The 144179-nt window shown below is 48.7% G+C and overlaps 1 long non-coding RNA gene across 1 annotated transcript; it reads left to right on the forward strand.

The window, feature by feature from the left end:
* The first annotated feature begins 15871 nt into the window (after positions 1 to 15871).
* Positions 15872 to 84196, forward strand: LOC140429144 (uncharacterized). Its single transcript, XR_011948989.1, has 4 exons — positions 15872 to 15954; positions 64845 to 65466; positions 73605 to 73757; positions 82759 to 84196. It is a non-coding gene; the product is annotated as an uncharacterized lncRNA (long non-coding RNA).
* Positions 84197 to 144179: the final 59983 nt, after the last annotated feature.

Below are 144179 nucleotides of genomic sequence, written 5' to 3' on the forward strand. Positions count from 1 at the left end.
ATCGGAGATGGCGTCAAAGATGGCAGCCCCCATGGGGCGCAGGTGGCGGGCTAAATTGAAGATGGCGGCGAAGATGGCAGCCCCCACGGATCGCACATGGCGGGTGGCAGCGAAGATGGAGGCGCCCATGGGTTGCACATGGCGGGTGGCGTGGCAGCTGGGGGCTGACAAGCAGCAGGCAACGCTGCTGGGCCTAGGAATTGTAGGGACAGGTCGGGCCTGGCAGGCTTTAGCGAAGTGGCCCTTCCTCCCACACCCATTGCAAGTTGTGTTCTGTGCAGGACAGCGTTGTCTGGGATGCTTAACCTGGCCGCAAAAGTAGCACTTCGGGCTTCCGGCGTTGGCGGGCTGCTGCGCGGCACAGGCTTGCGCCGCACTCGAGTTGGATGAGGCGGCGCCCACGAGGTCCACGAGGGTGCCGTGTGGTTGGAGGTGTAGGCCTCCATGTTCTGGAAAGCCACCTCCAGCAGGTTTGAGAGCTGCACTGTCTCTGGTAGGCCGAGTGTATACCCTTCTAGCAATCGCTGGCGGATGTAATTCGAGTTAATGCCTGCGACATAGGCATCCCTGATCAACAGCTCCGTGTATTGGGTAGCCGTTACCGCCTGGCAAGCACAGTTCCAGCCGAGTACCCGCAAGGCACGCAGGAATTTGGCTTGTGTTTCTCCGGGGCGTTGTCGCCTCGTGGCAAGAAGGTGCCTAGCATACACCTCGTTTACAGACTTTACATATTGTCCCTTCAGCAGCATTATCACCTCCGCATACGACGGGGTGTCTCTGATAAGAAGGAAAACTTGCGGGCTCACCCGTGCGTTGAGTATTTGCTGCCTTTGGAGGTCGGTGGCGTCTTCGGTGGAGGATCCGAGGTAAACTTCGAAGCAGCTTAGCCAGTGCTCGAATGTTACAGTGGCGTCGGCTGCCTGTAGGTCCAGCTCCAGGCGACCAGGCTTGAGCGATGAATTCATCTTCAAAGTTTAGCTTATTAAATTCATGTGCCATCAATGAACACAAGATGAGTAGTGAACGTAACTGAGGCTTTTATAAGCCAACCAGAAAGCCTCCTGGCCTCTGATCCCGAAATGGGACAGGGCCGGAGGTCGGCCACCTTTATACCGAGCCCAAGGGGAGGCGGAGCCATCAGGCGGTGGTTTACCACATTACATGTAATACAGTAGCGGGTTACCACAATACATGTAATATACTAACAGTGGTTTACCACAGAAAACAACCGTGAAGTCATAATTTATTGGCCACTTAAGGCCCTCAATTGGGGCAAGAGATGGGGGGGGGGGGGGCGGGGTGAAGCCCAGGCCTCACCCTTCTCACTGCAAAATTGCAGGGAGGTCGGGGTGGGTGAGAGCCCAGAGGGAAGGTCGTCTGAAAAATTTAACAGCCAACACCCACCGCCAAACCCGTCGACAGGGAAACATCGAATTCTGCCCCTGGAAGTTTCCGATATCCACTGATCCTTCCGCACGGAGAGGTGAAAACATCCATCTCCCCACAGGGCTAACTTCAATTGTCAGCAGGAGAAGCCAGCTTCGCCATGTGGCTTTTTGAAGTGGCCTGATTGGAATCTTTGCCATATGGCGCGTTATACAATACTGAACTGGAAATTGATAACATCCCAACATCTGTCTGGGCCCAGACCCGAACACTAGTGTTACTTTTACACATCGTTTTCCCTCTGCTCTGTGCATGCAGTCGAATTTAAAATAATGCAAGAAGTGGGATTCATTAGGAATGAGTGCGTGTGAATGTGCAAATCAGATGTGTGAGGGGGAGTGCCTCACTCTTATGGAAGCCTACTCCTGCTTATTGTTAAACCAAGTAAAACAATTTGACCGGAACTGTTCCGCCTCTGGTAGTAATATCGCTTGCTTGCCACTTCAATCAGGTTTTCATTTTCTTACTGTCACATTAAATTGGGCCTAATTACAAGAATATTTTCCACAATGAATTAACGCAGAATGATTGCCTCAGCAGTTAACCCAGCCATGGGGGGACAGATCAGAGCAAGATAAAGCAAAGTGGCATTTTCCACAATTGTTCTCGACGGTGCTCAAAGACATTTTCAATTGACTTCAATGCCCGCCAACCTGTTAGACGCATGCTTAGTTCGAAATCACGTGTCCAAATTGATGTGCATAAATATACTGACCTTTGGACGTAATAGCGAAACGGAATACATTTTGAAGGCAATTTCCATCGGCTATGTTTGCATTCCCCGAAGTATAGGAGGGTAAGGGGATGATCTAACTGAGGTGTTTAAGGTGATTAACGTAATTGATCGGGTAAACAGGAAGAAACTATTTCCTTCAGTGAAAGAGTCCAAAAGAATGAGGTGTTACAACAACAACCTGCATTTATATTTCGCCTTTGAATTTAAAAGATCCCAAAATGCTTCACAGGAGCATTCTAACGCACGCTTTGACACTGAGCCATTAGAGCAGATGAGTGAAAGGTAGGTTTCAAGGAACATCTTAAAGGGGGAGAGAGAGGTAGAATTGGATATGTTTAGGAATTAAATTCCGGGATGTGGGTAGAGCTGGGCCATTCAGGGGTGATGTGATGCCAGGAAGCACTTGTATGTATACATGTATAGATTAATGAAAATACAGAACCTTTTTTTGCCCCAAAAAGCTCCTGAAGCTAGATCAATTGAAAATGTCAAAACAGAGAATCATAGAATCATAGAAGTTTACAGCATGGAAACAGGCCCTTCGGCCCAACCAGTCCATGCCGCCCAGTTTTTACCATTAAGCTAGTCCCAGTTGCCCGCACTTGGCCCATAACCCTCTATACCCATCTTACCCATGTAACTATCTAAATGTTTTTTAAAAGACACAATTGTACCCGCCTCTACTACTACCTCTGGCAGCCCATTCCAGACACTCACTACCCTCTGAGTGAAGAAATTGCCCCTCTGGGCCCTTCTGAATCTCTCCCCTCTCACCTTAAACCTATGCCCTCTAGTTTTAGACTCCCCTACCTTTGGGAAAAGATGTTGACTATCTACCTTATCTATGCCCCTCATTATTTTATAGACCTCTATAAGATCACCCCTAAGCCTCATACGCTCCAAGTAAAAAAGTCCCAGTCTATCCAGCCTCTCCTTATAACTCAAACCATCAAGTCCCGGCAACATCCTAGTAAATCTTTTCTGCACTCTTTCCAGTTTAATAATATCCTTCCTATAATAAGGTGACCAGAACTGCACACAGTATTCCAAGTGTGGCCGTACCAATGCCTTGTACAACTTCAACAACACGTCCCAACTCCTGTATTCAATGTTCTGACCAATGAAACCAAGCATGCCGAATGCCTTCTTCACCACCCTGTCCACCTGCGACTCCACCTTCAAGGAGCTATGAACCTGTACTCCTAGATCTTTTTGTTCTATAACTCTCCCCAACGCCATACCATTAACTGAGTAGGTCCTGGCCTGATTCGATCTGCCAAAATGCATCACCTCACATTTATCTAAATTAAACTCCATCTGCCATTCGTCGGCCCACTGTCCTAATTGATCAAGGTCCCGTTGCAATCCTAGATAACCTTCTTCACTATCCACTGTGCCACCAATCTTGGTGTCATCTGCAAACTTACTAACCATGCCTCCTAAATTCTCATTCAAATCATTAATATAAATCACAAATAACAGTGGACCCAGCACCGATCCCTGAGGCACACCACTGGTCACAGGCCTCCAGTTTGAAAAACAACCCTCTACAACCACCCTCTGTCTTCTGTCATCCAACCAATTTTGAATCCAATTGGCAACCTCACTCTGGATCCCGTGAGCTTTAACCTTCTGCAACAACCTACCATGTGGTACCTTGTCAAAGGCTTTGCTAAAGTCCATGTAGACAACGTCTACTGCACTGCCCTCATCTACCTCCTTGGTCACCCCCTCAAAAAACTCAATCAAATTTGTGAGACATGATTTTCCATGCACAAAGCCATGCTGACTGCCCCGAATCAGTCCTTGCCTCTCTAAATGCTTGTAGATCCTGTCTCTCAGGATACCTTCTAGCAACTTACTTATCATAGAATTTACAGTGCAGAAGGAGGCCATTCGGCCCATCGAGTCTGCACCGGCTCTTGGAAAGAGCACCCTACCCAAGGTCAACACCGCCACCCTATCCCCATAACCCAGTAACACCACCCAACCCAACACTAAGGGCAATTTTGGACACCAAGGGCAATTTATCATGGCCAATCCACCTAACCCGCACATCTTTGGACTGTGGGAGGAAACCGGAGCACCCGGAGGAAACCCACGCACACATGGGGAGGATGTGCAGACTCCGCGCAGACAGTGACCCAAGCCGGAATCGAACCTGGGACCCTGGAGCTGTGAAGCAATTGTGCTATCCACAAGGCTACCGTGCTGCCCCTAAAATCACTTATTGTCACAAGTAGGCTTCAAATGAAGTTACTGTGAAAAGCCCCTAGTCGCCACATTCCGGCACCTGTTCGGGGAGGCTGGTATGGGAATTGAACCGTGCTCCTGGCCTGCCTTTGTCTGCTTGCAAAGCCAGCGATTTAGCCCTGTGCTAAACCAGCCCCTCATTACCTACTACGGACGTTAGGCTCACCGGTCTGTAGTTCCCAGGCTTTTCCCTGCTGCCCTTCTTAAACAAGGGCACAACATTCGCCACTCTCCAATATTCAGGCACCTCACCTGTGGCTGCCGATGATTCAAATATCTCTGTTAGGGGACCCGCAATTTCCTCCCTAGCCTCCCACAACACCCTGGGATACATTTCATCAGGTCCCGGGGATTTATCTACCTTGATGCGCTTTAAGACTTCCAGCACCTCCTCCTCTGTAATATGCACACTTCTCAAGACATCACTATTTATTTCCCTTAGTTTCCTAACATCCATGCCTTTCTCCACCGTGAATACCGATGAGAAATATTCATTCAGGATCTCACCCAACTCTTGTGGCTCTGCACATAGATGTCCTTGTTGATCCTTAAGAGGCCCTACTCTGTCCCTAGTTACTCTTTTTCCCTTTATGTATTTGTAGAATCTCTTTGGATTCTCCCTTGCATTATTTGCCAAAGCAATTTCATGTCCCCTTTTTGCCCTCCTGATTTCCCTCTTAACTCTATTTCGACAATCTCTATACTCTTCAAGGGATCCACTTGACCCCAGTTGCTTATGTACGTCATATGCCTCCTTCTTCTTTTTGACCAGAGTCTCAATATCTCGAGTCATCCAGGGTTCCCTACTTCTACCAGCCTTACCCTTCACTCTAAAGGGAATGTGCTTACCCTGCACCCTGGTTAACACATTTTTGTGACCTCCAAGGTCTCGACACCCTCTCTCTCCCGAACAGCTGACCTGCAAGGTAAGAAAGTGGTTAATCAGTACTTACCTCACCCAGGCAGCGACCTTTAATCTGTCCCCTCTGCCTCGCAGCTCCCGCGCTTTTTCAAACTCCCGCGCTGTTTCCAATGTCCCGGCTCCCTCTCTCTCCCGAACAGCTGACCTGCAAGGTAAGAAAGTGGTAAATCAGATAGATATTTAATTAAGATTTGATGGGGCACTAATGAATACAGGAAACAACGTAGATAGATGGGCTTAAGTTACATATCAGCCCGTAAGTTGGTTGGAACCACCAGGAGGTTCCCCTCCAAGTCACTCACCATGCTGACTTGGAAATATATCTCCATACCTTCACTGTCGCTGGGTCAGTATCCTGGAACTCCCTCACTAACAGCACAGTGGGTGTACCTAGACCTCAGGGAATGCAGCGGATCTAGGAGGCGGCTCACCACCACCTTCAGAAGGGCAATTAGGGATGGACAATAAATGCTGGTCGAACCAGCGACGCCCACATCCTGTGGATCATTTTTTTAAAATGTAAACTTTGCTCACTTTATTTATGTTTGAATGATCATGTTGGATGTTTATGAAGAGCCACGCTGATGTTAACTGCGAGTGTCTCAAAACCCCAAAAGATAACTTGGTTCTCAGTGGTGTATTTTTGTTTGGAATAATGTGAGGAACCATGTACAACCCAATGAGGAACCAGTCTCGTTGTTGTGTAAACAATTCATAAAGAATATTTGTTAAAGTGAAAAAAAAGAAAAAACGCACAAGAAAATGCTAATGTACACTATGACACTTAAGTATATGAATAACTAAACACACCGTTTTATCTCACGTTACCTACGGTTCCAAAACTATACCCACGTTCCCTGAACACACTTGAGACACCCCTTTTCCCAAACAACATTAAATTTTATTAACTCGATAGGTTAAATTTAGTTAATAGTTGCCACACAATATCGCTTAGGTGATCAAGACTGGGAAAATGTCTCTTCCTGGTTCAGCGAAGGCACGATACTGCATCTTTTAGGGGAGAGTCTCTACACTATGCTGTGGCTTTAAATGTTATTTGGAACAATCTCTTTGCTAGTCCCCTCTGTATATTCTGCTCTCTATCTTGCTCAAATTCACTGCCTTTAGAAGTTACCACTTGTATAACCCTACTGACCCAGCCCCGGGTTACTGCCCGTGTGGAGTTTGCACATTCTCCCCCTGTCTGAGTGGGTCTCACCCACATAACCCAAAAATGTGCAGGGTAGTTGGATTGACCACACTAAATAGCCCCTTAATTGGAAACCTTAAAAAAAATAATTTTTTTTAATGTATAACCCCACTTATCTGTGGTAAACAATATCTCTGATATAGCCATTCATACCTCAAAGTTTCTAGACTCCTGCTAATCTTGTTACTGTGCAAATTGCATGTGATTGTTCCTCTCAATGTCTGCTTGTCTGTTGCTTGTTTGCTGTTTTATTTTCATCTCAACTTCACTGTTAATCTCAGTAATTTGCCACATTCTTGACAGTTTTCAGATAGACAGTGGTGTGTAAGGGCTTGTCAAATCATTGAAAATGGTCACACTGTGGTCATGGACACACTATTCCTTCTGGTTGGCCTCGGAAAGTGTCCAGAGGAGGTTCACAAGAATGATCCCTGGAATGAAGAGCGTGTCATATGAGGAACGGTTGAGGACTCTGGGTCTGTACTCGTTGGCGTTTAGAAGGATGAGGGGGGGACCTTGTGGGACAGAAGGTTGGAGTAGGTGGTAGGAGCAAGAGCTGAGCTAGGAAGATAGTAAGAGAGTATGAGAGTAGTTAATGCATTAGTGAGTTAGATGTTAGATGAGTACAGTTAATGTGTGTTTAATCAACTCTTTGTTTCTTAGGGAAAAGTGTCAAATCCAAGTGTTTTGTTAAATAAATAATTTTGTTAGTTACAAGACTCGTTGTTCTCTGATCAACACTACACATCAAAGCCATCTGCTTAGGGCAGGGCAGCACGGTAGTACGGTGGTTAGCACAGTTGCTTCACTGCTCCGGGGTCCCAGGTTTGATTACCGGCTTGGCTCACTGTCTGTGCGGAATCTGCACGTCCTCCCCGTGTGTGCGTGGGTTTCCTCCGGGTGCTCCAGTTCCCTCCCACAGTCGAAAGATGTGCAGGTTAGATGGATTGGCCATGCAAAATTGCCTTTAGTGTCCGAAAGTTGGGGAGGGGTTATGGGAATAGGGTGTGGGCTTGGGTCGGGTGCTCTTTCCAAGGGCCGGTGTAGACACGATGGGCAGAATGGCCCCCTTCTACACTGTAAATTCTATGAAACAACAGAAGAATATTTTTCTTCTTTTCCTCTCACAGCACTGAATATCTCACCCTCTGGGATCTAATTTTTCATCCCAGCTCCTCTGAGTTAATTTTGGTCTTCTGTCCATCAAAAACAGTTTTACAGTTGTTAGTTTGCTCAAACATTCCATCACCCTCACTTCTGATATCCTTAGAACCCTTACAGTTCAGAAGGAGAACATTCGACACATCGAGGCTCCACCAATGCTCTGGAAGACCACCCTACCTCGTCCCACTCCCCCGCCCTATCCTCAGAATCTCAGTTAACCTGCACATCTTTGGACACTAAGGGACAATTTAGCATGGTCAATCCACCTAACGCGCACATCTTTGGGAGAGAACCAATACACCCGGAGGAAACCCACGCAGACAAGAGGCGAATGTACACATTTTACACCGTCAGTCACTCACCCAAGTCTGGAATTGAACCAATTTTATGCACCTGCCTGTCATCATTCCTGCCATTGGCGTGGCCAGAAAATTCCACTCTTTGTGCTGTGAGGCAGCAGCGTTAACCACTGTGCCGCCCAAACTAAACATTTACTCTCTTCCTTCCCAGTTGTTCATCCTGGAATGGCTCATCTTTGTTACCTTGAGTCCAATGGAAACAGACTTGAGTGTTGTTTGCTCACTGCGTCATGTTCCTTGGGCTTTTTGCTGTCAAAACACAAGGCACCAATAGCTCATAAAGGATTGGGTGAACATGTTGGATTCATTTATTAAGACCATGCACATGAGAACAGTTATACGGAGGGACAAAGCTTGAAGGCATCAGAGCTGTGGGTGTGTGCTCTGCTCAACGCAAAAGTGAGACTAAGAGTGGAATTTTCTGGCCACGCCAATGGCAGGAATGATGGAAAGCAGGGGCAGAAAATTGGATGCAAGGCCAAAAGTCGGATTCCCGCTGGTGGGAATGCTGGTTTGGATTTTCCCTTCAGGACTTTCATGGCAGTCTAACGATAGCTCGACATTTCCACTAATACAGGCAAGAACCTCATTTGCATGTATTACCATGTCATGAATGCTCATTAAAACCACAACACACAGACTTCCGGTGGTGGCTATGAGGGAGTAAGTCACACATTTGGTGGCTCTCGCTCCGGTCATACTTTTGGACCTTTTCTCTCAACTTTTTTGTGCTTTTGAGCGCTGGATCTGAAGGCATAGGCACTCAGGCACTGATTCCATACATAGGCGTATGGAACTAAGAAGCAGAAAGAATCGTAAACAGTTGAAGAAGTGGGCAAGCAAGGGCAGTATGGAGGCTGCTGTTGAAGACAATATGGCCGATGTCCGGACCCCGGTGCAGACAACTCAGCCAACAATGGAGCATCTGTTGAAGGTCATCCAAGAGGGCTTTACCGCGCTGAAACGGGACAGTTTAGACCTGATATAGAATTCAATCGAGCGCCTGGAGCACAGGCTGGATGCCCAGGATCGGACGATCCAGAGGAGCAGGAGGATCACCAAACTGTGGTGGAGATGGAGATGGGGAGACTGAAGGACCAACAAAAAGGGCTTCTGGAGGGTTGCGGCTATGCAGAGCTAAGTCGCAAGTTTGGCAGCTCCCGCTTGGAACGGACTTTTGGGCTCTTTTCAGGGCTCCCAACGGAACTTTTTCAATATTTCCCGGTGTGGGAAGAAGACTGCAACATTCCCCGACAGTGTATGGCTTGGACCAGGAGTGGGGCTACTAAAAATGTGGTGGTGAAGCCAAAGAAAGTGCGAGGGAAGAAGAGCAAGACGGCGGCGGGCGGGGACCAGGCAGCGTGGATGCAGTGGGCGCAGGAGCAGCAGGAGGTTATCCAGCGCTGCTTCAGGGAGCTCAAAGCAGACCTTCTGGAGCCAATGAAGGCTTCTATTGATAAGCTGCTGGAGACCCAGATGGCTCAGGGGGTGGCAATCCGCGAGGTCCGACAAAAGATCCCAGATAACGAGGACGAGATCTTGGGCCTAGGGGTAAAGGTGGAGGCGCATGAGGCGCTCCACAAGAAATGGCAGGAACGGTTCGAGGAGATGGAGAATCGGTCGAGGCGGAAGAATCTGCGGATCCTGGGCCTCCCGGAGGGGCTGGAGGGGTCGGACGTGGGGGCCTATGTCGTCATCATGTTAAACTCGCTGATGGGAGTGGGGTCCTTCCAGGGGCCCCTGGAGCTGTAAGGGGCCCATAGAGTGTTGGCGAGGAGGCCCAAGGCTAATGAGCCGCCGCAGGCGGTGTTGGTGCGGTTTCATCGGTTCGCTGATCGGGAGTGCGTACTCAGGTGGGCCAAGAAAGAGAGGAGCAGCAGGCGGGAGAATGCGGAGGTTCGAGTTTATCAGGACTGGAGCGCGGAGGTGGCGAAGAAGAGGGCCGGGTACAACCGGGCGAAGGCGGTGCTGCACAGGAAGGGGGTGAAGTTTGGCATGCTGCAGCCGGCGCGTCTGTGGGTCACCTACAAGGATGGGCACCATTATTTTGAGTCACCGGAGGAGACGTGGGCCTTTGTTCAGGCCGAAAAGCTGGACACAAACTGAGGGTCGGGATGGGAGTCGGGCGTGGGGATGGTCGGGGATTGCTGTTGTTGTGTTACATTTTGAGGGGGGTTCTTTGTTCTTGTTCAGTTTTGGTTTGGTGTGGGTGGTTAGGGTGGGTTGGGCACTGTTTTGGTTGGGTCTGTCGGGTGGGCTCTTGGAGGGGGGCAAGTAAACGGAATAGGGGGTGGATGGCCGGAAGGAGGGATGGGGCCCTGAGTCGGGGGTGAGGGGACTGGGCCTGTCAAAGGAGCTGCGACAGAGAGGGGGGGCCGGGCAGGTGGAAAGCGTGGGCTTTTTCCCGTGCTGAAGGCAAGAGGGGGCAGGGCCGGGGCGGGGAAGCGTGGGTTTTTCCCACGCTTGGGATGGAAGGGGGAGGCAGAGAGCCTGCTGGTGGGTAATGGAGGGGGACGGGAAGTCCCACAATGGGAGTAGTCGAAGGAGAGGCGGGAGCGGCCGGGGTCAGCAGGAGTCAGCTGACTTGCGGGAGCGCAATGGGGGGAGCAATGCAGCTAGGAGGGGTCCTAGCCGGGGGGTGGGGGAGGTGGGGAGGGGGTGGGGGGGAACCGGGTTGCTGCTGGTATGGTCAAGGTGGGGCTGGAGCGAGTAGAGGGTGTTGGGACGGGGGTCTGCCGCCGTGGGGGGCGGGCCGGGCGTGGGGTGCGGGCGTGTGGCTGGCCAAGGAGGGGTTATGGCTAGTCGGCGGGGGTGGGGGGCGGGTAGCCCCCTTATCCAGCTGATAACCTGGAACGTAAGGGGGCTGAACGGGCCGGTTAAGCGGGCCCAGGTGTTTGCACACCTGAAGGGGCTGAAGGCGGATGTGGTCATGCTCCAGGAGACACACCTGAAGGTGGCAGACCAGGTAAGGTTGAGGAAGGGGTGGGTAGGCCAGGTGTTCCATTTGGGGCTGGATGCCAAAAATCGGGGAGTGGCGATCTTGGTGGGAAAGAGGGTGTCGTTCGAGGCGTCGAGCATTGTGACAGACAATGGCGGCAGGTACGTAATGGTAAGTGGTAAGCTGCAAGGGGAAAGGGTGGTGCTGGTCAACGTGTACACCCCAAACTGGGACGATGCGGGTTTTATGCGGCACATATTGGGTCGGATCCCAGACTTGGAAGTTGGGGGCCTGATTATAGGGGGGGACTTTAACACGGTGTTGGATCCGGCACTGGATCGCTCCAGGTCTAGGACGGGTAGGAGGCCGGCGGCGGCTAAAGTGCTGAGGGGGTTTATGGACCAGATGGGAGGGGTGGACCCTTGGAGATTTGCAAGGCCGGGGGCTAGGGAATTTACATTCTTCTCGCACGTTCATAAGGCCTATTCCCGGATCGCATTTTTTGTTATGAGCAGGGCTCTGATTGCAAAAGTAAAGGATACCGAGTACTCTGCGATAGCCATTTCGGATCACGGCCGCATTGGGTAGACCTAGAGCTGGGGGAGGAGAGGGACCAGCGCCCATTGTGGCGCTTGGAGGTGGGGCTGTTGGCGGACGAGGAGGTGAGCGAGTGGGTCCGAAGAAGCATAGAGAAATACATGGAGGCCAACGATAACGGGGAGGTTCGAGTGGGGATGGTCTGGGAGGAGCTGAAGGCGGTGGTTAGGGGAGAGCTGATCTCCATTAGGGCCCACAAGGAGAGGAGAGAGCAGAGGGAGAGGGGGAGGCTGGTGGGGGAGATGGTGAGAGTAGACAGGAAGTATGCGGAGGTGCCAGAGGAGGGACTGTTAAGGGAGAGGCGTAGCCTCCAGGCCAAATTCGACCTGTTGACCACCAGGAAGGCGGAGGCACAGTGGAGGAAGGCCCAGGGGGCGATTTATGAATATGGGGACAAGGCAAGTCGGATGCTGGCGCATTAGCTTCGGAAGCGGGACGCAACGAGGGAGATTGGGGGAGTTAAGGAAAGGGGGGGTGGGGGAGTGTGGTGCGGAGTGGGGTTGGCATCAATGGGGTCTTCAGGGACTTTTATGAGGAACTGTATTGGTCCGAGCCCCCACTGGAGGAGGGAGGGATGGGCCACTTTCTGAACCAACTGAAGTTCCCGAAGATGGAGGAGGGACTGGTGGTGGGATTAGGGGCCCCGATTGGGTTGGAGGAGCTGGCCAAAGGAATAGGGAGCATGCAGGCGGGGAAGGCACCGGGGCCGGACGGTTTCTCGGTCGAATGTTACAAAAAATATGTGGACCTGTTGGGCCCGTTGCTGGTTAGGACCTTCAATGAGGCAAGAGAGGGGGGGGGGGGGGGGGCGCTGCCCCTGACGATGTCCCGCCACTGATCTCCTTGATCCTGAAGCGGGACAAGGATCCCCTGCAGTGTGGGTCTTACAGGCCGATTTCATTGTTAAATGTAGATGCCAAGGTACTGGCAAAGGTCTTAGCCACGAGAATTGAGGATTGTGTGCCGCAGGTCACCCACGAAGACCAGACGGTAGCATTGCACGGTAGCATTGTGGATAGCACAATTGCTTCACAGCTCCAGGGTCCCAGGTTCAATTCCGGCTTGGGTCACTGTCTGTGCGGAGTCTGCACATCCTCCCTGTGTGTGCGTGGGTTTCCTCCGGGTGCTCCGGTTTCCTCCCACAGTCCAAAGATGTGCAGGTTAGGTGGATTGGCCATGATAAATTGCCCTTAGTGTCCAAAATTGCCCTTAGTGTTGGGTTGGGTGGGGTTACTGGGTTATGGGGATAGGTTGGGGGTGTGGGCTTGGGTAGGGTGCTCTGTCCAAGAGCCGGCGCAGACTCGATGGGCCGAATGGCCTCCTTCTGCACTGTAAATTCTATGTGAAGGGGAGGCAGTTGAACTTGAATGTGCGGAGGCTCCTGAACGTTATTATGATGCCGGCGAGGGAGGGGGGAGGCGGAGATAGTGGCAGCGATGGACACTGAGAAGGCCTTCGATAGGGTAGAGTGGGGGTACTCGTGGGAGGTGCTGAAGAGGTTCGGGTTTGGGGAGGGGTTCATCAGGTGGGTTAGGCTGTTGTACGAGGTCCCGATGGTGAGTGTGGCCATGAACAAGAGGAGGTCTGAGTACTTTTGGTTGCATCGAGGGACGAGGCAGTGGTGTCCCTTGTCCCCCCTGCTCTTCCCACTGGCGATTGAACCCCTGGCTATGGCACTGAGGGAGTCGAGGAACTGGAGGGGGCTGGTGCAGGGTGGGGAGGAGCATAGGGTGTTGCTCTATGCGGAGGACTTGCTGCTATATGTGGCGGACCCGGTGGGGGGAATGCCGAAGGTAATGAGGATCCTCAGGGAGTTTGGGGATTTCTCGGGGTACAAGCTCAACATGGGGAAGAGCGAGTTGTTTCTGGTTCACCCAGGGGACCAGGAGAGGGGGTTGGCAAGCTCCCACTAAAAAGGGCGGAGAGGAGCTTCAGGTATTTGGGGGTCCAGGTGGCCAGGAGCTGGGGGGCCCTGCATAGACTTAATTTCACGAGGCTGGTGGAGCAAATGGAGGAGGAGTTTAAGAGGTGGGACGCGTTGCCGCTGTCCCTGGCGGGTAGGGTGCAGTCAGTCAAGATGACGGTGCTCCCAAGGCTTTTGTTCCTGTTCCAGTGCCTCCCCATTCTTATCCCGAAGGCCTTCTTTAGGCGGGTCAACAGGAGTATAACGGGGTTTGTGTGGGCACAAGTGACTCCGAGGGTGAGAAGGGTGTTCCTGGAGCGGAGTAGGGATGGGGGGGGGCTGGCGCTGCCCAACCTCTGTGGGTACTACTGGGCCGCCAATGCGGCGATGGTGCGCAAGTGGGTGATGGAGGGGGAGGGGGCGGCATGGAAGAGGCTGGAGACGGCGTCTTGTGATGGTACGAGTCTGGAGGCGCTGGCAACGGCGCCGCTGCCGCTCCCTCCAATGAGGTATACCATGAGCCCGGTGGTGGCAGCTGCCCTCAAAATTTGGGGGCAATAGAGGCGGCACAGGGGGGAAGTGGGGGCCTCGGTGTGGACCCCGATGCGGGGGGACCACCGGTTTGTCCCAGGGAGAATAGATGGAGGGTTTACGGGGTGGCACAGGGCAGGGATAAGAAGGTTGGGGGACCTGTTTGTGGATGGGAAGTTCGCGAGCCTGGGTGAGCTGGAGGAGAAGTACGGGCTCCCCCTTTAGGTATCTACAGGTAAGGGCGTTTGCCAGGCGGCAAGTGGTGGAATTCCCGCTGCTGCCGCCACGCACAATACAGGACAGGGTGCTATCGGGGGCGTGGGTTGGCGAGGGGAAGATCTCGGCAACATACCAGGTGATGCAGGAGGAGGAGAAGGAGGCGTCGGTGGAGGTGCTGAAAGGTAAGTGGGAGGAGGAGTTGGGGGAGGGGATCGAGGAGGGGACGTGGGCAGATGCCCTAGGGAGAGTCAACTCTTCCTCTTCGTGCGCGAGGCTCAGCCTCATCCAGTTTAAGGTGCTGCACAGGGCACACATGACCGGGACAGGGATGAGCCATTTTTTTGCGGGTGAGGACAGGTGTGTTAGGTGCTCAGGGAGCCCAGCAAACCACACCCATATGTTCTGGCCATGCCCAGCACTGGAGGAATTTTGGAAGGGCGTAGCGAGGACGGTGTCGAGGGTGGCAGGATCCAGGGTCAAACCGGGCTGGGGGCTCATAATATTTGGGGTTGTAGAGGAGCCGGGAGTGCAGGCGGCTAAAGAGGCTGGTATTCTGGCCTTTGCATCCCTGGTAGCCCGGCAAAGGATTCTTCTTCAGTGGAAGGAGCGAGGCCCCCAAACGTGGAATCCTGGATCAATGATATGGTGGGGTTTATTAAATTGGAGAGGGTGAAATTTGCCTGAAGGGGATCGGTACAAGGGTTCTTCAGGCGGTGGCAACTGTTCTTGGACTTCCTGGCAGAACGGTAGACAATGGTCGGCAGCAGCAGCAACCCGGGGGGGGAGGGGGGGTGGGGGATCTATTTTATTTTTGTTTGTCTATACTGGGGGATCTGAGGGGGTGTATATATTTGCTATGTTTGCTATGTGTTTCGGCGGGTGTTAATATATTATTTATGTAAAGGGGGGAGCGGGCACTGGGTCGTTTTGTTTTTTTTTGTATTTAATTCTATTGGGTTCCTTTTTCATTTTGTTGTTGATATTTTGTGAAAACTTTAATAAAAATTATTTTTAAAAAAAGAAAAAAGGGCTTCTGGAGAAGGTGGAGGACCTGGAAAATAGGTCCCGTCAGCAGAATTTAAGAATTGTTGGTCTCCCGGAGGGGGCTGAGGGAGTGGATGCTGCCCCGTATGTGGCAGGCATGTTCCAGAAGCTGTTGGGGAATGATGTCTTCCCTAGTCTGTTGGAGGTGGACAGGGTGGACAGGGCGCACAGAGCACTGGTGAGGCAGCCGCGAGCCCCCCCCCCCCCCCACCCCACCCCCGAGCGATGGTGGTCAGGTTCCACAGGTACCTGGACAAGGTGCGGGTGCTACAGTGGGCCAAGCGCAGGCGGAGCTGCAATTGGAACAATAGTGTCTTGCGCATCTACCAGGACCTGAGCGTGGAGGTGGCCAGAAGGAGAGCAGGCTACAAGCAAGTCAAAGAGATTTTGTTTAAGAAGCAGGTGAAGTTTGGGCTGCTGTACCCGGCGCATCTTTGGGTCACGCATGAGGGACAACACCATTATTTTGAGGAGCCCGAGCACGCGATGGACTTTGCCAAGAGAAAAGGGCTGGTTCCGAACTGAGGACTTTTGGACTTAAGTTAAAAAGTTATTGAGTGATGTTTATATGTTTTTCTTGTTCCGTTTTCTCTTCTGTATTCGAGTTTTTGCTGGAGAAGAGGGAAGATAAGGTATTTGGTTCTGGGGGCTTTGTGTGTTCTGATGGGGGTGGTTGGAAGTGCCTATTACTTTGTATTACTTGAATTGCACTATTGTCGGGGTTTTCTTTGTTCCTTGTTTTTTTTTCAGAGCAATTGCTCGAGGAAGGCTGGTTTGAGGAAGTGGTGTCGATGGGCGGGGGAGATGGGTCAGAGGGAACAATAGGTGGGAGACTTGTTGGCGCCGGAGTTGAGAGCCACCAGGCTAGCTGGGTGAGCTGGTCTACGGAAGCCAGGTGGGGGGTGTGCATATAGCTCGTTATGGCAGGGGTTAGGTTACAGGGTGTTGTTGTAGTTGATCTGCTGACGAGGGAGGGACTTGGGTTTAGTAACATTGAGGAGGTCGGAGGTGGGGGCTGCCAGGAGGCGGGCCAGGGTAGACACGACACTGGGGCGGGGACAGGCCCAAGAAAGGAGATGGCTGATCGATGAAGAGGGGGGCACAGTGCCCCCCAACCAGGCTGATTACCGGGAACGTTAGAGGGTTAAACGGGCCGGTAAAGAGGGCACATGTGTTCGCGCATCTGAGGGCGCTGTAGGCGGATGTAATTATGCCACAAGAGACTCATCCGAAAGTAGCTGACCAGGTCAGATTAAGGAAGGGCTGGATTAGCCAGGTCTTCCACTTGGGGCTGGATACTAAGACCAGAGGGGTCGTGATTTTGGATAACAAATGGGTGCAATTTGAGGTGGGTAGCACAATTTCGGATGGGGGAGGTAGATTTGTCATGGTGAGTGGCAAGCTTGAGGGGATGAGGGTAGTCTTGGTCAATGTATATGCCCCAAATTGGAATGATGTGGAGTTTATTAAGAGACTGCTGGGGAAGATACCTGACCTGGACTCGCACAAGCTGATTATGGGAGGTGATTTTAACACAGTCCTTGACCCCGGCCTGGACCGGTTGTGTTCAAAAATGGGTAGGGTGAAGGCAATGGCAAAGGAACTGAGGGGGTCATGGAGCAAATGGGGGTTTGACCCATGGAGGGTTAGTCTGCCGATGGGGAGGGAGTTTTCGTTCCACTCACATGTCCATAAGGTGTATTCCCGAATTGATTTTTTCATCATGAGCAGGGATTTGCTGGCGGGGGTGACGGACGTAGAATATTCGGCGATCGCTATTTCGGACCATGCCCCACACTGGGTGGATCTGCAGGTCTGCAAGGAAAGCTTTCAGCGCCCACAATGGGGGTTAGAGGTTGGACTGTTGGCAGGCGAGGCGATGTGTGAGAGGGTGAGGAAATGTATGCAAAACTACCTGCAGGTCAGTGACACAGGGGAAGTCTCAGCTGCGGTGCTCTGGGAAGCGCTGAAGGCAGTGGTGAGAGGGAGCTGATCTTGATTCGAGCCCATAGGGACAGGGCGGACAGGGCAAAAACGGACCGACTGGTAAAGGAGATCTTACAGACAGACAGGAGGTATGCGGAGACCCTGCGGGCAGAGCTATTAAGGGAACGACTGAGGCCACAGACTGAGTTTGGGGTGTTGTCCACAGGTAAGGCTGTGGAGCAGCTTAGAAAGGCGAGGGGTGCGATTTACGAGCACAGGGAGAAAGCCAGTAGAATGCAGGCACAGCAACTGAGGAAGAGGGAGGCGGCCAGGGAAATAGGGAAGGTAGTCGACGGGGGAGGGAAACTTGGTAGGGGATCCGGCAGGGCTGAACAAGGTGTTTAGGGACTTCTACAAGTAAGCTTTATACCTCGGAACCCCCTGCGGGGCCGGAGGGGATGAGGCGCTTTTTGGACGGACTGACCTTCCCAAAAGTGGGTATGGGGTTGGTAGACAGGCTGGGGGCCCCGATTAGGGCCGAAGAAATATTGGAGGGCTTGAGGGCCATGTAATCGGGTAAAGCCCCGGGGCCGGATGGGTATCTGGTGGACTTCTATTATAAAGTTCTCTGAGATAGTGGGGCCAGTGCTGGTTAGGGTTTTTAATGAGGCAAGAGACAGAGTGGTTTTACCCCCGACAATGTCACAGGCCACCATCTCCCTGATACTGAAACGGGACAAAGACCCGGAGGCATGTGGGTCCTGTAGGCCAATCTCTCTGCTCAATGTAGATGCAAAATTACTGGTCAAGCTTTTGGCTTCGAGGATTGAGGACTGTGTGCCGGACGGTATTATGGAAGACCAGACCGGGTTCATCAAGGGCAGGCAGCTTAGATTGGTGGCCAATCTAAGAAGGCTGCTAAATGTGATCATGATGCCCCCCGAGAGCAGGGAGGTAGAGGTAGTCGTGGCAATGGATGCCGAAAAGACTTTTGACCGGGTTGAGTGGGACTATTTATGGGAGGTGTTGGGACGATTTGGGTTTGGGGAGGGCTTTATCGACTGGGTTAGGCTGCTGTAGCAGGTTCCGGAGGCTAGTGTAAGGACGAATGGGGTGACGTCTGGCTATTTTAGACTGTACCGAGGGGCAAGGCAGGTGTGCCCCCTCTCTCCACTGCTGTTTGCGCTAGCAATAGAACCGCTGGCAATTGCTCTGAGAGTTTCAAGGGGCTGGAAGGGGCTGGTTCGGGGGTGGGGGCGGGTGGAACACAAAGTCTCGTTATTCGCCGACAACCTGCTCTTATACGTCACGGACCCAGTGGCTGGGATGGATGGAATCATGGGAATCTTGAGGGAATTCGGCGGTTCTCGGGGTACAAACTGAACATGGCAAAGAGTGAGATGTTTGTAGTCCAGGCGGGGGGCCAGGAGGGTCAGCTGAGGGGGCTGCCGTTTAGGTTAGTAAGGGATAGTTTCAGTTACTTAGGGTTACAGGTGGCGCGCGACTGGGGTCGGTTGCACAAGTTGAACTTATCCCGATTCGTGAAGCAAATGAGGATCGAGTTTCGGAGGTGGGATGCGCTCCCACTGGCATTAGTGGGGAGAGTGCAGAAGGTGAAAAAGACGATCCTCCCGAGATTTCTGTTCGTATTCTAGTGTCTCCCCATTTTCGTTCCGCGATCCTTTTTTAAGAGGGTCAATAAAATGATTATGGGATTTGTGTGGGCGGGAAATTCCCCGCGGGTGAAGAGGGTGATGCTCGAGAGGAACTGAGGGGAAGGGGGGCTGGCGCTGCCAAATTTGGTAATTACTACTGGGCGGCCAACATAGCTATGATAAGGAAGTGGATGGTGGGTGCGGGGTCGGTTTGGGGGCGGATGGAGGCCGCTTCGTGCAGGGGCACCAGTTTGGCAGCCCTGGTTACGGCGCCCTTGCCGCTCCCGCCGGCACGGTACTCCACCAGCCCTATAGTGGTATTGGTTTTGCAGATCTGGGGCCAATGGAGGAGGCACATGGGGGAAGTGAGAGCATCAGTTTTGTCCCCAATTTGTAATAATCACTGGTTTGCCCCGGAGAATATGGACGGTGGGTTCCGAATATGGCGGAGGGCTGGGATTGAGAGGATGGGGGGTCAGTTCTTAGAAGGGAGCTTCCCGAGCATGAGGGCGCTGGAGGAGAAATTTGGGCTGGCGAGAGGGAATGATTTCAGGTACTTGCAGGTGCGGGACTTTCTACGCAGACAGATTCCATCCTTCCCACGCCTGCCACTTAGGGGGATCCATGACAGGGTAGTGTCCAGTGGATGGGTGGGGGAGGGGAGGGTCTCAGATATATATAAAGAACTTATGGGAGCAGAGGAGACGCAGACCGAGGAGCTGAAGCTTAAGTGGGAAGAGGAACTCAGAGTTGAGATAGAAGAGGGCTTATGGACGGAGGCGTTGAGCAGGGTAAACGTGACCCCAACAGGCTCAGCCTAATCCAATTCAAGGTCGTCCACTGGGCCCACATGACAGTGGCCCGGATGAGTAAATTCTTTGGATTTTAGGACAGGTGCACCAGATGTGCGGGAGGACCAGCGAACCATGTCCACATGTTCTGCGCATGTCCAAAACTCAGGGGGTACTGGCAGGGATTCGCGGACGTTATGTTCCGGGTACTGAAAACAAGGGTGGTGATGAGTCCAGAGGTGACAATTGTGGGGGTCTCGGAGGACCCAGGAGTCCAGGAGGAGAGAGAGGCCGACATTCTGGCCTTTGCTTCCCTGGTAGCCCGGCGACGAATACTGCTGTCATGGAGGGACTCAAAGCCCCCGAAGTCGGAGGCCTGGCTAGTGGACATGGCGAGCTGTCTCGGTCTGGAGAAAATTAAGTTTGCACTGAGAGGGTTACTGTCAGGGTTCGCCCGGAGGTGGCAACCATTTATCGACATCTTCGCGGAAAATTAATCGTCAGCAGAGGGATGGGGGGCGGGGAGGGGGGGGGGGGGGGGGAGCGGAAGGGGGGTTAGGGTAACGTAGATTTGGGGGTTAATTAGGCGGGTCCTTGTGGGATGGGAGCCGGTTTTTGCAATATGTTTATTGTTCTTTGCACACTGTTCTGTACTGTTGCTGTTTACTATGCCAAAAATGCATCAATAAAATTGTTTATTAAAAAAAACCCACAACTCACTGGAATCATATTCTCCCTCCAAATTAAATGCCACGCCAGTGGCTAATTCGACCTGCCTGATCCACAACTGGATGTAAACCGGAGATAGGGCTGGAAAATGGGATTAGCTAGGGAGCTCTTTTGGGAGTCAGTGCAGACATGGGACGAGATTCTCCGACCCCCCGCCGGGTCGGAGAATCGCCGGGGGCTGGCGTGAATCCCGCCCCCGGCGGTTGCCGAAGTCTCCGGCACCGGATATTCGGCAGGGGCGGGAATCGCGCCGCGCCGGTTGGCGGGCCCCCCCGCGCGATTCTCCGGCTCGGATGGGCCGAAGTCTCGCCGCTAAAATGCCTGTCCCGCCGGCGTAGATTAAACCACCAACCTTACCGGCGGGACAAGGCGGCGCGGGCGGGCTCCGGGGTCCTGGGGGGGGCGCGGGGCGATCTGTCCCCGGGGGGTGCCCCCACGGTGGCCTGGCCCGCGATCGGGGCCCACCGATCCGCGGGTGGGCCTGTGCCGTGGGGGCACTCTTTTCCTTCCGCCTTCGCCACGGTCTCCACCATGGCGGAGGCGGAAGAGACTCCCTCCACTGCGCATGCGCGGGAATGCCGTCATCGGCCACTAACGCTCCCGCGCATGCGCCGCCCGGAGATGTCATTTCCGCGCCAGCTGGTGGGGCACCAAACGCCTTTTCCGCCAGCTGGCGGGGCGGAAATTCGTCCGGCGCCGGCCTAGCCCCTTAAGGTTGGGGCTCGGCCCCCCAAGATGCAGAGCATTCCGCACCTTTGGAGCGGCGCGATGCCCGACTGATTTGCGCCGTTTTGGGCACCAGTCGGCGGACATCGCGCCGTTTCCGGAGAATTTCGCCCATGATGGGCCAAATGCACCATGACTTGCAATCACAGAAAGTGCAACACCTGTCCCTTTACTTCCTACCTCCTCACCAATCAAGGCCCCAAACACTCCTTTCAACTTAAGCAATGTTTCACTTCCTTCAATTTGATCTATTGTATGCCCTGCTCCCAATATGTTTTTTTTCTGTGTTGGGAAGATTAAACGCAGGTTGGGTGACCACTTTGCGGAACACCTTTGGTCAATCCAAAAGCCTGACCCAAATCTTCCTGTTGCTTGCCATTTTAACCCAATGCCACATCTCGGCTCTTGGCCTGCTGCAATGTTCCGGTGAAGCCTGGCAAGCTGGAGGAGCAGATCTCATCATCCACGTTACCGCCCTCGGCCCACGAAGGTGAATTCAACAACTTTAGATTGTGACCTTTCTCCTCCACCTTAAACCCTTTTAAAACAAATATTCCATGCAAGTATTGTCTCAATACAAACATCCCATGCGCTCCAACACCAGGTACTTGTCATTTATTCTCGAATCTGCTACATCTTGTTGCAAACTCTCACAACTACAGTTTAATAGCCAACATATTCTCCCTCACTTAATACCGATGAAGAGTCAATTGGACTCAAAAGATTCTCTGATTTCTCACCCGACAGATGCTTCCAGACCTGCTGAGTTTTTCCAGCACCCTCTGTTCTTGTTTCAGATTCCAGTATCAGCGGTGTTTTGCTTATTTAAGAAGCTGTTAGGGTTCACATACTGGGCTGGGCTGTACCAGGTGAGACCGGACTGGGGGAGTTGAGGGGAAAGGAATGTGCAAAATCTAGCCAGGTGGGGAGAAGGTGGATGTGGGTTTAACATAGAACATTAGAACATTACAGCGCAGTACAGGCCCTTCGGCCCTCGATGTTGCGCCGACCTGTGAAACCACTCGAAAGCCCATCTACACTATTCCCTTATCGTCCATATGTCGATCCAATGACCATTTGAATGCCCTTAGTGTTGGCAAGTCCACTACTGTTGCAGGCAGGGCATTCCACACCCTTACTACTCTCTGAGTAAAGAACCTACCTCTGACATCTGTCCTATATCTATCTCCCCTCAATTTAAAGCTATGTCCCCTCGTGCTAGACATCACCATCCGAAGAAAAAGTCTCTCACTGTCCACCCTATCCAATCCTCTGATCATCTTGTATGCCTCAATTAAGTCACCTCTTAACCTTCTTCTCTCTAACGAAAACAGCCTCAAGTCAAACAGCCTCAAGTCCCTCAGCCTTTCCTCATAAGATCTTCCCTCCATACCAGGCAACATTCTGGTAAATCTCCTCTGCACCCTTTCCAATGCTTCCACATCCTTCCTATACTGCGGCGACCAGAATTGCACGCAATATTCCAAATGCGGCCGCACCAGAGTTTTGTACAGCTGCAACATGATCTCATGGCTCCGAAACTCAATCCCTCTACCAATAAAAGCTAACACACCGTACGTCTTCATAACAACCCTCTCAACCTGGGTGGCAACTTTCAGGGATCTATGTACATGGACACCGAGATCTCCCTGCTCATCCACACTGCCAAGAATCTTACCATTAGCCCAGTACTCTGTCTTCCTGTTATTCCTTCCAAAATGAATCACCTCACACTTTTCTGCATTAAACTCCATTTGCCACCTCTCAGCCCAGCACTGCAGCTTATCTATGTCCCTCTGTAACTTGTAACATCCTTCCGCACTGTCCACAACTCCACCGACTTTAGTGTTATCTGCAAATTTACTCATCCATCCTTCTACGCCCTCCTCCAGGTCATTTATAAAAATGACAAACAGCAGTGGCCCCAAAACAGATCCTTGTGGTACACCACTAGTAACTGGACTCCAGTCTGAACACTTCCCATCAACCACCACCCTTTGTCTTCTTCCAGCTAGCCAATTTCTGATCCAAACTGCTAAATTTCCCTGAATCCCATGCCTCCGTATTTTCTGCAGTAGCCTACCGTGGGGAACCTTATCAAATGCTTTACTGAAATCCATATACACCACATCAATTACTTTACCCTCATCCACCTGTTTGGTCACCTTCTCAAAGAACTCAATAAGGTTTGTGAGGCACGACCTACCCTTCACAAATCAGGAGAGACAAATCAGGTGGGAGGAGGTGGCAGGCACATGAATGACGGGAGTTGGTGGAGCTGAAGGCCAACATAGAAGGGGTGCTTGTAAAGCAGTGAAGGAGTGGGTGGGTGCTAATATTGCATGAGAGGGATGGGGTACAAAAACACTCCTGACTGAGGGGAAGGGATGGTCTGAAGGAAATCGAGGGCTTTGGTCCCAGTCAGTCATGTACTTCACGGACCGATGGCACATGGTTGGGTTTAGAGATTTAAATCAGTCCTGGTGTAGCCTGCTCCATGCTATCAGGCAAAGTGTGGCATGCAAGCCTAGGACCCAGTCTAGCAGGGGGGAAGGCCCATCAGTGCATTGGGGGTCATACATAGTATGGTGTGCACGACATGGCCAGTTCACACAAAGGAGTCCCGGGGGTGGGAGGCTCAGTACTGGGCTGCCAGTACTATCACTGTCAGGAAAGACATCAGCAGTCTATAAGTGGGGAACTGGTAACACAGTGAGTGGAGCTCGAAGCTCTCATTGGGGGTAGGGGTCCCTGTAAGTGACAGTGCAGAGCAGTAAGGTCCACATGAGGCATGGGGAGATCCACAGTAATTGGTTCATGGGGGAGGACAGTAATATCGACCACGACAACTATGGGCTCTGGGGAGGCTGGAGATGACCAGAGGGAAGTGGGCTTGTACATCTGTCTTCACTAAGGAGGACACAAATAACCTTCCATAAGTACTAGGGGACAGAGGGTCTAGCATGAAGGAGGAACTGAAGGAAATCCTTATTAGTCAGGAAATTGCATTGGGGAAATTGATGGGATTAAAACCCGCTAAGTCCCCAGGGCCAGATGCTGTGCATCCCAGGGTACATAGGAAGTGGCCCTAGAAATAGTGGACACATTGGTGATCATTTTCCAGCATTCTATAGACTCTGGAAGAGTTCCAATGGATTGGAGGGTAGCTAATGTAACCCCACTTTTTAAAAAAGGAGGGAGAGAGAAAACGGGGAATTATAGACCGGTTAGCCTGACATCGGTAGTGGGGAAAATGTTGGAGTCAATTATTAAGGATAAAATAATTGAGCATTTGGAAAGTGGGGACAGGATCGGTCCAAGTCAGCATAGATTCACTAAAGGGAAATCATGCTTTTCAAATCTTCTGGAATTTTACAAGGATGTGACCAGTCGAGTGGACAAGGCTTAACCAGTGGATGTTGTGTATCTGGGCTTTCAAAAGGCTTTTGACAATGTCCCACACAAGAGATGAATTAAAGCTCATGGTATTGGGGGTACTGTATTGACGTGGATAGAGAACTGGTTGGCAGACAGGAAGCAGAGAGGGTCCTTTTCAGAGTGGCAGGCAGTGACTAGTGGGGTATCGCAAGGTTCAGTGCTGGGACCCCAGCTGTTCACAATATACATTAATGATTTGGACGAAGGAATTGCAAGCAATATCTCCAAATTTGCAGATGACACTAAGCTGGGTGGCAGTGTGTGCTGTGAGGAGGGTACAAAGAGGCTGCAGGGTGACTTGGACAGGCTGGCAGCATGGGCAAATACTTGGCAAATGCAATATAATGTGGGTAAATGTGAGGTTATCCACTTTGGTGGTCAAAAACAGGAAGGCAGATGGCAGCTTAAGAAAAGAGGGAGTGCAACGAGACCTGGGCATCATGGTGGAACAGTTGTTGAAGGTTGGCATGCAGATACAGCAGACAATTAGGAAAGATTATGGCATGCTGGCCTTCACATCGAGAGAATTTGGGTATGGGACCAGGGATGTCTTGCTGCAGTTATTCAGGAGGCCATACCTTAAGTATTGTGTGCAGTTTTGCTCTCCTAGTTTGAGGAAAGACATTCTTGACGAATTCCCGGGATAGCAGGACTGACATATGAAGAAAGACTGGATCGACTGGGCTTGCACTCATGGGAGTTTCAAAATATGAGAGTGGATCTCACAGAAACATAAAATTCTGATGGGACTGGGCAGGCTAGATGTGGAAGAATGTTCCTGATATTGGGGGTGTCCAGAACTAGGGGTCACAGCCTAAGAATAAGGGGTAAGCCATTCAGGACTGAGATGAGGAAGAGCTTCTTCCCTCAGGGAGTTGTGAACGTGTGGAACTCTCTACCACAGAAAGCTGTTGTGGACAGTTTGTTGGATATATTCAAGAGGGAGCTGGACGTGTCCCTTGCGGCTAGAGGGACCAAGGAGTATGGAGAGAAAGCAGGAGTGAGATACTGAATTTGCAAGATCAGCCATGATCATATTGAATGGTGGTGCAGGCTCGAAGGGCCGAATGGCCTATTCCTGCCCCTATTTTTTATGTTCCTATCATGGGCTTCCAGGAAGATCACTGGGACTACCACAGTAATGGGGAAGGTTGGAAGCTGGTCTCGAAGTACATCAGCAGGCCCACAGCTTCATCAACCCGATGCATTGACACAGTTGAAGAACAAGTTTGGAAAAGAATTGCCAGGGGAGGTGTCTGATGGCATGTCGGAGGAATCCACTACTGGGCACATGGTCTAATCCTTTGGGTTTGAACACACGGAGATCAGGGTACAGCTGAGGAATGTTATGAAGAGATAGATGCAATGTGTCAGATTTGGCCACGCTGACTCATGGCGTGCTCTCTTACAACATGAGTGCTGGGGGCAACATGCGAGTTGTTCTGAGTGGGATCCACATGGCAAACAGGGTACACAGCTTGCAATTGTTAAATGTGTGCAAGGCACGGCTGATTACTCATCCAAAGGAGTCAACCTGACCCTGCCTGGAATAAGGCGGCTGTCGTATGGCTGCATGCACCCCTCTCCAAGCCTCTTTATGAATATACTGCCACGTTGGGAATGCTCGAACATCTATCGTCCTTCAAAATGTGCTGGACGGCAAAGGCACACCTGGGAACAGGTTAAGTGGATTGGCCATGCTAAAATTGCCCCGAACGTCCAAAGATGTGCAGGTTAGGTGTGGTTATCACGTTACAGGGATAGAGCGGTGAATGGGCGTGGGTAAGGTCCTCTTTCAGAGGGTCGGTGCAGATGCGATGGGTTGAATGGCCTCCTGCACTGTAGAAATTCTATGGTTCTACGGCAAGGCCCAGGGTGTATTGTAGATGCCTCTCATTTTTGGAGATGAGCGAGGGAGAGAGTGCCACAGACACTCTTCAAGAGGTTCTGACGTTGTGTGGACTGGCTGGCCATCCCTTGCCAGTAGCTGTAAAGATGACTGTCACGCTGAATTTTTTTGCAAGCGGCTCTCTCTAGCAATGTACTGGGGATCTATGGGCAAGTCTTGGTCCCCAACACGTAAAAGCATAAGGAAAGTTACGGATTGTCTTGACACATCATTACATCCGGTCCACATTCGATGAAGCCAGTCAGGCCGCTAGGTTTTTAGAATATATGTGGATCTCAGGCTTCCCATGGGTGCCAGACGTTTTATGCATGTTGCTTTCAGAGCAGCCACTGGTCTTCATCAACAGCAAAGGATTCCACTCCCTCAACGTACGGCTGGTGTGCGATCATCAGGAGAAGATCATGCATTCTTGTGCCAGGTTCCCTGGAAGTATTCACGACTCCTACATTCTGAGACATCCCCATGTGCTACAGATATTCGGTGGTCTGCAGCGTTTACAGGGTTGGCTGCTGGGTGATGAGGGGTACCCGCAGAAGACTGGGCTTATGCCACCCGGGCAGCATCCTCAAAGTGCCTCGGGAGATTTGGATTTTTTTATTGCCACGTGTACCGAGGTACAGTGAAAAGTATTGTACTGCATACAGTCCAGACAAAACATACCAGACATGAAACAAAAACATCGGCAATACATAATACCCAATTTAAATACATAGACACAGGCATCAGGTGAAGCATACAGGTGTGCAGTACTACTCAGTAGAGAAGATGTGTGAAGAGACCAGTTCAGTCCATAAGAGGATCATTCAGGCATCTGGTAACAGCGGGGAAGAAGCTGTTTTTGAATCTGTCACTGCATGTTCTCATCCTTTTGTATCTCCTGCCCGATGGAATAAGTTGGAAGAGTGAATAACCCAGGAGGAGTCTTTGATTACTTTTTCTGAGTTACTAAGCCAGAGCTGAGAGTGTGGACAGATACGAATCCCTAATCCAGCTCCTTGCCTGCTCCAAAAAAACAATTCAAATTCAAATTGAATCCAATTCATGGTCCCCACAAGAGAGACATACCAGATCCAGGCATTACACCTGACCTCACGCTCATCTTAGCCAAAAGGCATAGAAGATGCTGCCCGCTTTTCCAAAGCAGCGGGCGATGTAGACAGAGTCAATGGATTGGAGGCGGGTTCACATGATAGACTGGGCTGTGTTCACGACCCTGAAGTTTCTTACGGTGTTGGGCCGAGCAGTTGCCATACCAGGGTGTGATGTAGCCAGGTGGAATGCTTTCTATGGTGCATCGTAAAAGTTGGTTAGAGTCAGTGTGGACATGCCGAATTTCCTTAGTTTCCTGAGAAAGTATAGGTGCTGTTGTGCTTTCTTGGTCGTAGCGACGACGCGGGTGGACCAGGACAGATTGTTGGTGATGTGCACCCCTAGGAATTTGAAGCATGCAGCCATCTCCACCTCGGCCCGTTAACGCAGACAGGGGTGTGTACGATACTTTGCTTCCTGAAGTCAATGATCAGCTCTTTAGTTTTGCACCACTCCACTAGTTTCTCTATCTCCCTCCTGTATTCTGACTCATGTTGTTCGAGATCCGACCCACTACGGTTATGCCATCAGCAAACTTGTCGATGGAGTTGGAGCCAAATTTTGCCACACAGTCGTGTGTGTATAGGGGGTATAGTAGGGGGCTATGTATGCAGCCTTGCAGGGCTCCGGTATTGAGGACTATTGTGCAGGAGGTGTTGTTGTTTACCCTTCCTGATTGTGGTCTATGGGTCAGGAGGGTCCATTTGCAGAGTGAAGAGCCAAGTCCTAGGTTTTGGAGCTTTGATATGAGCTTGGCTGGGATTATGGTGTGGAAGGCAGAGCTGAAGTCAATGAATAGGAGCCTGACGTAGGAGTCCTTGTTGTCGAGATCCCTCCAGGGATGAGTGTAGGGCCAGGAAGATGGCGCCTACTGTAGACTGCTTGTGGCAGTATGTGAATTGCAGTAGATCAGGGCATTCTGGGAGTATGGAGTTGACATGTCTCATAACCAAACTCTCGAAGCACTTCATTACGATCGATGTGAAGGCCACCGGACGGTAGTTGTTGAGGCACGTTGCCTGGTTCTTCTTTGGTACCGGTATAATGGTGGTCTTCTTGAAGCAGGTGGAAACCTCAGAGCGGAGTAGGAAGAGGTTGAAGATGTCCGCGAACACACCTACCAGCTGGTCCAGGCAGGATCTGGGACCCCGTCAGGACCCGTCGCTTTCCGAGGGTTCATTTTCAAGAAGGCCGATCTGAGTTCAGAAGCTGTGACAGTGGGTATGGGTGTGTCCGGGGCTGCTTGTGCAGTTGACAACAGTTTGATGGTTTCCTGCTCGAACCGAGTATAGAATGCTTTGAGTTCATTGGGAAGGGACTCGCTGCTGCCAGAGATTCTACTTGGCTTTGCTTTGTAGCCCTTTATGTTGTTTAAGCCTTGCCAGAACCGACGAGAATCCGTGCCATTAGTCAATGACTCCAGTTTAGTCCAATATTGTCTCTTGGCATCCCTGCTGGCTCTGCGGATGTCATACCTGGATTTCTTGTATCGGTCAGGGTCTTGAACGCCTCAGACCTGGCCTTCTGTAGGGAGTCAATCTCCCGATTAAGCCATGGTTTCTAGTTGGGGAACATACGTACTACCTTGTTTGGCATGCAGTCTTCTACACGCTTGCTGATGAAGTCTGTGATGGTGGTGGCATACACGTTTAAATTGGTCGCTGAGTTCTTAAATATGGACCAGTCCACTGACTCCAAGCAGTCATGTAGAAGCTCTTCTGTTGCCTCGGACCAGCACTGCACGACCTTCTTAACCAGATTCTCCCACTTAAGTTTCTGCTTGTATGCTGGGAGAAGAAGCACCATCTTATGGTCCGATTTTCCAAAGTCCGGTCGGGGGTGGGTTGGTAGGTGCCCTTGATTTTTGTGTAGCAGTAGTCAAGGATGTTGATGCCCCAGGTGGGGCAGTAGATGTGTTGGTGGAATTTTGGCAGTACACTCTTGAAGTTGGCCTGGTTGAAGTCCCCAATCACAATGAACAAGGCCTCAGGGTATTCTGTTTCATTGTTATTTATAGAGGTATACAATTCATCCAGCGCCTTCTTCACTTCCACCTGGGGTGGGGTGTAGACCGCTGTGATAACGGAGAGGTACAATGCAACACATTCTGTGGCAAAGTCCATTGTAGACCAAGTAATTTTTTATTTTTGTTTGTTAACTTGACCCAGCAGGTTTATTGCGGTTTGATATATATATAGACACACCGTTATTTTTGCAAACCCAAATCTGAGGATCTTGAGGCAAAACATAAAGTGAACAATCGCACTGTTTGGAGGGGTGGTGAGTTCCGAAGCCCGCTCACTATTAACAGCCTGATGAACAGAGAGAGCAACAGGTTCAGGGAGAGGGAGAGGTGGGCGGTGAGGGGTGTGAGGACGGAGAGGCGAGAAAACTTCCCTTTGGCTCAATTGCAGTCAGCATGCTGACTCATGGGAGCCAAATGATGGTGCTGATCCCTGGGGAGGGGGGGGGGGGGTGGGAACAGGGGTGGGAGGCCCATTCAGCCCCTCTCCAGCCTGTTACACAGGAACAGGAGGAGGCCCATTCAGCCCCTCTCCAGCCTGTTACACAGGAAGAGGAGGAGGCCCATTCAGCCCCCCTCCCTCTCTTCAGCCCGCTCTACCATTCAATTAAATCTGCTCAGGATCTGTAGACTAAACAATTGAGTCCTGAAGATGCGTTTCCAATGTTTGGACCATTGCGGAATGTGTCCCACATCATCTTGGTCTGTTGTGCACTGCGTAGCTTGGCACTTCAAAGGGGAGAGCTTTTTCCAGAGGAAGACATAGAGAAGGCAGACAATTCCTCGGATGAGAGGGACTTGAAAGGGCCAGCAACTGAAGAGGGTCAAGGTGAAGACATTCTGTGAGAATATGTCATCGTAGTGGCACACTGCATATTCATGGCTCATTGATTGCCACTAGGTTCCAGCAATAGTAAGGTCCATGCAAAATGACAGATGTGCATTTCTCCTGTCTCTTAGAGGAATACAAGTGATCAGGAAGTCCTTTCCAATCATTGATATCTCCAGCAAGATCATCTTTCAGCAACAAGTAAGGATAATGAGGGTATCAGTGTTGGAAAGATCAGCACTCAATGTTGTATGTGGCAACTGTGCGATGTGAAAGGCAGCACACTAGCATGGACCCTGAGTCAACACACATTGTGCAGTCTTTGCCACCAGCACACATCACTTTCAGCGGCCATTGAGAATTGGACTTGGTTGCAGTGAACATAATGTATCCAGACATGTGTTACCAAAGTCAAAAGGAGCACAACTCAGTGCTGATCTTGCAACATGAGATAATTCAATCATATGTTAGTAGTGTGACGGAATAGAACCTGACACTGTACACTTCAGATACAGCGACACTGAAGGAGCAGAGAGATAGTTCCAAGTCAGGGTGGTGTGTGGCTTGGAAAGGAACTTGCAGGAAGTGGTGTTCTTATTGTGTCTGCTGCCCTTGTCCTTCTTGGTGGTAGAGGTTACAACGCTTGGAGCCTTGATGAGCTGTTGCCGTGCATCTTGCAATTGGAACACACTGCTGCCACACTGCAATGATAGTGGAAGAGACTGAACGTTTAAGGTTGTGGATGGGGTGCCAATCAAGTAAGCTGCCTCTTTCTGGATTGTATTGAGCTTCTTAACCGTTATTGAGCTGAATTCATCCAGGCAAGTGGAGAATATTCGATCACACTCCTGGCAAGAAGCTTGTACATATTGGAAAGGTTTTGGGTAGTGCAGTGATGACAGCCTCTGACCTGCTCTTGTAGCCACAGTATTGATCTAGCTGGTCCAGTTCAGTTTCTGCTCAATGGTCACCCCCAGAGAGGGAATGGTGAGTGGGGAATTCAGCGGCGGTAGTGTCATTGACTGTCAATCATGCTGGTGACGCTTATTGACGGGTGTTTGAGTGGCATAAACCTGAATGTTGTGCAGGCGTGACATGCAGGTATGGGTTGCTTCCTAACCTGAGCTGTTGCAAATGGAACTAAGCTCTGTGCAATCATCAGCGAACATCCCTACTTCTGACCTTCGAATGGAGGGAAGGACATTGATGAAGCAACTGAAGATGGTCGCGGCTTGGATATTACCCAAGGAGGTGGTATAAATGAAAGATGTTGCTTATGTGAATATATATCTGTACATGTACCATGTTTATTCAAAAAAAACAACCCCTTGCACTGTTCAGTGTAACAAAAATTACCGTACTTATATGATGCTTTGGAATGTCCACTTGGGAAGAAAATGAGGGAAGCAGCAAGATTTTTAAAAAGGGCTATATATACCGCCATTCTGGGGCGGCACAGTGGCGTAGTGGTTAGCACTGCTCCCTACGCCGCTGAGGACCCGTGTTCGAACCCGGCCCCGGGTCACTGTCCAAGTGACGTTTGCACATTCCCCCTGTGTCTGCATGGGTTTCATCCCCACAGCCCGAAGATGTGCAGTGTAGGTGAATAGACCATGCTAAGTTAATTGGAAAAAAAATAATTGGGTACGTTAAATTTATTTTTTTTAAATATATAAATACTGCCATTCAGAAATGCAACCAAATCGGGAAATAACTGAAAAGAGCACCACCCATGAACGCATCCTTGAGTTCCTGTCCTTATTCGGGGCATATCAAACATCTGTATGCCAGATGTACTGAGGCAGAGCTGGATGCAAAACCCACAGTAATTTTGACAACAATGGGAGGATAGCAGGTGTGAATCTGAGCTGGGCTAACACCTCATCAGCCCACACAGGTAATTGATTTCCAAATTAAATCTTCCCCCGAACTGCAATCTTAAAAAGGCAGTCATAAAATACCTCAGAATTCTCTGAGCTTTCAACGGATTTGCTCATTACCAATGCCTGGAACACCTGAGTAGAAACCTAGACGACCAGATGCAAAAAAAAAATGCTACAAATGGAAACCATACTTGATACTTAAAAGTGCGCAGACCTTGCCTCGCTGAATGTAACAAGATATACCCAAATTGCTGCGTTTGAACCATTAGTGTATCGTTCATTTCCAGCTTGTAATGTTGACATTTGTGATTTATTCCATCAAAATATGTACACACTACTCATTTGTTCAGTAATTTCTCCACTGTTCCCGTGGTTTCCAGTGCAAGTAGTTGAAGTACGCCACCCTCGACCTGCTTCAGTCTATCTTCAACTCAATATTCTCATTATTCATCGGGTAGCACAGTAGCACACTGGTTAGCATTGTTGCTTCACAGCGCCAGGGTCCTAGGTTTGATTCCCGGCTTGAATCACTGTCTGTGCGGAGTCTGTACGTTCTCCCGTGTCTGCGTGGGTTTCCTCCGGGTGCTCCGGTTTCCTCCTACAATTCCCGAAAGACGTGCTTGTTAGGTGAATTGGACATCCTAAATTTTCCATCTGTGTACCCGAACAGGCGCCGAAATGTGGCGACTAGGGGATTTTCACAGTAACTTCATTGCTGTGTTAATGTAAGCCTACTTGTGGCAATAGTTAAGATTATTACTAAATCTCGGGACTGTTCTACATTCAGGGTTTGGGTGATCCTGCAATCGTTGACTGTCCCTCGATTTGAAGATAACGTCTATTCAGGGTCACGAGTTTGTCATAAAGTCGCACCGTGCACAAAAGGCCCTTCGGCCCATTGAGTCTGCACCAACAATAACTTGTCCTAACCTCATGGGTCTTCATGTGACTGAACAGGCCAATTCTTGACCTGCAGATCTTTGGGCATGTGGAGCAGGACATCCCATGAGATAGTGGAAACTGGAGTGCGGTTTGTCCTTTTCTTGCCTTCTCTTCCGTTGCTCTGCTTCAGCAATAAGATGTCAGGATTCAAAGTGAGATGCAATTTGATGGAAAAGTTGTCACTGTTTTGTTCGCAAGCTCCTCCCAGTCAATCAATGTAATGACTGGAGAGCTTCACTGTGACTTTGTCCTCCTCTGGATCGTTGGCCACCCGAGAGTTAAGAGAATGCTTTCTGGTAGGGGAAGTTCTTGTCGGCCATCTAGACATCGTGTCCAGTCGATCGTAGTAGATTTTGCAGCTTTTCCTGAATACCTATGGAGCTGGCTTCAAGAAAGACCCAACATTTGTTCGACAGTCTTCCCATTGAACCTAGAGAATGCAGCAGCTGCAATGTTAGTAGAATTTCTCTAGCACCCTTATGTGTCATTGATATGCAGTCCAGGTCTCACTGCCGTTTCTGAGTGTGATCATGTTATATGAACCGAGCAAAGTAAATTATTCAGAAAACCTCTTCTACCACCAAAAAAGATGCAATTCCCCGCACCCACAAACCCCTCCTCCATCCATGCCAAAGTAACTTCCATTTTCAACTATTCCAATGTCCTCCTGGCCAATTTCCCACATTGCAATCTCTGTAAATAGACTTCATGCAAAAACCTGTTGCCTATGCCCATCACTGATGGATGTCCGAACATGCCAGAGGCCATCCCAAAGGTCATGCTCGTACACCATGCACCTTGGCCCTGCACTGAAGTGCATACTGAGATCTCGGGCTGGATTCTCCGCCGTCGGGATGCTCCGTTTTGCCGACAGCCTGGGGGGTTCCCCGACGGCGTGGGGTGCCCCACAACGGGAAAGTCCATTGACCAGCTGGCTAAATGGAGCAACCCGCCGGCGTGCTGGACTGGCGCGGTGGGACGTAGAATCTACCCCTCATTTGGATTCTGGAATTGGAAGAATCTAAAATATTGATAAGGAATTGATTTGGAAAATCAAGCCAGCATAAAGTTCCACTCCTTTGGCCACACATTGAGATAAATCTTGTCTTTGAGTGCTGGAATAAGATAGCTGTTAGTGGGTAATAACCCAGTTTCTATCTCTTCTGATTTTGTCTCCATCCCAAATCGTCTGTTTTACACTCTCAATCCTTTGCATTTATATCTTACTTTTGACATAGTCAAATGTCCCAGCATGCTCCACAGGATCGCTATCTATTTGATACCGGTACTTGGTCAGTTTCCTTCTCTGGTGTTTTACCAGGAAAAATCAGGCTGCAAAGGGCGGCATGGTAGCATAGTGGTTAGCACAGTTGCTTCACAGCTCCAGGTTCCCAGGTTCGATTCCCTGCTGAGTCACTGTCTGTATGGGCTCTGCACGTTCTCCCCGTGTCTGCAGTGGGTTTCCTCCGGGTGCTCCGGTTTCCTCCCACAGTCCAAAGATGTGCAGGTTAGGTGGAGTGGCCATGATAAATTGCCCTTAGTGTCCTTAGTGGTGTTACTGGGTTACGGGGATAGGGTGGAGACGTGGGCTTAAGTTGGGTGCTCTTTCCAAGGGCCGGTACAGACTCGATGGGCCAAATGGCCTCCTTATGCACTGTAAATTCTATGATTCTATGATTTCACAGGAGGTGCACAATGAGTGCAGTTGATGGTCATATTGATTAAAAATGTTCACTCAACCTTTCTTCAATGGATCCTTGGAAGATATAAAGATTATGGTATGTGGAAGGCTAATCCAGTCCTTGATTGTTCTTGGGGAAAAGGAGTTCGCAAAGGAAGCACGTTGGGCTGTATACAAGTGGAGCTGTTGATTATGAACTCTTCGAGCTCGGTCATTTTTTGGCTTAACGTACAACTTCGAAATATTTAATTGTTCATTCAAAATTTTATAGAGGCATGTCATCCTTGTGGTATTATCATAACTGTCAGTACTGCAAGGGTTAATGAAGTATTGAGAACAGTCACTAGAGGGAGCTACAGTTACGATATAAGGCAGTGATGCTAAGGCTTGTGGGAGAGTGTGTGCAGGAGTTAGCTAGTGAGAGTCAGAAGTACAGATAGTGTAAGTGAGAGCAGATCATAGTTTAAACCAGCAGTGAGATTAGCTGGAGATGAGTGTAGTTTAGATGTTATTAATCAATTGTGTATTCTTCAGGAGTACGTGTCAAATCCAAGTTAGTAGTGTTAATAAATTTATAGCTTTGTTTAAGTTCAAGTTATTTTGTGGTCTTTGTGAACACTACGCCAACCATCATGAAATAAGCAACACAAAGAACATCACAACCGCCATGGACCTTTCTTCAGTACTGGAGACTGCACCCGGCTAGTGATGTGACCAACCCTGCGAGATACAAGAATCTCGCGAGTAATTATTTGTAATGACCCAAGCTGCCCAGTGTTGAACTTTATCAAGGAGGGTAATATGTTCAGCAGTATCTGAGTCCCAAGCAGCTACACCATACTCTTCAAAGTAATTTTGACATTGAGCCACATAAGGCGATATTAAGACAGATGACAGATGACAGATGACAGATGGAAAGGGATAAGTATACACCGCAGGGCAAGAGTTATAGCTGGGGGAAGGGCAATTATGATGCCATTAGACGTGACTTGGGGGGGATAAGGTGGAGAAGTAGGCTACAAGTGTTGGGCACACTGGATAAGTGGGGCTTGTTCAAGGATCAGCTACTGCGTGTTCTTGATAAGTATGTACCGGTCAGACAGGGAGGAAGGCGTCGAGCGAGGGAACCGTGGTTTACCAAGGAAGTGGAATCTCTTGTTAAGAGGAAGAAGGAGGCCTATGTGAAGATGAAGTGTGAAGTTTCGGTTGGGGCGATGGATAGTTACAAGGTAGCGAGGAAGGATCTAAAGAGAGAGCTAAGACGAGCAAGGAGGGGACATGAGAAGTATTTGGCAAGAAGGATCAAGGAAAACCCAAAAGCTTTCTATAGGTATGTCAGGAATAAGCGAATGACTAGGGAAAGAGTAGGACCAGTCAAGGACAGGGATGGGAAATTGTGTGTGGAGTCTGAAGAGATAGGCGAGATACTAAATGAATATTTTTCGTCAGTATTCACTCAGGAAAAAGATAATGTTGTGGAGGAGAATGCTGAGCCCCAGGCTAATAGAATAGATGGCATTGAGGTACGTAGGGAAGAGGTGTTGGCAATTCTGGACAGGCTGAAAATAGATAAGTCCCCGGGACCTGATGGGATTTATCCTAGGATTCTCTGGGAGGCCAGGGAAGAGATTGCTGGACCTTTGGCTTTGATTTTTATGTCATCATTGGCTACAGGAATAGTGCCAGAGGACTGGAGGACAGCAAATGTGGTCCCTTTGTTCAAAAAGGGGAGCAGAGACAACCCCGGCAACTATAGACCGGTGAGCCTCACGTCTGTAGTTGGTAAAGTCTTGGAGGGGATTATAAGAGACAAGATTTATAATCATCTAGATAGGAATAATATGATCAGGGATAGTCAGCATGGCTTTGTGAAGGGTAGGTCATGCCTCACAAACCTTATTGAGTTCTTTGAGAAGGTGACTGAACAGGTAGACGAGGGTAGAGCAGTTGATGTGGTATATATGGATTTCAGCAAAGCGTTTGATAAGGTTCCCCACGGTAGGCTATTGCAAAAAATACGGAGGCTGGGGATTGAGGGTGATTTAGAGATGTGGATCAGAAATTGGCTAGCTGAAAGAAGACAGAGGGTGGTGGTTGCTGGGAAATGTTCAGAATGGAGTACAGTCACAAGTGGAGTACCACAAGGATCTGTTCTGGGGCTGTTGCTGTTTGTCATTTTTATCAATGACCTAGAGGAAGGCGCAGAAGGGTGGGTGAGTAAATTTGCAGATGATACTAAAGTCGGTGGTGTTGTCGATAGTGTGGAAGGATGTAGCAGGTTACAGAGGGATATAGATAAGCTGCAGAGCTGGGCTGAGAGGTGGCAAATGGAGTTTAATGTAGAGAAGTGTGAGGTGATTCACTTTGGAAGGAATAACAGGAATGCGGAATATTTGGCTAATTGTAAAGTTCTTGAAAGTGTGGATGAGCAGAGGGATCTAGGTGTCCATGTACATAGATCCCTGAAAGTTGCCACCCAGGTTGATAGGGTTGTGAAGAAGGCCTATGGAGTGTTGGCCTTTATTGGTAGAGGGATTGAGTTCCGGAGTCGGGAGGTCATGTTGCAGCTGTACAGAACTCTGGTACGGCCGCATTTGGAGTATTGCGTACAGTTCTGGTCACCGCATTATAGGAAGGACGTGGAGGCTTTGGAGCGAGTGCAGAGAAGATTTACCAGGATGTTGCCTGGTATGGAGGGAAAATCTTATGAGGAAAGGCTGATGGACTTGAGGTTGTTTTCCTTGGAGAGAAGAAGGTTAAGAGGAGACTTAATAGAGGCATACAAAATGATCAGGGGGTTGGATAGGGTGGACAGTGAGAGCCTTCTCCCGCGGATGGATATGGCTGGCACGAGGGGACATAACTTTAAACTGAGGGGTAATAGATATAGGACAGAGGTCAGAGGTAGGTTCTTTACGCAAAGAGTAGTGAGGCCGTGGAATGCCCTACCTGCTACAGTAGTGAACTCGCCAACATTGAGGGCATTTAAAAGTTTATTGGATAAACATATGGATGATAATGGCATAGTGTAGGTTAGATGGCTTTTGTTTCGGTGCAACATCGTGGGCCGAAGGGCCTGTACTGCGCTGTATTGTTCTATGTTCTATGTTCTATGACCAAAATCGTGGTCAATGAGACGGGTGTTGAGGAGCAATTTCAAAAAAAATCAAGAGAGGTAGAGAGCTGGAGATGTTTAGGGGTAGAATTCCAGAGGCTTTCGGGCCTAGGCCGCTGGAGTGGTGAAATGAGGGGAACCAAGGATATGCAATTGGAAAAGATCCTTGAGAGAGGCAAGGATGAGGCCACGAAAGATTAATGAGAATTTTAAAATCAATGGGTAGCAACCAGGAGCGAATATGAATCAGCCGTAGGTGAATAGGACTTGGTGCGATTTAAGATACAGGCAACCGAGGTTTGGATGAGTTCACGTTTACTAAAGGTTCAAGATGGAAGGCTAACTAGGAGAGTATTGATGGGTCTAGGGGGAACAAGCACTCGGTTAGAGTTTCAGCAGTAGATGAGCTGAGGCACCGGCAGTGAAGGGCAGTATAACAGAGGTGGAGTCTTGGTGATGGGAACATGTGGTTGGAAGCTCATCTCAGGTTTAAAGTGGATGTCAAGATTGCAAAAGGATCTGGCTTAGCCACAGATAGAGGCCAGGGAATGAAAATTGTTGAGGGGCAGTGGGAAGGTGAATAACTTCCAAATATTTCATAATAGGAGAAAAGTTTGCCCCTGTGAGTTTGTTAATGGTGCCATTATAGCCCATGAGAAAATGATGGGCTTCAAGAGGGATGGTTTTCCTTCATGAAAATCTATCTTTATCTTAACGTATTGTTTGTACAAAGTACGTAACCACAAGAGAAAAATAATACAGATCTTACTGAGCATCAAAGAGTACTCCAAGCAAAGCCAAAGGTTCATTTACAACAGGCCACTGGAGATGCTCATTTTCTTTGTCAGAGATCTCAATATTTATACAATAAAGGGGCAGATGTTCTCGTTGCTTGTTATCATGTATCATTCTCTGCTCTTGTGTCACTTCTCCAGCTTAAGATAGCCAGCTCACAAATCCAATTGTTGGAGCCATAATTTGCAAACTCAGCCCACTTGGCCAGCTTAATCTCAAAGCACATCAAGGTAACTGCATTAAGGCGCATGAGCAGGTATCTGGAGAATGTCACTGTTCATCAACGAGTACTGAATAATATACTGCGCTCCTTGTCCTTCTAGTTTGCCAGCAGTCTTGACTGAAGTTGACCGTTTGCTGGAACTATGTAATGCCAGCAATTAACGGAGGCTGGAAGCTGGCAAATCAGGTTACATGGAGACAATGAGCTATGAGAGAACTGTGTGATCTGATTAGTTACGACAATCAGTGCTCCATCTTGTGATTTATTGTTTCCTGTTTCATAGCTGCTCTTTAGCCGTGGTACTGTATGCACATCATTTCCAAACGGTCCTCTTATCACTGGCAGCTATCAAGAGGACAGCCTGAACAATATTTATTTAAGTCAACATTAATGCTTCCTTCTGCAATTAGGAAATTGCCCGTGGCGGGGTAGGGGAGTAGACTGGTAATCAGACGAGCATTACTCATTAACAATATTTCTTCATTTGCAGCCTTGTGCACCAGACAATTGACTGCCAGTGGAATAGGATTATTGTAACCCAAAAGGGAACCAATTCTTTGCACTAAATAAGAATATTAAAGTTAAATTCATTTGGAAAATTTTAAGGTGTAAGGCCTCTCAATTGTGCTGCGCAAATATTAACTTCTGAGCTCTTTACACATTCTCTTTCCCAATATTTTAGGAGGGTGATGAACATATTTCAAATGGCTCTCAAAGACACTTCCCATGTTTGTTTCATCCTTTGTCAACTGGGCAACAACATTTCGCTGGTCAATTCTCAACTATTTCACTTCTCAATCTGTGATGTGCAAGTGACCTCCTACACTACTTTGCTCGTTATTTTCCGAATTTAAACCTTTCATTCTCTCCCAAATCGCTATACATCAGATGACAATCAAGTGGCAGGATTCAATGGTCAGAATCTCTCTATAAAGGACTTTTGGAGGCCAACCTGAGGCAAAATAGACTACAAAATAAGACAAAGTGAGACAAAATGGATGGCTTGCACAGAGCCAGCATGGGTAATGATGGACCAAATGGCCGCCTTCCCTGCTGAATAATTCTACATAATTCCACTCCCTCTCTGTCTTCCTTTTGGCTGATCTACATGTAGAGCGACAACTATTATTTTACATTCAGGTGGTTAAACCAGATAATCCGTCAGGAGTTGCGGAGTGCATCGCTGGGACAATCTCTTGGGATTTGTGAGTTTGAAATTTAGTCGCTGTAGGTTCCATGGTCTGTCCTGGGTGACCACAGTCACATCCTTCTTTTTCCATTTATGCAGGAGTGTCCACATCTGCTGTGCTTTTTGCGGGTGCGGTCGAGGATTATCTTCAGGCTCCATGGGGGATCGACGCCAGGGGCCTTCTGGTCTTTCACGAGGCATGTGTGCCTTCTTGTGAATGCCAGCCAACTTCCAGCTTCACCAGGATTGAAGTTGCATCGTTGAAGGTTAAGATTGCGGAACCTAAACCGTTTGCATGACTTCATGTGGTGTTGAGGGATGTTGTGACCTAGGGAATGGGGGAGACATTTGTCTTTCTAAATTCACTGTCCTTCCTTGGGGGTTGCAACATCACACTGATTGGATAGAAGGATGTGCGACAGTGCGGACAGCCAGGATGTTGGCGTCACATTTCGGGCTCTCAACCACCGTGTTAAGGATTGCCATTGTCTGGTTTTTGGGAGATCTGTACAAGTGAGAACAAAGTCAAGTCAGGCAATCACACTCTGGAACTTCCTCATTAAATCCTTTGGATTTCTCCCTAAAATTCCCTTTTCTCCACTAAAGCACTCCTTCAAATCCGTCTCTCCAGCCAAGCTTTGGGTTACCCAACTTTTTCCAGAGTCCATAATTCTCCGCCCGCGTATACCTCCATTCCGCCGGCAGTGCACCCCCGCCCGCAGGCGTGGGGTGGCTACAATGGGGAATCCCATTGGCCAGTGGCGGCATGGAGACTCCCGCTGCCGATGACGGTTCGTTGCTGAGAAACACTCGTCTGGGGAGGTGGAAACCCCCATTTTTTCTGACTACATGGATGGGATTCTTCATTTCTGAGACTTAGGGCAGGATTCTCCGTTGCCCGACGTTGAAATCGTATCCGGCGATCGGGTGGAGAATCCCCGTTTGCGACCGAATCGGGCCGGCGCTGTTTTTCGGGTGCTCCGCCCCCTCCGAATCAGCATCAGCCAGAAGTCGCCAGGGCGTCGCTTTGAGGCCCTCCCCCGATGCACCGCCCCGATGGGCGAGTTTTCAACCAGACGGGTTGCGTGTGGTCTGAGTTTTCCTGAACCCGGTATGGCGGCTGCGGACTGTGTCCAGGGGCGCTACAGTCGGGGAGAAGCCGTGCTTCTGGCTGGGGGGGGGGGTGGGGTTGCTTTGGAGAGGGCTGGGGGGACTGGTGGGGGTGGTCTGGGGGTGGCAAGGTGGGGGTTCAGCGGGACACTATTTAGCCGGCCAGGTCCCTGCACGGCTAGCGCCATGTTGTGCTCCGCGACGGCTGCAGGTCATCGCCGTGCGCATGCGCCGCCACCAACCCAGCAATTCTCCAGCCGTTAATGTTGGCAACGCCGGGAGGTTTACCCGGCACCACTGCTAGCCCTCACCTGGCGGAGCATCGGTGTGAGGGCGCCACCGACTTTTTCATTGTAAAACTAGGCACCTCCTCCGGACATAAGCCTAGATTCTCCGATTTTGCAGCTATGCCCGGAGTAAGCGTTTCGTCTTACGACCAAAAAGTCAGGGGTACCCCCGTCCGGTGGGGGGCCAGCAGCCGCACCACGCAAAGCCCCCGACTTTACCTGCAGATACGGATGGAGAATGGCCAGGTCCGTGACCGGGCATGCGCACAGTGCCGGCCTGCGGCGGCCGCTCCGTACAACATGGCGTCGGCCACCCGCGGACCCAGCCTACCAGAGACTGCCCCCCTGTAAATCCCTTACCACCCTCGGACCATCCCCCACCAGTCCCCCCAGCCCCAGCTGAAGCCCCCTCCTCCCCCGGCCAGCGAAATGGCTCCCCACCACCCCCCCACAAATGTGGCGGCACTAATCACAGTCCGCGGCTGCCACACAAAAACTGAGAGGTCACATGACCGACGCCGTCGGGAAGTCGGCCAATCAGAGTGGGGCATCAGGAAAGGGCCTCTGATGACGTCCTGAGGCCGTCCCAACGGCATGCGGCGTACCCAGCGGCAATGCCATTTTTGAGGGGGCGGAGCATCTGAAAAATTGGCGCCGCCCCCGATTTCGGCGTAAAAAATGGATTCTCCAGCCAATCGCCAAACGCGATTCCAGCGTCGGCAAAGTGAGTATCCAGCCCATAAATTCAAAATGGGAGAATCCAGCCCTAAGTGTTGACACCGGGGCAGAATTTGTGGACTTATACGACAGCACAGCTGGCACCGAACCAGAATCGATTCAGCGACTGCGGAGGGGCGAGCACCAGTGCCCCGTGGAACACAATCGATTCCAATGAAAAGTGGTGCAGGATTCGCCGGGTCCGTGATTGGCACTCGAGAGGCTGACAAGGTACAGCCGCATATACACATTATAATCTCCACACAAAACATCCCAGCCACAAGATGGCACTGGTTGTGCTGGAGCGCACCCATACAGCTGATGGGTCAGCTGGGGCCAAAGGGCACCTGGCGGGATACCAAGTCGGGCCTGCTAATGACATGCAAACGGTGTTGACCGTATGTGCGTTCCAGGCCATATTGACGCCGCTGTTGGCATGACGGGGAATTGCAATTTGGTGTCAAATCGGTGCCTGCCGGGATTTTGGCGTCGGAACCTATTCTCTGGCCAATCGTGTTTCATGATTCCGGTGTCGGCCAATGGAGAATCTCGCTCCACATCTTTGAAGTACTTTGGGGCATTTTTTTCTGCAGCAAAAGGATTGTATAAGTTAATGTAGTTGCGCTGGCTGATCCCAAGGATTTATTTCTATGACCTATAGATTTTTTTTAATGATTATTTCAGTACTTTATCCACTCGAAGTTTATTTTTCACTAATGTGCTACCCAAATATCTCAGGCAATCTGAATCATTGTTCGTCAGATACAACGACTATTCTGGCACTTTGTTCCTGTCACTTTTGTTGCTTTAACTCTATTTATTATATCAGGAAGGTGCAAGCAGAACCTGACAAATCTGAAAAGGGCCTCACAACAGTGATAAAATAATGAATACTGCTGTCAGCCCAGGAAAGGATTGACTAAGCATTCAGCTGCATCTGTATATTTATACAATTTCTAAAATCCTTCAGTGCCTTGCAATTGATTCTTGGAATGTGTGGGCCGACTAATGGAAGGTTTGAATTGAGTATGAGTGGAATATATTGGGGATTTTTTATTCTTTAATGGCACGTGGACATCGCTGGCTTGGCCAGCATTTATTGCCCATCCCTAATTGCCCTTGCGAAGGTGGTGGTGAGCTGTCTTCCTGAACCGCTGCAGGTGGGGTGAGAACACTCACAGTGCTGCCAGCAAGGGTTTGCCAAGATTTTGATCCAGGGACAGTGAGGGAACAGTGATTGTGTTTCAAATCAGGATATGGGATGTGGCTGGGAGGGAAAATTGCAGGTGGTGGCAGGGCCTGGGAGTAAAATCGTGGGCCCTGGTGCTTCCCTTCTCTCTGGGCCCCTTGTTGTCCTCCCACCACCAGCCCCCTCCCCCACTATCACCCCTCACCCCCCCCCCCATCACTTAACCCCTCCCCCCTCAATCATGCAAGATATTTCCCCTTTTCAAGATCCATACCAACATGCAAATTAGGAGTAACCCACTCGACCCCTTGAGCCTGTTCCGCAATTCAACATGCAATAAGATCATGGCTGATTGTAACCCCAACTCCACATTCCCGCTGACCCCCGATAACCTATCACCCCCTTGTTACCAAGAATCTATCCAGCTCTGCTTGTAAAAAATGGTTCTGCTTCTGCTGCTTTTTGAGGAGAAGAATTCCAGAGACTCGCGATCCTCTTGAGAGAAAAAAATCCATCCTCGTCCCTACTTTAAATGAGTGACCCCTTACCTTTCACCATGATCCCTTAGTTCTAGATTCTCTGCCAAGAGAAACCATCCTCTCCACATCCAGCCTGTCAAAAACCCTCAGGACTTTAACGTTTCTATCAAGTTGCCTCTTACTCTTCTAAACTCTAATGGATACAAACCTAGCCTGTCCACCGTTTCCTCATAAGTCAACCCGCTCATTCCTGGTATTAACCTTGTAAACCTTCTCTGAACTGCTTCTATCGCATGTACATCCTTCCTAAAATAAAGAGGCCTTCAATGTACACAGTACTCCCATGTGGGCTCACCAGTGCCCTGTACAGCTGAACCATAACCTCCCTACTTCTGTGTTCAATTCCCCTCACAATAAATGAAAACATTCTATTAACTTTCCTAATTAATTACTGTACCTCCATACTAGACTTTTGTGATTCATGCACTCAGACACCCGGTTCCCTCAGGGCTCTGCAAGCTTTCACCATTTAGATAAGATGCTTCTTTTTTTATTCTTCGTTCCAAAATGAACTGTTTCATGTTTGCCCACATTGTACTCCATTTGCCAGGTCTTTACCCCGCTAGGACCTATCTATGTCCCTGTATGGCTTCTTTATGTCCTCTTCACCACTTACTTCCCTACCGATCCTTTTGTCAACACCAATCAATTCACCAATCAAAGAAAGGTCCCATTAAAATGCTAACGCCCGGGCAACACAGTGGCGCAGTGGTTAGCATTGCTGCCTCACGTTGCTGAGGTCCCAGGTTCGATCCCGGCTCTGGGTCACTGTCCGTGTGGGTTTCGCCCCCACAACCCAAAGATGTGCAGGGTAGGTGGATTGACCACGCTAAATTGCCCCTTAATTGGAAAAAAATGAATTGCGAACTCTAAATTTATATTTTAAATAATGGTAACGCGCATTGTTGGCTTTTAGTCATTAATATCATATGATCTATATGCAGCATAATACATGAATATTAAAAGCAGCAGTGATACAATACTGTGTTAGTTTGTGTGTGTCCTATAGGTGACACCACCACAACTGTTAAACGAATCAAAGGGTACAAGTTTTATTGCATTAGCATCATGCACCATTGCTGACATGAAAGAAAATATTCCATTAGTTATTTATAACACTGGTTTTGGTGACTGCCTCAGCCCTCAGTAACATGTTCTGCATGTTATGAACATGGCAACAGTAAATTCATATTTGGGGGAAAATATTCAATACTGTCAACCCAGATAAATGGCATAATATCTTTTCCATTCTGTAGAAAGATCAGCAGATTTTCTCCTGCCCTCGGTGCATGATATTATTCAATATAATTATTTAATAGAAGGGATATAACTGGATTGACTCACAGGTCACTCATTTAAGTGAATAGGGATCTCACAGGTCAGTGATCTCTGATCAGTAAATCTGAAGATTTTGCTGATTTTGCTCCTCACCACAATATATTTTCAATATCTTCTATAACACAATTTTACCACAATATTTCAATACCTTAAAAAACTCAGTAAAAACACCTAGATAGAGTGGGGTTATAGGTAAGGAGACAAAAGGACAAGAGTGAAGTCAATGGAAAAGACCCTTGGGAATCACGTGCAGTGTAAAACAGGTTACTGATTCACTCTGAGCCCATTATACACTCCTGTCCTGTCTTGTATATATAGTACACATTACTGCCACTGTGTGTCAAGAGTGATAGGACGCTTTTTCCTGGATGTTGTTGAGTTTCTTGAATACTGCTGGTGCTACGCTGATCCAGGGACGTGACCATCATCCTCCTGATTTCCACTTTGTAAATGGTGGACAGGCTTTGGAGGGGCTGAGGGGGGGGGGGGCGGTTGGTGCAGGAGGTGAGTTGTAGTGAAGGTCTCACAACTAAAAACCCTGCTTCTGACCTGATCTTCGATCCAAATGTGGTTGGTCCAGTTCAGTTTCTGGTCAGTGGCAACCCCCAGGATTTGATCGTTCAAACGCTGTAATACCTATGCTCAGTGACCCGAACGCACCACTTGGACCATCAAAACAGATGAAAAGGTCACCGACCTGACAGGTCAACTTTTCTCCTCTCCACAGATGCTGCCTCACCTGCTGAGCGTTTCCGGCACTTTTGTTTTTCTTTTAGCTTTCCTGCGTTTTGCACAAGTGGGATCTCAGAACTTGGATCGAAAAAGCGACAGGTCGGCAATATTTATACATCCAAACGTTCAATGCGACAAGAAGAGTGACCAATGGAGGACGGACTGCGTCTCTCTAAGCTGCCACCAGATGAAGACTTCATGTTGCTATTCTTTTTGCTCTTGCCGCCTAAAGTACAGAAGGAAGCTGTAAACATCAACATGGGAGGGCTTTTCCTTTAATTAGCAGATTTCATGGGTTTCAACAGCTTTGTTGGTTATTAAACATTCCCTGTGTTAATGGTCGTTTCATACTCTGGCAAAGGAAGAAAATAAAAAGCACTTAAAAAGTAAAGCACAAACAAATTATATGCCACCCTCAGCTAGCCATGCACTGCCATGAATCAGTAACTAAAGGGCTGCTAATCATTTCCACAGCCACCAATCTTTCAGCTCAGTCAGTGGAAAAATCTCCACTTTCAGAACTGCTTTTTACGGCGTACAGGAAATGATAAAAATTAATTAGTGCAAGGACCTAGATATTGAAGGGGTGCTCTGCACGTTAAAATGTTTGGCGCCTGGGATCTCTTTTAACGTTAAGAAAAACCAGCATTAGCCGCTCGCCTGGGCTTGTCTGGGTGATGAAGGAAAAGCTGTAGTGCGTAGTGTCTGTGGGACGAGACTGGTTTACACTTCTACACGCATGTGGTGCTGGGCGACTAGTTGTTAGGGGAAAGAGAGGACTTCGGCAGTGGTAGAGATTTACAGTAATGAGGCCAGCAATGGATCTGCCGCGGATTTTGGAGAGGGAATATAAAATCGCCCTGTCGTCTTCAAATAAAGTCAAAATTTGCATTTTTGTGACACCTTTCACACCCTCCAGACATCCCAAATACCTTTGAAATGCAGTCACTGTTGTAATGTAGTAAATTCTGGCCTTTTGACCATCCCCGATTTTAATCACTCTGCCATTGGTCATGCATGCAGGTGCAGCGGGGGGGTTAAGAAGGCAAATGGTATGTTGGCCTTCATTGCGAGAGGATTCGAGTACAGGAGCAGGGATGTCCTGCTGCAATTATACAGGGCCTTGGTGAGACCACACCTGGAATCGTGTGCGCAGCCTTAGTCGCCTTTTCCGAGGATGGACGTTCTTGCTGAAGAGGGAGTGCAGAGAAGGTTTATTCAAACTGATTCCTGGAATGGTGGGACTGATGTATGAGGAGAGATTGAGTCATTTAGGATAATATTTGCTGGAGTTCAGAAGGACGAAGGGGGATCTCATGGAAACCTATAAAATTCTAACAAGGCTAGGCAGGGTACATACGGGAAGAATATTCCCGATGGTGGGGAGTCTGGAACCAGGAGTCACAACCCAAGGATATGGGGTAAACTGTTTAGGGCTGAGGTGAGTAGAAATTTCTTCACCCAGAGAGTGGGGAGGCTATGCAATTCACGACCACAGAAATCAGTTGAGGCCAAAACATTGTGGGCGGGATATCTCCGTCCCGTCAGCCTCATTTTCCAGTGTGGTGCGCCCCCGCCGGCAGCGGGATTCTCCGTTCCTGCAGCTGGCCAATGGGGTTTTCCACTGTGGCCACTCCACACCATCAGGGAACCCGCGGGCATGGGTGCACTGCCAGCGAAGCGGAGGACCCTGCTGACAAAGAATCCCACAGTGTGTGTTTGCAAGGAGTTGGATATAACTCTTGGGGCTAAAGGAATCAAAGGATTTGGGGGGAAAGTGGGAACAGGTTACTGAGTTGGATGATCAGCCATGACCATAATGAAGGGCCGAGCTTGAAGGGCCGAATGGCCTACTCCTGCTCCTATTTTTTTATGTTTCTTTGTCTTCAGTTACCTGGACTCTGGAATACCATCCCTCAACCTCTCTGCCTCTCTATCTGGCCTTCCTCCTCTGACCCTACCCCTTTGACCAAGCGTTTGTTATCTGAGCAGGTATACCTGTTTGGTATACTTTTTTAGAAGAAATGCTCACGAAAACATCTTGGGATGTTTTATTGCAGCATGGATGCGAGATTAATATAAATTGCGGCTGCTGTTGTTGCAATGCAACATCTGCTTTGCACACAGCAAGTTCCCACTAACAACAATGCAATCAGTGACCAGACCATTTGCTTTAGTGCTTTTGGTTGGAGAGCACAAAGATTGGTCAAGGCACCAACTCTCGGATGGACATTGTCGATCGTACCACACTATTATCTGCATCTCGTATTTCCGCCATCTTGAAGAGGTCTGAGAGAGAGCGTCCCATTTGGCTCTCAGTTGTGTTGCCAATTCGCACCGGAGACGCCAATAATGTTGCTCTTTTTAACCTGATACTGATATGACAGTTATTAATGATGATATTGCTTTTCAGAGTCACCAGGCATCAGATGATACCACCACAAGGTTTAACCGGATATCAATCAAAGACCCAACAACCAGTTAGTTAGTTCAAGTTCAATGATAGTTTATTTCCACACAAGAATTACTTCGACATGCAACATAAAACACTACAAGCTAAATTGCACCTAACACTACAACAACCTGTACTTAACTTCAGGCACCCGGCTTTATGCAGAGGAACAAGGCCTTTGTTTGGATCTTGCGTGGCTGGGTCTGGAGAAGTGACTTTGTTTCTGCTGGGCTCATCCGTCTGGTAGTGATCGTTGGTCTTGAACTTGCTTCTGGTCATGGTGCTGTAATTGGTATCAGGCGTAGGTCGGGCCAAGAGAGTGCCGGTGCGTCGGGGCCAAAAGAGACTGAACACATGGCAGTGTCTCTTTTTATCCTTCGGGGGTTTTGCCCCCTTTTGGGCGGTCCTTAGCTTTGGACCCAATAATTCGGCAGGCTTCGATTACTGCCGTACGATTTTGGCCAATAAAAGGGCGGGTGCCTTGATGGCAAGGCGTGTCCTGAGTGGTTATTGACCTTGGCTGTTTGGGCTTCCTGGGTGAAGGGAGTGGCGCCGATGAGTCTGTATCTGTATCTGATACCTGAGCACAAGTCTTTTGTTCTGGGGAAATGGGCCATTAGAATGAAAATCGGCTGGGGGTTTCGATAGTGTCTGGTTATCTAGTGGCCAATATACACTTAAGCTCTGAGTTTGTCTGGATCCTACATTGGACATATTTCCCATGATTCTTTGCAAGTGGCCATATTTCCCTTGTAAGTGGCCATGTTTCCCTTTGTAAGTGGCCATCCCAGATGGCTACATCCCGTCCTTTTGATCCCAAACTCGAAGCGTGGTGGATCAAACTGTTGGTCCTTCATCCGCCTTTGGTATGCTGGTTACCTTGGTCAAGGATAGGTTCGACAATACTTTGTCCTATGTTTTTGGAGCATTTACCTAAGTTTTTAATACATCACCCAGTCATAAATTCTAAGGGGCCTCAATAAACATTTAATCATACATTTAACTTATTTACACAAGGGAACCTCTAACTGTCATTACCTAAGCTACACTCATGCTGCTGGCAAATATCAAACGGAACTTATAATACAGTACAAACATTTTAAACAACAGCAGCAGCACATTTCTACTTAAGTCATCACACTCATAGAAAAACACAACCTTTATTTTGTCAGAATAAAGGTTTAAAAGGTTTGTGGGGTTTGGTGGATTCCAAGGAAAGGGGCTCGGAGTGTATATATCGGGAGCGGGAGGCTCTTCTTCGCCATTTGCGGAGTATAAGTGTCTGAACGACACTGCAGAGTATTGCTATTACCAAAAGGGCTTCTACTGTATAGGAGAGGGAATACCACTTTACAATATTTTCGTTCCATGTGGGGGTATCAGTGGTTATTTTCATGTGAGGTGTGGTGTCCGGGCTAGGGGGTCTCATATTGTATGGTGATGTCTGGGGCTAGTGCGGTGTTGGGTACAAAGGAAGTCAACGTGCGCAATTATAGGGATCCAACGGTGATCATAATGGAGGTCATCAGTTCTGTCTTCACCGTCTTGTCTTTTTGTTCTCCGTTCTTCGTATATTCTTGGGGGTGCAAGCATAATATCTGTTATTACCCTTGGTTAATATCTTGTTTTGTTTGTCTTTCTCTCCTGAACTTCAATTACCCATTAGAATCGTCACCATGTGTGACTCCCACATTTTCTTTTTGAAATAACCATTTTGGAGATAAGACATCCGAAAAAAAAAAAAAAATTCTGTTAAAGTGCAATGTATCTCGCAGATTGTGGTTGATGCGTATGGCAGCAAATTTTGTTACAACCAAGTGTGTTGAACATGTAAATAGCAGTTGGGGTAGCGACCAAAGAATCGCTGAAAGTAAAGAGTTGAGTGCAGAGACTGTGACAAAAAGCATTCTTTAAACCACACGCAAAAAGAGCAGATAAGGGGAAACAAAGACCTGCCAAGGACAAGAGTGTTAAGAACTTTTCCAAATTATTCGCAATGACGGGAACATGGGGTGCATGTGAGCCGCGCGGCAGGTCAAGAATGGGTGGACTTCCTCGGGTAGGGCGGTGATCAGTGCCGTTGCTCCATTACCCAAGCTTGGCTGACCGAATACATAGGGGGTCCTCAGGCAGGGCGGGGATTAGTGCCATTACTCCACTGCCTGGGTGACCTAACACGAGCGGAACAAATTTGTAACATATGGACTCCAACAATGTGCAGAAGAGTAATCATGACTGCATCAAGAAATTTAGTAAGTGGGCGACATTAATTAAAACATGTGAGACCGGAAGAATAAACTGTATCAAGAAATTCCATGTTGAAGTGACAATAACTAAAACCATGTAAGATCAGAAAGGAAGAAGGAAAGCGGGCAGGCTCCATCAGAAAATAGGACACCGTAAATCTCAGTCAGTTCCTTTTTCTCATCAACTGGACACCTCAGAGTTCAGTATCAAAAAGTGTCGCAAAAGGGTTACAGTAACAGGAGTCAGACTCTGAGTCATCACCATCTCCTGGTTGCCAAACTCGTGTTTGGCGTTTTTGTGCCATGGCCGCGTGGGCCGTTGTGGGATCCGAATCGTCGTTCCTTATCAATCGATCAGAGTTATCGGGAATTCAATGGTAGTTGCAAAGGGCAAATTTCTCTTGTTGGGCAGTGGCGGTGTCCCTGGCTGTGGCAATGAAAAGGTGTATAGGGGGCCAAACATGTCTTGGTCGTGGTTCCAGGGGCTGGAGCGACCAGAGCCTCGGCGGTTGTGCCATTGGTCATTGATTTCCAATAAGTCTGGAGTGCTCTCCCTAGCGTCTGAATCAAGTTCAAGGTGGAAAGTCGTTTCTGTGGGCGGAGACACAGTCGGGTCTGTGGACATGCTGCCCTGGCTGGGGGAGGGTCGGGCTAGGTTGTCAGTGGGCGGGGCATACTCGTCTGCCATTGCCAGGGAGACGTGGTGTGAGTGGCTGCATTGGGTTCCATAAACTTTAAGCTGGTTGATATGGAACCAACCTGATTTTCCATTAGGGTATGTTATTTTGTATACAGAGGGGCTCACTTTATCCGAAATGGAGTCGAGTCCTGCAAATTTAGGGGAGAGGAACGAACTTGGTTTGTATAGGGAAACCATCACTTGCTGGCCGACTGTAAACTCTACTGGGTGGACTGTTTTATCAAAGCAGGCCTTACTCTGCTTTTTCCTCGCGCCTAGTCAGCTGCAGCGAACTGGGCTGCTTTAATATTTTCCGTGACCTGTTGGACTGCTTTGTCGTGGGTGAGGGCGGTGACTGTGGGGCTGGCCAAATCAAGTCCTAATAAATATTAAGTTCCTTTCATGGGTCGTCCGGTCATGAGGGTGTGGGGGGTGAATCATGTGGAACTTGATACTGTGTTCCTAATAAACATAAGGGTGAATGGGAGAACCTTGTCCCATGTGGTGTTGTGTTGTTGCACCATTTTCCTAATAGTAGCTTTCAGGGTCCGATTCATACGTTCCACAATGCCGCTGGATTGGGGGTGATAAGCAATATGGAATTTTTGTTTTATTCCAAAAATCGTTAGGATATTCTGCATTACTCTGCCTGTAAAATGAGAACCTTGGTCCGATTCAACGCTGCGGGGGAGTCCCCAGCATATAAATATCTGCTGCGTTAGAATCTTGGCTTTTGCCTTAGCCGTATTTGTCCTGGAGGGAAATGCTTCCACCCATTTTGTGAAGGTGTCGATCACTACCAATACATATTTAAAACCATTTCTGCAGGGGGGAGGGGACCAATGTAATCGAGCTGCAAATTCTACCATGGGCCATTAACAGGCCGGGTGTGTCTTAATTGTCCTTTCCTGGAGTACCTTTCTGGATTATTCTGTGCGCAGATTAAACAAATGTCAACATAATGCATGACGTCTGCTTTTAAATTGGGCCACTAGCACAAAGGTCTTCATAGAATCATAGAATCATAGAATTTACAGTGCAGAAGGAGGCCATTCGGCCCATCGAGTCTACACCGGCTCTTGGAAAGAGCACCCTACCCAAGCCCACACTTCCACCCTATCCCCATAACCCAGTAACCCCACCCAACACCAAGGGCAATTTTGAACACTAAGGGCAATTTATCATGGCCAATCCCCCTAACCTGCACATCTTTGGACTGTGGGAGGAAACCGGAGCACCCGGAGGAAACCCACGCACACACAGGGAGGATGTGCAGACTCCGCACAGACAGTGACCCAAGCCAGAATCGAACCTGGGACCCTGGAGCTGTGAAGCAATTGTGCTATCCACAATGCTACCGTGCTGTCTTAAGTGGGCAATGGTGGTTTCTATCCCCTAATGTGTGTGTCCATCGTGAAATTGGCAAATTATCTGGTTCCTGTCCTGGGTGGTGACCACATAAATTCCTTTCTTTAAAATTATTCCGTCCTGTACCGTCAGTGTGTCCTTGTATTTGTCGTAGGGGGTTGGGAACGTACCGTCTAAAATTTGTCTAAGAGTGTTGTCTGCCTTTTGGGCCTGGGCTAAATCTTCGATAATTGTCTGTGAGACCGGGACTGCGTGTATCGGCTCACTCTTGGGGGGTTGCCAAAAGTGACCGTGTCGTGATCCTGCCTTTGCTCGGGCATCTGCCTTTACGTTACTGGGTGGGGACGAACGATGATGGCTTCTGACTTTTATTATGCCATATGTGCGGTCTTTAGCTGTTTCAAGAATGTGCTTCGATAATGGGGCTGAGGGTAGGGGTTTACCGTCAACGGATATAAATCCTCTAGATTCCCACAGGGGCAGGAATTCCGTCAAACTATTACAGACATATAAACTGTCCAAATATATATCTGCGGGGGTCGGGAAAGAATCTGGGTGCTGCACTACAAATGCAATTGAGGCTAATTCGGCTGCCTGCGATCCTAAGTGACCTGCCAATTTTAGCGATATCTCCTCTAATGCGCGTCCCTGCGCGTCTTCCACATAAATACTGCATCCTGCTATTCTTTTTCCATTTTCAATGGTGGAGGAACCATCTTCATAAATTTTTTAAGTGTTATCCGTGGTCGGGGGATTCTGTGCTTTACTACCTCCACGTGGGTATAGTGATTTTGGAATAAAGGGTCCTGTGTGGTGTTTGGCTGCAATGATCTGGCACTCATGTGGGGTTCCTTCATACTGTAAATTATCTGCTAAAAATGTGTGGATCTTTGTCCGTTTAACTGCGATGTCCCTTCCTTGTAGGAGCAGGGTCCAGCGAGCTGATCTGATCTGGCTAACTGAACCGTTCTTTAACCTACCGTCTAACAGTAGTTGCGTTGGGGTGTGCTCGGTTAAAATCGTTACGGGGTTGAGGCCTGTGATATGTGCAAAATATTGAACTGCCCAAAAGGCTGCGAGCAAGTGCCGTTCGCAGGCTGAACGTCATTGCTCCATGGGATCCAAAACTTGTGAGGCATAGGCTACGGGTCCTAAATGATCATGTCTTTCTTGGAGTAGTATGGCTGGTAGGGTTTGGTCGGTGGTCGCTACTTCTGTGGCGCAAGGAGAGTGTGGGTCGGCTGTGCCTAGGGTGCGTTTTATTGCATCAATGACATCGGTGTGCTGAGGAAGCCATTCCCATGGGGCGTTCTTTTAAAGGAGCTCGGAAAGTGGGGCTGCCTTTGTGGCAAAACCATCTATATGGTTCCTACAATACCCAACTAATCCTAAGAATGACCGGAGTGTAGTGACATTGTGGGGCAAGGGCAATTTAACTATCGCTTCAATACGTTTCTGTTCTATCTCTCTTTTCCCGTTTGTGATAATGGTGCCTACGTAAAGGACCTTTTCTTTTAGGATCTGGGCTTTTTTCGGATTAACTTTACATCCAATTGAGTGTAGGAGACCTAGTAATTTGCAAAGAAGCTTAACGTGTTCTTCCCTTGTGTCAGTTTGGAGGAGCAAGTTGTCCACATACTGAATGAGGCATTCTGGTCGGGAAAATTTGGATAGTCTGTTTGCCAATTGTCAGTGAAAAATGGAGGGGGAGTTGTGGAAACCTTGCAGAAGGCATGTCCATGTATATTGCTGTCCTTGGAACGTGAAGGCAAATTTGTATTGGCAATTCTTATCTAAAGGAATGGACCAAAAGCCATTGCTAATGTCCAGTACCATAAAATACTTTGCATGTACTCCCTGCTTTAGCATTGTTTCGGGACTCATGGTACAGTGCGGGCTACTAATGGGGTTACTTTATTGGGTTCTCTGTAATCTATGGTTAGTCTCCATGAACCGTCTGGTTTTCTTGGGCCAAATTGGGGCATTGGTTGTTGAGGCTGCAGGCTGAATTATGCCTTGATCTAGCAAGCTTTGTATTACTTTTGCAATCTCGCCCTCGGCTTGCTGTGGGAAACCCTATTGCTTCTGGGGCTTGGGATCGGGACCTGTAATGGTGACTGTTCCTGGAGTTTTTCCACAATCGTGCTTGTGCTGGGCGAAGGATGTTTTATGATTCCTTAGGACCCCTCTAATCATCTTAACTGTGGTAATCGCTTGTGGGTCAAACCAATAGTCGCCTACTGAGCAGATTCTATGTTCGTAGTCTCCGACTGTGAGCATGGCGGGGGCTCTTGCTGTTCTAGCCATTTTCCAAACACACTTATTCACGGGGTCAAAGGAAAGGTTGTGTGAGCTCATGAAGTCAATTCCTAAAATGTGCTCTGCTGTTTGGAGCAAATTCACTAAAACAACGGGGTGCTTGGTATTTATGTTTCCGAGTTGAATATCTACGGGGGCCGTAATGTATCCCTGCTGTACATGTCCTGTAAATCCACTAAGAGTGATGGTGTCTGTGGTGGGTCATTTGTCGCGCTGAAACATTGTGGAGGAGTTTAAAGTGGTGCGGGACTCTCCTGTGTCCCAAAGGAACTCTACTGGATGACCCCGGACTGTGCCTGTGACTACTGGTCTGCCTGATTTGTCCCAGAGGGTGTCGCAGACCCAAGTTGGGGAGTCAGAACACCGTCAATCTGTGCTATTGGTCGCTGCATTATCTGATCGGGCGCTAATGCTATGTATGGGCCTAACATTGTTCCTAGGTGGGGCGTTCGATTGTTGGTTCCGTTGCTGGTTCGGGGGGGCGTTGCATTCATGGGCGTAATGTCCCTGCTGTCCACAATTACAGCATCCACATGGTGCCTGTGCTCTGGGGTGCTGTCCTTCATTTCTACCCTCATTTACCCATAAGGGGTGCTGATGTGTCCTGACTGGGTTCATATTCGCTTCTGCCTTCTTCTGATCTGCCTTTCTATGTACGGATTGTTCCCAAACTCTGGAGAGTCTCTTTAAAACCCACACTTCATTATGTGTGGTGTCTGCAGGGTCATAATTCACACAGGCTTTTTGTCCTGCTTCTGTGGCGTGGGAGACTAAAGTGCGGGCTCATTTGGTTGTGTTGTCGTTATCTAAGTGTACGCGGACTAAATCCCCAAAGACCGCTTTAAAGTGTATCCAAAGGAGTCCTGCGTATGCAGTCGGATGCTCTCCCTTCTTTTGTCTACAATGTTTAGACCATCTACGGGGTCTCCTCTGTTGTAACCAATCGCATCTGAAACAGCTGCCTTCATCTCTTGGGGGCTTCCTCCTCCTACATTCAGTGGATCAGGTAATGCTGAGCTAACGGACGGGTCAAGGCTCATTACTATAAGCTTCACTTCTTCTGGTTCGTCCAGACCGTACATAACTGTCTGTTGTCTTACTCGCTCAAAGAAATGATGCGGGTCTGCTGTGGGTTGGAATGGTTCTATTTTGTCGCAAGCATCTCTCAGTTGTGTGATGGTTAGTGGGGTGGTGTACACGAAATCGGGCTCATCGTCAATCGGTGACTTGCACTGCATGGTGACTGAATTCATGGGGTTGTGTGCTGCCTGTGCAGTCAGTGGTGCGGGTGCTTTCTTTTTCGGGGCCTGGGGGGCTCTATTCTGATTATCAGTGTCTTTGACATATCTATGGGCAGTTTCATTGAGTTCCTGCCAATCGGGGCCATTTTCCTGATCTAAATTCGGTCCAAAGGTGTCTCTGAATCCGTTGTGCACTGAAAGCAGTGACTGTAACCTGGTTATTTGTTGCCTACATTTGGCGTGATCTACTGAACTCTGCCTTTGTTCCGTTCTGGAACTATGGAGTGCTCATTGATATGTTGGGTGCTCTGGATCCGTGGAACACATACAGGCCACCAACACTTAAAATAGTGCAACACTATTTTATTAAGCTAGAAACTGTTGAACATCCTTTCACTGTGGGTTAACACGATGTTAGATTAAACTAAAGACCTATCCCTATCCTAACCAGTCTATGCACTCAGCACATGGTGAAGATCTGTGCTGTAAGCTGTAAGCTCTGTCCTTCTGAGAGGCTGCATCCCAAATGAGCGGGAAAGCTGATGCCCTCTGTCTTTATAGTGAGTGTGCTCTAACTGGTCATTGGCTGCGGTGTTGCGTGTGTTGATTGGTCTTGCTGTGTGTCCATCAGTGTGTGTGTCTGCACCATGATATACTGGGTGTATATTATGACACTCATAAAGCTGCCTTCAAATCTGCGCATTGTTTCTTTAACTGTTCTACCTGTTGTTCCATCTCTTCTCTTACCAAAACTGCACGTTGTGTATCTTGGTCGGCCTTATCGTATTGTGTCTGAAAGCTGCTTAGATGAACTATACAAGATTGGTGTGCCTGTTTGACATCAGCCATCTCCTTGTCTTTAGCTGCTAGCTGCTCTCGGAGTTGCTCATTAACTTTCTTACATTCACTAAAATTTCCCTCACTCTTCTCCTCTTTCTCTACAAGCTGTCTGCGGAGCGTCCTCACGACCTCCTCTGTGTCTCGCAATTGTGCCAGACAGGACACGATTGCCATCGGCTTACAAACTTTTCCTACATTGTTTCTATGTTTCTCGGTTAGGTTATCCCACCAGGTTTGTCCTATACTACCTGGATCTGACTCACCATTCGAGCAAAACGCGGACCAGAGGGGCCGTCCTTTCCCCTTCAAGTACTTTCTCAATTCCTCTTCCCATATGGGGCACTGCTCTGCTCTACTGGTCGCTGTGACCTCAGGTTATTGTGGATTCATTATGCGTTCCATTGCCTTTGCTGCCATTGCTACTAGTATCTCTTTTCCTCTACCGTAAATTTGGGACAGGGCGAAGTAGGGCGGCGATTCAAACAGCGGGTATGGCCTAAGCTATTTTCACGATACTCCCAATAGTTTTACGCAACAAAACCTAATGAGGTTTACCTTATATCCCTGTTAGTACGCATGCAAGTTAATACACACTTCCGAATCTTGGAGATTTGATCGATATGGGCCTCACGCTTGTGGTTTCTTTCACTTTTCCCAATTGGATTTCTAATTCAACATTTTGTGGGTTCTCTCGGAGTGACAAAATCACTTCTAGGTCGAGTCCTGTCAGATGTTGCCAATAATGTTGCCAATTTGCACTGGAGACGCCAATAATGTTGCTCTTTTTAACCTGATACTGATATGACAGTTATTAATGATGATATTGCTTTTCAGAGTCGCCAGGCATCAAATGATACCACCACAAGGTTTAACCGGATATCGATCAAAGACCCAACAACCAGTTAGTTAGTTCAAGTTCAATGATAGTTTATTTACACACAAGAATTACTTTGACATGCAACATAAAACACTACAAGCTAAATTGCACCTAACGCTACAACAACCTGTACTTAACTTCAGGCACCCGGCTTTATGCAGAGGAACAAGGCCTTTGTTCGGATCTTGCATGGCTGGGTCTGGAGAAGTGACTTTGTTTCTGCTGGGCTCATCCGTCTGGTAGCGATCGTTGGTCTTGAACTTGCTTCTGGTCGTGGTGCCACAATTGGTATCAGGTGTAGGCTGGGCCAAGAGAGTGCCGGTGTGCCGGGGCCAAAAGAGACTGAACACATGGCAGTGTCTCTTTTTATCCTTCGGGGATTTTGCGCTCTTTTGGGCAGTCCTTAGCTTTGGACCCAATGATTCGGCGGGTTTCGATTACTGCCTTCGATTTTGGCCAATAAAGAGGCGGGTGCTTTGATGTCAGGGCGTGTCCTAAGCGGTCATTGACCTTGGCTGTTTGGGCTTCCTGAGTGAAGGGAGTGGCGCCGATGAGTCTGTATCTGTATCTGATACCTGAGTACAAGTCTTTTGTTCTGGGGAAATGGGCCATTAGAATGCAAATCGGCTGGGGGTTTTGATAGTGTCTGGTTATCTCGTGGCCAGTATACACTTAAGCTCTGAGTTTGTCTGCATCCTGCATTGGCCATATTTTCCGTGATTCTTTGCAAGTGGCCATATTTCCCTTGTAAGTGGCCATATTTCCCTTGTAAGTGGCCATATTTCCCTTGTAAGTGGCCATATTTCCCTTGTAAGTGGCCATGTTTCCCTTTGTAAGTGGCCATCCCAGATGGCTACAGTTGTTAACCATTTCTTTATGATGGATTGGCATTGCTGCTGCCCAGACATACATTAGTTAGGTTCTTCGTTAACCTGTTGTTTGTCAGGCTCAACGTTTAATTTTGATTACAGCGAGATTCCAAAAACGTGGCCGACATGTTGTTGTCAAAATAATAACATTCCAAAGAACAAAAACGCAACAAAGCAGATGCAAGGAATTTGAGATAAAAATGCTGGAAAATGCCCAGGAGGCCAGGCGGCCTCAGGGAAAGAGAAACTGGGGTAACATTTCTGGTGTAAAGACAGAAAATATTGGAGAAGCTGGGCAGATCTGGCCGGATCAAGCGTGTGATTGCTCGCCTCGGCAATGAGCATTCTCCTGGCAGCCTATGCACAATTCATGACCTGAGGCAAAACATGGACATTCTGGCGAGGGTCCACATTCCTAAGCTGCAGTCGCCAACTGGTTCATGAAGCATTGGTGAGAAATGGGCACATTAAACAAGTGGGTCATCTGAAGTTCATAGAATCATAGACAGACACAGCATCAGAAGGAGGCCATTCAACCCATCATCCCAATGCCAGCTCTTTCAAAGAGCTATCCAATTCTCCTGCTTTATCCCCCACAGGTGATTGTAGGTCAAACATCTCCGCTCCAGGGCATCACTGCACGAGTCCTTACGCTGCTTCATCAATGGCCTTCCTTCCACCATGAGGTCAGAAGTGGGGAGATTTGTTGATGGCTGCACCCAATGCCATGTAATAATAATAATAATCTTCATTAGTGTCACAAGTAGGCTTATATTAACACTGTAATGAAGTTACTGTGAAAATTCCCTAGGCATTCAGATACATTGAGGGAGAATTCAGAATGTCCAATTGATCGAACAGTGTATGAAGCACTTTTCAAGAACCTCGGTGTTGGGGATCTTGTCCTGCCAAGACATCGTTTCTCGTTGCTTTATGTGATGCCAGTGTGCCAGGGGCTGGTTTCGCACACTGGGCTAAATCGCTGGCTCTTAAAGCAGACCAAGCAGGCCAGCAGCACGGTTCAATTCCCGTACCAGCCTCGGCACCGGAATGTGGCGACTAGGGGCTTTTCACAGTAACTTCATTGAAGCCTACTTGTGACAATAAGCGATTTTCATTTCATTTCATTTCATTTTCAGTAGGTTGTCCAAATCTCACACTCATAAGGAAAGGCTGTAAGAACCACTGGTTGGTGGACGTGGATCTTTAACCTGAGACAAGCTCCATGCTCTTTCCAAGGTCTTGCGAGTGAACACGCCATACATGCAACACGTTTTTGACAGGAGATGGTTGATTTAATCATCCGATGTAGTGACATTGCAGAGGATATTCCCAAGACAGCCAGAACTTCTGTACTGGACAGAGGGGTGTGTTGTTGATAGTGACAATGGGGTCCCAGAGTACATGGCCAGGGGTTGATATAAGACCTCTGTCTTCTTCAGACTTAAGGCCAAAGTGTTCTGGGGCCAGGGCAACGCGGTCAAGAAGCAGCTGAATTTTCACTCACCTCGTTGGCATTGAGTATCAAGAATCACTGTGTGTCTTCCATGCAGGAGGGAAACAGTGGACTCGATCTTTGCAGCAGGACAAATTCAAGAAAGGTCCCGCAAACAGAAGTAAGGCCTCTATATGGTGTTTGTTGACCCAACCAAGACTTTTGAACACACTAAACTGGAAAGGCCCGTGAAAGGTTCACAAAAATATGGCTAAGCTGTGAAGATGATCAGTGTCATTCAACTCATCTCACAAAGGTTGATGGCCAGAGTGCTGCCAAGTGAGTCATTGGATATCTCTCTGTCACCGTGGCATCAAGCAAGGCCGTGTTTAGGTTCCAGCTCTGTTTACCATAGGCCTCTCGGCCATGTTCCAGCTTCACTTAAAGATCTTGCAGCAGGAGTGCACATTCAATTCAGGACAGATAGCAATCTCTTCAACTTTGCAAAGGCTCATGGCTTACACAAACATTACTGAACAGCTACTAAGTGAACTATATATGTGTATATCTATATATGTATCTTATATATAGTATTATACATATTTATCCACACATTTGTAATATATCTGTGTATATGAGTCTGTAATTCTGGGAAGCAAAATGACACAGAATCTGGTTCTAGTGAGACACACTTTTCTGCTTAATGCCTGTTTTAACTTTCTCTGTGTTGCATTGATTGTTCCTGACAGGGAAAACCACCCCAGTGAGCCACACAGGAGCAAGAGCAGGCATGTGCATAAATAATGACAATCAAAAATAATGAGCAGAAACTCCAACACTAGCCAATAAAAGAGAGAAGTATTTAAAACTGGCAATAGCTCTCTCTGAAGCACCGATCCCCTCTAACTGCCGTGAAAGCTTGTCTTACCAAAGCTGGATGTAACAATTCACAACCCCACTAAAGTCATCTGGCAAGTAGCAAACCTGTGCTAAGTCTCTGGACTAATGTCAGTGAAGGGTAGCAAGAGGATGGCATTGTTAACCATGTACACATTAATCTGTGTAACACAGACTGTGGTATGGCTGTCAGTGTTGATCCAAAATTCCAGATCCTGAACAGGAGCTGCTCTTTCCCAAGCTGAGGCAATTCATTCAGAGAAATGTATTGGAATTGATATCATGTTTTATAACTCTGCTTCATAAACCTTTGTCCATTCCTCGTCACAGATTCACAGAATTACAGAAAAATACAGCGCAGAAAAGGCCCTACGACCCATCGAGTCTGCACCGCCACATGGCAGGCACCTGAACTGCCAATCCTAATCCCATTCACCAGCACTTGGTCCATAGCCTGGAATGTTAAGACGTGCCAATTGCTCATCCAGGTGCGATTTAAAGGATGTGAGGCAACCCGCCTCTCCCACCCTCCCAGGCAGTGCATTCCAGACCCTCACCACCCTCTGGATAAACAAGTTCTTCCCCAAATCCCCCCTGAACCTGCCGCCCCTCACCTTGAACTTGTGCCCCCTCATAACCGACTCTTCAACTAAGGGGAACAGCTGTTCCCTATCCACCCTGTCCATGCGGGTTCGATTCCCGGCTTGGGTAACCGTCTGTGCCGAGTCTGCACGTTCTCCCCATGTCTGCGTGGGTTTCCTCCGGGTGCTCCGGTTTCCTCTCACAAGTCCTGAAAGATGTGCTGTTAGGTGAATTGGACATTCTGAATTCAAGTGCAACTCAAACCAGTCAAGTGATCATTTTAAAGGAATGTGGAAGTCCCCAGGTCCTTTCCAATACCTTCTCAGCACAACTTGAGATGGAAAATAAAATGTGGCTATTTCTCACTTTGAGAGCAAATAAAAAAATTGGGTGGAGTAGAATTCGGTGACCCCCACGTGACTAGTGGAGAAAGGCAATTGCAAGCAAATCTCATAGCTCTACCTACAATTCATGCTCCCTGCAGTTGCAGCTTTCTGACTGAAGGACAGGAATGAACTCCGCAATCCTCAAAATGCCAATTAGAAATTTGCCGAAATCACCTGTAACAATATCAGCGATGCTGGTGTGACTCTTTATTTAAGACCAGGGTCACTGGTCGCTCGTTGGGATGTCCCTTGAATCATGAAGCCCTGAATAATTGAAGACGTTATCCCAATTTTAGTGACACAATATTAATGCCCAAAAGAGGTCACACTGACGAGGAAGCAATGTAAGCCACACCAAAGGTTCAGTTGTGCAGACATTGCTTGAGCAAACAGGTCAACTTTTATTTGGGATTAATGGTCCATCTAGTGTGGTAGTGTCACTTCCTTAAAAAAAATCATGCCCAGCTAAGATTTTATTGTTGCCTAACATGAGAGAACTGTGGGTGTCACTTACTTCTTCATGTGGTAATTTCTTCTCTGCTGTTAGTTCTCTGGGCTAAGTTACATGGGGACATGAATGCCAAACTGATGACCCCCATTAGTGCATCAGCAGTGACTGAGTGGATGGCACGACCACTTTGGAGTCAGAAAGTTGAGGGTTCAAGTCCAACTCTAGACACATGAGTGCAAAATGCAAACTGGCACCCCAGTGCCGTATCCAGGGAGTGCTGCACTGTCAAGAGATGCCTTTACTCGGTTGAGAAGTTAAAGAGAGGTATCGTCTTCCCCCTTAGTACGAATTGAAAGATCTCATGACACTATTTCGAAGATGACCAGGGGAGCTCTTACTGGTCTCCCGGCCAATATATACCATACAATCAATGGCTAAAGTAGATTATCTGGTCATTATTACAATCTGTGCACAAATTGGCTGTCACATTTGCTTGATTACCACAGTGCTGAGAAAGATCCCACAAAAACAATGAATTAATGTTCCGACCATCTACCACGGGGCCAGGCTAACACTGCATTAGTTAAATGGAAGTCTTCCTTTCTTTGCTATAAACTTCAAATAAGGCCCTGGTACTCTTGATCATTTCTGAGATTTATGTGATACTGAGGGGTAACACAGCTGGATACCGTTGAGTATCCACCTTGAATGTAAATCACAATTAAGTTTCCCATGAAACCTCTTTTAGAATTTTGACATTTTGATCTCTCCCTGAGCTCTGAGAAGCTGCACTGATTCTCCTCTTGGACTGGATTACTGGGCATCACCTTGCCCAGTGCCTGGCTTTAAAGGCTCCCGTCAGAAGCAAATCAAGACGGGGACAGATGTGACCCTTGGGGCAGGGCCTCTCAGCCAGCTGTCACCCACAGAGAGCTGAAGCTGTTAATTACCCCGGCCAGCTGCAATGTAACACCTCTGGTTCGGCCAGCTGGCCTGCTCTCTGAAAATTGGCCACTTACAAAGATTTAGGAACTGACGCCCGAGACTGGAATGTCAAAAGGGTCCTGAAGAGGAGAGCAGGGCACAGTCTCCAGTGCAAGTCTTCAATCCTCATGTACAACCCTAAGCCATTCAAACCCATGATAAAATTATTTTTAACGATGCTTTAATTGTAAAATGGTTTATTTAGCTGTGAGTTCACTCTGCTTACCATACCACATAACCCTGAATGAAAGCTCCAAATACGTTGGAAGCAGTCCAGAAAATGTTTACTCGATTAATACCAGGAATGGGCAGGTTGTCTTATGAGGAAATGTTGGAGAAGTTAGGTTTGTGTCCACTGGAGTTTAGAACAGTAAGAGGCTACTTAATTGAAACCTTTTAAACCCTGAGGAGTATTGACAGGGTGGATGTGGAGAGGATGTTTCCTCTTGTTGGAGAAGCTAGAACTGGGGTCACCATTTAAAAATAAGGGGTCACTCATTTAAGACAGAGATGAGAAGATTTACTTTCTCTCAGAGGGTCGTGTGTCTCTAGAACTATCTTCCTCAAATGGCAGTGGAAGCAAAGTCTTTGAATAGTCCTAAGGCAGAGCTAGATAACTTAGAGAATCATAGTATCTCGACAGTGCAGAAGGAGGCTATTCAGCCCATCAGGTCTGCAACGGCACTTGGAAAGGGTACCCTACCTAGGCCCACGTCCCGACCCTATCCCTGTAACCTAGTAACTCCACCTATCCTTTTGGACATGAAGGAGCAATTTAGCATGGCCAATCCACCTAACCTGCACATCTTTGGTTCTTGATTAACAATGGGGTGAAAGGTTATCAGGGTAGGCCGAAATGAAGTTATAATTAGATCAGCCAAGATCTTATTGAATGGTGGAGCAGATTTAAGGGACAGAGGGGCCTACACCTGCTTCTAATTCGTATGTTCATATGTACGTATGTTGTAACAACACAGTCATAAACAGGGCTGAATGGCCTAGTTGTATGCTGTAAGTTATTTTCTATTTATTCGTTCACAGGATGTGAGTGTCGCTGGCTGGACCAGTATTCATTGTCCATTCCTAATTTCCATTCAGAAAATTGTGGTGAGTTGCATTCTTGAAGTGCTGCAGTCCATGTGGTGTAGGTGCATCCACAGTGCTGTTCGGGAGGAAATTCCAGGATTGTGAACCAGTGACAGTAGAGGAACAGCAATATAATTCCAAGTCAGGATGGTGTGTGGCTCGGAGAGGAACTAACAAGTGATGGTGTGATGATGCTTCCCATGCCTTTGTTCTTCATGGATTTGGAAGTTGCTGCCAAAGGAAATTCCATCTAATTCAACGTAACTCTCCCTCAAAACTGTTCTGAGTCCCTGGGCTAGGGGGCGGTCAATTCCAGCCCCTCCTTGACCCAAAGTTGCAACACAATTGAACTAACCAATAATTCTCAGAAAAATACCCAAGGGGCTGGATTCTCCGCCCCACTGCGCCACATTTCTATTTCACCCCGCTGGCGGGATGCTCCATTACGCCGGCTGGTCAATGGGGTTCCCATTGTGGGGCAGCCGCACGCCGTCGGGAAACACATGGAGCATCCCGCTGGCGGAGAATCCCGCCCAAGGTCTTTGATCGTTGGCTACCCAATAATTACAGTCACCAGGTTTGTAAGTTTAAACACAATTACTGTTTATTTATTACAAGAACTATCAATGAAATATGCATCAAATACAACTGGTTAACTATTGTCTAATTCCTAATCTCCCACTTTAAATTGCCCCACCCTCTACACAAACACACACACGCAAGAATATCAAACATAGAGAGGAGAGGGGTGAAAATAATAAATAAAAGGAGAAAGAATCTTTGTGTCAGATGGATTAACTTTAAGTAGATATTCTTCAGCGTAAGCTTTAAAATCCAGGTCTCCGTAAACTATGGTACAACTTCTTGAATTCCTTATTCTCTCTGCTGCTTGACTTGAAGACACATGTCCATTAAGCATCCATAGATCAAAAATAATAACAGCAAGAATAAAGAAAGAGGAAATAAGGAAATCATCAGGAGAGGCCCATACAAAACTGATACATTTTTGTTTGGCAAATGCATTGATGGTTATGCAATCATTTATTTTATTCATTCATAGGATGTGGGTGTTGCTGATAAAGTCAGCATTCATTACCCATCCCCAATTGCCCCTGTGAAGATAGTAATGAAGCACTACTTTTGCAATATAACGTGCTGGCTTACTGGACCATTTCTGAGGGTAGCTAAGAGTCAACCACATTGCTGTGGGTCTGGAGTCACATGTAGACCAGACCAGGTAAGGATGGCAGATTTCCTTCCCAAAAGGACATTAGTGAACCAGATGGGGTTTTATGGCAATCCAAGAGTTGCATGGTCCCCCTGACTGATTCCAGAAAGTTCTCCCATTTACTTAATGAATTGAAACCATCTCAGATTCCACCTGCCATTGCTCCAAAATTCACTCAGAGCTTTTGCTCTTTGACCTCTCGACATGTCAACCCCTCTTAAGCAATGGCTTCTCAAGCCTCAGCTGCCTTCCCTTGTGTTGCCGACAGGATCTTCCACCAAAACCGTGGCTTGGTTCCAAACTCAATTCCTCAGATTTGGAAGAAAATTAAAGTCCTAAATGCTAAACAGCTGGGGCTGTAATGATGACATTATGTTTAATTGACCGAACATTATACTTCGCTTCAGAAAAAAAAAGTCCCCTGCCATCAAAGTGCCTCGTGAGTAAACCTAGATGGAGGTATAAAAACAGGAAGATATAATTATTGTGCAGTTACAAATTTATATGAAATATCAAATTGATTCAAAGGATTGTACCAGTAAGGTTGCAAATACAGTTGTAAATGCAACAATGAGAACTCCAGCCCAACTTTAAAGGTTGCACATGTGAAAATAATTCCGTCATTTGGTCATCTGCCATCCTTGCAGCTGCTTTTTACTAATATAATTTAATATCAACTTACCCTTACAGTTCCATCATCAAGACAGAATCAGAAGATGGTGAAGCACAATGTCGTAGAATATTGCAGGTAGCATGGTGGTACAGTGATTAGCACTGCTGCCTCACAGCGCAAGGGACCCGGGTTCAATTCTAGCCTCGCGTGACTGTCTATGCGGTGTTTGCACTTTCTCCCCGTGTCTGCGTGGGTTTCCTCCGGTTTCCTCCCACAGTCCAAAGATTTGCAGGTGAGGTGAATTGACCAATGCTAAATTTCCCCTTAGTATCCAAAAGATTAGGCAAGGTTACGGGGATAGGGTGGGGGAGTACGCCGAGGCAGAGTGCTCTTTCCCAGGGTCGGTGCAGACTCAATGGGCCGAACAGCCTCCTTCTGCACTGTAGGGATTCTATGACTATGCATAGAGTGTAAAAAAAGTCCATTTGGCCCTTCCTGCCTGTGCTGATTGGTTGATGAGATATCCACTCAGTTCCACTTCACCCATTCCTCACGCATCACTTTGCAATTCTCCCTCCTTTATCTGTATTCCACTCTGGTAGTCCTCGATGTTCAGTCCTTGGTCTGGCTCTGGACTTCCTTCTGTTTGGTGGTGTGATGGTCCTCTTCGTGGTGGCCGGTGAAGATCACCGTTGTTTTGTTGCTCTTGTGCGCTGCTGCAGAGTGACATTCTAAGGTGGTGCAGCACCTTTTAACCTGCTTGGATTTTGTGCCCCTTTTGGGCATTCCCTCAGTCTTTGCCAATCAATTGATATGGGTTCAATCACCCTGATCGATCAAGTCCAATCAGAAGCTGCCACGTCGATTTAGGGGTGGGCACTCAGTGGCCATGCCTGCAAGTGTTTGGGGCAGGTAGGCCCTTCCAAATAAGGAGTTTAGGTGCCGCTGTGTCTGGTAAACAAGTGTGATTGACAGGATAGTTCTATTGTTCCTGGGATGGCCTGGAGATGGCCTGTGTATTGTAATGTCTAGGCTGCAGCTTGCTCATCAATGTTTATTTAAACTGCAGCCTGCTTGTCCTTTACTTACATTTCCCAGCGTCTTTTGCAGGACGCCGCCATCTTAGGTGGCCGTTCGGCCACAGTATGTTGTTGCATAAGGTTAATAGTCACGGGATCCAGGGTGAGGATACAAATTTGGCTTGACGACAGGAGACAGAGGGTGGTTGCAGGGGGTTGTTTTTCAAACTGGAGGCCTGTGACCAGCGGTTTGCCTCAGGGATCAGTGCTGGGTCCACTACCGTCACCCTCCACCACACCTCAGCTGATGAACTCCACCAATGTTGAACACCCTTTGGAATAAGCATTGTGGGTTGAAAAAGCGCACAATGTTCTCTGGATAGGAAACTTCAGAACATAAGAATCAGGAGCAGGAGTCGGCAATTCAGCCCCCCAAGACATTGCGCCATTTAATACGATCATCGCTGGTCTCCTCTCAGCCTCAGCTGCACTTTCCTGCTCATTCTCCGCAACCCTTCAACCCTTGCTAATTAATAATATGTCTATCTCCTCCTTAAATTTACTCAATGTCCCGGCATCGACTGCACTCTGGGGTAGCAAATTCCACAGATTCACAACCCTTTGAGAGAAGTAATTGCTCCTCATCTCTGTTTTAAATCTGCTACCCCTTATCCTAAAACTATGAACTCGCATTTTAGATTTCCCCACGAGAGGGAGCATCCGCTACACAAATACCCACAAGACCAGCACGGTAGGGGCAGCACGGTAGCATAGTGGTTAGCACAATTGCTTCACAGCTCCATGGTCCCAGGGTCGATTCCCGGCTTGGGTCACTGTCTGTGCGGAGTCTGCACGTTCTCCTCGTGTGTGCGTGGGTTTCCTCTGGGTGCTCCGGTTTCCTCCCACAGTCCAAAGATGTGCAGGTTAGGTGGATTGGCCATGCTAAATTGCCCTCAGTGTCCAAAATTGCCCTTAGATTTGGGTGGGGTTACTGGGTTATGGGGTTATGGGGATAGGGTGGAGGTGTGGGCTTAGGTAGGGGGGCTCTTCCCAAGAGCCGGTGCAGACTCGATGGGCCGAATGGCCTCCTTCTATGTAACTTCTATGATTCTATGAAGACCATTGACATTTCTAAATGCTCCACTATTAACATCCTGAGGGTTACCATTGACCAGAAACTGAACTGGACTAGGCATATAAATGTTGTGGCTGCATGTGCCAGATAGAGGCTGGCAATTTTGTGGAGTGTAACTCACTTCCTGTCTACCCAAAGCCTGTCCACCATCTACAAGGCACAACTCAGCAGTGTGATGGAATGCTCTCCACTTGCCTGGATGAGTTCAGCTCCAATAACATTCAAGAAGGTCAACACCACCCAGGACAAAGCAGTCTGCTTGATTGGCAACCCGTCCAGTGTATTTACTCCCTCCACCACCAATACACAATGACAGCAGTGTGTACAATGTCCAAGATGCACGATAGCGACTCATTAAAGCACGAGTCAGCATCTCCCGTACCTGCAAATTCTAACACCAAGAGGACCGAGGGCAGCAGACATATGTCTGGGAATATGCCAGGGAAGAGATTGCTGGACCTTTGGCTTTGATTTTTATGTCATCATTGGCTACAGGTATAGTGCCAGAGGACTGGAGGATAGCAAATGTGGTCCCCTTGTTCAAAAAGGGGAGCAGAGACAACCCCGGCAACTATAGACCGGTGAGCCTCACGTCTGTAGTGGGTAAAGTCTTGGAGGGGATTATAAGAGACAAGATTTATAATCATCTAGATAGGAATGATATGATCAGGGATATTCAGCATGGCTTTGTGAAGGGTAGGTCATGCCTCACAAACCTTATCGAGTTCTTTGAGAAGGTGACTGAACAGGTAGACGAGGGTAGAGCAGTTGATGTGGTGTATATGGATTTCAGTAAAGCGTTTGATAAGGTTCCCCATGGTAGGCTATTGCAGAAAATACGGAGGCTGGGGATTGAGGGAGATTTAGAGATGTGGATCAGAAATTGGCTAGCTGAAAAAAGACAGAGGGTGGTGGTTGATGGGAAATGTTCAGAATGGAGTTCAGTTACAAGTGGCGTACCACAAGGATCTGTTCTGGGGCCGTTGCTGTTTGTCATTTTTATCAATGACCTAGAGGAAGGCGCAGAAGGGTGGGTGAGTAAATTTGCAGACGATACTAAAGTCGGTGGTGTTGTCGACAGTGTGGAAGGATGTAGCAGGTTACAGAGGGTTATAGATAAGCTGCAGAGCTGGGCTGAGAGGTGGCAAATGGAGTTTAATGTAGAGAAGTGTGAGGTGATTCACTTTGGAAGGAATAACAGGAATGCGGAATATTTGGCTAATGGTAAAGTTCTTGGAAGTGTGGATGAGCAGAGGGATCTAGGTGTTCAGGGACTTAGATCCCTGAAAGTTGCCACCCAGGTTGATAGGGTTGTGAAGAAGGCCTATGGAGTGTTGGCCTTTATTGGTAGAGGGATTGAGTTCCGGAGTCAGGAGGTCATGTTGCAGCTGTACAAAACTCTGGTACGGCCGCATTTGGAGTATTGCGTACAGTTCTGGTCACCGCATTATAGGGAGGATGTGGAGGCTTTGGAGCGGGTGCAGAGGAGATTTACCAGGATGTTGCCTGGTATGGAGGGAAAATCTTATGAAGAAAGGCTGATGGACTTGAGGTTGTTTTCGTTGGAGAGAAGAAGGTTAAGAGGAGACTTAATAGAGGCATACAAAATGATCAGGGGGTTAGATAGGGTGGACAGTGAGAGCCTTCTCCCACAGATGGAAATGGCTGGCACGAGGGGACATAGCTTTAAACTGAGGGGTAATAGATATAGGACAGAGGTCAGAGGTAGGTTCTTTACGCAAAGAGTAGTGAGGCCGTGGAATGCCCTACCTGCAACAGTAGTGAACTCGCCAACATTGAGGGCATTTAAAAGTTTATTGGATAAACATATGGATGATAATGGCATAGTGTAGGTTAGATGGCTTTTGTTTCGGTGCAACATCGTGGGCCGAACGGCCTGTACTGCGCTGTATCGTTCTATGTTCTATGTGAAAATCACCAGGTGCAAGATCCTCCCACATCCAGAATTACATATGAACATGGCTCATCTGATTGTAACCTCAACCCCACATTCCTACTTGCCCCCGATAACCTTTCACCCCCTTATTAAGTAAGAATCTCTTTAGGTTTGCCTTAAAAATACTCAAAGAATCTGCTTCTACTGCCTTTTGGGAAAGAGTGTTCCAGAGTCTCATGACCCTCGGAGAGAAAAAAATTATCCTAATCTCCATCTTAAATTAGTGACCCGTCATTTTTAAACAGCGTCCCCCAGTTCTAGCTTCCCCAACAAGAGGAAACATTCTCTCCAGATCCCCCTGTCATTACCTTAGGACCTTAACGGTCCCTTTCAAGTTGCTTCTTACTCTTCTAAACTCTAGTGGATACAAGCCTAACCCCGCCAACGTTTCCTCATAAGGCAACACACCCATTCCAGGTATTAGTCTAGTAAACCTTCTCTGAACTGGTTCTAATGCATTTACATCTTTCCTTAAATAAGGAGACCAATACTGTGCACAGTACTTACACAGTATTTATGTATGTCCTATATATTTTTTTCATGTATGGGATGATCTGTCGGACTGTACGCAGGACAATACTTTTCACAGAACTCAAGAAGTGGTCTCACCAATGCCCTATACAACTGAAGCATAATCTCCCTACATTTGTAATCAATTCCCCTCACAATAAAGGACAACATCCTATTAGTTTTCCTAATTATTTGCTGTACCTTCTGTGATTCATGCATTAGGACACCTCTGTGCTTCAGAGCTCTGCAATCTCTCACCATTTAGATAACAAGCTTCATTTTTATTCCTCCTGCCAAAATGGACCATTTTACATTTGCCCACATTATGCTCCATTTGCCAGATTTTTGCCACTGACATAACTTATCGACGTCCCTTTGTAGCTTCTTTATGTCCTCTTCACAATTTACTTTCCTACCCGTCTTTGTGTCATTCGCAAATTTAGCAACCCAACCTTCTGTCTCTTCATCCAAGTCATTTATATAATTTGTAAAAGAAATTGAAGCCCTAGAACTGATTCCTGTGGCACACCACTCATCACACCCTGCCAACCAGGAAAAGACCCATTTATGCCAACTCTCTGTTTCCTGTTGAGGCCTACCAGCCAGTTTACTAGTGTTACCTTAGAATGTTTAGAGTGCAGAAGGAGGCCACAGTTGGCCTATCGAGTCTGCACCGACCCTTTGAAAGAACATTCCATCCAAGCCCACTCCCCTGCCCTATCCTTACAACCCCTCAACCTAGCCGACACATCTGTGGACGCTAAGGGGCAATTTAGCATGGCCAATCTACGTATCCTGCACAACTTTGGACTGTGGGAGGAAACCGGAGCACCCCCACACAGACAGTCAGCCAAGGCCAGAATTGAACCCGGGTCCCTGGTGCTATGCGGCAGCAGTGCTAACCATTGTGCCACCCCTTATTGGTAAACAATATGTTAGTTAAATGTTTCCTACTCTGTGTGTGACAAACCCATTTCAAATGGTTCTGCAATTCTCTAACTACCCAAGAATTGACCTAATAATCGCACAAGTTCCAAATATTAACTGAAGGTCACTAAGCCCCCAGTGTGAATGTGGTCAAACCTGACACTGATGCTCTATCAGAGAATGGACCAGATAAAAATCAGATCACACTTGTGCCATCATTCTATTTACATGAGAAGCTGCATATATAACAGGCAATGGCAAACATCAAAGTGTGTTATAAAATGCACATTTACTTGGTAATTCTAAACTAGGCTCACAAATTCAGTACAGCCGACATGAAAAGCAAACGTTTTAATCTCTGAACTCTGCAATCCAATATCTTCTAAAGCAGAGTGTAGCACCATCAATATGACGTGAGGCAGGTTGAGGTAATGTCAATTGAAGGCTTTATTAAGCAGAACTTTATCCCCAGCAGCGTGGTTACAGAATGCAGCTGCTGAGGGAAATGGAGGGAAAAGCTGGGTTCTTATACCGGCATTTCTGGGTGGAGTCCAGTAGGTGGCAGATCCTGTCAGGACCTGGCATCCCTCCACCAATAGCCTGTCGACACGTGGTGTACCGTATTACCCCTAATACATACCACCACACAGAGTCACTGCACAAATGGACGAGCCCCAGAGGAGTGTCTGTTTAGCTGAGATGATAGTGCTCACACCTCCGGGTCGTAAAGTGCTGGGATTCCTGAGCTCCTGCATTGGTGCCTGATTGTATAATCTAAATGGGCATTCCAGCATGGGGGAATGGGGGTGACTGGTCTGCTGCCAGGGATAGCGTCCTTTAGATAATCTATCAAAATAGCGGTGTTAGATGTTCAGGCTATATGGGAAGATGGCAGAAATGGGGGCGGCGGCGGGGGGGGGGGGGGGGGGGGGGGGCATATTGAATCAAAGAGCATTCATCTCAGCCTAGAGTAAGAAGAGAAGGATTTGTAAAAACTTATGAAATGCCTTGGGCGGCACGGTAGCACAGTAGTTAGCACTGTTGCTTCACAGTGCCAGGGTCCCAGCTTTGATTCCCGGCTTGGGTCACTGTGTGAAGTCTGCACGTTCTCCCCGTGTCTGCGTGGGTTTCCTCCGGGTGCTCTGGTTTCCTCCTACAAGTCCCGAAAGACGTGCTTGTTAGGTGAATTGAACATTCTGAATTCTCCCTCTGTATCCGAACAGGCGCCGGAATGTGGCGACTCGGGGATTTTCGCAGTAACTTCATTGCAGTGTTAACGTAAGCCTACTTGTGATACTAATAAAGATTATTATTTTGCAATTCCAGAACATGCCAAACTGCTGCCATGTAGGAAACGCAGCAGCCAGTTTGTGCACAGCAAGACCCCAATATCAGCAATGCGAGAATGAACAGATAATTTGCTTCAGCGATATTGGCTCAAGGATAAATATTGGCCAAGACACCCAGGCTCCTTTATTAGTGAGTGGGTAAACAGCTTAACATCTCTCCTGAAAGACAGCACCTTAGACACTGCAGGGCTCCTACAGCACTGAGGCAGCAGCCTAGCCCCAGGGGGGCGGGGGGGGGGGGGGGGGGGGGGGCGTCGCTGGAACAGGACTTCAACCCATCGCCTTCAGACTCAAGGGGTGAGAGTGCAAGCCAATGAATAGCTCTCAGGGTTTGAACAGATCCAAGGGGCTAAATGCCCTCTCCCACCTTCCAGTAATGTCCTACTGCAACCATCTGGTTATTGGACAGAATAAAAAAAGCCAAGCGACCTGACCCAAATAAAGGCTTTCCCTCTCTTGAAATGCTTGACTTTAGAATAAAACCTTCCAGTTTGCCAGAGCCTTTTAGCCAGGACATTTAGCCCCACGTTGAGTCCGTGGAAACAGAAAGAAAAAGTGATATAATGCCTCATTGCCTTTTATGTAACACTTGAGGTGAGAACTAATTCTGAGGCCTCAATTTTGTGGGAGATTGTGGAACAATAACACACTCATACTAAAGTACCAGCTAATGTGTTCCAAAGGTTTACAGGGTCCCTGTGACTGCCAATGCCTGCCGTCACAGGGTTTAACAGGCCTTATCCAATCCTTTGTCCCCCCCGCCCCCCCTTATCAAACACAAAACCTTTAATATCCTTTACATTAAAGAGACATGGGGAAGGTTTTGCAGCCGACTTTCCTCCCCATTGCCCATTCGTGTCTGCGAATCAAATGGAGTGAAATTGCTCCAAATGGCATTAAAGAGAATGGGGGGGGGGGCGCGTGAGGGTAGGGGGAGGGGGGGGGATTCTTGCCTTAATCCTCTCGGCTAAATTTAAAATGCTCCTCATACAGTGAATTAGTGTACTGGGTTAAAGCTAAACTGGCTAATGAATGTAATTAATTCACATACAAACACTTGCAACCTGCCCATTACTGAGCCATAACTGAAGGCGTTTTCACCCCATAGACTCCAGCAGGTCCCCGGGCTGATTCTGTCCCCTGCCTTCCTCCGAGGGCCTCATTTGACTTGCAATGAGGAGGAGAGAGCGAGATCACAGTGGCCTGGGAGTCGGCTGCCCAGTTGCTACTGGAGTTCTGGCATTTTAGAGATTTGCCACCTTGTGACTGGCAGACCTCCCCTTGTAGGAGATGGAGGGAGCTTAGTGCCAGGTTGCAGGACTGAGGTCCAACGCAGCCGTGGTGCAAGGAAAGGGTCATGGATTTGAAGAGGCTTACCACCTCCCTTTTAAAAGTTAATGGGGTGATTTTGACTCGGTGCAATGCTAGTAACAGCGATTCGGCAACCCACTTTCTAATCTCTTCTGATGCTTTCCTTTATTCTGAGGAAACTTCTATGGAAATAAATAAATATCTTACAAAGTGAAAATCTACCTTGAACTGTTGAGTAAAGTATGAGGAACATTAACATTGTTTAACATGGAATACGAGGGCTTCAGAAATGCACAATAACATCTTTTGGTGTTCGGAAGTGAAGCAGACACCACCTTGCCTTGTTAAACTGACCTTTCTCCTCCCAAATGTCCCCCCGCCCAATGGTTTGGTGCTTTTAATTCATGATTTCCGCTTGTGATTTCTTGAACAATTTTGTTTATTAAATTACACCCTTTCTGACTATTTCAGATTGAGCAGCAACTGCAGCTGATTTATTAGAAAGCTGAATGGCTGTCATTGACTGCCCATGGGCCAAGGGGTGCTGTTGGTCCCCCTCACCAACCATGGGCCAAGGGGTGATGTTGGTCCCCCTCACCAACCATGGACCAAGGGGTAATGAAGCCCCCCACCCCCTCCCCCACCCATGGACCAAGGGGTAATGGAGCCCCCCCCACCCATGGACCAAGGGGTAATGGAGCCCCCCCCACCCCTCCCCCCCCCCACCCACGGACCAAGGATACCCCCACCTCGAATTTGTTAATCTGCCTCGGGTACCTACCCATTGATTGTCAGCATCGCTCAGAGTCAACATGGACTGAAATAGGCAGCACAATAGTTTATAAACACACGCCCCCACTTTTGTAACTATTTAATCTTCACTCTGCTGCTGAAAGTTTCAGGGTTATATTTGAGAAACCAGGGTCCAGGCCTTTCGCGTTCTCTCCTCTGATGCTGAAACCAAAAATATATTTTATTAAATGAGGACATACGCCGGCCTTGTTGTCTGGCCGTCCGCTAGTGAGTGAATCATTTCAAGGGACATGTTTTTTTTCACTTGGAACAGTTAACACGCACAGAAACTCTCAACAACACCCAGAGTGCCGTGATCTGTCAATTGGTTTCAGGCAATTGTTAACCCATTTAAAATGAACCAATTGATATCACCTGAGAAACAAGAGGAATAAGGGCATTAAGTATTCAGGGAGGGACTGCAACCAATAGAAGTCGGCTGAATATTAAAACCATCTTCTTAATAACTCGAGATTTTCAGTTGACATTCGATATTCAAACTGAATTTGTCAAGCAGCCCAACAATCCTTATTCATAATATGCCTACTAATTGTAATCAATTCCTCATGAAATTCCGCTATTTGGATGGACTAAAATATTCTCCGCCAACTCGTTCGCTGTGATATTTTTGAGAATGGACCAACTTCGCCATAAATTGGCTAAACACATTTGTGGTCAATAAAAATGAACAAGCATTTCTGGGTTTGGCTGATTCTTTTTAGACGTTTAATTCAATGCTGATTTGTGTCAATATTATAATATTTACTTCAATGAAACCTGGTCATTTTTTTCAAGAAAATATGATGGAAAATGTAAACTTTGGTGCGAACGTTTTGGCGATAAAATGTCATTTATCAAATTCCACCGCGAAAATATGTTATATTTATGGTGAAGGAGCTATGCTCCGAAAGCTAGTGATTCCAAACAAACCTGTTTGACTTTAACCTGGTGTTGTAAGACTTCCTACTGTGCCCACCCCAGTCCAATGCTGGCAGCTCCACATCAAGTTATATTTAGTCAACGACGTGTTATTTAACCCAGAGGGAGCAACACAGATAGGAAATGTTTGGAGTTATGGGGAATTTGAGAGGCTGTAAAAAGAACCCCAGAAACTGGGCAGGGGAACCCATCTTCCATTTCCCGTCTGCCCTAAAAATTGGTAACCTGAACATTAATGTCCAGGGTATGGATATGAGGCAAGCAAGGGGAAACTGGAACTGAGATGTGAATGATTTTCCAGCTAACTCAAAATCTGCCACTACATAAAGAAATCTGAAATGGTGTAATTCAGAAATACTGTGGGGAGACAGGTCGAATTTTATTGCAATCTCTAACATTTTCAAGTGGGAATATTTTCTAATGTGTTTTATGAATTTTACGGTAAAATTGAATTAATATATTGGCATATATTACATGAATCATTCGGAGAAAACGATATTTGTTTGATGGATCGATATTTCTTTTATGGATGGACAGAATGTGGAGTGGAGATCGCAATCAGAGCAGCGGTGATCTTATTACATTTTAGTAAATGGCAGGGTAGGTACCAGTGGGGGGAATGGTCTACTCCCAATTAGTATGTTCATGTGAATAAAGTATGCTTTTTTGTGTGTGTGTGTGTGGGGGGGGGGGGGGGGGTGTGGTGGTGGTGTAGAACTTCCCTACGTTACTGTAACAGAGTTCCAGGTATCAGTGCACATCACTGACCCTGGGAGAAGGAGTACAGAACCAAACACAGCACAACTGTACGCACACAGACATTCACACCAAAAGCGATTGTGAGTCTATTCAGAAATGCCCCACCCCCTTCACCGTGGCAAGTTTCACGAAAATGATTTGAGCTCATCACAGAGCATTTTCCTCTTCAGAAGAACACAATTTGTGCCCTCACTGATAATTCAGACAACAGGAGGGATGTTACTTGGCGCCGACGAGCGTGTATCCCTATTAAATAAATCCCCACCAACAACGATTGAATGTCCCTCAGTTAAAATCAATTGCTGGGGAGGAGAAAGAGAGAGAACATTTGTTCCTTCAATTTCATTTTAAAACCTCTCTCCCCACACTACAAAACAAATACCACTGAGATGGAGAGAGACGCAAATTCTCTCCCCTTTGTAGTGAAACACCAAAAAGAGGGACGTGTATCTGCTTATTCTCAGATATTAAACTCAGTGGAGGAAAAGACATCTATGCCTGTGATTGGGAATGCCTTTTTAAAAAAATCTATCTTTAACTGGCTCGGAGGAAGGAGCCCCTGGCCCATTAGAGAGAGACAGATAGCGATCAGTACAGACATACTGTGGGGTTGCTGGCACAGTCACATCAAAGGCTGGCTGGCCGAATCAACATTAAGTCATCATTTTACCTCAAGATAGTGACAGCTGTCCACAATCTATTTGTTTCCAAACAGATTTTAAACCTGCTTGTGTGTGTCTGTCTGTTTGTGACAGCATCAGATGCTCCTGCTGGATAAGAAAAATCGGGGGGTTAAAAAATAAATGATAAATAGTATAATTTGAGAGAGAGAGGGGGGGAAAAAAACACATGTCCTGAAGATGTTTTGACCTTTTATTTTCACCTGCGGCAGACTGTAGTAGCTTCTAATGTTTCTTGGGACAAGGGCAGGACATTGTTGTTCTGTAAATCCTAAAGTTTAAAGATATCTATTTATATATGTATATGTGTGCACAACCCTGTTGCTATAAAGAACTGACTGCACAGAACTGGGCTTCAGCAGCTGGGTGGCCCGGGCATTGTAAAAGATGGGCTAAAGTACAAAGAGGCTTGCTGTTAATTTGCACTAAAACACACAAAACTTCAAAAGAACTGAAATCCTAGCGCACTTTCATCTGTTTCAAAACACAGAAATGCCCATATTGTTAAATCAGGGGATGTTTTAAAGGTGCGTGCGACGCGTTTAATCCTATTTAAGACTTGCTGTTTCGGAACTGCAGGTTTTGTTTTTCATGATTATTGCACAAACCCTTCAACGGAATGCGTTGGCTTGACTGTGCACTGGTTAGCGAAAAATCGTTTTCTGAATGTTTAACGGAGCGCAGTTTTTCGTTCAAGCCGCAGATCGCTTGTCTTTTTAAACGCTTAGTCTAAGAGGGGTGGGGGTGACTGGTGATTCAGGGCAACATTCAGATCCAGGAAACTTCTGCAAAGTATGGGACTGCACTACAGGACTGATTGGGAGCTCTGAAAATATCAGTCAAGGCAATTTCCTTCAGCTTCTGGTTGAATACAGAACTGGCGACGTATTTAATATTGGGGCCAGCATTACTTTTCCTCTCACTTAATCTTCCCTGGGTCTAATCCATCAATGAAGTTAATTTACCGATTATTATCGAGCAATTCAATAGAGTGAGGGTCACCTATTTTAGACTGAGGTAGTAATGTTGTCTAACTGAGTAGCAGCAAAAAGAAATGCCTGACGAAAATTAATCAACATTTCTTTCTGGAATCTTAATAAAAGTGCAAAAGAAACTAAATATAAAATTAGAGGAAAAAGGTGACCTGAGAATAACTCAAACATTTGGTGAGAAAAATTGTCATTCAATTTATCCTTGATTTAATTTGGGTTTTTTGCGTTGAGTGATGTGCAAAATATGGTGACAAGTTTTGTACAAAGTGCAAAAGTATTACATTTCCACCTGTGAAGTTTAGCCTACCGTTCCCAGAAAGTTTAACATTATTTAATATATATTTAGTCACATAAGGGATTCAATGTCCCCCAAAAATCACTGACATCATTTCTGCCCAGACTTGCAAACTGCTTCTCAGAAATTCAACTGACTGTAGAAATATCAGGCAGGACTTTGAGAAAACTGGATTTTTCTTTTGACTCTGAAAATAATTAGGTTGGATTTTTAAACATTTGTATTTGGATCCTGTTAACAAAGGTATCGCTTGGAGAAAAAAAAAGTTACAATTTAAAATGTTTACCCAGTTAGAGGCAGTAGTCACAGCAAAATTTTAAATTATTGGATGGAAGGCCATCTGATACTGGAACTAGCTCCAATACAGAAATCCGGACTGTTGGATACAAAACCAGATTGGCGACACCCTGTCATAGTACAGGAACAGGAATAAGCTGGTCAGCTGTTGATCCTACTCTGCCATGTATAATTCCACAGTAAGAATTTAACTTAATTTCATCAACTGCCACAATCAGATTTGAACTCATAATCAACCAGGTTATTAATGAAGGATGGCTGGATTTCTAGCCCAGTAACTATTATCTAACCATTTCCCCTTGACATTCAGTGGCATTACCATTTTTAAGTCAGAGATGAGGAGACATTTCTTCTCTCATTAAATGAAATCATTAAATTTTGCAACTTTCTACCCCAGAGTGCAGTGGAGGCTGGGACATGGAACATATTAAAAACGGAGATAGAGATATTTTTGATCTACAAGGGTGTCAAGGGTAATGGGGAAGAGGCAGGAAAGTGGATTTAAGGCCTCATTCACATCAGCTATGATCTTATTGAATTGTGGAGCAGATTCAAAGGACCAACTGCTGCTCCTAGATCTTCTGTTCTTATATTATGATTTGTACTTAAAGAGATAATTTATTTTTAATTCCCTTGTAATTGTTTGGGACCATCCCGCCCTCCAAGCAATTCTATAGTCACATTGCAGCAGCTGAACATGAGGGCTGGGATTTTCAGGTCGCCGGGATTCTCTGTTCCCGTCAGCAGCGCACCCCCGCCCGCGGGTTTCTGTGCGTGTTGGGGGGGTCTTCAATCCCACTGACAAGCGGCGGGAGTAGAGAATCCCGCCACTCGTGAACGGCGCCACCGAGAAACAAGCGGCTTGGAGATCAGAGAATCGCGCCTGAGATCTTTACAGCTGGCAAGAATTATTTTCTGGTTTATTTGCTGGTAACACTTTTCTGTTGCACATACTTTTCAGACTGCAAAAAGATCAGTGGTTTAGCAACCTTTCCAAACAAGCCTCAAGCGCAGCTCTCCCAAAAGGTCAGAAGTAAATCCCCACTAAGATGGCATCTTAAATTCTAATAGCATCTGAGCCAGAATTATATCCTGGAGAAGTGGTTCCAATATACTTCCAAAGCCACTAAAACTGTCCTTTCAATACAAAAAGGATGCTGGTTCCAATCAGGAAGTTTTATTTACGATATTATTTCGCAAATTTAAAATGCACAAAGTCACAAAGATGCACTGTAATATATCAGAGCTATAGAGGTCATTGAACAGCAGCACTGGACTGTGTAATCTTGTACGCCACCTCCAGAATATAATGTATGTGAAAATGAAATGAAAATCGCTTATTGTCACAAGTAGGCTTCAATGAAGTTACTGTGAAAAGCCCCTAGTCGCCACATTCCGGCGCCTGTTTGGGGAGGCTGGTACGGGAATGGGGAGGCTGGTACGGGAATGTAAAATAATGAAAGAAAAATTTGCATTTACAAAGTGTCCTTTGCAACACCACAGCTAATGAAGTACTTCTGATGTGTAGTCACTCTGGTAATGTGGAAAATTGGCAGCCAATTTACACACAGCAAGCTCTCATAATGTCCCACAACAACTAAACCTATTTTACTCCTGTTAGATAAAAGGACAAATACTAGTAAGGGCACCAAGGTAAGAACTCCCCTGTTCTTCCCCCCCCCCCCCTCTATGAGGGGCACTGAGATAGTGCAAGTCGCCATCATTGTGGTTTTGCTTTGTAGCTGCAGGACGTGATCTGGGATTGATGTTGAAAGGGCCATGGAAAATGTTTGGCTCATCTTCTCTTTGCTTACAACTATCCAGCTCAAGAACATAAACAGGGCAGAAATACTTCAAAAAAATTGAGTTGACTCGAGATTCCCAGAAACTTATTAAAATGTCAGCACTTTCACAGTATCAGTCTTGCTTAATGAGCTCAAAGATTTCCAATTAATTTTCTACACTGTGAGTATCGGGACCCTTTGATATTATAAATACCTCAATGTGGAAGATATTTAATTGAGCCACAAATATTTTGTGGAGAATTAACTAGAAGGTCAATAATAGACATGAACTTATGAGGGATTTACAGTGAGGCATTTTTGAGAATGATAACACAGTGAATCATATCACATAAAAAGGCAAATGTTTTTGAGAAAGATATATTTTTATATATTTCCAGTATGTTCAGAAGGAAGATTTGATTCATCAGAGGGTGCAGTCAACATGCAAAGGCCCAAATTTCAACTATGGCTGTTCACATGGCAATTTAGATGATGTTTTTTTTATTTTTAAACAAAAATCTGTTTTGTGTATAACTTGCTTTAAACATATTACTCACTGTTTTCCTTTGCATCCTAAGCTGCTTTAGATTATGCATTCTATGTTCCTCATGTATTTGGATTAATGTTACAGCCCAGATTTTGCTAGTTCAGTATTATGGGAATATGAAGTATAAAATTAGAGGTGTGCCTGTATTATCTATTAAAACCCATGACTTGCCGCATTCATCCATTGAAATGGCTGACTGACAACTCCCAACAGGTAATGCTTGTAAATGGCAGTGACTGTGCTTGTTATCCTTGCCTCTTCCAGGTGATGGCGTTGTTACCCCCCCCTAACAAAGCAAATTGCTGGAACACCTGTTGTTCTTGATCCCTCCAGGTGTGGCGCTGTACTCTCTTTCCACCTGTTATAGAAAACACAGATAAAATAAACTATACCGGATGAAGTTTTCCCACTTCTTCACTCAGCAATCTCCTTTAAACCAAAACAGACCGAGATCTGTATGTTGGCAGGCCCTAAATGCTGGGCGCATGAGCAGAGTGTTGTTGTTTCAGGACTATAATCCACTTTGAACAAGAGTGCAAATCCCACCCTGGCCTTTTGAGAAATTGTTTTCAGCTTTGAAAATTTGGGGGAAATAGGAACCATGAAAAACCCAATAGGGTCACAGATGTTGTTTAGGGATGGAAACCTGCTATACTTGATGTTATATTTGACCCCGGAATGAACTACCTACCGCATATTCATGCCATTGTTAACACTGTATTTTCACCTCCACAGCATCGCTCAACTTCACCCTTGTAAACTTGAGACCAGCCAAAATTCCTCAGCCCGGGTCTCAACTTGCACCATATTCCGTTCGCTTATCAGCCCTGTGCGAGCTGGCTAACATTGGTTCCCAGTCAAGCAACGTCTTGATTTTAAAACTCTCATTCATGTTTTCCTCAATGACTACCGTCCGGTGGCCCTGACATCAATCGTAATGAAGTGCTTCGAGAGGTTGGTCATGAAGCACATCAACTCCATATCCCCAGAATGCAATTCGCCTACCGCCACAACTGGTCCACAGCAGATGCCATCTCCCTGGCCCTACACTCATCCCTGGAGCATCTCGACACAAGGATCCCTACATCAGACTCCTATTTATTGACTACAGCTCTGCCTTCAACACCATAATCCCAACCAAGCGCATATCAAAGCTCCAAAACGTAGCACTTGGCTCCCCACTCTGCAACTGGATCCTCAACTTTTCTGACGAACAGAACACAATCAGTAAGAATAAACAACACCTCCTCCACGATAGTCCTCAATACCGGGGCCAGGCAAGGCTGCGTACTTAGCCCCCTACTATACGCCCTATACACGCACCACTGCGTGGCAAAATGTGGCTCCAACTCCATCTACAGGTTTGCTGACGACACGACCATAGTGGGTTGGATCTCGAACAATGACCAGTCAGAATACAGAAGGGAGATAGAGAACCTAGTGGGGGTTGTGTAACGACAACAATCTACCCCTCAATGGCAGCAAAACTGAAGAGCTGGTCATTAGCTTCAGGAAGCAAAGTACCGTACACACCCCTGTCAGCATCAACGGGGCCAAGGTGGAGATGTTTGACAGCTTCAGATTCCAGGGCATGCACATCACCAAAAATCTGTCCTGGCCCACCCATGTCGACGTTACCACCAAGAAAGCACAACAGCGCCAATACTTCCTCCGGAAGCTAAGGAAATTCAGCATGTCCACACTGGCCCTTACCAACTTTTACAGATGCACCATAGAAAGCATCCTATCTGGAGCGCCCAGAACATCACCAGCCCAGAACATCACGCAAGCCTGCCTCCCATGCATTGTCTCTATCTACACCTCCCGCTGCCTCGGGACTCCTCCCACCCGGCTTACTCATTCTTCCAACTTCTTCCATCGGGCAAGAGATACAAAAGTCTGAGAACACGCATGAACAGATTCAAAAACAGCTTCTTTCCTGCTGTCACCAGACTCGTAAACAACCCTCTTATGGACTGATCTGATTAATACTACACTCCTGTATGCTTCATCCGATGCCGGTGTCTATGTATTTACATTGTGGACCTTGTTTTGCCCTAATGTGTATTTTCTTCTCTTTTCATGTACTAAATGATCTGTTTGATCTGCTTGCAGAAAAAATACTTTTCACTGTACCTCAGTACACGTATCCATAAACAAATCCAAATCCAAATTCAAATCCCTCTGAGGGCTGACCCCTCCCTATCTCTGTAACCTCCTCCAGCCCACAACACTCTTAGTTATCTGCGTTCATCTAATTCTGGCCTCTTGAACACCTTCAATTATAATTGCTCCACCATTAGTGGCCGTATCTTCATTTACCTGGACCCCAAGCTCTGGAATTCGCCTCTGACACCTCCCTACCTCACTTTCCTCTTTTAAAAAGCTTCTTATAACCTCCCTCTTTGGCCAAGCTTTTGGTCATCTGACCTAATATCTCCTTATGTTGCTCCGTGCCACATTTTGTTTTACAGTGTTCCTGCGGAGTGCCTTGCGAGATTCCATTAGGTAAATATAAATTGTCAATGTTCTCCTCCCCAATGTGGATGATTTTAACTGCCCTCTGAAGTGGCCCTGGACAGTTGGCCATCTCAGGGCAAAGATGGATGGACAACAAATATCAGCCCTCTCATTGATACTCGCACCCTGAGTACGAACAAAAGGAAAAGCAAATGATTTCTGGCCACTTTCTTTTGACTGACCACCAACAGAATCTACATCAGGTAGCAGTTTCCTGGTGTGGGGTGTGGAGCTTCCCTGATCGAGGGGCAGCACGGTGGCGCAGTGGTTAGCACTGCTGCCTCACAGCACCTGGGACCTGGGTTCAATTCCGGCCTCGGGTGACTGTGTGGAGTTTGCATTTTCTCTCCATGTCTGCGTGGGTTTCCTCCAGGTGCTCCGTGGAGTTTTCTCTCACATTCCAAAGATGGATTGTCCATGCTAAACTGCCCCTTAGCATCCAAAGATGTGCAGGTTAGATGGGGTTACAGGGATAGGGCGGGGGAGTGGGGTTGGCTGGGTTGCACTTTCAGGGGTCGGTGCAGACCCGATGGATCTGTGGACGGCCATAATTTTGACAGAGGATTTTCAGATGACCCTTGCAAATGGCATAATTGACCGCTTACCACTGACCTTGCGCCAAACATATGGTAGAACTCACCTCTCACTGAAAATTCTAGACACATTTCTTTTCCAGGAACTAATAATGAAGTCACCCTTTTTACAAGATGGTTAGGGGTGTCTTTCAGCATTGCCATATTTATAAAGCAGTTCTTGTCCTGCCCAACAAACCTCATAATTCTTCTGTCTAACATTGGTTTGCAGGTCCTTAACACATTCTGATAAAACGTCTCCGTGCATTTTTTAGTGGAAGTTTTATTCCCTTTAAAGAGGAGGTCGTGTCTCACTAACTTGATAGAGTTTTTCGAGGAGGTCACTAAGATGATTGATGCAGGTAGGGCAGTGGATGTTGTCTATCTGGACTTCAGTAAGGCCTTTGACAAGGTCCCTCATGGTAGACTAGTACAAAAGGTGAAGCCACACGGGATCAGGGGTGAGCTGGCAAGGTGGATACAGAACTGGCTAGGTCATAGAAGGCAGAGAGTAGCAATAGAAGGATGCTTTTCTAATTGGAGGGCTGTGACCAGTGGTGTTCCACAGGGATCAGTGCTGGGACCTTTGCTGTTTGTAGTATATATAAATGATTTGGAGGAAAATGTAACTGGTCTGATTAGTAAGTTTGCAGACGACACATAGGTTGGTGGAATTGCGGATAGCGATGAGGACTGTCAGAGGATACAGCAGGATTTAGATTGTTTGGAGACTTGGGCGGAGAGATGGCAGATGGAGTTTAATCCGGACAAATGTGAGGTAATGCATTTTGGAAGGGCTAATGCAGGTAGGGAATATACAGTGAATGGTAGAACCCTCAAGAGTATTGAAAGTCAAAGAGATCTAGGAGTACTGGTCCACAGGTCACTGAAAGGGGCAACACAGGTGGAGAAGGTAGTCAAGAAGGCATACAGCATGCTTGCCTTCATTGGCCGGGGCATTGAGTATAAGAATTGGCAAGTCATGTTGCAGCTGTATAGAACCTTAGTTAGGCCACACTTGGAGTATAGTGTTCAATTCTGGTCGCCACACTACCAGAAGGATGTGGAGGCTTTAGAGAGGGTGCAGAAGAGATTTACCAGAATGTTGCCTGGTATGGAGGGCATTAGCTATGAGGAGCGGTTGAATAAACTCGGTTTGTTCTCACTGGAACGAAGGAGGTTGAGGGGAGACCTGATAGAGGTCTACAAAATTATGAGGGGCATAGACAGAGTGGATAGGCAGAGGCCTTTCCCCGGGGTAGAGGGGTCAATTACTAGGGGGCATAGGTTTAAGGTGAGAGGGGCAAGATTTAGAGTAGATGTACGAGGCAAGTTTTTTATGCAGAGGGTAGTGGGTGCCTGGAACTCGCTACCGGAGGAGGTGGTGGAAGCAGGGACGATAGTGACATTTAAGGGGCATCTTGACAAATACATGAATAGGATGGGAATAGAGGGATACGGACCCAGGAAGTGTAGAAGATTGTAGTTTAGTCGGGCAGCATGGTCGGCATGGGCTTGGAGGGCCGAAGGGCCTGTTCCTGTACTGTACATTTCTTTGTTCTTTGTTCTAAACTAAATAGGCTAATTTTGCCAATTAGAACACTGGACAAAGGGAATATCTGCTACGTATGTACCATTGCAGTGTAACATCACATCATGAAGGAAACTGCCACCAGCAAATTTAAGACAGAGATGGATGGTTACATGGAAAACCGATGAGAGGTCAACCAATTTCAAACTTTCACCCCATCTTCCACCCTCCACAGTCACTGAAGGACATGCTGACTGATTCCAGCATTTTCTGGTTGTTTGCTAAAATACTGAGAATGTTAAAAGTTAGGATATCTTGCAGGTGTTTATTGAATGCCTCACACAACCTCAGGACAACCCAAAGCAATTTACAACCAATCAAATGCTTTTTTTCGAAGTGCATTCATGTTGACGATGTAGGGAGTGCAGCAGCCAGTTTCCACAAAGCAAGGTCCTCCAAATAACAACGTGATGAAGGTCAGTGATGGTGGTTGAGGGTTGGATACTAGCCAGAGCTGTGGCACGGGGCCTCAGATTGATGTCCCATCCCAAAGGTGGCATCGCCAGCAGCATTGGAGTGCCAGCCAAGACTTTGTGTTCAAGTCTCTGGAGTGGAATCTGGACTCATGACCTCCTGAGTCTGAGGCAAGAGAGCACAGGGCGACACTTAATGAGGACATTTGAACTGCAACCCCCTAGTTTGCAAGCAACATGGGAGCCCCCAGGCAATAGGGCCTTGAAGCCCAGGCATCTCACCACTGATTATGGCAGTGGTAGCACAAGTAGATAGCACTGTGGCTTCACAGCACCAGGGTCACAGGTTCGATTCCCCACTGGGCCACTGTCTGTGCGGAGTCTGCACGTTCTCCCCGTGTCTGCGTGGGTTTCCTCCGGGTGCTCCGGTTTCCCCCCACAGTCCAAAGACGTGCAGGTTAGGTAGATTGGCCATGATAAATTGCCCTTAGTGACCAAAAAGGTTAGGAGGGGTTATTAGGTTACGAGGATAGGATGGAAGTGAGGGCTTAAGTGGGTCGGTGCAGACTTGATGGGCCGAATGGCCTCCTTCTGCACTGTATGTTCTATGCTTATGCTTCTCACTCAATGGTTTATCTTCGTTTGCATTTGGTGCATGTGCAGGTCCTGCTGATTTTGGTGCCGCTGCCTCGTAAATGAATAAATGAAATGAAAATCGCTTATTGTCACAAGTCGGCTTCAAGTGAAGTTACTGTGAAAAGCCCCCAGTCGACACATTCCGGCGCCTGTTCGGGGAGGCTGTTACGGGAATCGAACCGTGCTGCTGGCCTGCCTTAGTCTGCTTTCAAAGCCAGCGATTTAGCCCTGTGCTAAACAGCCCCTAGTTCTAAATTCTAAATAAGAACTCCAAGGATCTGTTTCCAGCCACGTTGATGTCAAACCAGGCTGATGGATTTTGGTGGGAAGGATGTAAAGTAAATGTGACAATCTTTTCGAGGACGCAGGAATAGAGAGACTGGGGGTATGTTCACAAACCTTTGCAGGAGGCAGCGCAAGTTGGGAAAAATGTTTTTTTGGAAAAAAAGCTTCGGGGAATCTTGGCTTTATAAGTAGAGGCATAGTAAGTGATCCTAACACTTCATAAAACACTCGTTAGCCCCCAGCTGGAGTACTGTGAGCGATTCTGGAAACCACTCTTGAACAATGCCAAGACCTTCAAGAATGTGTCGAAATTTATTAGACTGGTGCCAGGGATGAAAGACTTCAGCCGTGTGGAGAGAAACTGCATGGGGCTGAACACCTCGGAACAGAGAAGGCTAAGACGATGTATGATTGAAGTTTATGAATGTCATATGTGGGAGATAAGCCAGGAGTGCATTGGAACAGACAAGTCTAGACCTATAAAAAGGCATTAATGAGGGTTTCAGCAGATAATGAGATGAGGAATGGATGAAGTCAGGTGATGTTTCGGAGTGAAAATAAGTAGTGACGATGCAAATCCGTAATCGGAAGCTTGTCTTGGAATCAAATGTGACACCAAGGTTGCAAACAAACTGGTTCAACCCCAGACAGTTGCTAGGAAGAGGAATGGATTTGGTAGCGAGGGTACGGAGTTTGGACTCAATACCGAAAACTGTGGTTTCGCTCTTGCAAATATTTAATTGGAGGGAATTTCTGTACATCCAGTATTGTCTGTTGGATAGGCAGTCCAATAACTTAGCCACAGTAGAGGAGGTGAAAAAGGTGATGGTGAGGTAGTATTGGATATTATCAGAGACTTGCAAACTAAGGCTGCACTTTCGGATTATGTCTCCAAGGGGCAGCATGCAGTTGAAAAATAGAAGGGCCCAAGGATATGTCATGGGACACCCCAGGTAACAACATGTGAACAGGATGCTAGTGGAGAGGCGTTGGAACAGGATGGTGCGCTCAACAACATAAAAGGCTGCAAGCAGGTCAACAACGAAGAGGAGGGAAAGGTTACCTCTGTCACAGTCAAAAGGATCTAATTTGAGGGCGGCATGTGGTGCAGTGGTTAGCACTGGGACTGCGTCGCTGAGGACCTGGGTCCGAATCCCAGCCCTGGGTCACTGTCTATGTGGAGTTTGCACATTCTCCCCATGTCTGCATGGGTTTCACCCCCACAAGCCAAAGATGTGCAGGTTAGGTGGATTGGCCACGCTAAATTGCCCCTTAATTGGAAAAAAAATAATGGGGGACTCTAAATTTATATGAAAAAAAGGATCTAATTTGTGGCTTTGTCAACAGTAGGTTGAGTACTGTGACGGGGGATGGAAACCTAATTGGATGGATTCAGACATGGAATTCCAGGAAAGCTGGAAGTGAGTTTGGAAGGCATTCAAGGAACCTAGAGAGGTGAGGGGTGGTTGCAGATGAGGTGATAGTTTGCAAGATTTGTGGGGTCAATGGTTTTTTTTTGAGAGTGGTGGTGACAGCCGATTTAAAGGAGAGCGAGAGAGAGCCCGAAGACAGAGAACCAGAAGCAATGTTGGTGGGTGATGGAACGAGATTTGACAATAACTTTCAGAAGACAATTTCATAAATACTTGAAAAGGAAAATTCGAAGGGGTATGGAAAAACACAAGGGAATCGGGACTTTTAAAAAAATTATTAATTCAAGGGATGTGGGCGTTGCTGGCAGTGCAAGCTTTTATTGCCCATCCCTAATTGCCCTTGTACTGAGTGATGCGCTGGGCCATTTAAGGGTTAATCACATTGCTGTGGATCTGGAGTCACATGTAGACCAGACCAGGTAAGGATGGCAGATTTCCTCACCTGAAGCACATTAGTGAACTAAATGGTTTCGCGGCCATGGTTACAAATTTGAACATCTGCCATGGTGGGATTCCTTATGTAATTAGGGACCCACACCCTCGTTGTTGTTCCACACAGTTTGCATGCCTGGGACCTTCATTAAAACCTTATGGACCAAAACAGTGCATCTTCTGTTTAGCGATGGAGGCAGGGAATGTGTGGGTTTGAGTAGGGGTGGAGGAAGAGGAGGTGGTAGCAGGAGGGAGCATAGTGGGGAAGACTGACACTGGATTTTCCGCGCATCTGTCAAGAGGGGAAGTTACACCAGAACATTGGCAGTTGGCAAGGCCGCAGGAGATTGCTTATTAAATAAAATTAACCGGGTAGGATTTCTGCGGGGATTCTAATTTCTTCAAAGTTTTGTTCCAAGATGTACATGAGTAGCTGAACACAGAGCATGTCATTCCAGTCAGCACTGGGGATCAACAACAACTGTCCATATAAGTGACTACCTCAAAGAATAACGTCCAGAGACCCACTTACTGCTGATTCCTGCTCTTAATTCTCTCACGCTATCCATTGTTTTGCAGGACTGGTGGGGAAACAGGATCAAAACACGCGATCGAACCTAATCATTACAGTGGGGCTGTGTGTGCAGAAATTACAAAGAACCAGCTCAGGAAGCCAGACCACAGAATTCAAACTTTAAATTTCACAGCTTATACTCACAGGAGGCTGTGGCATCACATGGGCATCGGAGAGCTAAGAAGAGCCAGGAGGGGACATGAGAAGTCTTTGGCAGGTAGGATCAAGGATAACCCTAAAGCTTTCTATAGATATGTCAGGAATAAAAGAATGACTCGGGTAAGAGTAGGGCCAGTCCAGGACAGTAGTGGGAAGTTGTGCTTGGAGTCCGAGGAGATAGGAGAGGTGCTAAATGAATATTTTTCGTCAGTATTCACACAGGAAAAAGACAATGTTGTCGAGGAGAATACTGAGATTCAGGCTACTAGACTAGAAGGGCTTGAGGTTCATAAGGAGGAGGTGTTAACAATTCTGGAAAGGGTGAAAATAGATAAGTCCCCTGGGCCGGATGGGATTTATCCTAGGGTTCTTTGGGAAGCTAGGGAGGAGATTGCTGAGCTTTTGGCTTTGATCTTTAAGTCATCTTTGTCAACAGGAATAGTGCCAGAAGACTGGAGGATAGCAAATGTTGTCCCCTTGTTCAAGAAGGGGAGTAGAGACAACCCCGGTAACTATAGACCAGTGAGCCTTACTTCTGTTGTGGGCAAAATCTTGGAAAGGTTTATAAGAGATAGGGTGTATAATCATCTGGAAAGGAATAATTTGATTAGACATAGTCAACATGGTTTTGTGAAGGGTAGGTCGTGCCTCACAAACCTTATTGAGTTCTTTGAGAAGGTGACCAAACAGGTCGATGAGGGGAAAGCAGTTGATGTGGTGTATATGGATTTCAGTAAAGCGTTTGATAAGGTTCTCCGCGGTAGGCTACTGCAGAAAAGATGGAAGCATGGGATTCAGGGAGATTTAGCAGTTTGGATCAGAAATTGGCTAGCTGGAAGAAGACAAAGGGTGGTGGTTGATGGGAAGTGTTCAGACTGGAGTCCAGTTACTAGTGGTGTACCACAAGGATCTGTTTTGGGGCCACTGCTGTTTGTCATTTTTATAAATGGCCTGGAGGAGGGCGTAGAAGGATGGGTGAGTAAATTTGCAGATGACACTAAAGTCGGTGGAGTTGTGGACAGTGCGGAAGGATGTTACAAGTTACAGAGGGACATGGATAAGCTGCAGCGCTGGGCTGAGAGGTGGCAAATGGGGTTTAATGCAGAAGAGTGTTAGGTGATTCATTTTGGAAGGAATAACAGGAAGACAGAGTACTGGGCTGATGGTAAGATTCTTGGCAGTGTGGATGAGCAGAGAGATCTCGGTGTCCATGTACATAGATCCCTGAAAGTTGCCACTCAGGTTGAGAGGGTTGTTAAGAAGGCGTACGGTGTGTTAGCTTTTATTGGTAGAGGGATTGAGTTTCGGAGCCATGAGGTCATGAGCTGTACAAAACTCTGGTGCGGCCGCATTTAGAGTATTGCGTGCAATTCTGGTCACCGCATTATCGGAAGGATGTGGAAGCATTGGAAAGGGTGCAGAGGAGATTTACCAGAATGTTGCCTGGTATGGAGGGAAGATCTTATGAGGAAAGGCTGAGGGACTTGAGGCTGTTTTCGTTAGAGAGAAGAAGGTTAAGAGGTGACTTAATTGAGGCATACAAGATGATCAGAGGATTGGATAAGGTGGACAGTGAGAGCCTTTTTCCTCGGATGGTGATGTCTAGCACGAGGGGACATAGCTTTAAATTGAGCGGAGATAGATACAAGACAGACGTCAGAGGTAGGTTCTTTACTCAGAGAGTAGTAAGGGTGTGGAATGCCCTGCCTGCAACAGTAGTGGACTCACCAACACTAAGGGTATTCAAGTGGTCATTGGATAGACATATGGACGATAAAGGAATAGTGTAAATGGGCTTTAGAGTGGTTTCACAGGTCGGCGCAACATCGAGGGCCGAAGGGCCTGTACTGCGCTGTAATGTTCTATGTTCTATTGTTCACCCCTTTGAAACGGCATAGGAGGGTGTGGCAATATTGCTGGCCGATCACATATGCGCACATACATAAATCTCCTAATTAAATGTTTTAATTCATTCTAGAAGATGTGGAGGAATTATTAAACTGGAAGAAGTGAGTATGACAATTGTGTGTTGGGAAGAGTGTGCAGGATAGTAGTGTGTTGGGATCATTAAGTAGGATCATAGTGTGCTGGGAGCAGTCTGCATGACAACACTATGTCGGGAAATGTGCAGGAACCGTTCCTGACTCTGTAGAATTTTGAAAGATCATCACCAATGCATCCGTTATCTCTACAGATTTCCAGCGCTTTCAACACTCTGAGGTATAGATTATCAAGTCCAGGGATTCAATAACTTTTAACAACAACGATTTTTCCAGCACCACTTTTTACTAATACTAATTTCTTTCAGTTCCTCAATCTTAGTAGTCCTTTGGCTCCCCAATGTTTCAGGAAGGTGTCTTGTGTGACAAGATGCCTATTTAGCTCCTCTGCTATTTTCATATTACCCATTATAAATTCTCCATTCTCTGCCTGTAATGGGCCCACATTAGCCGACTAACATTTCCTTTTTTCATACCTATGGAAGCTATTGCAGTATGTTTTTATGTTCCTCGCTTGTTTAATTTCATATTTTATTTTCTCTTTATCAATTTTTTGGTTCCTTTTTGCTGAATTTTAAATGTTCCCAATTGTCAGGTTTGTCAATTTTATAAACCTCTTCCTTTGATCTGATAGAATCCTTAACATCTCTTGAAAGAACAAAGAACAAAGAAAAGTACAGCACAGGAACAGGACCTTCGGCCCTCCAAGCCTGCGCTGACCATGCTGCCCGTCTAAAACTAAAATCGTCTACACTTCCAGGCTCCGTATAGCTCTATCCCCATCCTATTCTTGAAGTTCCCATCCTATTCATGAAAATGAAAATGAAAATCTTGTTAGCCATGGTTAGATTACTTTTCCTATGGGCCTTTTGTACTTTAAATGGATGTAAATTTGTTGCAAACCATTAATTCTTTAAATGCTAGCCATTCCCTGTCTACCTAAGTTCCCCAATCTACCTCATCCAACTTTCCTCTCATGCCTTCACAGTTTCCCTTGTTTTGATTAAAGACCCTCGTTTCAGACTGAACGACATCACTTTCAAATTTAATGTAAAACATTTTCATATTGTGGTCACTCTTCCCTAAAGGCACCTTTATCATGAGATTATTAATTATCCCTTTCTCATTGCACAATACTAGACCATAAGACCATAAGACATAGGAGCGGAAGTAAGGCCATTCGGCCCATCGAGTCCACTCCACCATTCAATCATGGCTGATTTCAACTCCATTTACCCGCTCTCTCTCCATAACCCTTAATTCCTCGAGAAATCAAGAATTTATCAACTTCTGTCTTAAAGACACTCAACGTCCCAGCCTCCACCGCCCTCTGTGGCAATGAATTCCACAGACCCACCACTCTCTGGCTGAAGAAATTTCTCCTCATCTCTGTTCTAAAGTGACTCCCTTTTATTCTAAGGCTGTGCCTCGGGTCCTAGTCTCCCCTGCTAATGGAAACAACTTCCCTACGTCCACCCTATCTAAGCCATTCATTATCTTGTAAGTTTCTATTAGATCTCCCCTCAACCTCCTAAACTCCAATGAACATAATCCCAGGGTCCTCAGACGTTCATCGTATGTTAGGCCTACCATTCCTGTGATCACCCGTGTGAATCTCCGCTGGACCCGCTCCAGTGCCAGTATGTCCTTCCTGAGGTGTGGGGCCCAAAATTGCTCACAGTATTCTAAATGGGGCCTAACTAATGCTTTATAAAGCTTCAGAAGTACATCCCTGCTTTTATATTCCAAGCCTCTTGAGATAAATGACAACATTGCATTTGCTTTCTTAATTACGGACTCAACCTGCAAGTTTACCTTTAGAGAATCCTGGACTAGGACTCCCAAGTCCCTTTGCACTTCAGCATTATGAATTTTGTCACCGTTTAGAAAATAGTCCATGCCTCTATTCTTTTTTCCAAAGTGCATGACCTCGCACTTGCCCACGTTGAATTTCATCAGCCATTTCTTGGACCACTCTCCTAAACTGTCTAAATCTTTCTGCAGCCTCCCCACCTCCTCCATACTACCTGCCCCTCCACCTATTTTTGTATCATCGGCAAACTTAGCCAGAATGCCCCCAGTCCCGTCATCTAGATTGTTAATATATAAAGAGAACAGCTGTGACCCCAACACTGAACCCTGCGTGACACCACTCGTCACCGGTTGCCATTCCGAAAAAGAACCTTTTATCCCAACTCTGCCTTCTGCCTGACAGCCAATCGTCAATCATGTTAGTACCTTGCCTCAAATACCATGGGCCCTTATTTTACCCAGCAGTCTCCCGTGAGGCACCTTATCAAAGGCCTTTTGGAAGTCAAGATAGATAACATCCATTGGCTCTCCTTGGTCTAACCTATTTGTTATCTCTTCAAAGAACTCTAACAGATTTGTCAGGCACGACCTCCCCTTACTAAATCAATGCTGACTTGTCCTAATCCGACCCTGCACTTCCAAGAATTTATAAATCTCATCTTTAACAATGGATTCTAGAATCATGCCAACAACCGAGGTTAGGCTAATTGGCCTATAATTTTCCATCTTTTTTCTTGTTTCCTTCTTGACAGGGGGGTTACAACAGCGATTTTCCAATCCTCTGGGACTTTCCCTGACTCCAGTGACTTTTGAAAGATCATAACTAACGCCTCCACTATTTCTTCAGCTATCTCCTTTAAACTCTAGGATGTAGCCCATCTGTGCCCAGAGATTTATCAATTTTTAGACCTTTTAGTTTCTCCTTTGGACACTAAAGGCACTTTCTCCTTTGTGATGGCTACCATATTCAACTCTGCCCCCTGACTCTCCTGAATTGTTGGTATATTACTCATGTCACCTACTGTGAAGACTGATGCAAAGTACTTATTTAGTTCCTCAGCTATTTCCTTGTCTCCCATCACTAGATTACCAGCCTCATTTTGGAGCGGCCCAATGTCTACTTTTGCCTCCCGTTTGTTTTTAATGTTTTCAAAGAAACTTTTACTATCATTCCTAATGTTACTGGCTAGCCTACCTTCATAATTGATCCTCTCTTTCCTTATTCCTCTCTTTGTTATCCTCTGTTTGTTTTTGTAGCCTTCCCAATCTTCTGACTTCCCACTACTCTTTGCCACATTATAGGCTTTCTCTTTTGCATTCCCTAACTTCCACTGTCAGCCATGGCTGCCTAATCCCCCCTCTGATAACCTTTCTTTTCTTTGGGATGAACCTCTGTACTGTGTCCTCAATTACTCCCAGAAACTCCTGCCATTGCTGTTCTACTGTCTTTCCCACTAGGCTCTGCTCCCAGTCGATTTTCGTCAGTTCCTCCCTCATGCCCCTGTAGTTACCTTTATTGAACTGTAACACCTTTACATCTGATTCTACCTTCTTTCTTTCAAATTGGAGATTGAATTCTACCATATTATGATCACTGCCTCCTAAGTGTTCCCTTACTTTAAGATCTTTAATCAAATCTGGCTCATTTTTTACAAGGGGCAGCACGGTAGCCTTGTGGATAGCACAATTGCTTTACAGCTCCAGGGTCCCAGGTTCGATTCCGGCTTGGGTCACTGCCTGTGCGGAGTCTGCACATCCTCCCCGTGTGTGCGTGGGTTTCCTCCGGGTGCTCCGGTTTCCTCCCACAGTCCAAAGATGTGCAGGTTAGGTGGATTGGCCATGATAAATTGCCCTTAGTGTCCAAAATTGCCCTTAGTGTTGGGTGGGGTTACTGGGTTATGGGGATAGGGTGGCGGTGTTGACCTTGGGTAGGGTGCTCTTTCCAAGAGCCGGTGCAGACTCGATGGGCCGAATGGCCTCCTTCTGCACTGTAAATTCTATGATAATCTATGGTTACATAACACTAAGTCCAGAATGGCCTGTTCCCTCGTGGGCTCCATCACAAGCTGTTCCAAAAAGCCCTCCTGTAAACATTCAATGAATTCCCTTTCCTTGGGTCCACTGGCAGCATTATTTACCCAGTCCACCTGCATATTGAAGTCCCCCATGATCACTGTGACCTTGCCTTTCTGACATGCACTTTCTATTTCATGGTGCATTTTGTGCCCCCGGTCCTGACCACTGTAAGGAGGCCTGTACATAACTCCCATTATGGTTTTTTTGCCTTTGTGGTTCCTCAATTCAACCCACACAGACTCCACATCATCTGACCCTATGTCGTTTAGTGCTATTGATTTAATTTCATTCCTAATTAACAAGGCAACCCCGCCCACTCTGCCCACCTCTCTGTCTTTTCGATAGGTTGTGAATCCCTGGATGTTTAAATGCCAGTCCTGAACCCCCTGCAACCACATCTCTGTGATGCCTATCACATCATACCTGTCAGTCACAATCTGGGCCACAAGCTCATCTACCTTGTTCCGTAAACTGCGCGCATTTAAATATAGCACCTTTAATTCTCTATTGACCGTCCCTTTTTGTTTTCTTCGTGTGGTGGACCTTGGTTTACTGAGCCTTTCCATACACTGTGTCATATTTTGTGAGATGGGGGCTATCGTAACCTCTCCTGAGTTCTGTCTTTTCGTATTTCTAAGCAGCTACGCTTCCCACTGATTACTTCACCTCTTGGTTCCCTGACTTTCCCTTCCCCCCCCCAATCTCTAGTTTAAAGTCCTATTGACCACCCTATTTACTCTTTTCGCCAGAACACTGGTCCCAGCTCGGTTCAGGTGGAGACCATCCCAACGGTATAGGTCCCCCCTGTCCCAAAACTGATGCCAGTGTCCCATGAAAAGGAACCCCTCTTTCCCACACCACTCTTTCAGCCACATGTTAACTTCCCTTATTCTTGCCTCCCTATGCCAATTTGCACGTGGCTCGGGCAGTAATCCGGAGATTATGACCCTTGAGGACCTGCCTTTTAATTTGAATCCTAGCTCTTTATAATCTCTGAACAGGTCCTCTTTTCTAGACTTGCCTATGTTGTTGGTACGGACATGGACCACAACAACTGGATCCTCCCCCTCCCTCTCCAGTATCCTTTCAAGCCGGTCAGAGATGTCCCGCACCCTAGCACCGGGCAGGCAACATACCATGCGGGACTCTTTATCCTGCTCACAAAGGATACTATCTATCCCCCTGATAATAGAATCCCCTACAACTACAACCTGCCTATTTACTCCCTCCCCTTGAACGGCCTGCTGAACCATGGTGCCTTGGTCAGCTGACTCATCCTTCCTGCAGCCCTGTTTGCCATCCACATAGGGAGCAAGTGTCTCATACCTGTTGGACAGGGTCAAGGGCTGAGGCTCCTGAGTTCCTGACTGCTGGTTCCCTTTACCTGCCTGACTTGCAGTCACACCCTGCTGTCCCTGGCCACTGGCAGGATTTAAACTACTTACTCTGACAGGTGTGACTGCCTCCTGAAACACAGTGTCCAGGTAAGTCTCCCCCTCCCGGATGTGCCTCAGTGTTTGAAGCTCAGACTCCAGCTCATCAACTCTGAGCCAGAGCTCTTCGAGCAGCCAACATTTACAGCAGATGTGGTCACTGCAGCTCGCAATGGGATCTGCCAGCTCCCACATCAAGCAGCTCAAGCACATCACCTGACCAGCCATCACTAATTAATTAATTAATTTAATTTAAGTTTATGAGTTTAGCTGTGTTTTTTTTTAAATTTGGGGCAGATTTGCTATCAACCAATCAGGTCACAGCTTCCCTCTGACGTCACTTTTGGAGAGAAAAAAATGGAAAACAGGAAGTTACCGTTAGGTTTTTATACTCAGAGAGACTGCTCCTCCTCCTCCGAACGGCTCCCAAAATTAGGCCCGAAGAAAGAGAGAGAACAAAACTGTCGGGAAAAAGCACCTTCTCCCACTCTTCACCGAATTACCTCACTGCACCAAATTACCAAATTCTCACTCTGTCTGTGTCTCACTCACTCAGGCTCACTAGATCTATCCCTTTCTCTAATTGGTTCCGCAACATACTGTTCCAGAAAACTATTGCGTATACATTCCAGGAATTTCTCCTCCTCAGCAGCAGTGCTAATTAGATTTACCCACTCTATATTGAAGTCCATAAGACCATAAGACATAGGGGCAGAATTAGGCCACTCGGTCTGCTTCGCCATTCAATCATGGCTGATATTTTCTCTTCCCATTCTCCTGCCTTCTCCCCATAACCACTGATCCTCTTATTAATCAAGAATCTATCTAACTCTGTCTTCAAGCCACTTAATGATTTGGCCTCCACAGCCTTCTGCGGTAAAGAGTTCCACAGATTCACCACCCTCTGGCTGAAGAAATTCCTCCTCATCTCAGTTCTAAAGCATCGGCCCTTTAGCCGGAGATGGTGTCCCCTGGTTCTAGTTTTTCCTACAAGTGGAAACATCCTCTCCATGTCCACTCTATCCAGGCTTCGCAGTATCCTGTAAGTTTCAATAAGATCCCCCCTCACCCTTCTAAACTCCAATGAGTACAGACCCAGAGTGTTCAATCGTTCCTCAGATGACAAGTCCTTCATGTTTACTGTATTACCTTTGTTACATGCACCTCTATCTGCATCCTCCAGCCTCGATGGCTTGCATCTCAGGACCCTGACCAAAGTAGCTACAGAGATAGTGGATGCATTGGTTGTAATTTTCCACAAATCCTTGGACTTTGGAAAAGTACCCAACGATTGGAAAACTGCCAATGTAATACCCCTATTCAAAAAGGAGCGAGGCAAAAAGCGGGTAACTATAGGCCGATTAGCCTAACATCTAGTGTTGGAAAAATGTTGGAATAAATTATTGAGGAAGTAATAATAGTACATTGGGAAAAATTATAATCTAATCAAGCAAAGTCAAAATGGCTTCATGAAAGGGAAATCGTGTCCGACTAAAATTTCGAGGAATTTCAACCAGAGTGGATAGAGGGGAACCAGTAGATGTGTTGTATTTAGACTTCTAGAAGTTGTTAGACAAGGTACCTCACAAAAGGTTAAGTCATGGTGTTGGAGGTAGATATTGGCATGGAAAGAGAATTGGCTAATGGGCAGGAAACAGTGAGTAGGGACATGGGGTTCTTTTTCAGGTTGGTGACCTGTAGCCAGTGGGGTTCCTCAGGAATCAGTGCTGGGACCACAACTGTTTACAATACATATTAATGACTTGGAGGAAGGCAGCAAATGTATTGTAGTCAAATTTGCAGATGACACAGAAATAGGTAGAAGCCTTACAATACCAGGTTAACGTCCAACAGGTTTGTTTCGAATCACTAGCTTTCAGAGAACTGCTCCTGCCTCAGGTGAATCCTTCCTCAGCTAAAGGAGCAGTGCTCCAAAAGCTAATGATTCGAAACAAACCTGTTGGACTTTAACCTGTGGCATCTCCACATCATAGAAATAGGTGGAGAGGCAAGTTGCAAGAGGGACACCGTGGGCAGCATGGTAGCACAGTGGTTAGCACAGTCGCTTCACAGCTCCAGGGTCCGATGTTCGATTCCTGGCTTGGGTCACTGCCTGTGCAGAGTCTGCACATTCTCCGGGTGCTCAGCTTTCCAAAGATGTGCAGGTTACGTGGATTGGCCATGATAAATAGCCATTAGTGTCCAAAAAGGTTGGGTGGGGTTACTGGGGTAGGGTGGAGGTGTGAGCTTAAGTGGGGTGCTCTTTCCAAGGGCCGGTGCAGACTGGATGGGCCGAATGACCTCCTTCTGCACTGTAAATTCTATGAAACAGTTTGTAAAGAGATATTGATAGGTTAAGTAAGTGGGCAGAAAGTTGGCAAATGGAGTATAATGTGAGAAAATGTGAAGTTGTTCATTTTGGAAGGGAAAACATAAGAACAAGGTATTATTTAAATGGAGAAGAATGGCCGAAAGTTGCAACACAAAGGGACTTGGGGGGGTACCTGTACACAAAACACAGGTGCAGCAGGTAACCAGGAAGGCTAATGGAATGTTGACCCTTATTTCAAGGGGGGGTTGGAGTATAAGGGACGGGAGGTCTTGCTGCAACTGTACAAGGTACGTTATTTTTGGAAAGATATTGTTTCATTGGAGGCAGTTCAGAGAAGGGTCACTAGGATTATTCCCGGATAGAGGGATTGTCTTATGAGCCAAGGTTAAACATGTTAGGACTCTACACATTGTAATTTAGAAGAATGAGAGGTAGGCTCATTCAAACATATAGGATTCTAAGAGGATTATTAGGGTAAATGTTTCCCCTCATGAGAGAGTCTAGGATCAGAGGGCACAGTCTCAGAATAAAGCGGGGCCAATTTGAGACTGAGATGAGGAGTTTCTTCTCTCAGAGGGTTGTGAGTCTTTGGAACTCCTTGCCACAGAGAGCTGTGGGGCAGATTTCTTGGGTATTTTTAAGGCTAAGATATGTAGATTCTTGATCAGTAAGGGAATTAAAGGTGAGGGGGAAAGGGCAGGAAAGTGGATATGTTGGATCAGCTATGATCCTATTGAATGGTGGAGCAGGCTCGAGGGGCCAAACAGCCTATTCCTATGTCCTGTGGTCTTATGGTCTCTAGTTTCCTGAATTATACCATGCACTTCATTATCATTATTATTTGGTTGCCTATAAACAACTCCGACCAATGTTTGCTCGCACTTGTTGTTTCTTAGCACGACACAAACTGATTCCATATTTAGATCTTCCGATCTAAGATCCTCTTCCACAAATGTGTTGATCCCATCCTTTATTAAAAGTGCAAACCCACCTCCTGTTCCTTTCTGCTTATCATTCCTAAAACCTAAGTATCCTTAAACTTTCAGTTCCAAGTCTTGGTCACTCTGCACCCACGTCTTCGTAATAGCAATTATTCATGTCGTCAATCATCGACCTTGTTACGAATGTTGAATGCATTCCATTAGAGTGCCTTGAATTCTGATTTATTGGCCGGAATTCTCTGGTCCACCGCCGCCTGTTTCTCGGCAGCATGCCATTCACTGGTGGTGGGATTCTCTCTTCCCGCCGCTAGTCAATGGGATTTCCCATTGAAGACACCCCACACCGCTGGGAAACCCTCGGACAGGGGTGCCACTGCTAGTGGGATAAGAGAATTCGGACGGCCAGAGAATTCCGACCATTATTTTTGAAATCTCTAACCTTAACTTCTACCCACTTTCATCTGCTCATACCTCACAAGTACCAGGTAAAGGCCATCCCCAATAGGAGAGAATCTAACCAACTCCTTTTGGTAATCTACAGCATTGGCATTGCTGACTCCTCCATCATCATCGCCTGAGAGTTACCATTGACGGGAAACTGAACTGGACCAGCCATATAATTACTGTGTTACAGGAGCCGGTGGGAGGCTTGGAATTCTGCGGCAAGTATCTCACTCCCAGCTCCCCAAAGCCTGTCCACCATCTATCGACAAGGCGCAAGTCAAAAGTGTGATGGAATACTCTTCACTTGCCTGGATGAGTGCAGCTCCAACAACACTCAAGAAGCTCAACACCATCCAAGACTAACCATCCCACTCACCACCTTCAACATCCACTCCCTCCACCACTGACACACTGTGGCTGCAGTGTGTACCATCTGCAAGGTGCACTGCAGCAACTCACCAAGGCTCCTTTGACAGCACTTTCTAAACCCATGGGGCGGGATTCTCCGTTTCAGTGTGTTGATGCCGGGGCAGAATTGGTCGACTTCTACGACAGCAAAATTGGCGCCAGTCCCAGAGCAATTCCAGAACCGTTAATAGTCCAGCACCTTTGCCACGTGGAACATGTTCAATTCCAATGAAAAACGCTGTCGGATTCGCCGGGGTCAGGATTGGCACTCAAGAAGCTGACAAGCTGAAGCCCCATATTGGCATTCCACTCCCCACATCCCAGCGAACAAGATGGCACTGGTTGTGCTGGAGTGTGCTCACCCGTTGATGGGTTGGCTGGGGTCAGAGGTTACCTAGAGGGGACACACTAAGTTCACAGTGGGTGATCAATGGCATGTGCAGCCGCATGGCTGCCTTGCAGGCTGTGGCAATGGTGTTCCGTGCCTGTTCACCCCGACTCGATGACCCACCACCTGGCTGCCACCGGCTACTCTCCCTGGCCTTGGCAGTAGCCCCCGGCCAGCGGCACAACTGTCAGAAAACTGTGGCGATATTAATCACTTTTCATACCCCACTCTCTCCCTCAGCAGCCTCGCGCCTGTTTCCCATTTCTGGAAACCACAAGTGAAACTCGCCGTCGGTAATACCTCCTGGCAGAGGCGGAGCATCGCGGAGGCCCCAGATAATACCGGGTCAGGTCCGCTAGCGATATGCCAATGCCGTTTACCGCAGGTGCGGAGTGGAACGCACTAATGCCGCTGTCGATGCACCAGAGCGTGGGATTCTGTCCGACGCCCGGCACCCGCCACAATTTCTGCCTTACACGTCATTCTCTGCCCAATCGAGCTTCCTGATTCCGCCATTGGCCGACGGAGAATCTCGCCCATGATCTCTGTCACCCAGGAGGAAGAAGGTGGCAAATCATAGAATCATAGAATTTACAGTGCAGAAGGAAGACATTTGGCCCATCGAGCCTGCACTGGCCCTTACAAAGAGAACCCTACTGAAGCCCACATATCTACCCTCTCCCCATAACCCAGTAACACCCACTTAACATTTTTTGGACACTTTAGGTGCATGGGAACACCACCACCTTCAAATTCCCCTCCAAGTGACCCACTATCTTCAATCTAAAATACGCTAACATTTTTCCATCAGGCTTGGGGCAAAATCCAGGGACTTCCTCCCTTACCGTGCTATGTATCTACACCACATGGACTTCAGTGGTTCACCATCGCCTTATCAGGGGCAATTAGGGATGGATAATAAATGCTGTCCCATCCCTTGAATGAATTTTTTTAAAGTGAGGAGACTTCTCTGACCCTATGATCATTTGAAAGCACATCGAACAAACTAAACTCTCAGTTTTGTGTGTTGAAACTGCTCATGGAGGAACCCCTGCCACCTAGAGGCAGCTGGCATTAGCTACATGAGGCCAGCAACCTTGGAACAAACCATCAAAGGCCGACACACTGAGCCTGGTAATTGTTTAAAAAGAAAGGGCTTTAAGTATTTAAGGAGTTATAAAGAGATGGTACTTGCGTGCCAGCAGTGCTCTTGGTGACTCTATTTTATAACGTGAAGCGATTGTGGCCAGATGTTGCAGGTGAACAACTGGCAGACAAGAATAATTGTCTCGACTATAAAATGAACCCAGAAAATCTCTTCAAAGGGAGAGGGGAAAATATGACTGAAACATGAGATGTAGCCATCTCAGCCAATAAGGTGGCTTCAACAATCCAAAACTCAAACCAAGGTCAACCCCATCATCTGTCCTCCAGTGGCACAACAAAGAACAGCTTGCATTTATATAGCTTCATTGCACCGCCCCAAAGCATTCTAAGGCAATTAAGTAGATTTTAGAAGTGGTTACAATGCAGTGAGCCAATTTGCACGCAGCAAGCTCTCACAGACGGCAATGTGCTAACAGCCAGATAATCTACTTGTTTTGCAGTGATGTTACCCAGGCAAACTCTCCTGATCATCTTTTGGGATAATACCGCAGAATCTTTTACACCCCACCACCGGACAGGGCCCTCAGCTTGATGTCCAAAGGTTACTTTGGGGTTAGAGGGATGGAGCAGGGTAGTGGGCCTGCGTCAGGTGGTCTTTCGGAGGGCCGGTGCATACTAGATAGACCGAATGGCTTTCTTCTGCACTGTAGGTATTCTATGATTCTATGATGCCTAAATCCACAGCCATCCGACTCAGAGGCGAGGCCGTCTATTGAGCCACACCTGCAGCTTGCTTCAATGCTAACTCACTCCTCGCTGCAGATGGCACTGAACGTCACTTCTCCCAAACCGACATCCTTGCGACCACCGGAATCGTTCTCAGTAAATCCTGTTCTTGCACAAGCTCCACACAACCAGACATTAAGTGGCAACTGAAAACATTAAAAACTGAACTCTCGCGCTTTTGCTTTGGTTCATGTTTATATGCTCCAACCTGCCGCAAAAACTAATTGGAAAAAGTCGAGTCCGCAAAACTATTCCTTTTTGACATTCCAACCAACTCTCGAGGCATCATAAGGATAAGACGTAATTAACTGGCAAACCCACAGCTGCAACCAAAGTTACCCAAAACAAACATTAGCTACCGTTACGAATTCTGGTTGGGGTGTATTTCTGGATGTTTAATCAGACGACTGCTGGTTTCCAACTGTCCTACCCAGTGGATCAGTCTCTCCCCCACCCACCCTGTCTCCCAATATTGGTTATTGTTAGTGGACATGCCTTCAGTTGCCTAGGCCTCAGGCTCTGGAATCCTGTACTTACCCTTCCCCGCCTCACGTTTCTCCTTTAGGGCGCTACTTAAAACCTACCTCTTGTAATCTGACCTAATATCTCCCTGCATGGCAATTCCTATTTGGCTTGTTGTCATATTGTGTATTTCAGTGCCTTTGTGAAGCGCAGCAGGACATTCTATCAAGCTAGAGATGCTTCATAAATATATGCTGTTGAGCGTGAGTAAAAAAAAATCAGAACCCTTTCATCACGCCACGTGGGTCTTTGGGTTCCCTTCAGTGGTTTGGGAGATTAGCCTTCAGTCCCTGGGGTCTCCAGGGCAAGGCTGGAGGGTTGGCAACCCCAACGCCAGCCAGCAGAGCTGATCTTGAGCCTCTTCAGTGACAATCCCAAACTGCAGGCCCCAGCTAAAATTCGCCCAACGCAAGCAAATCCGAAAATAGGATCAATTGGGCTCACTTAGCGTCAGCTGCACCTTCTGCCTCCGTAATATTCCTGTCAGCTGATATCTCAGCTCTTCCTTTTCTTGCACTCCTTACACACAATTACATGCATTTAAAAATGTTTATACCTGCAAATACACAGCATCAGAAAAGTGAAGAGGCACATTAATGTTTTGAGTGGCTACCTGGCAAGTTTAACTTATATTAATTTGTACTGAGTACTGCCAGCGTGTTGCAGTTATTTTTACTTCAGGTTTTTGGCCTATGCAGCTCTTTGAGTTTAATCTCTGCAGCTGAAGAAATGGTTTGTGTTTCTTATCAGCAATTTATAAACAACATACCACTGGGGCAATCTCCAGAAGCTCCAACATAATTAACAGTATCTTACGCTGTTTGGTTGTTTGGGTTCCCCTCAGACAAATGGGGTGTGACACTAGAACGTGGGTAGTACCCTCTATTTGTCAGATGTCTGTTTTAATGGGGCAGGGGGGTTGATGGGGGAGGCGGTACCATAAACATCAGTCTCAATGAATCAAACAGCGGGGTGATAAGAGGCTGTTCCTTTCCACAGGCCGACAACCAACCTGACCTCGTTCGGACCTTCTGCTGTCCAACCCATTCAATTCCAGTGCAGCGTGAATCACTGACAGACTTCCAGCATCAGTCTCCCCAAGCTGAAAATATGAGACAAAGGGCATCCCTAATGGGACAAATAGTCAAAGTACAATCTTAAAACATGGGATAGTGGACTTCCGGTTCTGAGCAGACACAGGAAAGGTGGATCTCCTGTTGGAAACTCGAAATTAGGCACTTTTAACAAAAACATAGCCCGCCAAAGCCGGAGGAATAAACCCCCACCCTCCTCCAACACCACCACAACAAAAGAAACATGCCAAGCGACAACAACCCGAGGAGTTGAGGAGACGGCAGAGGTAGTAAGAGCCAAGAGAGAAAGACTGATGCGATGGCGGGCGCACGGGGTCCTGGCCATACCCGAACAGGATGGACCGCTGGAACGTATGCCGGGCTATCTGCTGGTGAATGAATGGAGGGAATTGCTAATGCAGGTAACTCCAAGAGCTCAAGGATGCTATCAAAGTGGAAATGGTGACGATGGTGGAAGTGTCAGTAGTGGAGGCACTGGTCACCCTGCCAGTGGTGTTGGAAAAGACAGAACGGCGGCTGGAGACGCAGGAGACAATAATCAGAGAGCTGGAGAAGGCCGCGACCGACCAGGACGATTGGATCACCTCACTGGAGGCAGAGTTGGCAAGGTTGGTGGAGACGCAAGGGACACTAAGGGGGAAGGTCGAGGACCAGGAAAGTCGATCGCGCCGCCAGAACCTCTGCATTGAGGGCCTGCTGGAGGGCACCAAGGCAGGAACCCGACAGTGTACATGTCTCAGATGCTGGGCAACTTGGTTGGAGGGGAAAGCTTCCTGAAACGCTCAGAAGTGAACAGAGCCCGCAGGTCACTCCAGCCAAAGCCCAAGGCCGGGGAACAGCTGCAGGACATCATCGCGAATCTGTGTCGGTACCAAGTCCAGGCAGGAAGGATCCTAACCTGGGCAAGGTGTACAAGGTCCTGTAACTGGGAGCGACACTCGATCCGGGTGTACCAGGACATTGGGGCAGACCGGGCCAAGTGCCGGGTGGTATTTAACAAAGCCAAGGCTCCCCTTTATAGAACAATGTGCACTTTGGGATGCTGTACCCCAACTAGCTCTGGGTGACTTTCAGGGCAGAGAATGCTATTTCACCGCACTGGCGGAAGCAGATGAATTCTTCCACAAGCATGGTCTGGGAAGGCAACAAAACCAGCAGTGAACCAGACACTGGGGGGAGGGTGCCTGGTGGCGGGGGGGGGAGAACACTCTAGAGAGGGGATGATGAGGGGGGGTGGGGCAAACAGAGAGGGAAAAGCTGGGGGGGGGGGAATGCGCAGGGGAGGGGAGGCAGTCCCGGGGGAGAGCCGAGGGACCGGGGGTGAGGGGTGGAATTAGGCAGGCTATGACAGATCGCATATGGTGGCAAGGAAAATAAAGGCACCGCAAACAGCCATTTTGGAGGGTCCCCAAACAAAGGGAAACCCAGGGGTGCAGGGGCGCATCCACACGTCACACGGAGATGGTGGCCATCTTGGGTGACCCCTGGACAAAGAAAAACCCCGGAACGTGGGGGCCTGCTGGCCTCATGGGGGGCTGACCACGGCCATTTTCGATGGCCCCCTAACAAAGGGAAATCCCGGAGTACATCTACCAGGTAAGTATGTTTGACCCCGCAGGAGGGGGGAGGGGGGACAGATACTCCCCATCAGAATAGTCACCTGGAATATCAGTATCTTATCGGCCCAGTGACAAGATCCAGAGTTTTTATCCATTTGAAAAATATGAAAGCTGACATGGTCTTCCTCCAGGAGACCCACCTGAGGGAGAAGGACCGACTGCGGGCAAGAACAAGCTGGGTGGGACAGCCTTACCATTCATGCTACGGGACGAGAGTGAGGGGATTTGCCATACTGCTCAATAAGAGGACAGCGTTTACAGCGACGAGGGCAGTTACGGACTAAGGGGAGCGCTACATCATAGGTAGCGGTATCCCGGAAGGGGCACCAGTGGTCCAAGTAAATATGCCCGCGCCCAACTGGGACGACGTGGAATTCATGAAGAAAATCATGTCGGAAATCCCCGACATAGATACATTCCGATTCATCATTGAGGGGGGAGACTTTATAATCATCTGGGGCGAGATTCTCAGAACCCCCGCCGGGTCAGAGAATCGCCGGGGGCTGGCGTGAATCCCGCCCCCCCGCCGGTTGCCGAATTCTCCGGCACTGGAGATTCGGCGGGGACGGGAATCGCGCTGCGCTGGTTGCCAGCCCCCCCCCCCCGGCGATTCTCTGGCCCGGATGGGCCGAAGTCCCGCTGCTAGAATGCCTGTCCCGCCGGCGTGGATGAAACGACCTCTCTTACCGGCGGGACAAGGTGGCGCGGGCGGGCTCCGGGGTCCTGCGGGGGCACGGGGCGATCTGGCCCCGGGGGGTGCACCCACGGTGGCCTGGCCCGCGATCGGGGCCCACCGATCTGAAGGCGGGCCTGTGCCGTGGAGGCACTCGTTTCATTCCGCCTTCGCCACGGTCTACACCATGGCGGAGGCGGAAGAGACTCCCTCCACTGCGCATGCGCGGGGATGCCGTGAGCGGCCGCTGACGCTCCCGCGCATGCGCCGCCCGGCAATGTCATTTCCGCGCCAGCTGGCGGGGCACCAAAGGCCTTTCCCGCCAGCTGGCGGGGCGGAAATCAGTCCGGCGCGGGCTTAGCCCCTCAAGGTTAGGGCTCGGCCCCTCAAGATGCGGAGGATTCCACACCTTTGGGGCGGAGCGATGCCGGACTGATTTGCACCGTGTTTGGCGCTCGTCGGCGGACACCGCGCCGATTACAGAGAATTTCGCCCATAATCTTTGTTGTCACAAGTAGGCTCACATTAACACTGCAATGATGTTACTGTGAAAATCCCCTAGTCGTCACATTCCGGCACCTGTTCGGGTACACAGGGAAAATTCAGAATGTCCAATTCACGTAACAAGCACGCCTTTCAGGACTTGTGGGAGAAAACCGGAGCACCTGGAGGAAACCCCCGCAGACACGGGAAGAACGTGCAGACTCCACACAAGCAGTGACCCAAGCAAGAATTGAAACCGGGCCCCTGGCACTGTGAAGCAACAGTGCTAACCACTGTTCTACCATGCTGCCCATTTAGGTACAGGACCCACATACAGACAATCAAACCCTAGAACGGGGAAAAAGTCAAACATGGAAAAAGAACTGGTCATGTACATATAACAAATAGGGGCAGTGGACCCACGAAGGTTCACATACCCAGAGAAGAAGTTCTCCTTCTTCTCCAAGGTACACAGGATATGTACTAGGATTGACCTCACACATCTCCTCTAAACTTTGTCCCACGGACCTTAAACCTCTGCCCCCTGGTGACAGGGGAAGAGAAGAGACGGAGAAGAGACGGGGCCTGGAAGCACCATTAGAACTGGGATCAGTTATGGATGGTGTCAACTCAATGCAGGAGAGGAAGCTGTCGGGCCGGATAGATTCCCAGTGGACTTCTACAAAGCATTTGCACTGGTCCCGGACCTGAGGAGATGTTCGCAGGCTCGCTAGTAAGGGGCACTGTTGCTCTTATTAGCCTTAGTTTTATTAGCTCTAATTCTGTCACCTTTGCTCACGAGTCGCCAGGTATCTTTCTGATACCGCCACGTGGTTCAAGCTCAAGTAATGATTAATAATACAGCACGCCGCTTAGTAAATGTAAAATCAATGATCATTTATTATATACAGCAATCAATACTTATACAATAATCCTACTTCTAGACTATTACCTACCACTAAAGGCCAATACTTAACTTTGGTGATGGCCCACCAGGTCAGGGAAACAAATGGCTTATCGAATTGGGTCTGGCCTGCGGGATTCAAAAAGGCTGGTACGGGTCGATAGTCTGGAACACCTATCTGGTAGCGATCGCTGGAGTAAGACTTACTTGTTCTTTCGTCGAAGGGTCTCGAAGGTTGCGAGTAGGAGAAAAAAGGGTTGATCTGAACTTGGCCCCTATCTTTATAGTTCCCAGGGGCTTCCCGCCTCTCGGGGCGGACCTTGACCCTGGTCCCAAGTGATTGGACTTGGTCCCAATCACTGGGTTCGATATGCTCCAATAATGGGGCGATTCCTTGATCGGGGGGTGGTCGTTCACCTTTCTTTGCCTCAGCCACTGCTGGCGCCGAGAGGTCTGGATCGGCTTTCAATTGCTAATTTGTAGCAATTGTTCCCGGGAATAGCCGATTAAACTGCAGATGGCTGCGTTGATGTGCTGCTAATGGTTGCAGGTATCGGTCTGGGCCGACTTCCCGATAGCCGAATACACTGTTCTGTCTGCAGCTGTCCGTTTGAGTCCTGTTGGCTGATTTTCCCATCAGCCTTTTCAGTTCGCCATTTTACATCGGGGTTTGGCCAAATTAATCGGGAATCAGCCATTTTAGGTGGCTACAGCACCCTGCCACCAACACTGATACCCAGAAAGGACAAAGACCCACCTGAGTGAGGGTTCTCCAAGTCCTTCGCTACTCAAAGTAGATACAAAGATCCTGGCAAAAGCATTGACCAAACGGCTGGAGAGCTGCGGCCAGAGGTATTTGCGGTGGATAAGACGGGCTTTGTTAAGGGCAGGCAGCTAATATCGAACATCAGGCACCTGCTGAAAGTGATAATGACCCCCTGCGGGCAGAGAACACCAGAACTGATCATCTCCCTGGATGCAGAAAAGGCATTTGACAGAGTCGAGTGGGAGTACCTCGTACTGGAACAGTTTAGGTTTGGACCAGCGTTCACTGAGTAAAACTCCTGTACAGTGCTTCCACGGTGAGCGGACAAACACCAACAGCTCTGAATACTTCCAGTTACACAAAGGCCCGAGGCAGGGATGCCCGCTATCCCCGCTGTTGTTTGCCCTGGCAATCGAGTGACTGGCGATCGCCCTCAGAATAGTGAAGGGGTGGAGAGGCATCCAGAGGGAGGGCAGTGAGCATAGAATTTCGGGGATGATCTGCTCCCTGACACCTCGAACCCCCGGGCCAACTTGGAAGGGATAATGAAACTCTTAAAGGAGCTCCGAGACTTCTCAGGCTACAAACGTAACCTGAGCAAAAGTGAGATATTCCCAGTGAACTCGGAATGGGAAGGGACAGAGCTGGAGGGACTGCCGGACAAACAAGTCCAAACCAAATTCCTCTACCTTGGTGATCCAAATAGCCCACGACTGGACACGGATGCACAAATGGAACGTGACCAGCCTGGAGGAGGAAGTCAAAAGGAATCTGCGTCGGTGGGACCCACTCCTACTCTCCCTGGCAGGGAGGGTGCAGACGATCAAAATGAACACCCTGCCCAGCTTCCTCTTCCTGTTCAGACCCCTCCAAGCTAATCATGGCATTTGTGTGTGGAGGGGGGGAGGCAGAAAACCGAGGATCCAAAAAAAGATCCTACAAAGGAAAAGAAACATGGCAGGCAACCCTGCAGGGGCTCGGACACTCACTGCTAATTCACAAATACTGTAACCAATCAGAAGGTGTTGTTTTGCGAAAGCTGGCCAATCAGAGTGTAGAGTGCGGGCGTCCACCAGCATCATTATGTCTCCCACATTGCTGCCTGCACTGATTTAGGCCTATTTCACTGGCTCTCTCCCACTCCCCAGTAATGGCCGCCTCTCACCCGCTCGTCGGGACTCCCGCCCTCCCTGGTTCTGAATGCTTCCTTCCTGCTCTCTGTTATGGCCATTGCTACCCACCATGGTATGTGCCTCGCCCACCCTGGGCATTCAACGCCTCTGTCCTGCTGCTTTATGATCCCCTGTTGGCCGAATCTCTTGCTGGAGCCACTCAGCCACCTTCTGATCGCACCTCCCGAATCACTCGCTCTCACTAAGGCCTTAGGAGGGGCGATTGGAAGAAGAGTGAGTGGCCCCAACAAGAGACTCGGTGACCGGTGTGGTGTTCTTTGTGATTCTGTTTCAGGACAGATGTCATAGTGTTCACAAAGACCACAGTGGCTAAGTTTAGTAACAAAGCTAACTTTTATTTACACTACTTAAATTAAGCTCGACCACTTACTCCTATCGTAAACAATAATTATAGTAATCTACAGTCTACTAACACTAGTCACTACACTCTAATTCTAACTGTATTCTATCCTCTCTAAATCTCTCCTATGCACTCTACTCCAGCCTTCCCTCTCCCAGAAGCCTGAGAGTCAGTGCTTTATATAATACTGGATCTAGCTCCATCTAGTGGTTAATTGTAACATGACATTGACTCTTTGTATACTGAACATTTCTATAATGTCACAATCGGGAGCAGGTCGGCAAGCAGCAGGAGCAAAACATCAAATGCCGGGGATGGTGAAGCGAGTACCGAGGTGGCAGCCATCACTGGTGAGGGAAAGGAGGCATTGAGTACTAGGGAGGGCGAGTGGTGTACCAAGATGGATGGGAGGCGGCTATTGCTGGTGAGAAGGAACAGGTGGTTTGCAGAGGGAAAGGGCACCATGGGTTATTGTCCCCCATTGTATTTATAATGTAAGCGATTTCTTAGGTTCAACAGTTGCAATTGTTTATTTCTTATATCCATTTGTATTTTTGGAGTTTAGTTCCACTTATACTTGCCATTTTTTCAACTAATGTTCCTAATTGGTGCTCATGGTGATTTTACCATTATCTATTTTTGACTGGGCGTATGAGATAATGTGGGGTTATTTCCTCATGACATTGTGTGTAAGGAATGCTAACACTGACTTACAGTTGACAACCACATTATTTCAGGCAATAGTTACTCCCGAAAAGCCTTTTTTCGTGAAAACTTTGCATATAAGACAACCTAATTTTTTCAGCCCCCAAATTATCCTTTTACATACACTCCCACAATTCTATTCAACCTTGACATTAGCAGTCAGTTTCAATTTAACACCCCAACAAATGTATGTTTTACTTACACCTTTTAACAGGGTTCAAGGAAACAAGCAGGTGATTAAGGCTGTGTTTGCAAAGATACGCCGGATTTTAAGACACACCCACACCTAGATCGGATGCTGATAACATTTCAAAATGACGACCACCCACGCACATGCCTGCAGTTCACGTTATACTTTGTGGGCGGCATGGTAGCACAGTGGTTAGCACTGTTGCTTCACAGCACCAGGGTCCCAGGTTCGATTCCCACTTGGGTCACTGTCTGTGCGGAGTCTGCACATTTTCCTTGTGTCTGCGTGGGATTCCTCTGGGTGCTCCAGTTTCCTTCCACAAGTCCCGAAAGACATGCTGTTAGGTGAATTGGACATTCTGAATCCTCCTTCCGTGTCCAAGAACAGGCGCCGGAATGTGGCGACCAGGGGATTTTCACAGTAACTTCATTTGCAGTGTTAATGTAAGCCTACTTGTGACAATAATGATTATTATGTATATAAGTTGACCCCAGTTCTGCAAGGGATTTTTAAAAGCTTCAAAGATCAGCTTAGATGTCAACATCTACGATAGTAAACGTAACATTAAATCCTTTGTTCCATCTTTTCAACAAAGATGTGGAGATGCCGGCGTTGGACTGGGGTGAGCACACCTCTTTAACCTGGGGTTACCCCATCTCTGGATCTGTAAAGATTTAATCACCTGCTAATGCTCGCATTCCTAGCATTGTTTGGCATCTTTGAATTTGTCTATATATGTGTTTCTGGACCAGAGCTCTGCATTCACCTGAGGAAGGAGCAGCGCTCCGAAAGCTAGTGACATCGAAACAAACCTGTTGGACTTTAACCTGGTGTTGTAAGACTTTGTACTTTTCAACAAAGTTATTGAATGATTTCAGCAGCCTAACACCTTCATTAAAATAAAGTGAAAAGGGAATTCTTGTGAATTCTTTAACATGTACGTTTGTAAGTTAAACATGATAATTACACAGCCCATTTGCCAGGAAGGTTTGCACATTGAATTAAGATTGCTGTAAAACACAAGAAGGCAAAAAGATAGAGTGCTACAATTGGCATCCACCCCTTGGTTTCTAAAGGGAAGATAAAAAACACAGACTTGCATCTATTTGGCACCATTTTCACAACCTTAGGATGCCTGAAGCTCATTAAAGCTAATGAAGCACTTTTGACACACAGGGCGCGATTTTCCCACCACGTTGCTCCTGGTGCAGATCCCGATGCATCGGGTACATAACGCAAAGGCCCAAAACGGGTTTTGCGTGGACGCCCAGCGATGCACCCAACCCGCTACGGCTGACGTGATCTGAGCATAAGGGCAGTCCGCTTTGCACCTGGGTAGTGCCAGGTTGGTTCTGTCAGGATGCCAGGATGCTGGTTGGCACTGCCAAGGGACAGGGCATGAGGGAGGCCATGCCCATGAAAGGGGGTGAAGGGGGTATGAAGAGTTATGAAGAGTATGAAGGTTATGAAGAGTGGGGGAATGAAGGGGGACCTGAAAGGGGGGGGGCTGCCTGAAAGGAGGGAGGAGATTGAAAGGGGGGGGGGCTTTAAAGGTGGGGACCCTCAGTGTTCCCATTGCTTGGAATGCTCCCTTGGGATGCGGGGGGGAATGATGACCCGAGGGTTGGGGATGTTGCCCATGTCTGCAGGGATCACAATGTCCATGGGTGGGAGGAACCCTCAACCTCACTTTGAGATCTGAATAACCTTTCAAAATGGCGTTCTGACCTCTGAGGAGCCGATCTTGCTGGTGACTTTAGTTACCCACTCCAGAAAAAAATTCTAAGGGCTGGATTCTCCATTGTCGGGATTCTCCGTTGCGCTGGCAGCCGGGGTATTTCCCGACGGCGTGGGACTGATGCGGTGGACGGTGAATCCCGCGCTAAGTGTAGGAGTTTCCAGTTAGAATCTCCCCAAGCTCAAAAAAAATGTCTAAGTTTGGCGAATACTGGGCTGGATCGCGCCCAAACACCCGGTGGGCATCACCCCGCAAATCCCGGCCGAAATGGCACTTAGTCATTTTTGGGAGAATCGTGCCCATAGTTACTGCTGTAGTCGAAGGAACAAGGCAGCCAATTTGCACATAGTAAGGTCCCACAAACAACAATGGGATTAATCGCTAGATCATCTGTTTTTTAGATTATCTTGGATACCTCCCCTGCTTTTCTTCGAAAGAGAGCACATCTTTCATATCTACCTGAGCGGGAATAACGGTTTAAGGCCACACCTGAAAGACAACATTTTTAAAAAACAGATGTGGGTGTCGTTGGCGAGGCCAGCATTCATTGCTCATCCAAAATTGCCCTTGAGAAGGTGGGGATGAGCCGGCTTCTTGAACCGATGCTGCCTTGATGCCAAGGGCAGTCACTCTCATTTCACCTCTGGAGTCCAGCTCTTTTGGCCATGTTCGAACCAAGGTTGGAATGAGGTCAGGAGCTGAGTAAACCTGGCGGAGAGTCAGCGAGCAGGTTATTGCTGAGTAAGTGCCGCTTGATAGCACTGTTGGTGACTCCTTCCATCACGTTACTAATGTTTGTGAGAAGACTGATGGGTGGTAATTGGCTGGATTGGATTTGTCCTGATTTCTGTGGGCATTTCCACAGTACTACACTGGAAGGCCAGTCTGGATTGTGCAGGATGGAGCTTGAATCCATGAGCTACATCTGAAAGACAGTTCAATTCCGCCCCCATTGAAGTTTGTAGGTCACTCGTGGACAGACCTGAATTTCCATTCCATATACACTTAATAACATCTGCAACATCTGGAGGGAGGGTCACACTGACTTCCCCAAATCTCAAGGGCATTAGAAAACTGCACTCTGTGGAAAAACATGCGACCTTCATCCCCAGTAATTTCCTCCAGTCTTCAGTCATTACAGACCATCTTTCCCATTGTCACCACAGCTAGTTGTTTTTATTCGCATCAGGTTGCAGAGGTGTTGTCACGAGCCTTCTCTGAGCTACTGAGGCTTTGCTCCTGTAGTTTTGAGCTGTTCTCTCAACCAACATTAAATTGCAAGTATGAGGGACTAACATTTATGTAATCTGCGCGATCTAAAAGCTGGGTTAGATCACATTAGAGCACCAAATCGGGAACCGTGCTGGGCGTCGATTGGTTTCCAATCTAGTGCGAAAACAATAATCACCATTTAAGGCCAATCTCCATCCCATTAACAGGAAGGATAGGGTGGACCTAGAGAAGTTGTTTCCATTAGCAGGAGAGACAAGGACCCGGGGGCACAGCCTTAGAATAAAAGGGAGTCACTTTAGAACAGAGATGAGGAGAAATTTCTTCAGCCAGAGAGTGGTGGGTATGTGGAATTCATTGCCACAGAGGGCGGTGGAGGCCGGTACGTTGAGTGTCTTGAAGACAGAAGTTGATAAATTCTTGATTTCTCGAGGAATTAAGGGCTGTGGAGAGAGAGCGGGTAAATGGAGTTGAAATCAGCCATGATTGAATGGTGGAGTGGACTCGATGGGCCGAATGGCCTTACTTCCGCTCCTATGTCTGGTGGTCTTATGGTCTAAGGAACCCCTATCTAACAGCCTCCCGTGAACTAACCGGGTGCGAGCGGTCACACGCCGCCGTTTAGCACACCTATTTTTAAATGTGAAGCTAGCGCAATGGCTGCTGTGATGATCAGTTGCCTCTGGGCTGGGAGTCGGGTGGCCCAGCACCCTCGGTTCCGGCATGTTACCTCCCGGATCGTGTATACCCAAACCAGGGGCAACTTTAGCTTTTGCCTGTCCGTCCCACTAAATACCTCCAGTACAGAACCCCGTCCGTGGTAGTATGGTGAAGGTCACTGATAATAATAATAATCTTTATTGTCACAAGTAGGCTTACTTTAACACTGCAATTAAGTCACTGTGAAAATCCCCTAGTCGCCACACTCCAGCGCCTGTTCGGGTACTGTAGCGCACAAAGACTCCGTGAGACGAATAGAGTGAAGTCGATGAGGCTTTATTAAGCGTGTCTGTTCCCCCGCAGCTCGATAGTAGAATGGCCTGCGGGGGAGGACTCCGGCTTCTTATACTCCGCCTTCAGGGTGGAGCTAGAGGTCAACGGCCAACCAGGACCCGGGATCTGTCAGCCAATGACATTAGGGCTTCCAGTCCCACATGACCCCCAATACATACTACCACAGGTACACTGAGGGAGAATTCACAATGTCCAATTCACCTAACAAGCACGTCTTTCGGGACTTATAGAACATACAGTGCAGAAGGAGGCCATTCGGCCCATCGAGTCTGCACCGACCCACTTAAGCCTTCACTTCCACCCTATCCCCGTAGCCCAATAACCTCTCCTAACCTTTTTGGTCACTAAGGGCAATTTATCCTGGCCAATCCACCTAACCTGCACGTCTTTCGACTGTGGGAGGAAATCGGAGCACCCGGAGGAAACCCATGCAGACACGGGGAGAACGTGCAGACTCCACACAGACAGTGACCCCAAGCCGGGAATTGGAACTCGGGCCCTGGCGCTGTGAGGCAACAGTGCTAACCGCTGTGCTACCATGCTGCCCACTTTAGCCCCCATCAACCGTGGTGGCCTCTGGCCGCACAGCAGGAGGCCATGGTTAATAGGGAATTGGAAACGTTAGTAATGTGAGCACTTCACAGCTCCCAACTGGATTCCCATGGGTACACGTGCCATATCGCAGACGGGTATTACTGCCGAACATTCGCTTTGGACGGGGAGGTCTGGATACTTTGCTTGAACACTGGAGGCTTCAAAACTGCAGGAGCAGCAGCCAACAATCAAACACCCAAGAGCTGGGCCGCAGCGCTGAGGATATGCGCGTGACCGATCTGGGGTGGGGGGAGGGGTGGGGGGCGGGCACGTACCTGTGCCCGGTCCCAGTGCTGTTCCTGATGGGGGTCTGGTGTCCAGTGCCCAGGTACCCCTGCTGTGGCCGGGCGGGGGTGGCGGAGGGAGGGGGTGGGGTGATGCGGGGCAGAGTCCCTCAGCACAACCGGCTTGCTGGATGGCACCCTGGGAGATGGCAGGGAACGTAAGAGAGAGGGAGGATTGGGGGATTCGAGGGTACCAGGGTGGGACTAATTGTCAGCCTCACACCCTCTACAATTCTTTACAGATATCGGGGATAGATGATATTGTGGACACTGCAGCAGCTGCCATCGCAAGGCCCAAAGCGGTAGCTCATGTGCAGGGCCCATCCCACACCCTGAGGACCTGAGGCACCCAGCCCTGGGCCAGCCTCCAGCAGCCTCTCCTCCTGGTCAGTGCTCATAGGGGTACCCGTACCCGTCTGGACTCCACTGTGTCCAACAGTCGGGCGAGATCGGCTTCTCCGAAACATGGGGGCTGGTCTGCGCGGTGACATGGCTGCCTGCTATGTGGGGTTTGCTCTGCGGGATCAGCATAAGAGCTGCTCCTCCTCGTTAGCAGGGAGCTGCCAAGCGCGGTCCAGGCGAATCAGCTGGCGGGACAGTTATTTCTGGCGTAAAGCCCCTGCCTGGGGCATCATTAAATGTCCTAATTAACATTAGATACCGGTGACAGCCTCACCGGGTCGGCCGTCAGGGAACACCCGGCAGTTCCCACTCACTACCACACTTAGAAACCTTTCCGCTAGATCGTGCCCAAACTCTTTCAAAAGCTTGGAATGTCACAGAGTCCCTCAAAGCCAAAAGAAAAAAACTTTTTGAAGTGTGACCGCTGTTGTAATGTATTCTGGGAACCGCAGCAACCAATTTGCGCACAGCAAACATTTACAAACAGCAATGGGATAGCCACCAGGTGATCCGTTACTATTTGGTGTTGGCTGAGGGACACCAGGAAGAACTCTTGTGTTCGCCTTTGAAATATTGCCACAGGATCTCTCACCTGAGAGGGAAGATCTCATTTTCGCAGCCCAACCAAATTAACAGCACGGCCCACAATGCAGCACTGCCTCAATACTGCTCTGGACTGTCAGCCTGGATATTGTGCACATGTCTCTGTTGTGGGAATTGAACCTGTGACCTCCTGACTCAAAGGCAGTTCTGTAATTTGGCCCAAGTAACGGCAGCTCCAGAATCAAAAAAAAAAGCATATTTTGTCCAAGAATGTAATCAAATTTCTGAAATATTTTCCGAAAGACATTTGGCTGCATGCCTCAAGGACTTGAGCAATAAAAGCAGGAAAATTGGAGCAGCATTTTGCACGGGTTCAGCTGGTGTGCTTAAAAAGGAAAATTCATGGAAGACAAATGATTGTATAGTTCAATGGAATGATTCCAGTTCTTTTCCTGCATCTAATGATGCACTAAGGCAGGCTTTCCACTGCTGGTCACTCCCAGAACAGGTTGCTAGGAGCTTATAGCTTGAGGGGTGCCACTCCATATAGAGAACATAGAACATACAGTGTAGAAGGGGGCTATTCGGCCCATCAAGTCTGCCCCAACCTACTTCAGCCCTCACTTCCACCCTATCCCTGTAACCCAATAACCCCTCCCAACCTTTTTTTGGTCACTAAGGGCAATTTATCATGGCCAATCCACCTAACCTGCACGTCTTTGGACTGTGGGAGGAAACCGGAACACACGGAGGAAACCCACACAGACACGGGGCGAACGTGCAGACTCTGCACAGACAGTGACCCTGCGGGGAATCGAACCTGGGACCCTTGCGCTGTGAAGCCACAGTGCCATCCACTTGTGCTACCGTGCTGCCCCGTGCCAGGGGCATATCTAGCGTGGCAGGCCAGGAGTCTCTCCTGCTCTTACCACCAGCCCTTGGTGTGTTTGGAAGGATCTGCAGGTTGACACACTCATTCTGGTTACACACCCTCCTTGGCCAAGAAGCCCTGGGATGGGACTCAAACCTGGAGCTTCTGGTTCTGAGGCAGAGACACTACCCACTGCGCCACAAGACCTCCTAATGGAACTGTTACATTGTTGGAAGCATTTAATGATGGATTCATCAAATTATTTTGGTAAAATGCCCCAAAAGAAAGGGAAAAAGATATTGATTTCAAATTGGTTTTAAATTTAGTTTTAATGGGGGCGGCACTATGGCGCAGTAGTTAGCACTGCTGCCTCACAGTGGCGAGGGTTCGGTTCCAGCCACGGGTCATTGGCCGTGTGGAGTCTGCATATTCTTTCTTTTTAATAATAATCTTTATTATTGTCATAAGTAGGCTTACATTAACACTGCAATGAAGTTACTGTGAAAATCCCCCAGTCGCCATATTCTGGCGCCTGTTTGGGTACACCGAGGGAGAATTGAGAATGTCCAAACTACCTATCAGTACATCGTTCAAGACTTGTGGGTGGAAACTGGAGCACCCGGAGGAAACCTACGCAGACATCGGGAGAACGTGCAGATTCCGCACACACAGTGCCCCAAGCCGGGAATCAAATCTGGGACCCTGGAGCTGTGAAGCAGCAGTGCTAACTACTGTGCTACCGTGCTGTCCAGCATTGAGGAAGTACCCATATGGGATGCTTTTTTAAAAAGAGTTTAAGGTGGAGGAGAAAGATCACAAATTAAAGGTGCTGAACTCAACCTTGAGTCCTGAGGGCTGCAATGGGCCCAATCAGAAGATGAGGTGCTGCTCCTCCAGTTTGTGTCATGCTTCACTGGAGCATTGCAGCAGGCCAAGGACGGCCATGTGGGCATGAGAGCAAGGTGCTGAGTGAAAATGGCAAGTTACAGGAAGGTTGGGGTCAGGCTTGCAGGCTGAGCGAAGGTGTTCCGCAAAGCTGTCACCCAATTTGCATTTAGTCTTCCCAATGTGGAGGAGGTGCGATTGGGAGCAGCGAAATGCAATAAACCAAATTAAAGGAAGTGCAAGTGAAACGTTGCTTAACCTGAAAGGAATATTTGGGGCCTTGAATGGTTAGGAGAGAGGAGGTAAAGGGGCAAACGTTGAACTTTCTGTGATTGCATGGGAAGGTGCCTTGGGAAGTGTGGTGACATGCCTATGGGCTATATCATAAATGGATAGTGTGTGACCTCCAACCAGCAGGTGGCAGTGTAGACACACCATGCGGTCTCCAGACCAAAGCCATGTGACCAGTGACTCCCATATAAGGGGAGACACATCTGGCCATCTGGAGAAGAAAATTGAGAGGGTAATAAGACATACAAGTGAATGGTCAGTGCTAGGTGCAGATTCCAGAGGAGTAGTTCGCCGATTCCATGATAACGTGCTCTGTATCAGTTTGCTATCTTACCACACGAGATTCAATAAAAGATTCTGGTTTGGAGATGTCAAAGTGTTTGATGGATTCCTTCGTAAGGCATAAGTGACCAAACACAACAGTAAGGGGATAGGGAGTGGAGAGTGATGGAGGAGTGGACCAGGGTGTCATGGAGGAAGTGGTCCCTGCGGAATGTCATGGAGGAAGAGGTTCTTGCAGAAAAATTAATTTCTAGATGTGTACATGGATTTCTTCATCACCAACAGTGGCATCTCTGGAGACCACACACCAAGGTATGAGAATTTTACTTCAGCCTTGAGACTGGTCCATCAACAGTTATGTCTGGTGCTTCATAACATGTGCATGCATGCTGACTGAAACATAACCTCAGTTTAGGAGACACTGATTTGGGTGGGGGGGGAATACCCTGACACCACGGCCAATCTTCTGGTCATCCGCTGCTGTGCACCCGGCCCCGACGGACGACTCCCAGCCAATGGCACGACTGTCCGCCCACTGTCCGCACAAGCTTTTGGAAACTTCTCTTACCTCCTCACTCTCTCTCCGCAGCCATGGCTCCCGGTCCCCATTTCTAAATACCGCAAGTAAACCTCACCAGCGTGACTCCCTCCTGGCATCGCGCGAGGCTGGAGACTCCCGGGTCAGGCCCGTTAATAAATGCTACTGTATGTTTTGCATGCCCACGCCGCCGTGGGGCATGGAACACCTCCACGCCGCCAGCGAGGCACCGGAGCATCGCAGTCCATTGGCCGCCCGCCGCCATCTTTTCAGCTGACGCCCTACTCTCCGCCCAATCGCAATTTGCGATTCCGGCATCGCTGGACAGAGGATCCTGCTCTTTGTTTCTCTCTCCACAGAAGCTGCCAGGCCTGCTGAGTTTATCAAGCCAATTTGTGTTTTAATTATAATAGAACAAAGAACAACACAGCACAGGAACAGGCCCTTCGGCCCTTTTAGCCTGTACTGGTCATGATACCAACCTTGGCCAAAACCCTCAGCATTTCCTTCTGCCACATCCCTCAATACCCATCCTATCCATGTATTTGTCAAGATAATTAACGAAACTCTGGATTTGAAAAGTTAGTCTTGGTAAAGGCACAATGGAACTATCACTGATTGTCATAAAAACCCCTTAGGGACGGCACAGTGGCGCAATGGTTAGCACTGCTGCCTCACGGCGCCGAGGACCCGGGTTCGATCCCTGCCCTGAGTCACTGTCCGTGCGGAGTTTGCACCTTCTCCCCATGTCTGCGAGGGTCTCACCCCCACAACCCAAAACGATGTGCAGGGTAGGTGGATTGGCCATGCTAAAGTGCCCCTTAATTGAAGGAAAAGCATTGGGTGCTCTAAATTTATTTGAAAAAAGATTGTCATTAAAACCCATCTGGTTCGCCAATGTCCGTGAGGGAAGGAAATCTGCCAACCTGACTGGGTCTGGCCAGCAAACCCACTGCAATGCGGTTGACTCTTAACCACCCTCTGAAATGGCTACTCAGTTCAAGGACAATTAGGGATGGACAACAAATGCTGGCCTTGTCCGCGAAGCCCACATCCCATGAAAGAATTTCTAAAACGCCCGTAATGTATTTGTTTGAATTTCCTTTTATTATTTCTATTTTATTACCTAAGTTGTTAATGAATTTCTGTAACACCTGCGTTAAATGAAAGGAATGTTCCATTGAAGGATTAAATGTTTGCACAGTGGCAGATCACAAAACATGAATTCAAGCCGTTTTCCTTCTGCATAATGGAAGTACGACCGCAATGTGAATGGTACATTTCTTTAAGTGTGAAGCAAGCAGCACAGAATCGCGGAGCGAAAGCAAAAGGAGCACAAGTTTTTTGGGATCTAAGTGCAAAAGGAATGCAGGCGCCAGTCTGTTGTCTTGGCGCTGGCTTGGAAATGCAGCTACTAGACTTAGATTGTCCGGCATTTTTGGAAATCTTTTATGGAACTGAGCAGAATAAATGGAGTCCGGTTGACAGGGCAAGTCTGATTTCCTATGATACTGAACATGTGCACGGGCAGCTTGCTCAAGTAGATCAACAAATGCTGGAGCTCAAGCAATGTACGATTTGAGTTATCTGGGGCGAAATTCTCCGTTATCGGCGCAAAGTCCGCCGATCGGCGCAATAAACGGCGCAAATCCGACTTGCGTCACGTCGGAAAAATGGGTCGAAAGTCTCCGGCCCGAAATGGGCTAGCAGAGACGTAACGGGATCCGCGCTTGCGCAGTGGTTCACGCCGTGCAGCGTCATACGCGCCGCACGGCGTGACAGCTCATAAGGCCGCGCTGCTCCCCCCCACCCGACCAGAACACCCGACCGGTACACCTGACTGGGTGGCTGGCCGCCGCTCAGCCCCGAGTTTCGAGTCACGCGATGTGGAGGCGCTCCTGGACGCAGTGGAGCAGAGGAGGGACGCACTGTATCCCGGGCACAGCCGCAGAGTTCCCCACGCCACAGCCGGCGTCTGTGGAGGGAAGTGGCAGAGGCCGTCACCGCTGTGGCCCTGACACCACGGACAGGCACCCAGTGCCACAAGAAGGTGAACGACCTCGTCAGAGCAGGCAGGGTGAGCCTCCCCATATCCCCCCTCCCCCATATCCCCCCTCCCCCATATCCCCCATCCCCCATATCCCCCCTCCCCCATATCCCCCATCCCCCATATCCCCCCTCCCCATATCCCCCCTCCCCCATATCCCCCTCTCCCCATATCCCTCCTCACCCATATCCCCCCTCCCCATATCCCCCTCTCCCCCATATCCCCCCCTCCCCCATATCCCCCTCTCCCCCATATCCCTCCTCACCCATATCCCCCCTCCCCATATCCCTCCTCACCCATATCCCCCCTCCCCCATATCCCCCCTCCCCCATATCCCCCCTCCCCATATCCCCCACATCCCCCCTCCCCCATATCCCCCTTCCCCATATCCCCCCTCCCCCATATCCCCCCTCCCCATATCCCCCCTCCCCCATATCCCCCCTCCCCCATATCCCTCCTCCCCCATATCACACCTCACCCATATCCCCCTCCCCATATCCCCCATAGCCCCCCTACCCCATTTCCCCCTCCCCCATATCCCCCTCCCCCATATCCCCCCTCCCCCATATCCCCCCTCCCCCATATCCCCCTCCCCATATCCCCCCTCCCCCATATCCCCCCTCCCCCATATCCCCCATATCTGCCCCTCTCCATATCCCCCCTCCCCATATCCCCCCTCTCCCATATCCTCCATATCCCCCCTCCCCATATCCCCCCTCCCCCATATCCCCCCCTCCCCATATCCCCCCTCACCCATATCCCCCTCCCCCATATCCCCCTCCCCCATATCCCCCCTCCCCCATATCCCCCATATCCCCGAGTGAATCCAGCCCTAACCTTAACCTCTGCAATGCACGCGCAACCGATGGCGTGCATTCATATACCTGCCTAACCGTGTTGCCTTTTACCCCTGCCACCACCCTCACCCACCCGCCCCCCCCCCCCCCCACAGGAGAAGCGCGCACACAACAATAGGGAGCATGTGAGGACTGGAGGAGGCCCCGCTGATGAGAGGCCACTGACCGAACACGAGGAAAGGGCCCTGGAACTGGCTGGCGGACCTGACGACCGGGAGGTTGCTGATGCAGAGGTCGGGGGCGTACTAGCTAGTGAGCCACCAACAGCCCGTCCCCATATCCCCCCTCCCCTATATCCCCCTCCCCCATATCACCTGATCACTGCCTGCGTGTCTAACCATGCATGCTTCATTGTGTATCGCAGGACCAAACGTCCAGGCACCCATCCCCGCAGATGCAGACCGCCCGCAGGATGCCCCTCGGAGGCCACGGGAGACAGAGAGACCTGGACCCTCCAGCATGCGACGCCCGCAGGATGCCACTCGGAGGCCACGGGAGACAGAGAGACCCGGACCCTCCAGCATGCGACGCCCGCAGGGTGCCCCTCGGAGGCCACGGGAGACAGAGAGACACGGACCCTCCAGCATGCGACGTCCGCAGGATGCCCCTCGCACACCACGGGAGACGGAGAGACCTGGAGCAACAGTGAGACGACACCCCCGTCACGTGCGGGAGCGACCACACAGCGACGAGGGGGGCAGCCACAGGCCCCCGTCACATCCGAGCCAGGACACCACTACCCAGGACACCACTACCCAGGACACCACTACCCAGGACACCACTACCCGGGACAGCACTACCCAGGACACCCCTACCCGGGACAGCACTACCCAGGAAGACGAAATACCGGACAGTGACTCAGAGTTGATGGGTGGAGACGAACCCCCACCCCAAAGTGCCATGGACTCAGAGTGGGACGAAGAGCACGACACAACGCCACTGCTGTCACCAACACCCTCCACCATCGCAGAAACACTCACCTCGGTTGGGCACTTTAGTGATGAGGCGTCTGGTACACTCACTGGTGCGCACAACACAGCCGTCCCGGTACAGCAGGTGGAGGTAGGAGCAGCAGAGGGGCCGGGCGGTCGGAGGGCAGCCCAGCCCAAGCGAACATCTGCCGCCCAGATGGATCCCGGGTTCCTGGAATTTCCACACCCACACATAGATCCGATGCAACCACCGACCCGGAGACGAGCGAAGAGGGTGACGGCCGGCTTGCGGCGGCTGCAGTCGCAGGTGGTGGAGTCCACCCGCGTCCAGGAGCTGGAAGAGGTGCCGGTCATGCGTGCCACCCAGGCCAACACTGCACGGGTGGCGTCCGCGGTGGAGGCAATGGGTGCGACGGTGTCAGACATGGGGAACGGTTTGCGAGGCCTGGGGCTTTCCGTGCAGGCGGCGTCTGTGGCCCAGGACATGGCTGCCCTCTCACAGGAGGCCATGAGCCAGTGCCAGCGCCAGATGGCAGAGGCGCTCAACACCATATCCCAGTCTCAGCAGGCCATAGCCCAGTCTCTGCAGGCCATGGCCCAGTCTCTGCAGGCCATGGCCCAGTCTCAGCAGGGCTTCGCTGAGGGCATCGGCGCCAGTGGCCATGTGCGAGCCGGCATCGCACTGTCACAGACAGGGTTTGCCAAACCCCTGGGCTCCATGGCTGCAAACCTGCAGACCCCTGTCGGTACCAGCACGGGCCTCCAGGACTAGCAGCACCAGATGTTGGGGGGGCGTCGGATGGCCAGTCCGTTCGCATCCCCCATCCATGTAGAGGCCTGGGGGCAATCGGGCTCTCCGAGGGAGGAGGAGGTGGTGTGGTCCGTCCTGGCTCCCCCTGTAGGGGAGGTCCCGGAACACCGCGACACCTCGGACTCCCCCCCCTTCCGTCTCAGGTGCATCGGGTGGGCAACGGGCAGGACAGGCTGGCAGGTCGCCATCCCAGTCGCCCGGGCCGCAGCCTGGCCCATCTAGGCCAGGACGCCCCAGGAAACGGCCGCCAAAGGGATCCAGTGTCAGAGGGCAGGAATCACAGGAGTCCACCTCCAGTTCTGCTGTACCGTCTGGGGAACCACGTAGACGTAGTCAAAGGGCCCGTAAGGCCAAACAATTAGACACTGAGTAAGTTGGCACGGGTGCAGGGCACAGATGAGTTTTAGGGGCTCGGGCACGTGCATGAACTCGTTTGGTTATTAAAGTCAATGTTACACCTACAGAAGCTGACTTTGTGCTCTGTCCAAAGCATGCGGGGGTGTCATGTACGTTGAGCGCAAGTGTGTGTGTGAGGGGTGGTCTTACCTCAGCCCCAGGTGAGTCTGCCCCCTTCCCCCTGGGCCGCCATCAACATCCCCCTGGGCAGAGGACGGGACCGTGCGCTGCAGTGTCACAGCCGCATGCAGGGATGGTCCGGGTGGATGGTGGTACTGTGGCCATGGGTCAGACATAGTCCAATGATGTGGAGCCAGGAGCTCACCGCAGGGTGGGTTGTCATCATCCTCCATGGCCTGCAATAGACACGCGTCCACACGCAACTGTGTGAGCCCGGCCCGTTGTGCCGCAGGTGGATCGGCAATGGGGGGGGGGGTGTGCATGCGGGTGGGGTGGGTGGGGTTGGGGAGGGGGGTGAGGGTGCTGGGTGGGTGGATGGGTGTGGGGTGTGGGTGGTCGGCTGTTGCCATGGTGTGCGGTCTGTGGCCATACTACCCGATTCCCACGCCCATCTAGTCAGTGAAGCGGGCGGCTATCAGTCTGTCCCGTGCCCGCTGGGCCAGCCGGTAACGGTGGACAGCCACCCGCCTGTGTCTACCCCGTCTGCCCTGACCATTGCCCCCATCCCCCTCATCTGGGGAGGACTGCGCCTCTTCCTGCTTCTCCTCCACTCCGCCCTCCTCTGCCTGCGGCACATCGCCCCTCTGCTGGGCTATGTTGTGCAGGACGCAGCACACCACAATGATGCGGCCGACCCTATCTGACCGATACTGGAGGGCGCCCCAGAGAGGTCCAGGCACCTGAAACGCATCTTCAGCACGCCAAAGCACCTCTCTATCACTCCCCTTGTTGCTACATGGGCATCATTGTAGCGGTTCTCCGCCTCATTGCGTGGCCTCCGTATAGGCGTCATCAGCCACGATCTCAATGGGTAGCCCCTGTCGCCCAGCAACCAGCCCCTCAGCCGGGGATGGCGTCCCTCGTACATGCTGGGGATGGATGACCGCGACAACACGTATGAGTCGTGTACACTGCCTGGGTAACGGGCGCAGACTTGCAGGATCATCATGCGGTGGTCGCAGACCACCTGTACGTTCATCGAATAGGTCCCCTTCCTATTGGTGAACACGGCCCTGTTATCTTCAGGTGGCCGCACGGCGACGTGCATCCCATCGATCGCGCCCTGGACCATGGGGAACCCGGCCACGGCAGAGAAGCCCACGGCCCGGGCATCTTGGCTGGCCCGGTCCACAGGGAAGCGGATGTAGTGGTGCGCCATGGCATATAGGGCATCTGTCACTGCCCGGATGCACCGATGCACCGATGTCTGCGATATGCCGGACAGGTCCCCACTCGGTGCCTGGAATGACCCCGTTGCATAAAAGTTCAGGGCCACCGTAACCTTGAAGGACACGGGGAGACGGTGTCCCCCGCCAGTGCCACGCGGTGACAGGTGTGCCAGCAGGTGGCAGATGTGTGCCACGGCTTCCCGCCTCATCCGGAGTCTCCTCCTGCATTCCCGGTCCATGAGGTCCTGGTATGACTGCCGGGGCCGGTACACACGGGGCGCCCTCGGGTGCCTCCGTTGCCGTGGGGCCGCGACGTCCTCCTCCCCCTCCTCGTCCTGTCGGTCAGGTGTCCCTCCAGCCTGGGCGGCTGCCGCCTGCCCCTCTGCGGCAGACTGCGCCGCCTCTCTGGCACGCTCCTCCTCCTCCTCCTCATCCAGGGCAACATGGACATTAGCGGCTGCCGCCACGGCGGCCAACATCGCTGGATGATCGGAAAACATGATGGCCTGGTTAGGGGGGGGGAACGACGACATGTCATCATTGCCCATATCCCCTCCTTCCCCCCAGCCAGGTGGCATGGACCGCATGGGTCCAACTGTTGGAGGCTGGCACCTGGCCAGGTGGATCAACTCACTTACCCTCGCACCCCCCCTCCCCGGCACGGACCCCCCATCCCCCTCCCCGGCACGGACCCCCCTCCCGGCACTCCCCCGGAGCCCATCACACTCTAACCACCCCCCCCCCCCCCCGCCGCACACACACACACACAACCCGAGACACACCTCTCCCCACACGTTCAGACTGCAGCCACGCCATCGCCTGCCCAGCGGCAAACCCCCAGGCCGTCACTCACCTCCACGCTGGTCGGCGTGAACCTGGAGCACTGATGAAAAGGAGGTTTGATTTACGTCGACGTGAACGGTCATCACGTCGACGGGACTTCGGCCCATCCGGAAGGGAGAATATCGGCAGGCCGAAAATCGGCTGCCTTGCGCAGACCCGTGACATTCTCCGACGTCAGCGGCGCCATTAACGCCCCGCCGACTTTTCTCCCTTCGGAGGCTTCGGCAACCGGCGGGGGCGGGATTCACGGCGGCCAACGGCCATTCTCCGACCCGCTGGGGGGTCGGAGAATGACGCCCCTGTTTAGTAAGACTACTCAACTATATGTTTTAATTTGTTGGACCGATCAGATGATTTATTGCAAAAAGCATTTCCACCCAATTGTGCAGAACATCATAGGAACATAGGAATTAGGAGCAGAAGTCGGCAATTCAGCCTTTGGAGCCTACTCCGCCATTCAATCAGATCATGGCTTATCTCTTCCTGGTCTCAAATCCACCTCCCTATCTGTTCCCCAGATCCCTTTACTCCACTTTTTATCAGAAATATGTCGATCTGCTTGTTGAAACCATTTAATGACTCCGATTCCACCGTACTAGGGGGCAGTGAGTTCCACAGATTCACCACCCTCTGCGAGAAGTAGTTCCTCCTCATCTCAGTTTAAAATCTACCACCTCTCAACTTATCAACTTATATCTGTGACCTCTCGTTCCAGATTGCAACACAAGGGAGAACGTTTGTCCATATTTACTTTCTCAATCCCTCTCAGTATTTTATATACCTTGATCAGGTCCCCTCTCATTCTTCTAAACTCCAGCGAGTATAAGACCAACTAACTTGTAGGTTATAAGGCTCGATTCCCGCTTGGACCACTGCCTGTGCGGGGTCTGCACGTTCTCCCCGTGTCTGCGTGGGTTTCCTCCGGGTGCTCCAGTTTCCCCCCACAAATCCCGAAAGACGTGCTTGTTAGGTGAATTGGAAATTCTGAATTCTCCCTCAATGTACCCGAACAGGCGCAGGAGTGTGGCGACGAGGGGATTTTCACAGTAATTTCATTGCAGTGTTAATGTAAGCCTACTTGTGACAATAATAAAGACTATCATTATTATAATAATACCTTGGTCAATATCTTAGCATCCACATTTAAGAGGGAAATTGGGCAGTACAATCCACACTCCGCCCAAGCACTATTTTTAAATGCCACGCCGATCTTGAGACCCTCCAATGCGACCCGCAGACCCAGCAACTCATTTATAAGGGGGTTATCAAGCTCCCCCCCCCCACACCCCACCAATATGTCCATGGCACACCTGGACCCGATCCCTGGTGTGGGAAAAATGCCACCCAGGCACTTTGGCATTGTCAGCCTGGTACCCTGGCAGTGCTCCTACCAGCCTGGCAGTGGCAGGATGCCCACATGACATCAGGGGTGCCACGGTACTACCCTGCCCAGAGCTCAGCATCCAGGGGCCCCTGATCCCCTGGTAGAGCCCCCCCCCCCAAGTGCCAGTATGCCCGATACCCGTTTGTGGAGGCCGGTGCTAAATGGTGCTCACTCCAGGCATCCAAGGTGCGGTCGTTAGATTCTTCGCCTTGGGTGACTGCGGCAAGTGCATATTAAAGTGCTGCTTACTACTGCTCTTTAATATGAAGATGTTTTAAAAATTCATTTTATTCAGTCACATCACGGAAGTGGGTGTCGCTGGTTAGGCCAGCATTTATTCCCCATCCTGAGTTGCCCTTCAGAAGGTGGTGGTGAGTTGCCTTCTTCAATCACTGCAGTCCTCAAGGTGTAGTTACACCCTCTGTGCTGTTATGGAGGGAGTTCCAGGATGTTGCCCCAGTGACAGTGAAGGAGCGGTGATATATTTCCAAGTCAGGGCGGTGAGTTAATTGGAGGGGAACATCCAAGTTGTGGGGTTCCCAGGCATCTGCTGCCCTTGTCCTTCTAGATGGTAGTGGTCGACTTCCGGTTGCGGCCATGCGCAGGTAGGTCGCACGTTCGGCAGCTCCTGCTGAGATCAGACATTTGGGCCCGTTAACGGACCTTTATCGGCGCTTTGGCGGCGATCCCTGGTGGGGCAGTAAACGCTGGTGAGGCTCCCCCCAGCGCTGTATGGAGTGGACCAGGAGTGGGGCAGTAAAGAGGGCTGGATCGGTGAAATGAGGGGAACGGGCGTGAAACGACAAAATGGCGGCCGGCGCGGACCAGGAGGTGTGGGCACAGCGGTCGCGGGAGCAGCAGGAGTTCCTGAGAAGCTGCTTCACAGAGCTCAAGACGGACATGCTGGCCCCTATGAAGGCTTCCATGGAAAGGATGGTGGAGACTCAGAAGATGCAGGAGAAGGCGATCAAAGAGGTGGAAAAAAAAGTCTCTGAAAATGAGGATGGGATCTTGGGCCTGGCGGTCAGGGTGGAGGCGCACGAGGCCCTGCACAAAAGATGGCAGGGGAAACTGGAAGACCTTGAACATAGGTCGAGGAGGCAGAACCTGCGAATCCTGGGCCTCCCCGAAGGTGCGATGGGGTCGGATGCGAGCGCATTTGTGACCACGATGCTGGGGTGGCTGATGGGTGCGGGGGCCTTCCCGCGGCCCCTGGAACTGGACGGGGCGCACAGAGTCCTGGCAAGGAAGCCTCGGGCGAACGAACCACCGAGGGCTATGGTGATAAGATTCCACCGCTTCACAGACAAGGAACGTATCCTGCGGTGGGCAAAGAAGGAGCAGGATAAATGGGAGAACTGTGAGATTCCTGGTAAATTCGATTTTTCGCCCAGTTTGACCTGCTGACCACAGGGAAAGCAGACGCACAGCTGAGGAAGGTGAAAGGGGCAGTATATGAGTATGGGGAGAAAGCAAGTAGGATGCTGGCGCACCAACTTCGAAGGAGGGAGGCGGCCAGGGAAATTGGGGGAGTTAGGGATAAGGAGGGTAACATGGTCCTGAGCCCGGAAGAGATCAACAAAGTCTTCAAGGAGTTCTACTGCAAGCTGTATGAGTCAGAGCCCCCGGAGGGGAGGGAAGGGATGAAGCAATTTATGGACCGATTGAGGTTGCCAAGGGTGGACGACGAGCTGGTGGAGGGATTGGGGGCCCCGACTGAGTTGGAGGAGATACTTAAGGGCTTGGAGAATATGCAGTTACCGGTCCCGGGGCCTAGAATTCTACAAGAAATTCTCGGAGCTGCTGAGCCCACTCCTGCTAAGAACATTTAACGAGGCCAAGGAGAGGGGACCCTCCCCCCGTCGATATTGCGGGCTTCGATCTCGCTCATCCTTAAGCGGGACAAGGATCCGTTGCAGTGTAAGTCCTACAGGTCGATATCGCTCCCAAATGTAGATGCCAAACTGCTGGCTAAGACCTTGGCCACCAGAATAGAGGACTGTGTCCCGGGGGTGATTGACGAGGATCAGACAGGGTTCATCAAGGGCATGTCGTGAACGTGCGGAGGTTCCTAAACATTATTATGATGCCCTCAGAAGGAGAGGATGCAGACGTAGTGGCTGCAATGAATGCGGAGAAAGCCTTTGATCAGGTGGAGTGGGAGTACCTGTGGGAAGCGTTAAGTAGATTTGGATTTGGTGAGGAATACATAGGGTGGGTCAAAGTACCGTACCAGGCTCCCATAGCAAGTGTGTCCATGAACCGACTGAGGTCGGAGTATTTCCGGCTGCACCAAGAGACGAGGCAGGGGTGCCCCCTGTCCACGCTGCTATTTGCCCTGGCAATTGAACCGTTGGCCATGGCGTTGAGGACGTCAAGAAACTGGAGGGGGCTGGTTCGGGGGGGGGGGAGGAGCATTGTGTTTCGCTCTACGCAGACGACCTGCTCTTGTATATTTTGGACCCGCTAAAGGGGCTGGGGGAGGTCATGTGGATCCTAAAGGACTTCGGGAGTTTCTCGGGGTACAAGTTGAACGTGGGGAAAAGTGAGCTATTTGTGATCCATGCGAGGGGCCAGGAGGAAAGACTGGGGGAGCTCCCGCTCAAGAGGGTGAAGAGGAGCTTTCGGTACCTGGGAATACAGGTGGCTAGAAATTGGGATGCCCTACACAAGCTCAATCTATCTCGGCTGGTAGAGCAGATGGAGGGAGACTTCAAAAGGTGGGACATGCTCCCGCTTTCCCTGGCGGGTAGGGTGCAGTCCGTGAAAATGACGTGTAGCCACCTAAATTGGCCAAACCCCGATTTAAAATGGCGAACGGCAAAGGCTGATGGGAAAATCAGCCAACAAGACAGAACCCAGCAGCTGCAGGTTTGCTGTGTATTTACCTCTGCAAAAACCAGACAACACCGATACCAGCGACCATCAGCATAACAAAGTAACAGCCATCTGCATACTGATGAGCAATCCCCGGGAACACTAAGTAACATTTTTTGACACACAACGCAAAGCCAGACTCCTCGGCGCCAGCAGGAGCCAACACAAAGGAGCTGAATAAGCATCTCAAGACCGCCCATCGATCAGGGAACCGCTCCAGTATTGGAGAAAATTGAACCAAGCGATTGGGACAAAGTCCAATCACTTGGGACCAAGTACAGGGTCCGCCCCGAAAGGCGGGAAGCCCCTGGGGACTATAAGATTTGAGCCCCAAGTTCAAATCGCTCTCTCTTCACTCTTCAGCAGCTCTCTTCACCTCTTCTTCCTGCCCAGGTCGCCCAGCAACACGAACCAACATTGACTGTGAAACCGACAATCGTAAGTCTTAATTCAATGCTTGCTACAAGATAGGCGCTCCGAGCTACCAATCCGTCCCAACTTCGAATCCTGCAGGCTCAGAACCCGAACGAAAGGCCATTTGTTCCCCTGACCTGGTGGGCCAGTCCAAAGTTAAGTATAGGCCCGTTAGTTGCAGAAGTAGCTTAGACGTAGAATTTATGCATGAGTAGCGATTACTGTGTATAATAAAAGTGCTTTGATTTAAATCTTGCTAATCGCTGTATTGGGTTATTGATCATTACTCGGACTTGAACCTCGTGGCGGTATCATAAAGATACCTGGCGACTCGAGAGCAAAGGTAATAAAACAGAGCAATTGAGCCAAGGAGAAAATCAGCAACATTATTTGGCGACTCTGGTGGGACTCGAACCCACAACCTTTGAATTAGAAGTCCAATTGGAAACAGAAAACCACAAGTGTTCAAGCAGTTCTGATCAATACTCATCAATTCGGAAGTGTGTGTATGCATGCGTAACTAACAAGGTGATAAGGTAAAACTGATAGATTTTTTGTTGCGACAAAACTGTCGGAAGTATGTATATCGGAAAGTAGCAAAAGCCGTACCCGTATTTACAGCACCGCCTTAATACCCCTGTCCCAAATTTGAAGAGCAGCATTCAGAGAGGAAAGATGGCAATGCCGGCAATGCAGCACCTCATGAACCCAGAGGAATTTGCGGTCGCAGCGACCAGCAGCAGTAGAGTGGGACAATGTCCCATTTGAGAGGAAGAGATCAGGAAATATCTCAAAGGGAAAGGATGGCCCCTTTGGAATAAATTCTGTGATAACGAGGAATCAGGCCCCGGGAGAATAGGACATACTTGGTTGGAGAATCTGAGCGAGATCCACAAAAAGAGCTTCGGGAAAGCCCGCAAGCCGATGACAATCGTGTTCTGCTTGGCACAATTGCGAGGCACAAAGGAGGTCGTTAGGACGCTCCGGAAAGAAGTTGAGGGCATACATCGAATGAGTAAGGTCGATGTAAGTGAGGTAGAAAAGGAGAATTTGGAATTGAGAAGGAAGTTGGCAGCAAAAGATGGAGAGGTGGAGGATGCCAAAAGGGCACACCAGTCTTGTCTGGCGCACTTAATCAGCTTCCAGTCTCAATATGAAAAGGCCTATCAGGACACGCAACTGAAATGTGAAGGAACAGAAAAGCAGGTAGAAGCGTTACAGAGACAGTGTAGTGACCTCAAGGCAGCATTAAGAGCACTCCATGCTGCCACCACAGAACAAAGACAAAGCACGCTAGATCACGCAAAGTGCCGGAAGCAGATTGCAGAGTTGCAATCGCTGCTTTCAGTTCAGAAAGGCTTCCAGGAAACCTTTGGAGCTAAATTAGATCCGGAAGATGGCCCTGATTGGGAAGAATTGAACGAGACAGCGCAGAGATATGTTCAGGGAACATGTGCGCAGGGAAAGCCACAAAAGAGGAGAGCGCCCCAACCCCCCACAGAGCAGATAGTTCATGCCCCAATGAACCCAGTAACCACCCGCCGCACAGCCATAGTGGACGATATGGAATTTCTATACTACACCCCTTAACAGTGACCCAACTACGGGACGCGTGCGGGAAAATCACACCATTCCTCCCCACCTCAGACCCCCACCATTTCTTTGCCACAGTCAAGCATCAGGCGACCATGTACGGCCTGGATGAGCGAGAGCATGTAAAGCTCACAGTTTTAAGTTTAGACCCTTCAGTAGCAGCAGCCCTTCCCGACCCACAGAATGTAGGAGGAGGCACCCTTGCAGAAGTGCGTACCGCGATCCTGGATGCGATCGGGTATAACCGGGGTGACCCCGTAGATGGCCTCAACAAATGTAGGCAAAAGAAATCCGAGCACCCCACAGCGTTTGCTGGACTCCTGTGGATCCACTTTGCAGCAGTCTTTGGAGACTTAGACTGTGCCCATTTGTCCCCAGACAACATGGCCAAATGGACCCGCACCCTTATCTCCCGTGCCACAGAAACAGGACAGAAAGCTTGCGCGAGTTATGATCCCTCAGAGGAGGCCCATAACGAGAAGTGGGTAGTGAAAAGATTGTCCCGCACTTGGGTGCAATCTATACAGAGCAAACCCGCTGTTAAGAATACCGAGGAAAAGCAGGACAGCGCAGATATGCAGGCAGGAAAGACAACCCACCAGAACCCCGCATGGGTGAATGAGGGAAAGAACAGCGCCCACCACCCAAGTCACAGGAGTGTTACAACTGTGGACAGTTGGGACATTTCGCAAGAGAGTGCAATGCCCCTAGAAAGCCCAGCAGGCGGGCACTCTGAGTAAGAATAAGACAGAGCCCATTCATAGCGTTAGCGCCCGTTCAGATCAGACGGACTTGACCGGAACGGACTGACGGTGTACGGGCTCACCCAGTTAGAACATAGAACATAGAACATAGAACAATACAGCGCAGTACAGGCCCTTCGGCCCACGATGTAGCACCAAAACAAAAGCCATCTAACCTACACTATGCCATTATCATCCATATGTTTATCCAATAAACTTGTAAATGCCCTCAATGTTGGTGAGTTCACTACTGTAGCAGGTAGGGCATTCCACGGCCTCACTACTCTTTGCGTAAAGAACCTACCTCTGACCTCTGTCCTATATCTATTACCCCTCAGTTTAAAGTTATGTCCCCTCGTGCCAGCCATTTCCAACCGCAGGAGAAGGCTCTCACTGTCCACCCTATCCAACCCCCTGATCATTTTGTATGCCTCTATTAAGTCTCCTCTTAACCTTCTTCTCTCCAACGAAAACAACCTCAAGTCCATCAGCCTTTCTTCATAAGATTTTCCCTCCATACCAGGCAACATCCTGGTAAATCTCCTCTGCACCCGCTCCAAAGCCTCCACGTCCTTCCTATAATGCGGTGACCAGAACTGTACGCAATACTCCAAATGCGGCCGTACCAGAGTTCTGTACAGCTGCAACATGAGCTCCCGACTCCGGAACTCAATCCCTCTACCAATAAAGGCCAACACTCCATAGGCCTTCTTCACAACCCTATCAACCTGGGTGGCAACTTTCAGGGATCTATGTACATGGACACCTAGATCCCTCTGCTCATCCACACTTTCAAGAACTTTACCATTAGCCAAATATTCTGCATTCCTGTTATTCCTTCCAAAGTGAATCACCTCACACTTCTCTACATTAAACTCCATTTGCCACCTCTCAGCCCAGCTCTGCAGCTTATCTATATCCCTCTGTAACCTGCTACATCCTTCCACACTATCGACAACACCACCGACTTTAGTATCGTCTGCAAATTTACTCACCCACCCTTCTGCGCCTTCCTCTAGGTCATTGATAAAAATGACAAACAGCAACGGCCCCAGAACAGATCCTTGTGGTACTCCACTTGTGACTGTACTCCATTCTGAACATTTCCCATCAACCACCACCCTCTGCCTTCTTTCAGCTAGCCAATTTCTGATCCACATCTCTAAATCACCCTCAATCCCCAGCCTCCGTATTTTCTGCAATAGCCTACCATGGGGAACCTTATCAAACGCTTTGCTGAAATCCATATACACCACATCAACTGCTCTACCCTCATCTACCTGTTCAGTCACCTTCTCAAAGAATTCAATAAGGTTTGTGAGGCATGACCTACCCTTCACAAAGCCATGCTGACTATCCCTGATCATATTATTCCTATCTAGATGATTATAAATCTTGTCTCTTATAATCCCCTCCAAGACTTTACCCACTACAGACGTGAGGCTCACCGGTCTATAGTTGCCGGGGTTGTCTCTGCTCCCCTTTTTGAACAAAGGGACCACATTTGCTGTCCTCCAGTCCTCTGGCACTATTCCTGTAGCCAATGATGACATAAAAATCAAAGCCAAAGGTCCAGCAATCTCTTCCCTGGCCTCCCAGAGAATCCTAGGATAAATCCCATCAGGTCCCGGGGACTTATCTATTTTAAGCCTGTCCAGAATTGCCAACACCTCTTCCCTACTTACCTCAATGCCATCTATTCTATTAGCCTGGGGCTCAGCATTCTCCTCCACAACATTATCTTTTTCCTGAGTGAATACTGACGAAAAATATTCATTTAGTATCTCGCCTATCTCTTCAGACTCCACACACAATTTCCCATCCCTGTCCTTGACTGGTCCTACTCTTTCCCTAGTCATTCGCTTATTCCTGACATACCTATAGAAAGCTTTTGGATTTTCCTTGATCCTTCCTGCCAAATACTTCTCATGTCCCCTCCTTGCTCGTCTTAGCTCTCTCTTTAGATCCTTCCTCGCTACCTTGTAACTATCCATCGCCCCAACTGAAACTTCACACCTCATCTTCACATAGGCCTCCTTCTTCCTCTTAACAAGAGATTCCACTTCCTTGGTAAACCACGGTTCCCTCGCTCGACGCCTTCCTCCCTGCCTGACCGGTACATACTTATCAAGAACACGCAGTAGCTGATCCTTGAACAAGCCCCACTTATCCAGTGTGCCCAACACTTGCAGCCTACTTCTCCACCTTATCCCCCCCAAGTCACGTCTAATGGCATCATAATTGCCCTTCCCCCAGCTATAACCCTTGCCCTGCGGTGCATACTTATCTCTTTCCATCATTAACGTAAACGTCACCGAATTGTGGTCACTGTCCCCAAAGTGCTCTCCTACCTCCAAATCTAACACCTGGCCTGGTTCATTACCCAAAACCAAATCCAATGTGGCCTCGCCTCTTGTTGGCCTGTCAACATATTGTTTCAGGAAACCCTCCTGCACACACTGTACAAAAAACGACCCATCTATTGTACTCGAACTATATCTTTTCCAGTCAATATTTGGAAAGTTAAAGTCTCCCATAATAACTACCCTGTTACTTTCGCTCTTATCCAGAATCATCTTCGCCATCCTTTCCTCTACATCCCTAGAACTATTAGGAGGCCTATAAAAAACTCCCACCAGGCTGACCTCTCCTTTCCTGTTTCTAACTTCAGCCCATACTACCTCAGAAGAAGAGTCCCCATCTAGCATCCTCTCCGCCACCGTAATACTGCTCTTGACTAGCAGCGCCACACCTCCCCCTCTTTTGCCTCCTTCTCTGAGCTTACTAAAACACCTAAACCCCGGAACCTGCAACATCCATTCCTGTCCCTGCTCTATCCATGTCTCCGAAATGGCCACAATATCGAAGTCCCAGGTACCAACCCATGCTGCCAGTTCCCCTACCTTGTTTCGTATACTCCTGGCATTGAAGTAAACACACTTCAAACCACCTACCTGAACACTGGCCCCCTCCTGCGACGTCAAATCTGTGCTCCTGACCTCTATACTCTCATTCTCCCTTACCCTAAAACTACAATCCAGGTTCCCATGGGTCTGCGACACCCTTTGGGATAGGTCCGGACGACCGGTAGTTGCAGCAAAAATTCGGGGACAGCCCATCGAATTTCTCTGGGACACAGGAGGGTCCCGCACCACAGTAAATTCCTCCACCCTGTTTCAAAAAGACACGTGGCCCACTACAGCCACCATCACCCTCAGCGGCTTTACAGGCCACTCACAGCAGGGTCATATCACAGCCCCTGTACCCATTCAAATCGGTGCCATCACCACCAAGCACCCCGTAGTTTTAGTTGACCTGCCCCACACAGCAGAACACATTCTGGGAATCGATTTCATGAATTCCCACAATCTTTAATTTGATCCAGTCAACCAGTGTGTCTGGAAGATGGCAAAATCCGCAAGAGCCCCCGCAACGCTCAACATAGGAGAGTACGCGAACAAAATTAGCGCAGTAGGCAAATTCGCGACCCACTAGCACGACTGTGGATGGATGACTGGCTCCGTACAAATAACAGGACCTGACCCTAGGCCCCAAAAACAATATGGATTTCCCCAAGAGGCAGAGGGAGAAATCTCCAAGGTAATAGAAAGCTTATTGGAGCAGGGCGTACTTAGATCAGTAGCCTCCACTAATAATGCCCCGATTTAGCCAGTGAGAAAGCCCGATGGATCATGGCGACTGACCATCGATTACCGGGAACTCAACAAAATCACCCCCGCAGCAGCCCCCACAGTAGCAACAAGTCCCGAGACCATGCTCAAGCAGGGCCTCAATTCCCAATTCTTTACGGTTTTGGATGTCAGTAATGGATCCTGGTCCATTCCATTGGTAAAGGCGTGCCAGTACAAATTTGCCTTCACCTTTAAAAATCAGCAGTACACGTGGACATGCCTGCCACAAGGCTTCCACAACTCCCCCTCCATTTTCCACCGACAGCTGGCAAATGGTTTAGCCAAATTCTCTCGCCCCGAATGTCTGGTTCAGGACGTAGACGACCTACTACTGCAGACAGACACCAAGGAAGAGCACATTGAGCTTCTGTCCGAACTCCTGGAACTCTTACACTCAATTGGTTGTAAAGTCAACCCCAAAAAGGCCCAGATTTTGGAAGATAAGGTGATATATTTGGGAACAATTATCAGACATGGTAAATGTGAGATCGAGCATAAAAGGATTGACTCGATTGCCAAATTGTCCCTTCCCCAGAAAGTTTCAGCACTCCGGTCGTTTTTAGGACTGGTTGGCTACTGCCGAAACCACATTGACGGTTTTGCCAGCAAGGCAGCATCCCTCTCAGACCTCCTAAAGAAGGGAGCCCCCTGGGAACTCTTTAAAACAGGCACTCATAGCAGCCCCCGCACTACAAGTTCCAGACCCGCTTTCCCCTTACGCCATAGAGGTAGCGACCACAGACCACACCCTTTCGGCCGTGCTCCTCGAGGAACGGCACAACCAGTTAAGGCCCGTAGCTTACGCCTCCAGAATTTTAGATGCTGTGGAGCAGGGATTTTCGCCTGTGGGAGGCACCTGCTCGCAGTATTTTGGGCAGTGCAGTATTTTTCATATATTACCGGACTGAACCGCATTACAATTCTCACCGAACACACCCCAACCAGTTTTTACTGGATGGATGACTCAAGGACGGCACAGTAAGCCAAATTAGAGCAGCTAGATGGACCCTTCTCTTGCAGGGATGGGACATCACTGTCAAAAGGACAAAGACACACACCTATTTAGCTGACAACTTACAGTACCCCGGAACCCCCCATGAATGTGAAATTATCTCTCCACACCACAACACAGGCCCCTTTATCGCTAAAACACCCCCCAGAAGGATAGGCAGTTCAACCCACAGGCCTCAGCACACAGACATGTGTGAGCCGATAAAGATCTATGTGGATGGATCTTCCACAGTCTTGGATGGGAAGCGCATAACAGGTTGCGGTATCTATGTCGAGGACGTGTAGGGACGCGCCCTTGAGGAAATATCGTTGAAACTTCCAGGCTACTTAGGCGCGCAGGCAGCAGAGCTCGCGGCCATCACGTATATAGTGGAACACCCAGATTCTTTCCCCAGCCCAACAGACATATACTCGGACAGCCTCTATGTCTGCAACAGCCTCACGGAATTTCTGCCCCTGTGGAAAGCAAGAGGATTTGTTTCCACAGACGGAAAACTCCTCCCCTCAGCCCCCTTGCTCCGTCACATTTTACAGAGAGCCCAGAACCGGACTTTTGGGATAATCAATGTTCGTAGTCACCATCGTTCCTCCCCCCCTGGAAATGTGAAAGCCGATGCATTGGCTAAAGCAGGTTCCAGACACGGATATTTTTGGAAACCCCCCGAAAGCGCACCAGTGAGTGCAGTTCAGGTCTCACAGACAAAGATCGAGGATCTAGTGGAGGCCCAGAAGCAGGACAGCAATCTCAGGAAGATTGTTAAAGGAAAATATCCAGCTCCCTATGAGAGGTTTAAAAATGTACTGACCACACATGACGCTGTGGTGTTAAAAGACACCCTTTATGTGGTTCCTGAACAGGACAGGAATCAGCTGATTTGTTTGTTCCATGACGGTCATGGACATCAGGGAATCAATCCCACTACAGGCCATCTCAAGCACCTTTGGTGGTGGCCGAATTTAGAGGATGATGTAAATCACTACATCGAGAATTGTCTTATCTGTGCCCAGAATAATCCGGACAGATATGCCAAAAAGGCTCAACTCAGCCACACCCGACCCGTTAATGGCCCCTGGACTAACCTCCAGATTGATTTTATAGGACCATTGCCACCTTGCAGGAATGGCTACAAATATGTACTTGTGGTGATAGACACGTTTACAAAATGGGTGGAAGCATTCCCAGCCCGCACAAACAATGCAAAAACCACAGCCACGATTTTGACCCACCACATCTTTACAAGATGGGGACTCCCCCGCAGCATTGAATCACACCAAGGCTCCTATTTTACGGGACGTGTCATGCAGAACGTCCTCACGATATTTGGCATCACCCAAAAATTCCACATAGCGTACCACCCACAGTCGAGTGGTATCGTGGAGCGCATGAATCGGACCCTAAAATCCACCCTCAGAAAAATGGTCCAGCAAAACAACACCACTTGGGACTCAGTCGTCCCTTTTGCACTGATGTTTTTGCATAATACAATTTCTACTTCCACAGGTTACACCCCACACACTCTCATGACCGGACGCCCCATGAAAGGCACAGAATATTTATTAGGTTTAGACTTGACCAGCCCCGAAGTGACGGCCCTCACACACGAGAAAGCAATGGAGCGATTAGTTGCAAATGTTAAAACAGCTCAGCTAGCAGCCGCAGTAAAATTGGGCACCAGAAAGAAACAGAACAAGGCTTGTTTCGATAGGACAGTGCATGCGACTGAGTTCAGTGTAGGACAGCAAGTCATGCTCTCCGTATACAACCCCAGCACATTCCTGTCCCCAAAATACTCAGGTCTGTACTCCATTGCGGACAAAGTAAGCCCTCCCGTATATAAAATAAAGTATCCCAATGGTAAGACTGCGTGGTTCCATATAAACCAGCTGAAGGCATATGGAACACAGTCTAACCACGCACACCACGTCATGCTCGACGCAGCACACCACGCCCGCCCACAGCCAATGTAACCCTACTATCCCCCAACACGTCCAGCCCAGCCACGGACTCGACCTTGACTCCACCCCCGAAATATACACTCCGCCGCGGAACGCCCACAGACTGCAGCAGCAGAGACAGCGACTGTGACTCGGACGATAGCCACAGCATGCCTCCCTACTATCCCCATGCAACAGGACCCACACCCAGCGATTCCGACTACGATCCGAGTGATCCCTTCATGATCACTTTCCTAAACAAACCCCACCACTGACCACCGAACTACCATGACGACCCCGATTCTGTCCCCACACAGCTAGATACCAACTATTGGCACCGAGATAACTCGTTCCGACTCGTCCGCAATGACGAGAGCGACCCCATCTCACCCCATGCAGCCCTTTCAGCCCTGATACACTCAAGAGGTTGGCACCCGGGAGAAGATGACGACCTTGGGTCTGACTCCCATACCGAGAACTGAGGTGTCCAGGTGATGTTTTAAAAGGTACCGCTTGGCAGAAGTGGTGTCTTTTCTGATGGAACCTGCAGCATGTTTTATGTTGTTTGTAGTGTTTTGATAAATGTTGTATGTCAGACAGGAAAAAAAAATTTTCACGGCCCCACGCCTTTTCGGCCGAAACCTCTGAGGACTTGCCCACAGAGACTCACTATTGCCAGACACTAGTTCAGCAGAACTAGCTTGTCTGCAGACACTTGTTAAGGTCCCTCCACACGCCCGTTCGTAACTGCCCTTCTGGTTCGAAGGAAAGAACCACTACGGCAGCCCCACCACGATGACTACATATCCTGCCCGTTCTTGTCGGTTGCTCAGGCAGTGGAGAAACGGCTTGGGAACCGCCCTGCCTGGGAACCCCCCCCTCTGGTCAACTACGCTTGGGTAGGTGAGGCACGGCATTGGTAGCCGTCCTACCCGGGGACTCCATCCAACTCTTACCCGTCGCGGCCCATTTTGGCAATTTTAGTTCAAAAAGTTTTGTTTTGTTTCAGGTAACCCTTAAATTGCCAACCACATGCTATTTATATCCTGACACATTTGGATGGTAAATTGCACAGTCTGCGTGACAGCTCGCACTGGTTCATTATTTGGAAGTGTGTCTTGTCCTAAATTTCGGTTTTGAAAAAAAAAATGAGGGAGTCACACATAGTGACCAATTATAAAGGGGGTAATTGGCACTAAAGGACAGACAGACTATCGTACGAGATGTTAAACCAAGATAGTTACAGACACTAAGCTTGTTTCCACAGAACTCCAGATGCTCCAGGACCGGAGAAGAGAAGAAAAGAAAAGAGAAGAGCCATGAGGACTTCCTCCACATGGATCATCATCATAATAATGGACATTTGGTTGTGAGTGACCGCGAACCCCATGACTTCAATCCCCCCCAGCCATTAATGTTTCACTTCCCCACAGTACCCAAAGCCCAGTCACCAGCAACACCACACCATCTTGGTGTACCAGGTTTATAACCAGGTTTGGAGCCAGAGGAAATGGGCGAGGTACTAAATGAATACTTTGCATCAGTATTCACCAAAGAGAAGAAATTGGTGGATGTTGAGTCGAGGGAAGGGTAGATAGCCTGGGTCACATTGAGATCCAAAAAGACGAGGTGTTGGGTCTCTTAAAAAATATTAAGGCAGATAAGTCCCCAGGGCCTGATGGGATCTACCCCAGAATACTGAAGGAGGCTGGAGAGGAAATTGCTGAGGCCTTGACAGAAATTTTTGGATCCTCACTGTCTTCAGGGGA

This window comes from Scyliorhinus torazame, chromosome 9 (assembly GCF_047496885.1).
Source record: "Scyliorhinus torazame isolate Kashiwa2021f chromosome 9, sScyTor2.1, whole genome shotgun sequence".
Taxonomy (NCBI): domain Eukaryota; kingdom Metazoa; phylum Chordata; class Chondrichthyes; order Carcharhiniformes; family Scyliorhinidae; genus Scyliorhinus; species Scyliorhinus torazame.